At 45.6% G+C, this 121,896-nt stretch overlaps 2 protein-coding genes across 4 annotated transcripts; one reads left to right on the top strand and one right to left on the bottom strand.

The window, feature by feature from the left end:
- Positions 1-302: 302 nt before the first annotated feature.
- NIPAL4 (NIPA like domain containing 4) lies at positions 303-12,948 on the top strand. The gene is made up of 6 exons (XM_027606127.1): positions 303-498; positions 3,380-3,619; positions 6,470-6,526; positions 7,657-7,747; positions 9,692-9,852; positions 10,659-12,948. Exons 1-6 carry the CDS (start codon positions 462-464, stop codon positions 11,285-11,287), a joined length of 1,215 nt encoding a protein of 404 aa, XP_027461928.1. The 5' UTR covers positions 303-461; the 3' UTR covers positions 11,288-12,948.
- A 2,036-nt stretch (positions 12,949-14,984) lies between these two features.
- Positions 14,985-96,264, bottom strand: ADAM19 (ADAM metallopeptidase domain 19). 3 transcript variants are annotated; one of them, XM_027605356.2, is made up of 23 exons: positions 96,082-96,264; positions 93,337-93,422; positions 89,067-89,137; positions 64,856-64,934; positions 59,093-59,169; positions 51,384-51,576; positions 50,658-50,723; positions 45,878-45,949; positions 42,190-42,356; positions 39,951-40,035; positions 38,660-38,799; positions 36,751-36,928; positions 34,050-34,139; positions 30,892-31,087; positions 29,469-29,577; positions 27,930-28,134; positions 27,114-27,191; positions 26,892-27,000; positions 25,688-25,832; positions 24,759-24,843; positions 24,214-24,438; positions 19,356-19,508; positions 14,985-18,611 (listed from the first exon to the last, which is right to left on the bottom strand). In XM_027605356.2, the coding sequence occupies exons 1-23, from the start codon at positions 96,146-96,148 to the stop codon at positions 18,558-18,560; spliced, it is 2,730 nt and encodes a 909-aa protein (XP_027461157.2). In that variant the 5' UTR covers positions 96,149-96,264; the 3' UTR covers positions 14,985-18,557. The 3 variants fall into 3 exon arrangements, with proteins under 3 accessions (XP_027461157.2, XP_027461158.2, XP_027461156.2); XM_027605357.2 differs by lacking the exon at positions 19,356-19,508; XM_027605355.2 differs by lacking the exon at positions 14,985-18,611 and having other exon boundaries at positions 19,287-19,508.
- Positions 96,265-121,896: the final 25,632 nt, after the last annotated feature.

Here is a 121,896-nt window from a genome sequence, read left to right as displayed (position 1 = left end):
CCAACCCCCACGTTCCCACTTCGGCCAATAAATCTCACCCTCTCCCACCTCTCGGGACCCATCAACTCTGTCCCTGCGGACGCAACTGGGTGCAGTCCGGGCGTTTCGCGCCGTGGCGGCGCCGGGGGACCCGCCTCCTTGCCTCCCGCCGGGGGCGCGACGCGGCGACTCCCTCTCGGGGAGCCCAGCAGCCTCCGCACCCCGGGAGGGCGTGCGCCCCTCCGCGGGCAGCTCGGGCGGTGGGCCCCCGACCCGGGGAGTTGCCCGAGACGCCGGGTGACTCCTCCCCGGGGACCGTCCCCCTCTGCGGCGCGTCATTCTCTCCACCCCTGGGGCCGACCCCGGCAGCTTCTCGCACGCCGGCCACGCCGGGACGAATCTCGGCCACCTGCTCCGGAGCCCGGGAGTCCCGGGCGCCAGCCGCCCGCGCGTCGGTCCGTCGGTCGGTGCGCGCAGGGCCCATGGAGCTGCCCGCCAGCAACACCAGCTGCCAGAACGGTGCGTGCGGGCCCGAGGGGCCCCGGGTGCTCCGCGCGCTTCGCGCCTTCCCTTCCCCGCCGCTCCTTTCCCTCGCGTCCGCTCCTGCGGGGGGCCCAAACCCGGGAGGGCTGGGTCAGCGCGACTTGTGGTCAGGCCCGTCCTGGGGGGGGGGGCGGGGCGGGGAGCAGGCTTCTGGCTGACTTCCCCCACCTTCGGGGCTGGGGAGCTGAGAGGGGGATTGGGAGGAAAGGGGACGCGTGGGGAGGGAGGGGCCTCGGCGGGCATAATTAACCAGAGCTGGTCAGCCAGAGGTGGGGGTTTTCACGGTAGTTCCTTAGGTATCGTTGCTTCAGATTCTCGCACCTGCCCAGGTCTGGTTGTCTTCCTGGGGCCCACCAAAAACAAGGGAGAGGGGCGCAGACATTCACCACCTCCAAACCCACCTGCACCTTGTAGGTGGGAAAGAACAACCCAGGGAGGGATAAGGAAAGACCCTGAGCTTAAGCTGAGTTCTTACCAGGAACCGGGTGGTAGACTAGGCCCTTTACCTGCATTATCTCATTTAACCCTTAACCCTAGAGGGCAGATAGGTATTATTACCTTACTGTCTCCTTTCTGGAGAGAAAGAAACAGAGGCTCTGAAAAACCTGATAATTTGCTCAAGCTACTGCAGTGGGGGGAGTGGAATATGAAATTAGAGCTCTTGGATTCTCAAACCTGTACTCATACGACTGTACTCCTTTCCTGGTATGTCTGCATGTTCCTACCTCCTCTTGCAATGGCAGCCTGCTGACAGCCCTGTTTCTGTAACTTCTTTTTCCCAGTGAAGAGTTCAAAGCCAGCTCTGTGGGTGTTGGCTAGCTTTGGTTTCCTGGCCAACAATGCAGTCCATTTTCAGCCTCACCTTCCCCTGGGGAAGAATACGTTCTCCGGTCCAAGCGTATTCTGGAAAAGAAGAGGGAATCACCGGGCCCAATACCCACTTGTCTCATGAGCATCCTCCTCAGAATTGGAGTTTCTTTGGCCATCAGCCCTCCCTCTTTTTCGTCCTGTCTTCATGGGAAAACTTAATTCAGTGGAGGCTACTGCACCCCTGGGTGCTTCAGGCCTCCGCAAAACAGGCAAGCTCACCCTTTGGCCCCACCTCCTGGAGATGCACCTTCAGGAGGGCAGGGGAATGGGGTAGGAATGGGATTGGCCTTCTTGGGAGTCACCTTCCTTGGCCCATGTCCTGGCTCTGGCTCATTTCCTGTGTTCAGGGAACTCCCCAGACTCGACGGTCTGAGCTGAGGAACAGGAGTGAGAGGTCAGACCGAATCTGAGTAGGGATGGAGATGGCTTCTTGTCTCACCTTCTCTTGATTGTGAGACAGGTGTCAGGAAGAGAGATCTCCCATGGCAAGACACATGGATGTCCCCTGGTGGGTTCCAGGCCCAGCTCTGCCACTAGGTTTTTGTGAGACTCAAGCAAGTCCTTTCCCTTCTCAGGGTGTCAGTTTTCCTGGCTGCAAGTAAGAGGGTTAGGCAGACTGTCTTTCCGAGGCTCTCCCAGTACCATTCTTCTGTGCTTCTGTGCCATGGAAGAAAGGTCAACATTGCCCTTACTTTATTCCACCCAGTTGCCACTCTATGATCCAGATACACCAGTGCCAGAGCTGCATGACCTTTGGGGCCCACCTACCACTGCCTGTAGTTCCCATTGCTCTGAGGAGAAGTGCCGCCCAGGCTTACATCCTTGGCACAGGAGCCCTGAGTTTTGAAATTCCAGTTTGGAAAAAGACCTTCTACCACCAGAGGTCACAAACTCAGATGCCTACAGGGGCTGAGCATATAACCAAAATGACTGAAGGGAAGCAGATAGGGACTCCGGGGCATTGCAAAGGACATGTCCCTTTGTGGGGGCAGCCACTCTCATCTGCAGTCAGTGGTCGGCTCTGGGAAGGTGTGCTCGATAAGGTAAACAGAGGCAGCTCAAAAGCTGAATTTTCATGGGAAATTGGATTTTAAATGTTGGTAATGAATTCATAGTTTAAAACAACCCTCAAGAGGCCAACGGAACCCCAGCCTGCCCTTGCTGCCTGCCCTGTGGGGTGTAGGTGGCAGTTAAGTGCATGGCTTTGGCATCACGCGGGCTTCGGGAACAATTTGGCTTCACTGTGTACCACCAGTGTCGTCTTACTCAGCTTACCAAACTTATCAGGGCCCAGTCTCTTCCACTAAAGCCTGGACACAATCGCTGTGCCATTTCCATGATAGGAATGCTCATGGAAAGCCCCAGAGTGGAGGAGCATGCAGTCCTGGCGCTGGGGGATTACTGGCTCTGCTGTGCGTGGTTTTACTGAACTTGGCCAGCTTGCTCTTCTGACAAGGGTCTACCCCTCGGGCCCAAGTTTGTCCTATTATCCTTGGCGTTTGTGCCAGAGGGCAAGCAAGGGTTGGTGGGTTCTGGGGCATGAGGGCTGACTTGGGCCCTCAGGATCTCTAGGGCTTGGAAGGCAAACTAAAGAGGTGCTCCATGGGGTGGCAGGAACAGCAATCCCTCTGAGGCCTGAAGGAGGGCCCAGCCACTGACCACGGGCATCAGAGGTCTTAGAATAAGGCCTGGGAATGGTCAGTTCTAACCAGTAGGCTGCTTATATTTAATTATCTTCAGGCCTAGAAGGGGCTGTGGGCTCTCTAGCCTCACTCCCTCATGTTAACTGTCTGGAGTCTCCATTGTGGCTAGGTGGTTGAGGCCTAGCCACAGCCACAGGTTGAGGCCTCATTGTGGTTGAGGCCCATGGCGTGGATGGAGGCCCACAGCAGCTGAACTATGGGGTCTGAACCTGTAGCCAATTCCAGTATTTGAAAGCATGCAGATGTCCCCAGTGTGACTTTCTTATGGTGGTCTTCCTGTCCAGGTTCCCTGATCAGCCTGTACTGCTCCTCCCACCAAGTGGTGTGCCAGATCGTCGGTGACCTCAGCCCCCAGGTGCCCAGCAATGTCACCTCTCATGACTGGAAGGAGAGGTTCAGGCAGAACTACAGCTTCTACACTGGTCTGGGCCTGGCCTTCTTGTCTAGCTTCCTCATCGGCAGCAGCGTCATCCTCAAGAAGAAAGGCCTTCAGCGACTGGTGGCCTCTGGGGCCACACGGGCCGGTAGGGTCCTGGCAGGGAGGGTGGGTGTGGGGTGCTAGGCAGCTGAGCCCCCAGCCAGCCCCATGAACCTCCCTTCACAAGGGGGCCTCTGCGACAGCTAGAGAGCCTGGCCTACATGGTCACAAAAGGCTTATTGTCAACCCTGCTGGGAATCCAATTCACCCGCAGGAGACCTCTCTTTAAAATCCAACATTTCTGGAGAACTTCAAGATATGTTAATTGGGGTACAGATAAGGAAAAGTCTCAGATAAGGGCCAAGAATGAGAAACCCCAGATCTAGTCCAGTTTTATTTCTTACCCGCTCTGTCATCCTGGGCAAGCTAAATGGGAATACAAATACCTCTGCCCAGAGCACTGTCACACACCACTGTGCCCTCCTGGACCCCCAGAGAGGGCCCCCTCAAGCCACAAAAGAATTCCTGAGTCTCTGTCCATAAGGATTTGTTTGCTTGGAAAGAAGGTGTATTTCTATGAACCCACCCTGGAGAAAAGGAATCGCGTGTAAAAAAATTCATTCATTTAATTATCATTCACTGCATACCAGCTGTGCCAGGTCCCACGCTGGACGTGGGGACCCAGTGCCCCATGGGGCATTGAGCCGCGTGGGGGACACAGGCAACTGTTCCACAGTGGTTGGCGTGCTCTTCGTCATGGAGAAAATCCAGGACACTTGGGGGATATTTTGGAGGACCCAGGCTTGGAAGGTTAGGGGAGGTTTTCTGTAGGAGGCCATCTGGAAGCTGGGACTTGATGAGATGGCCAGGTGAAGGGGAAAAGAGGAGGGTGTGGCGTTCCAGGCAGAAAGAACAGCCTGTGCAGAGGCTCTGAGGTGAGAGAGCGTGAGTGATGGTAGAAGCTGAAAGTAGCTCAGGATGGCTGGAACATGGGGCTGGGGGTGGGGTGGGGGGTAAGAGATGAGGGAAGGGCCAGATCATGAAGGGTCTTATAAACCAGGCCCCAGAGTTTGGGTGCAGTTTTAAGTGACAAAGGTTTTAGGCAGGGGAGAGACATAGTTCAACTGACGATTTGAAAAGATTCCTGGTTGCTTGGAGGGCAATGGATTAGGGGACAAGCCTGGCACCTAGGAGACCAGTTAGGGGAGAGAGACAGCACAACTCGGACTGGGGGAATTGCGGTGGGAATGGAGACCGTGGTGGAGTCCAGAGATAGTTTTCGATGGTAGAACTTAACTGGGTTTGGTATTGACTGGCTCCAAGGGGAGGGTAAAACAGAGTCGAGACTGACTCAGCTTTCTGACTTGAGCAACTGGGGAGATGAGGGTGTTGTTTTCTGAGATGGAGAATGCAGGATGAGCAGGTTTATGGGACTATGATGGTTCAAGTTTGGACACGTTCAATGTAGAGTTCTGCGGGACACTGCTTTGGAAGCAAACTCCTAGGGTTCCAATCCTAGCTCTTCCGTTCCTGGTGATGTGATCCTGTGCAAGGGAAGTGGTTTTTTCTGTGCCTCAGTCTCTTCATCTGTAAAATGGGATTCAGAACAGTTCCAGCCACTAGGATTCTTGTGAAGATAAGTAGTGTGTTTACAAAGAGGCTTGGCCCAGAGTCAACGCGAGGATTGGCGTTACTGGGAGGGCCCGGCAGGCAGTTGGATGCCCAGGTCTAGAGTCAGGTGCCCTCTGAAATGGAGAGTTGTGAGGTGTGGGGAGGAAGTCAGGAGCAATGGTCTTGGCTGCTCTGTCCTGTACTTCTGGACAAATGTCCGAAAGTCCACCATGTGAACCAAACAAACACAATTCTGGGCGTCTTAGTGTCTCCATTTTAGTGGGAGAAATGCCACAAAATAAATACATTAACTCAAATTATAAATAAGTACCATGAAGGAGAAGAGCTGGCGATGAAAGAGAATCCCAGGAGGGCAAAAAACAGAGATAAGGGGGTCAGAGAGGGCATCTTAGGGGAAGCAACATTCAAGCCAAGTCCTCAAGAGTGAGTGTAGATATAAACAAATATCATCAAGAAGACTATCCCTGACATGGAAATGCAAAGGTCTTTTTAAGGCCAAAAAGAGCTCATCCGTTTGGAGGAACTAGAAGAAAGCCTGAGTGGCAAGAGAGTGGTAAGAAGAGTGGCAAGAGATGCTTTTGGAGATGTGAACATGGTCAAAACTATGAACCGGCTTGTTTAGGATTTTGGTCTTTTTATAGAGTATTTGGAAGCCATTGGCCTGTTACAAGCTGAGGAGTGACAGTCTGCTTTACAGTCTTAAAAGACCATTGGCTGCTCTGAGGGAATGGGTTATAAAGGGATGGTGAGAGTGGCACCAGATGAACCTGGGGAGGCTGTTGGCTCACCCCAGGCCAGAGGGGGTAGTGTCTTGGGGTCGAGTGGTGGCAGTGGGACAGACACATGTGAGATGCTCTTCGGAGAGGGAAACAGCAGGATGGATGGAACACAGAAGGTGAAGGAGTGGGAGAGTCAAGGGTGATTTCCTGGATTCTGGCTTAAGCAACTAGGTACATGCAGGTACCACTTACTGAATTTCCTTTGGTGGGTGGGTGGCATTTAAAATCAAGAGTTCTATTTAGGACAGCTTTTCGGATGCCTGTGAGAGTTCCAAGAGATGTCAAGTAAGCAATTGGACATTCACCTAGGCTCAGAAGAAAGGCTCAGTACACATATATGAAATAAGGACACCAGCGTAAAGATGGTATGTGAAACTTTGGGAATGGATAAAGTCGCCCAGGAGGGGACCCAGAGGCAAGCCCAGAGGACCAACCACAGGGAACATATTCTGAACCCTTCAAGACTGGCGAGTGAAGGTAGAGATGGGAAAGGTGCCTGAGAAAGCATGGCCAAGCTCTAACTTTTTGTCCATTCCTTTCTGCAGTGGACGGAGGGTATGGCTACCTGAAGGATGCCATGTGGTGGGCTGGATTTCTCACCAGTAAGTGGGCTCTTTCCTAACAATACTGACCCATTGATGGCAGAAGCAGAGATGGAAGGAGGGGTGAATGGGGCCATTTCTGTCTTCATTGTGCAAAGTGTGAATCTCAATGGGAAAACCTTGGCAATCTTCGCAGGTAGAACATCTTCCCTGTATTTCAGATCACATTCTCCACCCAAAGTCAGTCCTTAATCCATGAAACATGTATCCCCAGAGAGGCTTGTAGAGAGCTGCTCACGATAGAGGTGTCATTTTTCAACTTCCCTTGAAACAGAGAGAGTTTTCACTGCCGGTTGGAGTCTCTTGGGGCTCCTTAGCCAGGTTTTCCATTCCACAGGCAGTGTGTTGGCTCACTTAGAGCATGGCTGGTCTGCCACTTAAAGTTTGCCCAGATTTGCACATTCACACATTTCCCCTGCTTTCCATCCACCCTCGCTGGCTTTCAAACCCTAATTCTTTCAAATGGAAAATTACCCAGCTTTCCATTTATAAATCAGGTTCTGATCCCAGTCTTAGCCAGGGCTACCACATTCATCCTCTCCTTTCAAAGTGTAGACCCAGGTCATTCTTTACCAGCAGAGACAGAAAATGCACTTGCAGGAGTCTGCAAACTAGAAACTCAAATGTGGAGAATTAGGCCCTGTGGGGACATAAGACTTTCTAACCACCTGCCCACAGTTCCTGTGGGACAGATGGCTCACGACCAAGTGGTACCTGGAGAATCAGTAACTAAATGTTTCTTTTTTTGGAAATTAACACTTTCTAGAATGCACCTTAAGATACAGACCAAACATGAGCAGTCCCTGAGGTACACTTACCGTGGCCTGGACTAGAAGCCAAGACGCCGCAGGAACAGGAAGGCGTGCTTCCACAAACATGTCATGTGACCTTGGACTCTGGGCCTAGCTTGCCCATCTTTAAAATGCAAGGATTTGATCAGGAGAGTCTGGGCCTGACCGTCCGATCAGATTCGCCAGGGGGAAAGCATAAGGACCAAGACTTTAGGGAATGTGGGCCCGAGATTCTGTGAATGGCTGATCACTAAATGAAGCTGTTAATGCCCAGGTTAATTTGGGCTGTAGATGGTGCATCGAAGCCACACTAGCCTGTTTTCTCCCTTCATTTCTTAGTGGCTGCTGGAGAAGTTGCCAACTTCGGGGCCTACGCGTTTGCCCCTGCGACAGTCGTCACGCCTCTGGGAGCGCTGAGTGTTCTCATAAGGTTATTGTCATCTCTCTTGCTGTCTCTGCCTCCTTCCTATTTTCAGTTTGTTGAGGTCTGGAACTGTGAGTGGGGTCACCTGCCACTTGCAGTCAGGGACCTGGGTCGGTCCCAGCTCCCAGAAAGAGGCACTATACTGGCCAGAGCTCCCGAGCCTTGGATTGTTTACTGCCTCTTGTTCTAGGATCTCCTCCAACGACTGGCCAATAGAGGGGCAGGCCACACCCAGACCAGTTGGAAGGGCTTCCAGTGCCACCAAGCTGAACGTCTCACATCAACATTTTGGTGTGTCAGTAGGCACGGCATACAAGTTGAAAAGCATGAGCTCTAACCTTAAGCTTTGTCGCTTAGTAACTACGTTACCATGGACCAGTCACTTAACTACCCTAAGGCTCAGTTTCCCCATCTGCTCAGAGGGGATGCTAATAATCCCTACCTGAAAGCATTGCTTCAAGGATTCAGTGGGCTTCCCGTTGCCACATTCCTCTTGAACTATAAGCATAGTTCCTCCGTGGGGGTCTTGGAGCCCCATTTGAAGCTGGCTGTGATGATTGGCTTAACCTGGGAGCCTTGGTAAATCCCAGCGAACCACACCCAGTACCCATAGTTTCCTCTGTTTTATTTTACCCTCTCAATGACAATTTTGTAACATTGACCCAATCGAAAGTAAACAGAGGCATGCCTCACATCACACAGCTGGCTGATGCAGCTGAGATAGTACTATGGCGTATCCGACTGCTGTGCAAATTCCCACTCCCGGGCAGTTAGGAGGGGTGGGGAATCCTCCACTGTGTGACCTCTGCCTATGCCAATGCCCCCAGACTCTCTTGAATGCAGATGTTTTTGGTGGTTTTAGAGGAGAGATGGAAGACATTCAGAGGAGCTCGGACATCAATCCCCTCTCTCGATACCTTAAACCAGAATTTTGGGGAGTAATTCAGTCCTAGATCAGCCAACTGCTTTTTACCCTAAGCTCAGGTTACCTTCGCAAAGAAACAGAAACCTGCCCTGTGATCACACCTGTCTTGCCCAATTACCTTCCCTTCTTCCCTCACCTCTGCCACCTCATCTGAGGAGGTGAGGGGAATGAAAATCATATCACCAAGGAATAGCAAGAAGCTGGAGGCGTTTTGCCCAGGAAAGAGAAAGCTTAGGGAAGTCACCGGGATTCTAATGAGGTGTAGAGGAAAAAGCATAGGTTTTATAATTAGACAGAAATTCAGCTAAAATCCTGGCCCTGCTACTTACCAGTTGTATGACCTTGCCAAGTTACTGTAACTTCTCTATGAGATTATTTTCTCATCTATAAAATGGAGATAGTATATTTTACTTCTCAAAGAGTTGTGAGATGTTAATGAGATAGAGTAAGTAGAAAATTCCTAGCATAATACCTAGTCCATAATATAAGCCCAAGACATAGTGCCTGTAATTGTCGTTGCGGTTGTTTATATTGGCGTATACAAATGGAACAAGGAATAGCTCTGTTTTGTACGACTCAAGGAATAGAAATAGGACAATGAGTAGAAATTACCATATTTTTGGTAATTAGAATGCACCTATGATAGATTCATTTACCTTGTAAGGGGTGAGTTGCTTGCCATCAGAGATATACAAGCCAAGCCTGAAAGCAGTCTGTTCGTAATGTTAAGGGAAGATGTGCTCTTTGGGTAGGAAGTTAGACAAGAATGCCCCGAAGGGCTTTTCTGACTCTTCTGTTTGGGGATCCCTTTAGTCTCTGAAGTGAAAGAAATCCACAAGTACGTCGATTCCTCCAGCACCCACTGTAACCCTCCCATAAATAAGTCTCTATTTCAAACGTTTTCGGGGGGAGAGTAGTGAGTCCTGATCTGTTCTTCTCCATGAACGCTTGCTCGGCCCCCATTTTCCTTCAGAGCGCTGGGACAGGCCTGGCGGCTAAACCCTCTCTCCCACGTCCTCGTGCAGTGCCACCTTGTCCTCATACTTCCTGGGAGAGAGTCTGAATCTGCTGGGGAAACTGGGCTGTGTGATCTGTGTGGCCGGCAGCACAGTGATGGTGATACATGCCCCCGAGGAGGAGAAGGTCTCCACCGTCGTTGAGATGGCTGCCAAAATGAAAGACACAGGTTGGCTCCCCCCACCCCGTGAGCAGGGAGACGGTGGGGAGTGAACCCCAGGGAGGGTCTACCTGGGGGCTGACCAAGCCAGGTGCTGCCACCTGGAGGAGAAGGAGGCTAAAGAAGGAAAGTTGGGGGGGGCTGGTCCTAGGGTTAGCTCACGGGCTTCCCAGGCTGGTGTGTGTTGATGTTATTTATCATGTGTTTATTCTGTGCCAGGCACGGTTCTAAATATGTTCTATGCATTGTCCTGGTCTGTTTAGGCTGCTATAACAGAATACCACAAAGACTGGGTGGCTTATAAACCGCAGAAATGTATTTCTTACAGTTCTGGAGGCTGAGAAGTCCAAGATCAAGGCCCTGGTAGATTTGGTTCATAAACGGCCAACTTCTCTCTGTGTCCTCACATGGTGGAAGGGATGAGGGAGCTCTCTGGGGTCTCGGGGTGCCACCCTCATGACCTAATCACCTTCCAAAGGCCTCGTGTCCAAATACCATCACATGGGGATTAACGCGGGTTGGGGGGACGACACAGTCTTGTAGCATGCATTAATCTCATTTAGTCCCACAAAAAAAGATCTGTGAGGAAGGTCCTATTATTAGGCCTGTTTTACAAATAAGGAAATGGAGGTCTTGTGGTTAATTAATAACCTGTCCAAATTATTAAAAAGTTGTGACATGGACCTGGAACCCATGTCTGCCTGACTTTGGAGCCCAAGTCCTTGCTCCTATATCCCATGACCATGGTTAGAGGGCTCTAAAAGCTAACTGCATCCTCTGCAGCTCAGATTACCCATCTCCCACCCCTCCTGAAGGGTACCTCGTGTTTGCTGTGCTGCTGCTGGTGCTCTGCCTCATTCTCATCTTCGTCATTGCCCCGCGCTATGGACAAAGGAACATCCTCGTTTACATCATCATCTGCTCTGTGATCGGAGCCTTCTCCGTGTCTGCCGTCAAGGGCCTGGGCATCACCATTAAGAACTTCTTCCAGGGGATGCCAGTTGTGCGGCACCCCCTCCCCTACATTCTGTCCCTCATCCTGGCACTTTCTCTCAGCACTCAGGTCAACTTCCTTAACAGGGCACTAGACATTTTTAATACCTCCCTGGTGTTCCCCATCTACTATGTGTTCTTCACCACGGTGGTGGTTACCTCCTCCATTATCCTCTTCAAGGAATGGTACAGCATGTCTGCAGTGGACATTGTGGGCACCCTCTCTGGCTTTGTCACCATCATTCTGGGTGTGTTCATGCTTCATGCTTTCAAAGACCTGGACCTCAGCCAGCTCAGCTTGCCCCACATGCACAAAAACCCAACCCCCTCTCCCACCCCTGAGCCCACTGTCATTAGACTAGATGACAAGAATGTCCTTGTGGACAATATAGAACTCTCCAGCACCCCATCACCGGAAGAGAAGCCCAAAGTATTTATAATCCACTCTTAAAGCTTGGAATCCATGAGTGAGAAGATGAGCTCTACGGTACAGCCTGACCTCTCCATTTCAGAGGCACCTGGTTATTTTCACCAGCCCTGTTACCAATGGGCTCTCTTTTCTTGAGATGTTCATTTATACCTCATCACTGTTTCCAGAAGAAAAGTCCCTACCCAGTGAGTGGTGGTGGCAGAACTTCATGGAAACAGCCTCAGTGACCAAATACGTGGGTGCCAGCAGGTCCCCTGGACCTCCCTTCCCACTTGTTTCCTCAGTGCCATTGCTGTGTTGTTGGGAAGAAGAGAGAATTTGACCCGCTGAATGTAGCACAGGCCAGGACCTTCCCTGAGATGCTGGTTGTCGGGAAATCCTTAGCACTGGTTCTCCTGAGACCGAATCCCATTTCTCGGCCCAACGACGAAGTGCAGCGGGTTCCCAGAGGCCCAGACAGCAATTCATCATGCCCCCCCATCCAGAGCTGACAACTAATGTGACACGTCCTGCTGCTTTTGCCACTTGGTCTTTGGAGACAAAAGCATGACCTCAGCTGACCTTCTTACTGTGAAAACCATCTGATGTCTCAGGGAACATTTCCACCAACCCCATTCCCCGAGCACTCCAGCCTGGAGGTCAGCATCTTAGTTTCCGTCCGCTCTGCCCCGATCCCTGCCCCTTCCGTCTCTTTCTCTCGCCAAAGGAGTTGTCACTGAGACATTCGGGCAATTACCTTAGAACTCAAAACAAAATGACAAGAACAACAACAAAAGATCCTCCACGGCCAAGCTCTGCCGGTGCAACCCAGTGTTTCATTTTGCCTCGCTCTGGAAAGAGAACAAGCATTTGCACTGCTCTTAAAAGTAGTTTGGCTGTCAAGGTAGAATTTGGCAGAACGCACTTTCCTTTTCCTCAAGGAGTCAACCAAAATATGATTTGGGGAGATGGGGAGAAGGAGGAGCCATGTCGGGATCTGGCAGGGAACAGCCATAGGCCCTCCAGAAACCTGGGGCTAACTTTTGTGTTTACTATGGTGCCCAACCAAGAACCCAGGTGGAAGGGGCTCTGGGTAATTTCTAGGATGTAGCCTTAGAGGCCTGAGCAGTGGGATCAGCTTTGAATTTTAGTGACCAATGGCGTGTAGGCTTGGCATGGGGTGCAGTCTGGCTGCTGATTGGATGGCCCCAAGCCCCCAGTCCCACTGATGAGCTCCCCGCCCTGGGAAGCAACAGGTCATGACTGTTCCACCACCACCCGCTCTGGGGACTGCCTTTAATCCCCTCACATTTGACCAGAAGCTTTCCAAGAGTATGGGAGTTGGTTGAAGGACTATTGAAAGGGAAGTAAGAGAGCCAGTATATCTGTAAAGAGGGAAGGCTTGGTCCTCAGCCCCCAGGTGGGCGCAGAGCCTCCCCTGTATAACCCTGTACCTGTGTCCTGTGTTGACATCCCAGGCCCTAAGCACAGCCAAACCCGGGCCAGACTCTTGCTGGCCTTGAAGCTCCAAAGGCTCGGCTGACCCACAGACTGGCTTCCTGCACCTCCAGCCTCAAAACCCCGGTTTTTAATGAATGTGGATTTCTGTCTGTAACTAAAATCAATGCAACATGTTGGATCTTGAGAATGGCAGTCATCTAAGGGCCCTGAGAGTGTGGTCTGCAGGGTCAAGAATAAAGACCTCTGAGTGTGTTTACTTGATATTTGTGTCTTGGCCTTCTTTGGACACGGAACAATTAAACTGGTTTGTCTGGTGCTGAGGGGCTGGTGCCCAATCCCTGGAGGGCTGTGGCTGCCAAGTAAGTCCCTCCGGTAGCTTTTGCAGCCACACACCCTCACTGCAGTGGGAAAGGCCGTTCTGGGAATAGTCCGTTGAAGATATTCATCCCTTGTTAATGCCTGAGCCCGTACTGGGAACCAGGCACAGTACTAAGAGCTTCATGTGAATTCTTTAAGTCCTCACAAATCCCCAAGGTAGATACATTTTTTTAATCTCCATTTTATATATGAGGAAAGGGTCTCAGGGACATTAAGTAATTGCCCAAGGTCACACAGCCAGAAGAATCTAAGCCTAGAGTCTTAACCACCAGGCAGCGTGTCTCTCCAAAGTTTGCCAAACGAAGATTGGCGTTACTTTGTTCTTTTCTTTTCTTGTGCTCTGCGCTGTTTCCCCGGTCTGGACAGAAACCCCATCGGAGTTGGTCTTAATTTGCTGCTTATTCTCAATGTCCAACACATAGTTGGTACTCATAAAAACATTTACTGAATGAACAGTACTGTTCCAATAGTCCTTCTTTGCCCAAACTCTCTTGGGGGCCAGCTCTGGATTCAGAGCAGATCTTAATGAACCCCGGGCATGGCCAGCAGAGCAACTCTAAAACTGTTGCAGTCAGCAGTTTCTGAGCCCTTGGCCTGTGCCGGGCACAGGTGGGTGCTATCACGTGGAGCACTTCCCTGATAATCACAGCACTTTTTTTTTTTAAAGATTTTATTTATTTATTTGACACACAGAGAGAGATAGCGAGAGAGAGAGAGAGAGAGAGAGAGAGAGAGAGGGAGAGAGCACAAGCAGGGGGTGCAGCAGGCAGAGGGAGAAGCAGGCTTCCTGCATGAGCAGGGAGCCCGATGTGGGGCTCGATCCCAGGACCCTGGGATCATGACCTGAGCTGAAGGCAGCGGTTTAACCAACTGAGCCACCCAGGCGCCCCTAATCACAGCACTTTTAAGGGAGGTGTTATTCCTGCGGTGTAGCGAAAAGAGCCTCAGCGTTCTGGAACTCATCCACTCTCACGCATCTAGTAAGCAGCAGAGCTGGGACGTGGACCCAGGTGTGTCCATCCAGGCTTTATGCATTATGTTGCTGATCAGTCTAGGACTAGTGGCTAGTTTAGATGCTGGTGCTAAGCAGGTAGAGGTGTTGGGTAAGGGGCTAATTTCATGAGCAGGCATTGTGGTAAAGCATTTGTGTTTGATGCCTTTGAAATCCTTAGGCACTCTCAAAACCCTGAGAAGTTAGAAAAATAGAATCAGATACCAAAGACCTTCCAGGGCTTTTGTGAAGATTCAATGAGATCATTCACATAAAGAAAGTAGGCTACAAAGCCAGCATATGTTAAATACTCAGTAAATGTTACCTCCTCTCATGGTTATTATAATTCTCTCTTAGAGAACCTTAGAATTGAGGTGGGGATCAAATGAGACAATAAGGGTGAGGTCCTTTTGCAACTCAGAGGCACCAATGGATGTGAGCTGTTATCACGCAGGGCTCTGGAGTCCGAAAGCCTACCCAACCCTAGCCTTGGCTCTGCACCTGCCCACCCAGCCCAAAAGACCTTGAGCAAGTCTCTCCCCACTTTGAAGTGCATCTTACCTAGCAATAGGATGAGGAGGCGAACACAGGATCTCGGTTGTCTCCTGAACACATTAGTGTAGCAGGAAAGAAACATAGCAGAGAATCCCAGGATCATTCCTGCCTTTAGTGACCCAAGACCTAACTAAACTAGACCAGCCTATGTCCAGGTACAAATACAAACAGCCCCCGCGACTGATCATGGGAAAACCCAGGCTTTTCTGTGGCTTCAGGTCTTCCATTAGGGCCTGACAGGTGGACTGACGGTCTTTGTGGGAACTCTTATGAGGAGTCCTCACAGGTGGCTCCTATCCAGGGTGAGCAGCGGGAGATTAAAGCAAACAAATAAAGAATTGCCAAACCAGACAACATTTCAAATGACAATTTAATTAAATACAAACAAGGAAAAAAGGCACCATGGCCCATTCAAGTATTTTGCATAGATGTACAAATATTGTAAACAATTAATAGGTGGACAAGAGAGAAGAGGAACTGTTTTCCGTGAACAATCTCCAAATAAAAAGAAAATTCACATTGCCCTAGATCCCAGACACATACATACACACACAGTGGATGGTGTGAGAGGGTGCACAGAGGGTGACTTTGGGGACACTGGCTTGGATTCTGCAGAACCCCTCTTAGCAAGCTTCCCTAGGGATGGGGCACCTTTCCAGTTGGCATTCCCTTGGGTGTCCAGCAGAGCTGTTATATGCACATTTAACACAATCATGACTTTTGAACTGGTCCCCAGTGTAAAATATGCAAGTCTTCCATACCCTTTGCCAAATAAGAACAAATTTGGACATAGGCAAGGGGAGGTTTTATTCAAAAGGATTATTGCAGGAGACAGCAAGGGGCTACTGCACTATGGAGAAGGGGCTCCCCCAATCCTGTAAGATCTGCAAGCATCTCAGAGCTGAGGCAGAAAAGGGCCTTTATAGGGAGAAGTCAACAAGGCTAAAAAGAACTGATGGCAAGCAGGTAGTTACAACTTGGAGCCAGGCACCTGGGATAAAACTCCCACTGAGACAGGGAGACAGAAGTGTTAGCTCCTTTGAGGTTTACATTTCAGAGATGGCTCCCCGGTTCTTAAGAAAAACATTTCCAGGGTTGTCAAACTGGCAGGCTAAGTTAGCTTTTAAAAAGATTTATATCCAGCTCCATCTGAACAAAGGGCTGGTTAACTCCTCCAAGCTTTAGTTGGGCTCCTCTCCTCCCCACCTGACTCTGAACTTGGACTTAACATTCAGCCTGAGCCAGCATACAGCCCCCCCGCCCCCCACAGCAGCCCCCTCCCTGGGAGGCTGAGCGCAATGACGCCCCAATTGCAGTTCTCTCTAGCCAAGTCCACTCTGTCGATCAAAGAAAAGGCCCCTTCTTTCTGAGCTTTGAGATGCTCGCAGATCTTGCAGGAGCTCACTTGAGCATCCTACCTACTGCTAGAGCCCCTGCCCGGACTACAAATTCCCTTCCCCCACCTTGCAGTAATCCTTTCCAATAACGTCCCTCTTAAGGCCGTATTTGCTTTTATTTGTCACCTCCAGGCAGCACGGGCACAGGAGGGAAAAGGGAGCACTCAGGGGCCACTCTTGCTCCCGGGCAGGCTCCCTGGCCTGCCAGAATGGCGACTCCTGGTCGCTGAACACAGCCAGAAGTGAAACCGTAAATAGAACGGGCTGCCAAAAGTCTCCATCAAATTTTAAAAATTCGACCTTCTTCCAGTTCACAGTACAATTTTATGGGATGGAGGTGGTATTAAAATAACAGAAGACCAAAAACAGAAAAACAAGAAAATACAGCCCTGCGCTCTTTCCAGTACGGGTGCAGGGAGGTCGGGTTTCAGGTTCGAAAGGCTCATGCAGTCCCCATGGCTGTGGCATTTTCACTTCAGAGCCTTCGATCTCCTCATGTCTGGGAGAAAAGCTGGACATACCACAGGACTGTCTGTGAGGCATGCAGGTGGGTATAAGATTTTTTTTTTTTTTTTTTTTTTTTTTTGCCAGGGTGTTTTCACCGTTAGTTTTTTGGGACCCAACCTTGAGGTCTGGGGCGTTTGGAGCAACACAGTTACACGGAAGGCTGCCCCCTGACCTAATCAGGCAGCAAGGAAGGTGGAAACTGGCTATGGGGATCAACCAGGGCCCGTGTCTGAATATCAGAGGGATGAATATCAGAGGCATGAATATCAGACTACCTGAGGGAAAAGGGCCTCATTTTCCTGAGATCTTTCTAAATCCACTCCATATGTGCCCCCAGGTGCATATGCCAAATCTCCCACTTGTCTAAAACCCGAGAACATCATCCATTGAGCACCTGTTGTATGTAGAGAACTGTAAGGGGGCCCTGGGTTGGTGGTTGGGAGGGAAAGCTCAAGCTTCTTCCTTGCATTGAGGTTTTCAAGAGCAAACAACGGCTCACTGCAGGAGGTGGGGACAGCACAGCACCCTTCTGGGGGTGGGAGACCATCACCAGAGAACATCTCCAGTGACAAGTCATCCACTTTAGCAGAGCACCACATAGCCTTCCTTCCCTGCTCCAGGCTGGGGGTTGGGGGGGTAGTACCCATTGGAGTGGCATTTCCCCAGCTGCTCCAAGTTCTTCCTGTAAAGGTCAGATAAGGGCAGTGACCAGAAGAAAGAACACAAGGAAGTGGATGACAAAAATCCTGGTGTTCCCAGCTCAGACTCTGTTCCGTCAAGACCATTGACTGTTGGTTCTCTACAGATCTCTAGAGACAGGTCAGCTCTCGGCTTAGAGGGCAATGATCGTGCCTCAAATCAGTGATCAGACCTAGGGACACGCTGGGGTGCTGCCCCCTTTGCTGCCATCCCTGAGGACCTACCTTAGATTTCCATCAGGAAGTAGAGGGTAAGACCCTCGCCCTGCTGAGGTCACAAAACACAATGGCAAATAAAGGTTCGATGCTCTTGAGACCCTCTTGAGAACCACCTAGGAAATCCAGTGGCTGACCCTTGAAGCAGGATCCTCACTTGTAGGTCATAAGCACCAGGTCTCCAACAGGCTGGAACTGCTGAAGACCCACTCACCGCAGCACCACACATTAGGTAGGTCTGAGCGGGGAAGAAGAAATTTCTGAAGGAGAAATCAAACGTGCCGAGCACTTGGAAAGAGAAGAAAACAAAAGGCAACCAAGAATGATTCCAAGTTGAGAGCCACAACCTTTGGCATTGGCTCAGAGGAGGCCCAAGCCTGGTGCTCCCTCTGCTGTCTACACTGCCCACAAATAGTACCTGTCAGAGTCAGGGGGACCCGTGTGAAGGGGGGCAGTCTTGGGGGGAGGGGACTTCTCTTGGTCACATGTGGTCACAGGCCCAGGAGTGGCGACCTCAACCAAGCCCTGGGCAGGACCACAGTGGAGGCTGGTTTGACCCCTCTCAATCTCAGAGCTAAAAGGGATGAGTAAGCGTCTGGCCTCTGTCTAGCTTGGGACCATCAAGGAAGACAGAAGCAATGGAAAGCTCTGATGCATCCCCTCTACCATAGGACGTGCATGGATAGCTTCTCCAAGCTAAGTCCTGGGCTGAAGGGCTGAACAGGACCTTTCCCAGCTGGGCTTATCAGCTCAGACAGCCCAGATCATCCCCACTGGCACCTCCGAGGTGCCGGGCCAGCTGAAGGGAGGCTGGAGAAGAAGCCGCCATCCATCCTCTTCTGTGCTCTCGCCTCCCTTCCCCGGGGCAGTATATTGCACAAAACAACACTTTGATGCCACTGGATAGTAGTCTCTCTGGGCCTCCCAGGAAGCCAAGGAGGCACTGAGTCAAGAAGGAGATTTTCGGAGATGCAGTGGTTCTGGGAGGAGGGAAAGAGGGGAGGAAGGACTTGGAGGTGGTCAGACATGCTTGTTCCAGACTCCATGGCCACAGATCCTCTGGGGGCTTCAGAGTCCTCAAGGAAAGGCAGGAGCCCCTTTAGAGGGGTCTAGGTCTTCGAGCCAATCATCCCCCCAGCCCTCTGTGATCTGTATTCAGGAAACTGTGGAAACAAAGAGAAGAGAGCAAGAGAGAGATCAGCTAAATGCTGACCGGTGGAGTCGATGGGAGCTGTCTTCTTACTTTTGACAGGTCAGAAGGATAAACAGACTGTCGGCTAAGAACGGTTTCCCGCAGAAGTCTGTCACCACGTCTGTGCGTCTAGACTATCAACCCTCCAGTGAGAGGCCAGGTAGGGCCCCCAACCCAAGCTGCAGTTCAGCCCACAGATTTCCCAGGCCTGGTGGGAACCGGGGGCAGTCAGCCAGCTTCCTCACTTCCTCCCTTCTGCCTCGACTCCTGGACTGGCAGCCTGGGAACGTCAGCCCCAGGGAAGAGGTAAGAAGAGGGGCCATTTGTAAATAGGCTCCCGAAGGCTGGCAGTTTATAGAAACTAACTGCCTTGACCTACACGGCAGCCTGATGGGGCAATCCAGAGGAAAGAAAGCGAGACTCGAGAGTGATCTGCTCAGAGTCATTCAGTGGGTGAGTTGTAGATCCAGGTTGGAAGCCACCATCGTTCAGGCTCCTAGCATCACCTTTCATAGGAAATGAAAAAACTCCCACCTTAACTTAAGGGATTCTCATGCAGGCACCAAGAAACACTAAGTTTTTGTCCTTGGCCTTTGTTCTGGAAATTCACACCCCTGCCAAAAGAAGCAGGAATTGGTCTGTTTTCTCAACCACATTCTTGCCTCCTAGAGCCCTGTGGCCCCAGCTTATATCTTGAGGGCTTCCAAGGACTCACCTTTGGGACAGGTGCTGCCAGAGGCCAGGGCTGAAGAGGGGTAGCGGCAGTGGGCTGCAAGATGGAGGCGCCACCTGGCCTGGGGAGGCTCTTGCGGCCTGGCACTGGGTTAGCTGGGAGTGCCTTCTGTGGCGGCCGCGGCCTGGAGAAATCCTGGGGAGAAAGCCACAAGCCTCACTCAAAGGCCAGAGGGGCCTGTTTGAAAGAAAATGCTCCCAACATATTACCGATCCAAATCAGAGGAGAAAAGGGATATACTGTATGGTCCTATCTAAAAACAAATTGTGTGTATATGTGTCTACATGCTCAGGAAAAAGCCTTTTTGGAGAGCAAGTTGGCAATATCTGTTAAAATGAGAAATGGTCATTCTCCAATCTGATCATTCCGCTTCCTACCATTTGCATAAGTGCACAAAAACAAAATTGCAAGGATGTTGCTTGCAACACTATTTGTGACCGGAAAGGCAATTACAAACAGCCAAAATGTCCATCAATAAAGTTAGTAAAGTTATACAGTGACAAATGAAGTGGTATTTAAAAAGAATAAAGTAGGGCATACAAGCTGAGGTGGAATGATGATCAAGAGTCATTGCAAGCTGACATACAGGCTTATGTAAAATAAGTCACCACCTTCCTCCCCTATTGTCCCCACCGATGTAACTGTAAATGTACAGAAGAAAGTCAGAAAGGATACAGACCAAACCGATAACAGAGGTTAGGGATGGGGTGTGAGTGGGGAGGGGGTCATGCAGGGGAACACTCAATTATTTTTAACATGAGCATATATGTGTATTACTTGAGTCAATAAAAAAAAATTTTTTTAAAGAAGAAACCACATTGCTGCATTGGTTTTCTGTGGGTGGCGCAATTAATGGGATTCTTCACTTTGTGCTTTTATATTTGTCTTGTTACCTTCTCAATAAGATCTTCCTTGACCACCTTATTTAAAATTACAACACCCCCCACTCTGGCATTCAGCATTCCCAGACCCTTTTATCCCAATCTACTTTTTTGTTTTGGAAGAGGGATATATATCACTTTCCCTTCTCCAAAATACCATACAACTTACTTACTTCTTCTTTACTGCCTCTCCACCCCCCCATGAGACCAGAAGCAGGGGCAGAGGTCCTTGTCTGTTTGGTTCACTGATAGAGCTCAAGCTTCCAGGACAGTGCCTAGTACACAGTAAGCACTCAACACATCTTAGTTGAGTAAGTAAATCTCTGAGGGGCACCTGGGTGGCGCAGTTGGTTAAACATCTGCCTTCGGCTCAGGTCATGATCCCCAGGTTCCTGGGATGGAGCCCCGCATCGGGCTCCCTCTCCCTCTGCCCCTCCCCCCAGCCTGTGCACTCTCTCTCTTCTCTCTCTCTCATGAATAAATAAAAAATCTTAAAAAAATAAATTTCTGAGCTAGTCAAAATCCTTCAAATATGTATTTCTTCTGTGATCAAAAAAAAAAAAATTTTTTTTCTTTACAGGGCAAAGAATGGGCCATGGCACCACTCACAGATCCCCAAGACTGTGAGGCGTGAGCCAGAAGCCAATTCCAGGCACTGGGAGTCCCAGTGCCCGAAGTCCTTGATGTTCCCCTTCCTGAGGTCACTAGCAGGCCTAACAATGGCCAAAAGGCAAAGCACAGGGAGAGGGCAGGAGCTAATCCGAGAAGCGGGATTTGGGGAAAGAAGCTTCTCACCCATCAGAAAACCGAGAGCAGAGGGCGCATGGGTGGCTCAGATGGTTAAGCGTCTGCCTTCGACTCAGGTCATGATCCCAGGGTCCTGAGATCGAGTCCCACATCGGGCTCCCTGCTCCTTGGGAGCCTGCTTCTCCCTCTGCCTCTCTCTCTCTCTCTCTCATGAATAAATAAAATCTTAAAAAAAAAAAAGAAAAGAAAACTGAGAGCAGAAACTAAAGCTCAAAAGAACAGAATAGCAGATTCTTGTGACCAAAAAGCCATGCTCTCCACCTCCATGCCCTCCCCCAAGGACAGTGCAATCGCCCACCCTTGCAGTCCAGACAGCGGCCACATGGCGGTGGCTGCTGGAGGCCAGGACAGAGACCTTCTGGGGGAAGGCAACAGCTGGGAGCAGATGTCAGGGAGCTGTGGGGAAGTGCTGTGTTCCCGAGCTGCTTGCTGTGCAAAACGAGCGACCGGGGGGGGGGGGGGGCGGGGGGGCAGGGCAGGTATCTTGGCAGGAGCCTTATGGGCATATGGTAACACCGGGCCTCCCACAGCAGCATCCTGCCACGGACCACGTTGCAGGGTCCGAGCTGGGCTCGACCAGAGGCCTCAGCCAGCACTGTTTTCCAGAGGCAGCAACAGTCCCGAGGCGCTCCAGCCCACTCACAGGGCGGTGCCTCCGTCAGCCAAGCTGCATGGACTAGACACGGGGGGGCATCGGCAACTGCTCCCCATGTCCCATCCGTTTTCTCTCCTATGCATCTCCCATCAGCTTCAATCCAGCACTCCTGCCACCTCTGCTCCAGGCTCCTGTCGTCTGTCCTCTGGGAAGCACGTCAGCCTTCTGACTAGCACGTCCACGCACCCAGTCTCAGCCCCTCGGACCAGTGACTCATACTGTGGCTGGAGTGACCCTCCCATTTTTTTAAACCAGTATTTTAAAGTTGAAGTATCATATGCATATAAAAGTGTGAATCATGAATATACAACTAGATGAATAATCACGAAGTGAACACACCTATGTAATCCCTACCCAGGGCACGAAAGAAGATGAATGGCCCCAGAAGCATCTGGGGGTCCCTCCCAGCCACTACACCCTGCTCCTGCCTAAAAGGTAGCCCAAAGAGCAATCCTCATAAATGGCAAAGTGGTTCATGTCACCATGCCCCAACACTACCCCTTTCCCAAGGAATTCTCCAGCCTCATCTCATAGCTCCTCAGGCCCCAGGGAGCTCCCTATCAGCAGGTCCTTGGACCAGTTAAACTCTCTCCTCTCCCGCCCCTCACAGCCTGCTAACTCCTACTTATCCCTCAGCTCTCAGCTTAAATGCCACCTCCTCAGGGAAGCCTTCCTAGATTTCCCAGAGTAGCTCAAGTCCCCCTGTAACTCTTTTTCTGAGAACCCTGAACATTTCCTTCACAGCACTGATCCCTGGTGTAACTACACATATTGGGGTCTCTTGCCCAGCAGAATGTTGAGCCTGTGATGCAGATCCAGTGTCTGCTTTGCTCACCACTGCCCAGTAGGGAGTAGAAGCTCCTATATACCTATAGAGAATAGAAGAGGGAGGTTACAAAACTGCACCACCACCTCCCCAGGGTGGTCCCATCACCAACCTAGCAAGCGGTGGAGCTGAGATCTGGACCATGAATGCCCCCAACACAGGGTGGTGTCTCATTCAGCTTGGGAGACCCCAGGGCCTAAACCAGGAGTTGGCACACGGGGTGGTAAAGAGTTTGGAGTCAGACCTGGGTTGAAATCCTAGCTCTTCCGACTCCTATGCTGCAGCCCTAAGTCCCCAGACCTCAGAATGTGACTGTATTTGGAGACAGGGACTTTAATGAGGCAATTATGTTAAAATGAAGCCATGAAGGCGGGCCCTCATCCAACCCGACTGGTGTCGTGAGAAGAGGAAATCTGGACGCAGAGGCATCGAGGCACAAAGGAAGGACTGACAGAAGACACGGGAGAAAGTGGCCACCTGTGAGCCAGAAGAAACCAACCGTACGGACAGCCCAGTCTTGGCTTTCTAGCCTCCAGAACGGTGGGAAGATAGCTTTCTGCTGCTTAAGCTTCTGGTCGGCGGGTCAGTGGGACTCAGTTAGGGCCTCCCGAACTGACTGGCGCACTCTCTGCCTCCTCTCCTCGGTTCTGCCCTCTTGCTCTTCTCCCTTCCCCCCCTCCTCTCTCGCTACTAGCCCTTCCCTCCCTTTTCTGCATGGCCAGTTTCCATCCCGCCCCTGCCTCAGATAAGAAAAACGGGAGCGCGGCAGCTTCACATCGCTGGAGAACCAAACCTGATGCTCTCGGCTCTACCCAACCATGACACTGCCCCATGTCCCAGGGACCCTCCCAGAGCTGGGGCCAAACTTACAGGGTCAGCTGGGACCCAGAGGGGCCCCTGAGCATGCCTAAGAAAAGCAATCCTAGGAGGAAAATAAGCAAGTCGTCTGCCCCACTTGAGGGGTCACCCTCAGAACACATAGGAGGGCTCTGGAAGGCATCAAGGCCTGACCCCTGCCAGGGAAACTGTGTGTCTCTGCTGTGGGAAATTCTGCAAGAAGAGTGGGAGCCATCCGAGCACAGACAGGCCAGATGAAGAGGCTGCAGGGAGGTGACACTCCTCCCACACCTCCCTTGACCTGCCTTCGAATTAGCATCCCCCATTTGACTTCCCGATGAGTGGAAGGTACAATTCGGTGGGACAAGTACTATCATGAGAGAAGTACCGGGGTACCAGACTCAGGCTTGGGTGGGGGGGGGCTCAGAGAGGGCTTCTTGGGGGAAGTGGCCTCTAGGAGGAGATGTGAGGATGAATAGGAGCTGGCCATGCAAAAGGGGAAAAGAAGGTCCTAGGCAGAAGACAAAGCATTTGCCAAGACTAAGAGAAGCACAGGAACCTGACAGAGGTTCACTGGGGCCAGAAGGGAGGTAGTGGTCTGGCATAAAACAGGCCAACCCTGAAGGAAATCCTCTGTAATTTTGGGGCCTCCTGGGGAGTCAATTTCTCCATGCTCACCGGTCTCACGCTCTGTGTGCTCCCTGCATTTACCAGAATGCACGGAAGGCGGTCCGCTCCAGCCTCAGAGTCCCATCTTCATAGCCTCTGTCACTCCCTATTGCCAGTGGCCTTGAAAGCACGGCCCTAGTCCAGGGCTGCCGAGAATCCACTTACCTGGGAGAGGATGCAGTTTGGGGCCGGGGGAACTGGCCGGCTTGGAGGAGGCCTCCTGGATGACTCCTTCCTCTCTACTTGGGACCCGGGCCCTGGGGAGCTCCTAGCAGCCCTGCTGAGGTGCATTGGCAATGGCGCAGGTGGGGAGCCACCGTGCAGATAGTCTGGAGGGGGCCGAGGAGGAGGCTGGGAGGGCTTCCGCAGGGTTTCAGGGGTGTTGGTCACCTGTATGCATAAGAGCAGGAATGCCTGAGAAACAGGAATCCTCAATATGCTGCAAAACTCAGGGGTGCCCTTGCACGTCCCACTGAGATGGCCAGAGGCCAAAGGGAGGACGTGCTGACCTGCCAAACCCCGAGGTGCCCAGAGGTCAGGTACAATCTTTAGAGTCATGAGGGGATGTCAGAACCAACAGAATCTCTCTCAAGCCAAGAAAGTGCCTTTTATCACCAATCCCACAGGCCCACAGAAGCTCTTAGGAAAATCCAGCAGGGTCCTGGGGAACAAAGGAAAAGCAGCGAAGTGCAACGGTGCAAAGCCCTTACCTTTCGCTTGCCCTGGGGCGTCTGTAACTTAAACGTTGGGTTGGAGTGGCCAGTTCCACTGTTCTGAGACACCCTGAAGGGACAACTAGTAAGAAGAATGGGGGAGAAGGATGAGGGGGAATGTTCATCAAGGGTCAGAGCCTGAGTTCCCTCTGGCTCAGCACGGCCAGCAAGCAGCTAAATCCCCCCCACCCAAGTCTCTGGACAAAGTGGGATTAGCTCCCCTGAACCCCGGCTCCCTTCGTGTGGAGACACTGTATGGCCGGTGGAGAACTCTCAAGGAAAGAGAGCTGCCCTTACAAAACGGAGTTTTCCTTAGCACCTTCCCTTCACCCTTTTGAGAACCTTCTCCCTCAAGGAGACACAAGGATGTCACCAGCTATCCACCAAGTCCCTTCAGGCATAGACCCAGGTAGGCTTGGGATTTAAAATGCTCTTCAGAACAAGCATAATTTAATAGGGGACTCAGATATCACACACCCCCAGGATCCAAAGGAATGAATCACTGGGGGGGGGAAAAAAAGCCTTTGTCTTGAGTGGATGTCCAGACACTCCTATGACTGACTTAAGCTGGTTAGTCCATCTGGGTTGCCTCAGTTCCCTGTGCTTTGAAATGGAAATCCAGACGATTACAAAGAGGATGGCAAATAGATTTCATTTTGTATTCCAACCTGAATTGGTCAGAGGCATTCTGCTGAGGATTCTGAAGTGACCACCAGTAGAGAGTACTTACATAAGACCAACTAGTAATGTTGGCCATGGTGGTGAAGCGAGGCAGAAAGGAAGATGGTGGCATGGATGGCTCACTTGCCTGCTCTGAATTAGACCACTACCACCAGGTTTTTGTTTTTGTTTTTTACCATGTTCTGCTTACAGAAAGCTTTATGACCCATAAATGGACCCAAGTCCTTCATGGCACCCCACCATACCTGAACTGTTGCCTCAGTTGGGAAGGGAGGGCTAAGGGCTTGAGTTGGCCCAGTTTGTTGTTCTGTTTACAGCAGTAGTAGATCAGCATAAGGACCGCCAGCACAAACATGGCCGTAAACACTCCGGCTATCACAGGACCAACACCTTCCAGAAACAGAACCCAAGTGAGAAATTCAGAAGCTGTTTGGGCCACAGCAGTGGAGTTCAAACACTGTATTCCTGATTCTTCTTCAGACACTTGATTTACATTTAATTTGTGTTATTTATTTTAACTTAAGAAGTATAATGAAACACACACATTAGGTAACACTGGGAAACCACTAATATTAGCTTAAACAGTCAGGTCAATTTGCTTTGTGCAGACCTCACAATGAAGCTTCTCCAGCCACTTCTGTTTAATTGAAGAGGCCCTTTTGAGACAAGGAGCTCAAGTTTTATTATTACTTACCGCTAGTTTTCAGCCCAATTATGATTTTTCTGGACACAAAGCAACCAACCCAAAGTGCTGGGAGGCTGAGACTGATCTAAGACTAGAAGTCTCACAAATAATCCACAATTTCATATTTGGTTTCATCAAAGCTGCCTCAGTGTTCTCACAAATTACAAATTTAAATGTACAAAATATATATATATACCAGTGACACACTACTTTTATCTGTTTTATATATTGGGGTTTCTTCTCTAAAAGATTTCATTCAAATAAAAGTACTTTGCTCTTAAAAAAAAAAAAAAGAAAAAAAGCTTGGAAACCAAAGGGCTAGAATTTCCGTGATTTACACTAAAAACTGTAAATTTTTCCACACGTCTGTTCTCCATCTTAAGCTTTGCTCATCCAAGGGATCCGAACCACTATAATGTGCCCCAGGTTCATGATTCCTTTTATGTGGCTGAGAAGGACTGGTCACCACCCACTGTCCAAAAGTAGATGAGATTATTCAATAACCCATGATCTCTCTTAATCTCTCCCTCACCCAAGGAGTGTCATCGTCCTCAGTAGAAATGATAAGAGAAAGAGCAACTGAGATAAGCCCCACACCAGCCCAGCAGTCTCAGCCGCTCTCTCGCTTAGCTCCCCCCTCTCCCCTTTTTGTTCCCTCATCTACAAAATCAGGATAATGGAGCGGACTCACTCTTTGTCTACACCATGTCACCCAGCCCTCCTCACAAAAGTGGGCAGAGCCCCTGAGCAGGCCAGACACTTACCGTCAGGGGGCATGGGCCCACTGTCGATGCTGCCTCCCTGGCCAGGTGTGTTGCAGAAGGGTGGGGCCCAGCCCCGGAAGCAGTGACAGTTCTGGTTGTTGTTGCAGACCTGGAGCAAGGGAAGGGCATGGGGGTCAGCACCCCGGAGGGCTGCGGTCCCCCACGGGGCCTGTCCCCATGGATATCAGTGCAGAGGAGCCCCAGAACCCCGGGCACACGCACCCCATGGCCATTGCACTTCTTCCCGCAGCCTTCCGTTTCAAAGAAGGAGGTGTTCCTGCACTGCCCCTCGAAGCAAATCTGTAGCGAGGAAACCAAACTGTCAGTCCAACGGAAGGGACACTGGGTAGCCATCAAGAGGCTGGGGTTTTACACTTAGAACATACAGGACTCAGAAATGCAACTCTGTTCAGGTATTTATTATAGTGAAAAACTAAAAATGGCCTAAAAAGCCAGGACAGGATGATAGTTAACTAAATTCTGCTATTCCTTTTGTGACCAGGGAGAAAATAACAAACGCTATATTATTTAAACATTATATTAATATAATAAATATGTTATTACATTCTATATTAATGTGTTGGTTATATGTTAGTTACTTTGCTATATATTAACATGCACTAATTTTAATATTATCCTTAAAAATAATGATGGTGACAGCAGTCAACTCTGCACCAGGTCCTATACCAAGCGCTTCACATGTTTTTTATAATTTTGTTCTCGTTAACTCTGAGATAGGTGCCCTTATTTTCCCCAGACTTCTGGACTAGAGTCTAGTCCATTTCATAAATCATATAATAATTTATGATGAGGACAAAAGTGACAATGGCTAGCCCCTCTAAGTGGTTTACAGGGATCCTCTCATTGAATCCTTATGACAATTCTATGGGGTGGGTCATGCTATTGCTAACATGCTTTATAAAGGAAGCCACTGAGGCTCGGGAGGCTACAAAGATGGGATTGGAGCCCAGGCACCTTCCCTCCAGAGCTCACATTTGTCAGTCACTCCTCTCTCCCCTGAGTGAGGCAGGGACTCACATGGTTGTAGCCACACTTGGTCCCGGTCATCACCAGGCCTGGGTCCAGCATGTCACCCTCCTCCTCAGGACCACGGTAGACATGGGTGCCCCGGCACCGGATCTGCCGCCCATTCAAGATGATGGTGGTGTCGATGGGCACTGCGTTGGACTCCAGCGGCCGGGCCTCAGAACTCTGACACTGGATCTTCCCACACTTGGCATCTCTGAGCCAGAGAGAGAGAGAGAGAGAGAGAGAGAGAGAGAGAAGGAGGTGGAATCAGAGGCAAAGGAAGAGCTGGGGCACAGAAGAGCCTCGGTCTTTCTCGACCTGGGGAGCAGGTTTGGACGGGAGAGGGGCCAGGGAGCCGTGAGTGTGCTCTAGGGATCCAACAGGAGAGATCTCATGTGAAACTGGACTTGGAACAGGAAATAAGATCCTTGTCCCCAGCTAGATCTAGGCCAGAGAACAGGCCTGAGGAAGTCCTCTTTACTGCAAGAACAACTGGCTGACCTGTGCCCTCTTATGCTTCAGCCGCTCCCCCATGCACCCAGGGGCTGCAGCCAGAAGCCTGGGGTCAGCCCCAACGCCCCATTCGCCCTTGCTCCTGGGTTCAAGTGATTTTTGAGCTCTGTCAATCTTCCCTCGTATACATTAACCCTAAATCACATCACCACCCTTCTTTACTTGGACACCAAGAGTCAGATCTCCGTGCTTCCTGTCTTGCCCCCACTGGAGTCTGATTTCCAAACTCCTCTCAGCCAAAGTCCAAACTGGCCTAGTCATGCCTTCACGGCTTTTCATGATCTGGTCCCTGCTCAGCCATCCAGGCTCATTTCTCAGCAGCTCCCCCTTGACTGTACCCCAACAGCATACTTTAACTACATCAAACTGTTTTCAGCTCCTCCTGCCACCAGTTTTTCTCTACTCATCTATCTACTTTCCCATGTACCCACACCATTTTCCGTCCTGCTCAACTAGATAATTTCTCCACATCTCAGTGTAGACCTAACTTCCCTTGGGACATCACCTTGACCTACTAAGACCAGGTTGGGTGGCTCTCACCACAGTTCTGGTATCACATGGTATTGTTAACTAAAAGTTCCATGTACTCAGCATCATATCTGGCATACAGCAAGCGCTCAACAGATAGTAGATAGGTGGGTGGGTGGATGGGAGGATGAATAGATGGATGGATGGGTGGATGGCTGGTTGAAATGAACGAACGAAATGAATGAATGAATGAATAAGTGAGTGACAGGCTATTCAGGTGAGGGTATAATTAGCATCCCACAGAAATGACCCAAGAGAGCTGATTCCCTGCCCAGCTGTAAGGTCCCAGAAGGAAGTGTGGCAGCTTTCTAGGAAGCATTGCCATCCACACCCACCCTTTGACTTCCCGAGACTGAATGGTACATTGTCTAACAACGGGCCTGAAATAGGTGACTGACTCTGACAATTTATTTAAAGGCCCAGGCTGCTGAGCTGGGCGGGAGTGAGGACAGAGCAGAAACTGCCCTGTCACACTTCATCTTATGGGGTTAGCCCTACGGTCATCACCTCATGTTGCACTTCTTGTGTTCCCCATTCATGTCCTTCCCACAGTTTCCAAAGGTGTCCCCTGCCACATTCACCTTCTCGAAGCAGAGATCAGGAGCAGGCCGGGCTCCTGGGTGGGCAAGAAACATTTATCAGCACACTAGCCAACTTTAGGAAAGGTCAGAAGCTCCCGAAGTGCAAAGCTAGCCCTTGGTAAAGTCATGAGGTTAAGAACGTTTTTGGGGGAAGGAATGGCCAGCTTTTTCTTCCTGTACCCCCATCAGGTTATTCCACCCCCAACTTCTCATCAAGACCTACTCACAGAAAAAGCTTTTATATTAGTTCTTTATACCTTATTGAGGTATTCTATCTACGGGTGGTTTGTGTGCTCAGCCTTTGCTGTAATGAAAAAGTCGTGTCCCATTTCAGATTTTAAAATAGGTAATACATGCACAAAATGTTAAGGAGATAAAGTATGTCTTTATTTTTCTAAGTAGCCATTCCAGTTCCTACTTCCTCACAACCTGGAGAAGCAATCACAACTAACAATGTATCTTCAAAAAGTAACTGTTATCTCTCTATCTTCTAGATCCAATTCTTGTGTATCTTCTAGAGATAATCTAATAAAGAATGGCAGCAATTCTATTTGCTGTTCTGCATCTTGCATTATTCACTTAATTTATTGTAGGAGATAGTTTTATTCAGTACATACAGAGCTGCCTCCTTTTTTTATTCGGCTGCAGAGGGGCCCACGACATGGGTGTACCAGGATTAATTTAATCGGTCCCTACTTAAGGACATCTAGGTTGCTATTGCTCTATCACTAACACTGCTACAGTATCCTTATCAATCTGTCTTCACATACATGTGTAAACAGAAGAGTAGGGTACACTCCTAAGTAGTGGAATGGACAGGTCATGAGAAGCTCACATGAATTTTGATATCTTCAAATCGCTTTCCATACTGGTTGTACCTATATGTTTCCCCACATTCTCCACACTACATTATTTCCACCCTTATTGTGACAGCTATGGTATTATAATTGTTATTACATTGACTTCACAGTCTTTGCCAGTCTGATATATGAGAAATCCCATCTCATAGTAGTTCTAATGTGCTTCCACTTAATGAGTGAGGTTAAAGATCTGTTCACAGCTGAGGGTCATCTGCATTTCCTTTTCTGTCTCCATGCTCTACCCATTTTTCTGTTGGATTACTCTTACCGTTTGCCCACTGTGAGGATTTAAAGCATCAAGGAACTGCGAAGAATACTGCTCACTGTGTTTCTCTGAAGGTCTACTCTGAGTCAAGGGGGAGTAGAAAGGTAGAATCTAGAGATGCCATTTGGAAGCCAAGGGTCTAAGCTATGCCAAGGGCCTGCAGGGGGAGGTTGGCTTGGAAACGGTGGGGCAGGACGAGGGCCACTCTGTAGGACAGTCCTTACCAGGCCCCCACAGCTGTTGGCACTGCTCCTGGTAGGTGAGGCACATGCCATTGTAGCAGTAGGCCTGGCCACCCTCACAGGGCGTGCCGTCCATCTGGTAGAAGTTGGTGGGGCAATGGGGAGACTTGCCCGTGCAGAATTCTGGAAGGTCGCACTGCCGTGCCTGCTCACGGCACAGGGTCCCAGGGGCCAGCAGCTGAACCGAGAGAAGAAGAGGGAAAAAACAGTCAATCTCCCGCATGCCCTCAACCCTACCAGCAAAGGTCTCGTGGAATAGAGTTTCCCATTTCCAGTATTCGGGGGACTGCTATTTTGCATGGCCTCATTAGCTTAAATCATCATTAGCCTTCTAATATGAATAATGACTTAGAGGTTTTCAAGGTGTTTTCACAAATGCTAACTCATTTCCACTTCTTAGCCATTTTAAGAAGTAGGTAAGAATAATATTTGTGCAACAATTTACAGTTTACTAAGTGCTTTAGTAATAATGGCTACTTTTACAGAGCTCCCACTTAATGCCTGGTACAAATATTACCTCATTTACTTCTCATGGGAGTCCTAGGTAATATATAATTATCCCTATTTTACAGATGATGAAACCTGAGGCAGAAGAGGTTAAGCAAGGTATCGAAAGTCTGCTGGTCAGTAAGTGGCTGAAGAGCCAGGCCCACCAATATATACACACAAATGTGCGTGCACATACGCACACACACACTATTCACACAGCACCCCTGAATTTACAAAGCACTTGAGCAATAATATATCCCCATTACTGAGCCAAGCACTGGGCTAAGTTACACTTACTGATCCCATGTGAGCCTCACAATATCCGTGAGGCAGATGCTGTTATTTGCCTCTTTCTGGAGATAAAAATAACCCGATTAATAGCACAACGGTGGGGAATGGTAAGGACTAAGTTTCCCATTTGAGTCTTCCAGTCTCTCTGGGTGGTCAGTGTTATTAACAGTCTTCCCATTTTACAGATAAGGAACCTAGACTCAGATGGTTAGTAGGTTGCCCCAAATCACACTACCAGGGCTTGAACTGAAGGTTTCAGACTCCAAGCCTCATGTCTCTGCACACACTTCTCTCCAGAGGATCCTTTCTGAGACCCAAAGTGAATGGACATTGTCCATGCTTGTTCTCAGGCCATGGTCGAAGCCTCAAAGGACCCCACCGGGCACAACCTCCACGGGGAGATGCCAAGTCTACCTTAGAGTGAAACCAGATGGTGAGTTTCTCCAGGCCTGTAAGGAAAGCCACATCTGAGAATGGTGCCATCCCTACTCCCAGGTGACCCCATACCACCTACAAGGCCTTCCCAGGAGAGAAGGCAGAGAATGGGCCCATCTGAGCAGCTTGCTAAAAGCATGGAGCCTCAGTTGCAAGGGTGGGCACTGGCCACGTGTGGAGGAGGAAGACGCAGGATGCATCTCTAACACCAAAGGACACACCTGGAGCCAGCCTGCCTGGGTTCCAATCCCAGCTCCTTAACCAGCAGTGGGGCCTGGAGCAGCTACTTAACCACTCTGGGTTAGCACAGAGTAATAACCTTCTCATGGGATTGTTACAAGGACTGCGTTCAAACAGAGCACTTGAACAGTATCTAGCACATGATGAGCACTTAGCAAGCGGCAGATGGAAGCATAGGTCCACAATTCCTACCAAAACTTTGGGGCCAGATGGGCTTCAGACTTTTCAGATTTCAGAAAGTAGACATTACACATATGTACATACATATGTATGTATATGCATTCATACATTACATATGTATATTATATGACCCCCCCCCCCAGCAAGGCCTGGGGTTATACTTTATAATCAAACACATTAATTTTTCTGCAACAAAACAGAAATATTCACTTCAAATGTGTCTTTTTATTTTATTTATTATTATTTTTTTTAAATCCTAGAGTTTATTTAGATTAATTCATGAGACAAAGAAATAGAGGCATAGAGATCAAACTGATTAGCCAGGGTCATGTAGCAAAGATCAATCTCGGGTTTGTTCATTGATTTATTTGTGCAACAGATATTTATCTCACCGGGATGGAACAAAAGTTCCATTAATTTGGCCAAGTCTACGTAGAATGAGAACTAGGCAAACAAACGGCAATAACAAGAAACACAACCACAAAACAAAGCCCTGGCTCCCACCTGTTAAGTGTATCTTTTTTAAAAAAGAATATCATTATGTCAATTCAGGTAAGATTTGCCACCAAATGAGTTACGAAATCTTTTTCCTGTTTTTAGAATTTTCTGAATTTCAGATTTATAGATAAGAGATTGTAAAGCTATAGTAAGATTAGTAGCAATATCTTCCACATCAGTACTAGGACTGTAGGCTCCAGAGGCAGGCAAACGTGGTTCAGCCCCCTTCCGGCTGTGTGGTCTGGGATAAGCCACTTATCCCCGCCGAGCCCCAGTTTACTCCTCTTAAAGTGAGGATGTTAATATACATCTCATGGGACTGTTGCGAGGATTGAATGAGCTAATATATATAAAATTCTCTGCATAGTGCCTGGCATCTAATGAGAAGAAGTCCATTAATATTAGTCAAAATTATGATTATTATTATGAACTCCAAATAAAATCAAGCCTACTCTCTCTGGATACTTCTTAAAAAAAAAAAAAAAAAGTCTTCCATAAGACAATATCAGAGAGGGAGACAAACCGTAAGGGACTAAACTCTGGGAAACAAACCGAGGGTTGCTGGAGGGGAGGTGGGTGGGGAGGTGAGGTAAATGGATGATGGGCATTAAGGAGGGCAAGTGATGTAATAAGCACTGGGTGTTTTTTTTTTTTTTTTATGCAGCTGATGAATCACTGAAATCTACCTCTGAAACTAATAGCACACTGTATGTTAATTAATTGAATTTAAGTGAAATAAAATAAAATTTTAATAAATAAATAAATAAAGTCAGTCTTCCATCTTCCAGGTGGCACAGCCCTCTGGGATGCTTTGAAGCCAGTGGGGCATAATACAGGAAATAGTAAACTCTGAGGGGCCAGTCCAGCTGCATGTTTCTGAAACTTTGCCGCCATCACTTCCCAGGGATGGAGGCTGAATCCCAGGCATCAGCCCCCAGCAGAGCACTGGGTTGTCAGGTCAGAACCCTGGGTCTCTGGCGGGGTGGGGTGGGAAAAGGGCCTCTTACCTTACACCGGTGACAGCAGGCGCCGTGGGCACACTCAGCCCCTTCCTTCAGGGTGCAATTTGAAGCATTACAGCACGGGTTCTCACATTCCTGCAGAGGCAGAGGGTATGGCCATGGGCTCCTGGGGCAGGAGAGCAGGGAAACAGGACTCGGGGCGTGGGGGGAAGCCCTTCACCCGCCTCCCACACTTTCCTACCCCTGCCCCACAGGCCCCTGGGGCCCAAGCTCCCCAGAAAATCTTTACCAAAAAATTCGCTTTGTAGGTTTATCATGAAGGTCATGTATATTTATCACAGAAAATATATAAAAGCACAATTATCAGTAACATCACAACATAAACACAACTACATGTTGAGGGTGACTATTTACCCAGGCGTTGTCCCTTTCACATATATTGACACATACTTATTTTACAAAATCATAGTATCCACACTGCTTTTCAATTTAATCTAATATGTACATTTCTCCCTGCAACCCCATATTCTTCAAAAACATGATGTTTAGCATAATATTATCCTAGAGAAGAGTTCTGGGATTTGTTTTTCTCAGCCCCAGTAGAACGAGCAGAGACCATGTCTTATATACTCTGGGCCTTTTATCCCACAAGAAAAGGCCATCAGAAGCAAGGGCCAGGCTGGAATAACTTCTGAGTTCAGAAGTTCTGCTCTCATCATCTGCTGCTCTTCCTCACCCTTCACTGGCCTGGATCTTTTTGGAACAGAAGGTCTTTAGGGGTTCCATGCTCCCTTCTCTTCTTCTTGCCTTATGGGTCCTGACTTGCTGATGTACATACAGCATGAGATTTAAAAAGATGATGAGAGGCCCCTCCCCGCAATGACTCTGAGTGTCCTTATCACACTCCTCCTATATTCATAGGCCTATCCTAAACCATGTCTTGACAATGTGCCAGGCCCCATGCATAGGTCCATCACAGCCTTGTGAGGCACAATTACTCCCATTGCACAGATAGGGAAATGGAGCTCAGCCAAGTCCTATGCTGGTCAAGGCACACACCCAGCAAGTGCTAAAGCTGAATTCAAGCCATGTCTGCCTGGGGCCTGCCCAAGCTTATGAACCATATCTTAACCTCAACTGCCCAGATCTGGTCTGAGAGACACATTGCATGCCCGACTACGATGCCCATCCACTCGTTTCCCCTAAGAGAAGGAAGAGGCCACTTTCCTCCCATTAAGCTCCCACTGTCCTAGGCTCCAGGCAGACCATGCTTCCTCCCACTTCCGGGTGAGGCCTCTCCTCCAGCTGAAATGTGCTTCCTCTCCTTGTGCTTCTCAGTAACTCAGAGCTTCGCCTGCAGATATGGGGTCAGAAGTCACACTCCCACTTGAGTAGGGCAGCCCCTCTCACACTGCAAATGTTCACAGCACGTATCATTGGCCCTCCTAAGCCTTGACCACAGATTGTGCTCAAACGCTTCGGCGATTATTTGGCCACCGTGTGTTTTCCCCAGGAGATAGTATGCTCCACGAGGACAGGAACCGTGTCTATTTTTGCTATCCATCCTATCCCTAGCACCCAACGTAGTGCCCCACACTCAGTAAATGTTTGCTGAACATAGGCCAACTGGCTGAGCCCTCTCATGGACTGCTCCTCCACTCCACTAGACCCTCCAGGGTAAGAGGGGACAACTCTATCCTTTCTCTTGGGTCTGGACTGATCGCTCTGAATTCATGGTGGCGGGGGAGGCGGAACCTTTCACTAGTTTCTGCTTTATTATGAAAGTTAGGTGCCGACATTAAAGACAAAGATCAGGGGTGCCTGGGTGGCTCAGTCAGTTGAGCGGCCCACTCTTGATTTTGGCTCAGGTCACGACCTCAGGGTCGTGAGATGGAGCCCTGTGTCGGGCTCTGCACTGAGCATGGAGCCTGCTTAAGACTCTCTCTCTCCCTTTCCCCCTGCTTCTCCCCTGCTCTCTCTCTCTCTCTCAAAAACAAAACACAAAAAACAAAAAAGAAACCATAGAGACGGTTGTAAAATCAAAGTCTTATACATACCCTCAGTCTCCCCTTCACACAGTTGACTGTTTTGCATATGTCAACGTACATATTTCATCCTTCAGAAAATAGACATGAAACTATCCAGTTCTGCTTTTTGCAGAACAACACACATCTGCCAAAGATGACAGCGCTATGCTGCATGCCCACCACTCATTTTGAAGATCAGAAGGAAGGAAAGAGCTTGAACACAAACAGTTCTGTTCATTCTTCCTGCAGCTGCCCTTTCCAGACCTAACAGCACTTCCTACATCCTCTTTCAATCATCTCTTCTCCAGCCTAAATAGCCCAAGCTTGTTATTTTAAGCCTCCTCAAGGCCCAGGTTCAAGTTCATATATCCAGCTGTGTGGCCTCCGGAATAAACTCCGTGCAGCTGGAGGACCAAGGAAGCCATCTGGAACTCCACTGGGGAAGAGATGATGGGTTTTGGTTAGACGAGAAACTCCCAAGGAGAACTCCACCCTGACCTGGACACCAACAGTGGCAACCTCAAACTGAAAGAGTCTGCAAAAATGGTCCATATTGAAGGCTTACTCTCCACATCTGATTTGTGATGGGGTCTTTGATGGCCATGTGTATGTGGGAAATGCCCAAGACGAAGAAGTATTCAGTTGCATTCTCTTTGACTCTAAGATTTGAAACCAGTGCCCATTCTTCCCTTCCTCCTAGCACTACCATGACACCTTACCTCTTCCTCCCCACAGTCACATTCTTCCCCATCTTCCAGGTACCCATTCCCACATCTCCGGCCTCCATAGAGCGTCCTGGTGTCTGGCATATTGGAGAGACACATCCCACCGCCTGACTGCAGATACCTGTCCAGCTCCTTCCTGTTGCATCCATTGAACACTCTTGGAAAGGGATGCCTGGCAGAGAGTTAAGATTGGAGTTAGTTGGGAATCTGAGCATCAAGGAGCCAGAAGAGTCTCAATCCTGCTGCCCATGAGGCTGATTCCACCTGGGCTCAGATCCCCACAGTCCCATGCACACACTTTCTGTCCCATTAGAACATCACTGATACATTATCTTACAATTCTTTCTAAGCACCCCATGATGTTCTTTTTTCCCCCTCACTGTGCATGGAGGAGGTATTTGAGAATCAGAAGCAGCAATTTTTGCCCTTTGTAGGAAGGGGTGCAATAAATAAAGGGTAATTGAATATGTTAAAATAGGCTTCCTGAGTTTTAGAGCTGAATAAAATACTAGCCAACCCAAACTTTTCCTGAAGCTGATACTAGATGGAGATTTTCTTGGAACAGAAGAGCAGGCCAAAAAAAAAAAAAAAAAAAAAAAGAAGCCAAGATCATGGGTTTAATTTCTTCATCGGGCCAGGAATCTTATGACCTCTATTCTAAGGATACAGGCAGCACTCCAAACTCAACCAGCAATTCACAGATGCATAGTTTTGTCATCAGATTATGAAAGGTCCTGAGTTCTACTATTGGAAAAAAAGAATCAGAAGTCATACATTCTCTAGCAGCAGGTCAGTACCACAATTTAGGTCTATAAAGGAAGAGTTATCTTCTTCCCAATGCTCTAAACCAACTAAAGTTAAACACTGGAGGGTCCCCTAGTTGTTAGGTCTGTCACAAGGAATTTGTGGCCAACAAGTTTTAAGCTACTTTAGTAGTTTATATTTGAGTATAGTTTAAAAACAAAATGGAGTCTTACTTAATATAACTCTCAACCGTATGACTATAAATATGCTTTTCAGATTGAGAGAGGGATGGACTTAACTGTGAGCTCTTAGGGATTTGAGCGTGACCCATGGAGTTGTATCCTGCATGTCAACATCATCCTATTTATGTCACAGCCAAGAAGCGATGAACAAACACTGGACACTGGAACCCCAAGAAAGTTGCATTTCCTCTTAGAGACACTGAAACAGCATTCCCTGAGAAGTATAAGCAGGCTCTAATGGTTTGGGGTAGAGGGAACACAAAGTCCTACCATGATGCCTTCCAAAGAGTGACTCAAGTCTTGGAAGAACCCAATGCTCTCTACTGTATGAGTTCAGATACTAAATATTAAGAGTTTGACGAAGAGTGGTGGCTGTTACCAGAATTCTCTTTCAAAGGCTCTGGTTAAAAAACCCATCACAGATACAGGAAGATGTAGCTGGCTTTTCTTGTTCCTCATGGTAAATGCAACCTGTAAATTCCCTGAGGAGTCACTATGTGGGCATGGATGCTCCCTGTCCTTTTCCTTGTTGTGTAGGCTACATCAGAACTTTCAATCAGCACTGACCAAGTTCCCAGGGAACTTTAAGGATTGGGGCTGTTCAAAATGGGTTCTCCTCAAAATTTCGTGAAGTGAAAAAGACACACGTGGTCAGGCCAATTTTACAGCTGAAGACCTTAAGACAGAAATTAAGTATATCTAGGGTTCCACCAGCACCAAATTGCCTGCTACAAACCTAGAGCTCCTTGCACACATTTGCTTTCTTGGTTCTCTTCCAATTTCTTTGTTGTCAACCGCATTTCTCTCCAAGGCCCCCCGAGAGAGGGTAACAGAGGCTCCTAGGGCCAACGGGGAGGAACACTTGGGTTGTACTATCCTCACACACTCTGCTCTCCTCACCTTGCTGCTTGACTCACCCGGTGGCAGCCGCCATGATGCACCCACCGTCAGCCGCGCTGGCCGAGCAGCAATCCGCAGAATCATGGCTCATGCCGAAGTTGTGGCCCATTTCGTGGGCCATGGTGGCAGCCACACCAATGGCATTCTCAGAGTGGTCCTGCCCAAGGAGAGAGCTCAGGTCAAGAACACAGCTCTCGGGGTGCCTGGGTGGCTCAGTTGGTTAAGCAACTGCCTTCGGCTCAGGTCATGATCCTGGAGTCCCGGGATCGAGTCCCACATCGGGCTCCCTGCTCAGCGGGGAGTCTGCTTCTCCCTCTGACCCTCTTCCCTCTCGTGCTCTCTGTCTCTCATTCTCTCTCTCTCTCAAATAAATAAATAAAATCTTTAAAAAAAAAAAAGAACACAGCTCTCCCTACTCCCTGTTCCTGTCTTTTCTTAGCCAGGCCTCACAGTGATTCCACCATCAGTGCGCCCACAGACTCGGTGACGAAAGCCTGTGCTTTTAACTGTCATGCTACATCTGTGGATAAATATGGGATAAAGAGGTGGACAGACAAATGGAGAGCAGACCCCCTTGATATCTACTTCACAGGTTAGAAATGAATAATCAAAACAGTCCCACAAAGCTAGAGAGAATTTCAAAAGAAGACAATAATTTCCTAACCATGACTTTGAGACAAGCTCTTGTTTCATAATGATATGCATAATAACATAAAACCGAGGATAAAAAATACTTTCTTATCTCTATTATCTTACTATTCTCCAGCCCTTGGTTTGAGAGATGAGAGAGATCTAGTGACATCACTAGATGTAATGTAATCACTCCCAGGATTCTCCTGAGCTTGAAAATTGGGGATAAAAAACAATAAATGAAAATTTACCTCTAGATACCTCCATCTCTTAGAACTTAATGACTTCATTTTATTTATTTATTTATTTTTAAAGATATTTATTTATTTATTTATTTATTTATTTATTTATTTATTTGACACAGAGAGACACAGCGAGAGAGGGAACAGAAGCAGGGGGAGTGGGAGAGGGAGAAGCAGGCTTCCCACGGAGCAGGAAGCCCGATGCGGGGCTCGATCCCAGGACCCTGAGATCATGACCTGAGCCGAAGGCAGATGCTTAATGACTGAGCCACCCAGGCGCCCCTTAATGACTTCATTTTAAACAACTGCCTGACTTGATGTCAAGGTTTTTTCCCCTGCAATAATAAGCATAATCCACCCCCCCCGCCAAATGACCTCCTGTCCCGTGAGGCAGTTTTCTGCCTTCTGCAACATCAACATACTGGTTGAGACTCACCATATTGACTCCTCCAGACTGGTACACAGAGCACATGGCCATGAGGGGGGCCAGCCCGATGGTGGTGCCGTGGAAAGACATGCCCCTGCAGGAAGGAACAAGAGAAGGTCATTCAGATGGCAGTTGGGAGGGCTGTTCCACTGTGCCTGGGAACAGGTGGCCATGATGGAGTTCCTTGGCCCTGCTGACATTCCTAGATCCTTCCCAAGGAGAGAGACCCTGGTGTTCTAGGCCAACTGGACAACTTCCAGGTCACCACACCTCTCACTTCCTCTCACCTACTCTCTCACTGCTCCAGAGAAATAGAAAGGGCAAAAGGTTACTTTTTCCCACAGTATGCCCAGAGCCCCATTCCCTGGAAGGAAATGGGCAGGGCTCATAAAGCAGCATCCCATTCCTGCTGCAGAGGAAAAGGTCAGAGAGGGAGGGGCTGAGGGGAGAGTGGCCCATGATGATGCTGAAGTGACTCATGACCATTTCTGTCAGCTGCCAGGGGCCCGTGCCATACCCCCGGCTCTGTGGTATGCATGTCGGGGCAGGGTGGGGGGATCGGGCAGCAGCTGTGGGGGCTGATGCTTCATTTCCACATCACTTTGGGGCCAAGGAAACAGATGTGTCCCATCAGGAGCCTCACAAAGTGCAGCTGGGTGCAAAGATGAGCTGTTGCTGCTTTTGTTTTGCAACTGTGATGCAAACCTGCCAACAGCCAGCTACATTCCCCCAGTTCAATCCATCCCTCTCTCAGCTGTATCCATCCAGGGCAGAGGAGAGGGGACGACTCAAACTCAGTATTCTCCTGCACGCCACAAACATGGGATTTATTGAAAGGATCTACATGGAAATGCATTATGAGGTGCTTTCAGAGCTCCCTGTTTGTCTTCTCATCTAGACCACAAGACCTTTGAGAGCCAAGATGGCCTTATTTCTTTGGGGGTCACCAGAACTTAGCATAGAATCTGACACATAGAGGGCACTTAATAAGTGTTTGCTGAATTGAAGGCAGATTCTTCTTCAGAGAAACAATCTGCAAGAAAACACATAAAATAAATGCAAATCTCTAGGAAGCCCCACAGGTCATTTTATAAACTTAGACATGGCCCTGGGGAAGTCTTACTGGACACTTGGATTCAAGGTCTTGCCCAAAGCAGGACACCAGGCTTCCAAAGTTCAGGCAAAACCCCAAAATTTCCTAGGTGAACGTACCATTGTGAAATAACCATAGCCCAGATTTTTGGTACAGTTATTTCCCCACTTCTATTAAAGATTTTTTTTTTTTTTTAATTTGACAGAGACAGATAGAGAGAGAGAGCACAAGCACAGGGAGCGGCAGGCAAGAGGGACAGGGAGAAGCAGACTCCCCACTGAGCAGGGAGCCCGATGCGGGGCTCGATCCCAGGACCCTGGGATCAGGGCCTGAGCTGAAGGCAGATGCTTAACCAGCTGAGCCACCCAGGCGCCCCTCCCCACTTCCTTTAAAGAGTGAACAAATGTTTAACTGATCGTTGATTCAGAGAGATTTTTTTAGGGAACAAAAGGAAAATGGTTTTACTATGTATGTGCCTTTCGTTATAACTGTCTCAGAATACCTTTGGAAGTCAACACCAAAAACACCAAATATTCACCCCCCACCTCCAGGGGACTTCAGGTACCACCATGACCCCCAACACTATCTATTTTTTTCTCTCCAGGATTGAAGAAATTCCGGCCCAACTCCCCCCACCCCCGATGTCTCCCTCCCAGCCAACACACACGGTTCCTGCACTATCTGCCACTCAAACCAGTTCAGGCACTCAGCGCTGAGCCCCTGGGGACAAAGTGAAGGGCAAGCTAAGTAAGCTGCTGCTTTGGGAGATGAGCACGCGTACTACAATGTGGCACCATGAAGACCAAAATGAGCCCCTTAGAAAGTATGAAGTGACAGTCAGTCACTTCCCACATACACACCCAACTGTTTCAGATGTTCAACGGAATATGTATAAGTCTAAGTTTCTCATCTAGATTGTCAGCACTGCTTGGGGTTGACTGAGAGTCTATGACTCTCAGGGTTTTAATACTTTCCTGGGTGTCTTGGGGGCAGAGCACATGCCTGAGACATAAGGGATTATCTGGACCAGAGAGGCAGGATGGCTGGTACCACCAACACTGAGCCCTGGGGGGAAAAGGGCAGAGAGTGCACACACTGCAGGCGGGGGCTGTGCAGCCAGGCCCAGGGAAACACACATGCACAAAGGCCACGTACGTGATTAACTGTGCGTTGTCATGGTTCTTCTGGGTGAGCAGCTTGCGCCTCCAACTGAGAAATGACCAGAGAGTAGAGTAGGGGTTCTCCGAGACTTCACACATATTCCCATGTGTCCAGACTTCCAAGCCCACGAGGGCAATCCGGATGTTCAAGGATCGGTAAAACTGAAAGCGCACACAGGAGAGCCACTGCATCGTCTGTCAACACCACCCGACGTTTAGATGCAGATACAAGATTGCTCTGCGGCACATGCCTCCCAGGGCAGGGAGGCAACAGGGGCTGCGAGTCACGTTTTTCAGGAGGGAGCAGTGAGATCCTGAGAAAGATGCGCAATGTTCTGGAGGCAGAGCTGGGGTCATTCAGCTTAGAGGAAAGAAGCCTGAGCCAGGACAGGACACAGATTTGCTTCCGCAAGTGGACAAGGCTCTCGTATGCAGACAGCATCAGTGCTGTTTCTAAACTGCTCCCTAAGTGGGGCGTGACCAATAAGTACAACAGACTGAAAGACCCGTTTCATTTTAAAATAGGAAAAAAAAAAAAACACCCTTGTAACTAAAGTTAGTTAGAAGTAAGCTCAGAGCAAAGCTTTGCTGTTGTCTGTGATAAGTACCCTGGGCCCAGCTGTCCAGGACAGTCCTCTCTCCCAATTCCTTACACGGTACTTTTCTTTTTTATACATGTCTAAAAAGTTCTCTTATACAAAATTCCTCTTGTATGTTGAGGTATAATTTACATACCATAAAATCCACCCATTTGGGGTGTACAGCTCAATATCTTTAGTAAATTTACCAAGATGTAAAATGATCACCCCAATCCAATTAGAGAGTATTTTCATCATACCAAGAAGGTCCCTCATGTCCATTTACAGTCTTTTCCCATCTTCACCCCCAGACCCAGGCGATCACTAATCTACTTTCTGCCTCTACAGATTAAACTTTTCTAGACGTTTCCTCTAACCAGAATTACATAATATGTGGTCTTTGTGTCTGGCTTCTTTCACTTAGCATGTTTTTGAGATTCATCCATCTCATGGCCTATACATCAGCTTGTCATTCTTTTTATTGCTAAATAGTATTTCGCAGTATGGATACGCCAAATTGTAAATGGATGCATTATTGTGTGAGGTCTCCCACTCATTTTGGAAGTAAATGGGTATAAATGATATACAAGTAGACGGATACGCTTATTCTCAAAAGTTCCCTTTCCCACCACTGGAGGTGTTCAGGCTTTGTCACGAATGTCACAGACAGGTGGCCAGCACGAGGCTGCAAAGGTCCCAGATCCCCTCTAGAGTTCTGTCCAGAGATCCTGAAATTCTATAAATGAGGCCTCTCAGGTTCCTTCAGACTAGAAGGAATAAGTACAACAGACTGAAAGACCCGTTTCATACACACATAAACAGGAAGAGGGTTTTCATCTCATACACACATAAACAGGAAGAGGGTTTTCTTTAAAGCTAAGTACCACTGGAAGGCACAGGTTGAAGGGATTCTTTGACCGGCCTACGCTAGAGATTACTGAGGTAGTGACTCTGAAAACAAAATTGCACGTAAACCCAGGTCACATGCGCAGAAGATACCATCTTAATCCAAAATTGGCAGGTACTGCAGCAGCTAACAACAACAATCGTAACATCAATGTTTATGGAGCACATTCTATGTCCCAAGCACGGAAGCTTAGAAAAGTTCAGTAACTTGCCTAAAGTTTCAGCAGGAAGACGGTGGAGCCAGGATTAAGGCCCAGATGATCAGATCAGATCTCAGAGCCACTCAAGACTCTCACTGCTTCAGTGCTGGCATATTTACACATCCAGAGAATCATCTGGTCCCCAAGAAGTTGCGGTCTCAGATGGGCTCCAGATTCGGTGAAAAAACAGTTGATTGCAAAGGAAATTTTGATTTTCCCATTTTGTGCCAAGTCAATCATTACAGAAAATAAAGGGTTTGGATTCCAATTTAACTTGCTTCATGTGGGAGCTTTTAAGGACTTAAACTTGGCTTTTTCACAGTTAAGGAAAAATATTTTTGGATTGGATTCATGATTCAACAAATTAGTGCAGTTCATTCAGTTTTAGTTCAACAACAGTTCAGTTCAAGTAGCTGGGTCAGCAAGCCTCAGAAAAGTGCCTTCCTTCGCCCCAGCCACAGTGACTAAAATCAGAAGAAAACCAAGACCGCTCGCCAGAAGGGACCAGCGAAGCAAGGCTGGGGCTTCGCATAAGGGCTGAGGCGTAATGTCGCCTCTCTTCCACTTTTCGTCAGCACACTTGGTTCTACCACGCAGACCAGCTGGAGAGTTCACAAAGGGGAGACCCAGCCAAGCTTCCCACCTGCTGGGTCTCCAGAACAATAGACATCATGTGGGTGAGAACAGGGCCTGCCTCCTGTATATCCCCCAGGAAATGAGCTTTTCTTGTTTTCCCAGATGTTGAGTGTTTGGGATGTAGGATCATTTAAATGTTATTGTTGAGTGAACTGAGAGCTAGAGAGAGGGCTGAGCTGTGTCCCTGGAGGCCTTCCTTCCAGGAAATGCTCATGACTTTCACCTGTTACCAGCGTTTCCCGAGCCATCTAGGGCAAAACAAAAACATAGACTACAGACTCTTCCCGCCTGATGACTTCAGAACACTACCAAATTGGCTTGTAAATCCCTAAAAAAATATTTAATGTCTCTTCTTTATCTTCTAATGTTTAGAAAAAAAATGATTTCCCCTTTAGACCTGGGATCCATGAATCCCTAACAGGCCCAGAGGTAAGCTGCAGAAGTGCTGTGAGTGCCCTGAAATTGTACGATAAATATTTTCAGATTCTCAAAGAGACCTGTGACCTTAAACATATTAAAATCTATTTTTAAAAACTATTTACTACTAGGCTATCAAGAGAGTACTGTAATTTAAGGTTATCTATTCTACTGCATTTTGCAGTGTAACAAACACTCTGTTTCATATAAAGAGAGTATTTCCAAGTCCCAGACCAGGCTGTTCTAGTAAGATTCAAGAATTTGGGTATTTCCTAAGGGCATGTTTTAAAAGGGCCTGATCTAGGAAAGTTAACCATTCACATGGTCTTTGTAAGAGATAAATAATTTTAGAACCATTTTATAGATGAAGGCTATACAGATCGGCCCAAAACAAACCACTCAACTTTTAGGTTCTGTACCTTTCCCATGCTGACCTACCTCAATTCTCCCCCAAGTCAGGAAACTGGGTTTTATACCTGGAGGGAACCTTAGAGAACCTCAAAGCATTCTTAAACTGGGCTCTTCCACGTCCTAGGTTCCCTGGCAGCCATTTGGAGGGGTGCGGGGAAGGAACAGGAGGCCGGCACTCTGGATCCTCACCCCTGCTTTGGTTTAAAGAGTCCGTTTTTATCTGACTTTATTAGACACTGGCATACGATTTCATTTAAAAGAAGGGTTCCACCAGAGAAATGAAAACATTGAAAGCCACTGATTTAAGCCAGCCCCTCTACAAAACAAAATTGCAACCCAAACAAGCTCCCTGGCTAAGGTCACATAGTTAGGGCTTTGGCATGACCACTCGGAGCCTCTGTGGCATTGCTATTGCCTCTCGGAAACTGGCTGGGGTGACCAGTCCCTGAGGAAGCTCGGGTGCCATGCCATGTTCTGTCCTGTGGCCCTTCTAAGGTGCTGGCGCCTTGCCCACAAAGTACACACCTGGTCTCACCTTATCAACATAATTGGCGATCTCCATGAGCTTGTGTTTGGTGGCGTCCTGGTCTCGCCGATTCTTCTGAAACTAAGTGGAGCAAGCAGAGCAAGGTGAGGCCCCAGAACCCCTTCCTGGGCCCCTCCTGGGCCCCATTTCTTGTCTTTCCATTAGCATTTATTTTCTCCAGACTTCTATGAGCAATTATTTTTATACAATTTCCTCTCCCCCTCCCCCCTCCCCCCCACGGTGTCAGCTCAGGGAGGGCAGAACCTCAGTCACATTTATCTTGGTATCCCTAGCTGCCAGTTCAATGCCAGCACACAGTAGACATGTAATAGTTGTATAGGAAACTGAATTCTCTTCCTCCAGCCCTTGAAGTCAAACCTGCTCTCCTGTCCTCCAAATTACCAGGTCTCCTGCAAACTCTCACTGTGGCTTAGAAGTGGGACCAGTCTGATCCTCGCATTGGTCATCACTCCAACATGAAGCCATCATCACAGGGATCTCACGAGGCCTCCCTACATGTGATCAATCAACATTGATCAAATTGCCGCTAAAAGTCTACCACGTGCAAAACATTATGCTTGGCACTAGGTAGGACACAGTGTGTGAGATCCTGGTACTGGCCCAGAGGACCTTGCATTAAAACAGAAAGAGAGGGGCTCCTGGGTGACTCAGTCGGTTGAGCATCTGCCTCTTGGTTTCCACTCAGGTCATGATCTCAGGGTTGTGAGATCAAGCCCTGCATCAGGCTCTGCACTCAGCAGGGAGTCTGCTGGGAATTCTCTCCCTCTCCCTCTCCCCTCCCCCTGCTCGCTTGCACTCTCACTCTCTAAAATAATCTTAAAAAAAAAAAAGAAAGAAAGAAAAAGAGCCAGAAATAATAACAATGGCAGATTCTGTATTTAAGGAATACACAATTAAAATGGGCACATAAATAACTGCAATGGGAGGCCACATGAATGACACACTTGGGTGCTGGCAACCAGGACCGTAAGACCTTGGCAAACAGGCTTTGTCTGGCATGCCACTCAGATTGACTGGCAGTGCCTTCTACAGTGAGAAGAACTCTGAGACTTGGTGGGGTTCAGCAGGAAAGAGTGCTGTGCTTGATTACAAATGTCTGCCATGGGTACCGGTGGGGAGACATTTCAGTATGTAGCCTCGCATTGATCATTCCTGCCTGAAAGGGAATACATCTCTTTCAGGTGCAACAATGAAGGGAAGCGTCACAGTGTAAAGATAAAATCTGCTACAACTGCAACCTAAATTTGCAAATGATGGGCATGTCCGGGATGCTGCCATCGGCACAGAGAATCTGGGTACCCATCTGATTTACCTTGTACACACTATATATGGTTCTTCAATTCCAACCCTTCACATCCTTCCTCCATCCCAACCCACAAAAATATTCAAGCAAGAATCACAAAGAACAGCCAGATAAAACACCCTGGGCTATCTGTTGGGATGAGGGTGTGGCTGGCCATGATACAGGGAAGAAAACCGCCGTTTCTATTCTCCCACTGCTTTTGGACTTCTTGGGCTTCTTTGGAACCGTCAATCATCTCACTTCCCCATTGCTTTCTAGAGCGCAATTTGATGCAAAGTCTTATCACTTGGACCTATGACTTGTGAATCCTGAAGTTTCTCTCTATAGAGTCGTCCCATTTCTAAATTGGTCTCACTGCAGAGAAAGGGTTGCAACATTTACTGAATATTTATTAGAACATCAGAGTCAGAGGTCACTGTTTTTCACATATATTAATCCTATCTTTAAACAATTGGTTGACAATACCACCATAAAGTAATGTACCACGTTGTCCAGAACAGCCTCAAGCAGGAGTAGCAAACTTTCTATAAATGGTCAGACTGTAAATACTTGAGGCTTTGCAGACATACTGTGTCCTTTCTACTCCACTCGGCCACTGCAGCTCAAAAGCAGCCATGGACAACACATACAGCAGGAAGCATTTGTGCCAATAGAACTCTGTTTACAAAAACATGTGGTGGGCTGGCTTTGGCCATTGGCTAGAGTTTGCAGATGCCTGATGAAAGAAAGAAATATTGCAACCTTATACTTTCTAGGGTGACACAGGAAGTAAAATGTGGTATATCATCTGGCCTTTGCCAACTACCCCACTTTCTGTCTGGAGCATGACAGCATTCTGCAGGCCTGTTTTTACAACTATCCCATATCCTCCTACAACATCCTGTGTTGCTCTCTCCTTGCCTAGATTTCCCACTTCACCTGTGGAATGAATAAACGGAGAGCTGCCCCAGGCCCTCCCACCTAGGCCCAGGGAGTGAGCAGCTGCTTGGTCATTTTTACCACAATAACTCACTCTCCCGGCAGCTCTGCTCCCTGCAGGACCATGTTCAGAGCCCAGAGAAGGAGCCTGGCCTGTCTCAGCACCAGGTTGTAAATCACAGATAAGGTAGCCCTCCCCCTCCCTATCTTCCCAACCTCTCAGATTAATTAATTGTCAGGAATACATTTCTGCCTGCGGAGGATGAGAGGCCACTTGAAGAGGGAGTCAGGGAGAGATGGTATGGGGAGGAGGGGATCTGTCATCCTGTGCACCCAGCCTGGCTGATTACATCCCCCTCCAGTGAATCATTCAAAGCCCAGGACCCTGAGAAGTGAGCACATTCCTGATGCACAGGCTGCACGAATCACAGCCTGTCAGCAGTGCCTATGGGGCTGGTGCTGGAGGTTCTCTCTGTGGGAACAGGAAGATGGTCCTAGACCACACCACCATCTTTGAGGTGCCTTGGGGGCCACTTTCCCTCTTGGGGGTCTGCTGTGACCCCAAAGGTCATGAGACTGAAGATGTCCAAGCCCTAACCCACCCCCACTACTTCAGCTTCCAGAGTTTCACACCCAGTAGGTTTTAGAACCCTCCAGCAAGATGCCACTGGGGAGAGTGCAGGGCTAAAGGGGAGGATCACCCCACCTTTATATCAGAGCAGGAGCTTTGGGGGTCCTAGGAACTTTATCTGAACAAACAATTCTGTGGCTAAAATATATACATAAAAGAAAGTCCAAGACCACTGTATGAGATGATCTTAGATCATCTAACAAAAGCTTAAATGGAAAAATGTCCTGGAGTCAGAGGAACTCAGCTCTTTTCCAGTGGCCCTCTCACCACAAGGCAGTCCTGCCAGGCGGAGGCCAGCGTCGTTACCTCTCCCCATGACCACGGAGCCTCGGCTTTTAAATCAGCTTTAGATTTTTCTCCCCACACTGCTCCCCCATCCTACACATACACCAGTCTTTCGAAAGGAAAACGAAAGAGAGAGAGAGAGAGAGAGAAAGAGAAAGAAAGGCTGCTGGAAAAACCAATACCTACATCAATTACAAAGCTAAATTCTTCTCAAAGCAGAACATGATGTTCCCTCTGCCTGAAATGCCCTTCACCTCCACTTTTCTGCCCAGTTAGCAACTCCTTGTCTCTTAGTGGCCGCCTGCCACTGCCACTAACACTCTTGAAGGCAGCTCTTCCGGCCCAAAGCCTAGTGTTCTTTCCACGACCCGCACTGCTCCAGAATGCATGCTTTGGGACCATGGACTAGGTAAAGCCGCCTTGGGATGAGGTCTTTTCGGGGAGCTGGTAACTGCAACATCTGGATGGGGCATGAGACAGATGGAGCCCTGACGAGTTCTGTTCTAGGGGAGCCCCAGGTGCGGCGCTGGCGTTAGAACATGGTGAGTGCTCAGGTCATCGTGACTGCCCCTGCCCAGATGTGTTTTGTTGTGGCTGAGTCACTACATGAAGTGAGGACTGGAGGTGAAATATGGCTAGTTTAAGCTCTGGGACCTGAACCCACTCTTCAGGTGTCAGCTTCAACATCATCCCCTTGGAGCTTTCCCCAATTCCCAAAACCATGCCAGACCTTTCATGATCTTTGCTCTAATCTTCTATGAAGATCAATCTTGGCAGTCACCACACTTGAGTATTTGTGCTGCTACTGTAAACTCTGATGTCAGGGACAGGTCTGTCTTAATCTCCTGGGGCCAAGCTCTGTGCTTGACACATACAAGAAAATCAAGATATCATTGATGAACAAATGAAAGAGTGAGAGAGATGAGTGTTCATCACAAATCTTAGAAGCCAAGGCCCATGAGAACCTGGCTGATTTGAGAAATACAGAATTAAAGGGCAAACAGCTATTCCTTAGGTCAGTAGTTCTCAAACTTGCCTGTGTCCAGAATCACCCAGAGGGCTTGTTAAAACAGGGATTCCTGGACCCCAGCCCCACAGACTGGGACTCAGCAGGTCTGGGGTGGGGCCTAAGAATTTATACTTCGTAAGTTCCCAGGTGCCGCTGATGCTTTGGGAACCATGGTTCTCATTTGGCACCAAGGGGATTATAAAAATGGATCCACACATGGGCAGGGAAATTGTATTCAATCAGATGACTGAGAATATACTTAATATCTCTGCAAAAAAATTTTTTTTCAAATTTCTATGGAGAATTTATGGGCTCCCTAAGAATAAGCACCAAAACCGAAAGGTCTTCAGACTCAGTTTAAGAAATGTTAATCCAAATAACGCTAGTTGCTAATTTTCTATCTGATTAATGTATTGAGCCAGAAGAGATTTTTTTTCCTTGTTTTTTTTCCCAACTATGTTTAAAATAGCAAAAACAGCCGTTGGTCAGATTTAAGGCCAAAATCACATGACAAACTGGAGAAAGATGAATGTTTCAGTATTTACCTAAAGTGGTTAGAAGCCTGGAGTGGAAGCTATTGAGAGAGTAGCTTTTCCACTAAAACCCATTGCCTCCCCCTTACCTCTGCATAATCAGCCACGAGGTAAAGCTCCACATACTTCATGGAGTGTATATCTTCCCTTTTCATCTAAGAAAGAGATATAAGCAGATCAGAGCTGTAGAAATGGTGGGTGTGGCCTCATTTAAAAAAAAAAAAACAACTGCTAAGAAATGGTGCTAGTTAATAAGCAGCGGACCTCCTTACTGATTTTACACTTGATGCTGGTTAGAGTCCCCATTATCCACACTACACCTTCTGCCCGCCATCTTGGTTATCGCTGGGGCTGCTCTGGGACTATGAGTCCAGTCCTTTATACTCAAAAATAATGAGCTGAGCAGGCAAGTACAGGGGCCACCATACTGTGAGGGAACATGCTGACAATCAAGTTCCCAAAAAGCAATGAAACAACATACCTCTATTTTCAGTATACATAAATAATAGCATTTTGTGCATATGGTTAAGTGGTTATTCCAAAAGGGGAGGCATATTTTTTTTTCTTACATTTTAAAGTTTCTGAAATCAGCATCTCAGGGTATTTTAAATGTCATAGTGTTTTTCCCAAAAGCAGTTATTCCATCCAATACAAGGGTATCTCACACAGCAGTGAACAAGATAGTAACTTAGAATAAAAGAGAAACGTTATTTCCTCCTTTGTGGCCATCTCCTTCAATTTGGAAATACTGGATCCAAAGCAAGGATCCTCAGAGGATCCTCAAGATCCTCAAGGACTCCTGCACTGAGACTCACCCTGCGAGGTCGTTTCTTGGTCTGGTTCGTAAAATGAAGGACCCAGTCCCTGGTGGTGGACTTGGAGTACTTGACCCCACAGTTCCCCAGGGGCAGCTTGAGATGTTCAGATCTGTAAATAAGGTGGTGGCCCTCGCTGTCAGGCAGGGGCTCGATGATGTAGCTGAGGTTACTGCTCACCATAATCAGTCCTCTGTCAACAGGAGAAACAGAATCTCTGGTCAGAGATTATAGTCTTGGAAAAGTCTCTTGCTCAGGCCTCAGTTTCTCCATATGCAAAAATGACAGGGTTGGTTTTGATCACTGGTTCTTAACTTGACTATGCGGTCACGCACCTTTTGGTTAAGAACCTGATGCAAACTCAGACTTCCTCTCCAGAGAAATCTGCACATGTATATGAAAGGTGGTATACAATTTCGGGTACTAAAAGCTTATTACAAAGAAGCTCAAAGGTTCTAAAAAGGCTCACCAGGGACAGTTATATAATAATATAAAGGACGGTACGGCCAGGATTCCTGTGTGGAAGCCTCCCAAACTCAAACATGGCATAGGACAAATCAAACGTTCAAACTCAGAGACTCAGAAAATGATGGTCTGGTGACTGGAAAGGAAACAGTGGCCTGGGGGTGAGGAGACCCAAGTCTGGTCTTCACTCCAACGTTAAGCTGTCAAATGATCTTCAATGAACCTCTAAAAAAAAAAAAAAAAAAAATCACTCCAACCCTCAGTTTCCCCATGTGTAAATTCAAATGATAATTTACTTATTTAACAAGACTTCAGACGATTAAATGGAAAGATTTTTGTGTACAGAAGAAACCAAAGCTAGAGGCATCACTGATGGCATTCCTACTAGCCCCAATGAGGCCGCTCTTTAGTGAAGTGATGTCCACAACCAAGGATGCATGACTGCTCTTGGCTCTTGGTTATAGATACAAGCACTGACCTCAGAATGAGGACAGGTGTTCATTCATTATATTCTTTCACACACTGAACTCTTAATCTGTACTAGATGTGATCTAGACATCATCCCTGTCCTCGAGTAATTCACAGCTTCATTGGGGGACAGTCATTCATTCCACAAGTATTTCCTGAGCTCCTGCTATCTGCCCGGCATCGAACTAGTTGCTGAGGATGGAGAAGTGAACAAGACAGACAAAGAGCCTGCCCCCATGGAGCTTAGACTCTGAACCTGGGAATAAATCACTAGAGTATTTAACAGAGCAAAAAGATTTCATCGCCTCTAACACTGATGGATTGGACACAGTTGCCTCGGGGCACCCCATCAATGAGGCTTCCAAAAGAAAGAGTGCCAGGACCTATTATTGATCACTGTCACAAATAATCCACGGAAGGGTGAGTACAGGCCCATGGAGCAGGCATCTGTCATCCTTGATATGGTGAGATGAATATTGTAGCAAAGGAATGCACTCAGGGCTCTGGGGGAGGAAGAAGCCCAGGAATAAACCCCAGGGCACCAGCAGCATCTCATGGGCTCCAAAGCCACAGGCCCTCACCTGTCCAGAAAGTTCGAAAGCTAAAGTATCTCCAAGTCAGTCTCTGTCACTCTAACCTGGCAGGACCCCTCCCTGGCTGCCCCAGCTTCCACCTCCCCCCCACCCCCTCGAATCCCCACCCAGGTTTTGCCCTTTGGGAAGAGCCTGATGCCTGTGGGAGAGATAGCGCCAAGTCCTGATCAGCAGCAGCCTTCCTGGCATCCATCCCTGGCTGACTTCATTCCGGTGCCAGGGAGCCAGACGACTTCCTGGCTGCCTCACCCAGGCTGACACAGCAATCCGGGACCAGCCCCTCAGCAGGACACCAAAGGTGCTCCCTGAACAGCTGGGGGTGGGAGTGGGGCAAAGAGCAAGGGTCACATCCACTCTCGAAAGGGCAGAGGGCAGAGCCACCGCGGGCATCCTGTTGCCAAGCTTTCTTCTCATCTTGGAGGACCAAGGCCCCTCCCATGACCTCAGTTTCCCCCAGTGGCTCCAAACACTGGAAACAGAGGGCTTGACAGCAAGTCAGATGATGGTTTTGTGCCCATCGGGTTGTGGCTGTGTAGGCAACACCCAGTGAGTGGAAAATTCCACACAGGAACCAGTGAAGGTTCCAGTGTAGTTGACCAGGCATCCCTTGAACAAGCCTCTGGGTCAGATAGAGCAGAGATCAGGCCAGAGTTTGGTCCATGGTGAATAAGAGTAATCATGGTGGCTATGTAGAGGCCCGGGCACTGTGCTGAGTATTTCCTTCTTCACACTAACATTTCTGATCCCCATTGTACAAATAAGAACACTAAGGCTAGGTGAGGTTAATAAATGGACCCAAAGTCACACGGGTAGTAAGAACTCAAGCAGTCTGGTTCCAGGTCCCACAACCTTAACCATGTTCTCACACTGCCTCTGTCACAACAGCGCTGCAGAGTGGGCCAGAGAGACATCCCCGGCTTATAGATGGGCTACGGCTGACAAGCACTAGTAACTCCCCACGGAGGTGTGATCGGCCTGTGGGGAGTCAGATACCAGTCTGCTGGCAGATGAGAAGACAAAGGGGGCATTCAGCCTACTTTTCACTGTTAGAGGCCATTTTTCGAGAGTTAACCATATGCCAAACACTGTGCTTACAATCGTCATTCTTTTTTTTTCTTTTTTCAGTGTTATAAGGCACCATCATGAGTCCCATCTTATAGATGAGGAAACTGAGCCCCAGAGAGGTTGCGTAACAAGGTCTGATGGGTATCTGGAGCCAAAGATTTAAGGTCTGGCAGCCTCTGGGCCGTCTGCCTCCATCAGTGAGTTCCAAACTTAGGGGTCAGCGATCTCCAGGATCAGAGCTCCCGGAGCTACCTATTAGACTATTCTGCAGTGTATGTTAACACTACAGATGTAGGAGACTCAGATTCTGTGGGCTGGAGCATCTGCACTGTAAACAAGTCCCATGGTAATTCCCGGCACGGGCACACTCAGGAAGTCTGGCCTGGAGCCCAGGCTCAGTGGCAGGAGCCTGTCTTTTCACAAAGGCCCAGATGATTCTGTTTCAGAGAGCAGGCAGATATTAGGGCTCAGCAGGACACTGAGAACTCGTGGCCACTCCCCTCCCCTCCCCCTACTGTGGTCCCTGGTAACTCGCCCATGGCACCGCTGCAATCCTCCCCGACTGCCTGGTTTGGAGAAGCCGCCACAAGCCCCAGCACTTTACAGTGAGCACCAGCTTTGACAATGGTCGGGGGTGGGAGAGGATTTCTTAGACTCTAGTTCCCGTGGCCCTGCCCTATCACCACCCCCAAATCCTGCTAGCTGCTCTCCCCTGAGCACCCACAGGTCATTCATCTTTCTAAGAGCCTCAGTTGATCTAATTTGCTAAATGTAAGCACTGGCGGAGCTCAGCCAGGGGGCAGGGGAGGGGGGCCCAGGAGGCTGGGTGGCTGAGACCTCACACGCTATTCTCCATTCCACTCTCTACCCTATTGCTCATTGTTGAGAGCCTGATATAAATGAAATTATACAGAGGAGCCCTGGGAGGTCAGGACAGGCAGGCAGCAGCAAGTGATTCGTGCTTAACTCCTGAATGACCACGGGACTCACCCAAACGCACCCTTGAAGGACCTAGGCAAGAAGCGCTTCCTAGGAATGTGTCCATTCAGCGCTAAACGTCAGGAGACACATCCCACGTCCCTACATCCAGAGCTGCCCTAAGAGGTAACCACCCCGTTCCCCTTCTTTCCCGCCCCTCCCCCCCACCCCAATCTGCATCCAATGAGAAAGAGGTACTGGGAGCATCAAAGGCAGCACAGAAGGAAGAAGGCACATAGGTGAAGTGCTCCCTCAGGAATGGGGTGGCAAGGCACAAGTGGAGAGCATAAGCTCAGAAGGGAGACATACCTGGGTTTGAATTCTGGCTCTGTTGTCTACCAGCATTGTGCTAAGTCAATAATGCTGGCCAGCTCACACAGCCCACGTGGCTGTGATAACTGAAGTAATAGGGAACGATTCAGTAGCCATTCGGCACACATAGATGGAACTACTATGTGCCAGAAACTGTTTTAGGCACTGGGGAGGCAATATGACCAAAAAGAGTCCCTACTCTCAACAGACTGCACTCATGCCCTAATGTAAATCCACCAATGATGTCACGACTGTTTCCATTTTATAGGTGAGAAAACCGATGCTAGGGAGCTAGGTTTTAGACCAAGACTGGTTTGTCTCCAGAATCTACACCCATCATGACTTAGCAGTATGGCCCTGCACGGGCTTACTCTGTGCCAGAACACAGAGGCAGCCTTTATTATGTGTTCTTCAGAAGGAAGGCCAGGTATTCAAAGGCAGAAGACATGCCCCTCCCTGGCAGAGGGGCAGATGGTGATGGCCTGCTGTGGGTGGATGAGCCACCTCCTCCTGCCCCAGGCGCCCACCTCTCTGGGACCATACACTCTCTGCAGCGCAGAGCTTCCAACACTCAGTAGTCCTTCCCGTGATGTGATCTATTTTCTTTTTTAGATGAGAAGAACCAAAGCCCAGAGAAAAGGAATCTGCAAGGTCACCCAGTGAGTTAATGTTAAGAGCTGGTGGCAGATCCCAGTGCTCTGGTGAACAGGTTTCTCATTTCCCAGTGCAGCCCTGACCCCAGCCCCACCCCCACGGCCCACTCACAGCCCCTGCACCACAAGCACCGTCTGCAAAACAGACGAAGGCCCACGGGAGATGCCAGTCCGGCCAAGGCAAAGACAAGGAGAAAATGATTCAGGGAAAGCAAAGCTCAGAGATCACATCGCCAGGAGGTGTGGAGTCTCAAACGCAAGTCCTTTGACTAAATTCTGAGCTCCTTCCAGGCTATCATGCACACATTTTTACACATTCTTCCGCATTCATTTTCAGTCTCATGTTCTCTCTCCCGCCCTCTCTCATAGAGTCCCAGGGCGAGGAATCAGGTATAACCACAGTGAGCATGGGCCCCAGAGTCTGGAGGACAGAGCTGCTATCAGATGATTTATTGTATATCCTTGAAAGACCTTCTATGTAATTAGATTTGTCGGACATTTGTAGATAAGACACTATGCAGCCGTTTGAAGAATGAAATAGATCTATGTGTGCCTAAGACATAATGTTAAGTGAGAAAAAAATTACAGAATGTTATGTATCAGGTAATCTTATTTGGATTAAGAAACACCATGCATACACAGTTATGTCTTTTAGTTATGTATCTCCCCAACAGTGATTAGAGGAGGGGAATGCCATTGGTTGGAACAGTGGGAGGGGATAAGGAACTTTCACTTCTTTTAACTTGACACTTGAAGATTATTTGGATGTTCAACACATTAGTTATGCAATAATAATTTTTAATAAGCATTTTTTAAAAAAATAAATGACTTACCAGTGAGGTAAAAAAAAAAAAATTGTTTTACTGAAATCAATACCTCTCTTGCTGGCAGAGAGTGAGCTAGGACACATACACACACACCATGTCTCCTGGAACCCACAGGTTCCCTCACATTCACTTCATCCCAGTACGGTCTAGATTTCCTCACAAATAACCATCTCTCACTACACTGATACCTGCAAAGCATTTGTGCATGCAAGAAGTCAGGGAGACATTTAGATGATGAGTTGTTGATCGGAGACAGGCTTGTGGAGGGGGGGCTGGACCCCCACCATCCCTAGTGAAATGGTATGCCACATCTTTTTACCGGTGTATTTTATAAATATCCATAGCTGCCATGCCATTCTCAAAGGTGTCAGCGGCCCAAATAGGATTATAAAACACGGTATTACCTACCAATGTTCTTTTTTCACAAGAAATATTTCTAAGAGGATAAACAAGAAACCAGTAAAAGTGGCTGCCTCTGAGAGGGGGAGGCCTGGAAATCCTGGGTGAGAAAAAGAACCCTATCTTTCATTGTACCCTCTCTTTTGTACTATTTGAATTTGTTTTTACTATGATCATGTATTACTGCTTCAATTAAAGTCACCCAAACACTGCTTTGGAGAGAAGAGGGGGCCCCTCAGCAATCTGGCAACTCTGGAACTCCTCTGTATTTGTATTATCAGCCTGAAGATTCCATTCGGTATAAATCCTACCTATTTTCTCTAATCAAAAGAACACATTCCCCGGAGAGAAGCACCATCACTATGGAGATTATTCCACTGAGGCATCATAGCTTTATGAGCCTTGGGGAGGGACTTGAGGGTTACATGGGTTTCAAGTCTGTTGCAGCTGCTCCTTCTCTAGGGTCTGAATGAGACACCTGGTATACATCTCCGGCTCTTACGCCAGCCGGGCCCACAGATGCCCTTTAGTTCTTAAGGTGTGTAGTGAGAAGGCTGGGAAAGTAAGACAGGCAGACCTGCACCAGAGGGAAGCATGCAAAACACAAAACACAAAACCGGCTCACCCGGTTTCCCCCTGTCAGCACGGCTGCGGGAATGATTTGCGAGAGGCCAAGCCAAGTTCCCACTGCTCCAGACCATGGACACAGAGGAAGACGCAGAGAGAAACAAGTCACACCTGCATGTCCCCTTTCTTCCTTCTTGGGACAGACATTGTTTACTTGCAGACTGCAGGTGGTGGTGGCTGGGCCTGTAAACACCACGGCAAGACCAGTTGGCTTGGCTCAACCAGGTCATCTGAGCAGGGGATTTGGAGCCACGGTTATGGTCTCCCGGCCAAAGCTTGTTTCCTGCCTAATTCCCTCCGGCAGACACACCACGAAGCCTTAGAGAGGAGACATGGCCCAATTTGTAAACAAACATATGGGATCTGCAGCACAAGGAGCACTGTCCTTGCACATGAGCCTGGGTGAAGTCTTAGCATGGCTTCACTGTCACAGGATGATAATAATCCTGTACGTCTGTAGAGTGCTGTAGCTAACATAGCACTTAACATTCTCTACCATGCCTATCATCCTGAAAACTACCTTGCGTCTCCCTTCTCTTCCTCCCTCCTCTTCTCACTAAATGCCCATTTCCTTTTTTACCGCCCACTAGTTCTTCTACCAGAGGAGAGCAAAGGAGAAGTGGGAATAAGGGCTCACGCTCATTTCAAATGTCTGAACCATGACTTTTATTTTCTATATTCTGATGCTCTGACAGCTGGGGCCTTGCCCTTCTCAGGATTAGCCAATTCCTAGGGACGGTAAACAACTTTCAAATGCAAGCTCTCACCCTCTCGGCCAGTCCCCCTGCCCCGATCACTCCAGGGTCAGGTGCCAGACACCTAGGAACGGCCCCTGTGCCCCAGATCCCACTTCAAACTGGCCAATACAAAGCCAGCTTACCCTGCCTTGCCTGTTTCTTCCTGTAGAAACCACAGCAAACACTCTTGCCCACATCCCCTTACACCCCACAACCTGGCCCCTGACTGACCCCTATGCTTCCCTATGTGGTATGCCCCCTCCTCTTGGGATCTTGAGTACAACAAACTATTTTTTCAAGGCAGTCATCTCCTGATCTGCTGGCTTTCCCATACCTAAATAATAATGAAACCTCAAGCTCCTCAAGAAAGAGAAAGCGCAATGCCAGTGAATTTGCGGATTACCTGGTATTTCCCTTGCCTCTCCCAAGCTCAGGCCTTCTTAGAACTGGTTTGCATACACTCTCAATGGATAGCTTCTCAAGGTCCCTGCCCAAGGCCAGCCCTGCTTGTCCTAAAAACTCCATGCCTGGGGACAGTGCCAGGCGCCCCCCCCCCCCCCAACCTGTGCTGACAGGGCCTCTTACCTCATTCCCCGGCAGGTGCTGAGTGTCACACTGGACTGCTCTGCCTTCCTCACCGTCCCATGGTAAAAGCAGTGGTCCTAGCAAGAAGAAAAGGGGGGTGGTCAGGCGAAAGGACACTGATAAGCATGTCAAAGCTCATGTCTCATGAAGGTCAGGGATGATTATATACGTCCTAACTTACAGTCTGCAAAGAGCTTCCCAAGCCACCCTTTTATTTGATCCTTATAATAGTGCTGGGAGGTGGGATAGAGCAGATGTCATCATCCCCAGTGAACAGATGAAGCAGCCGAGATTCTGCGAAGCAGAAAGATTTGTTGAAGGTCTCCCTGTGAGTCAGGGAAGCCAGGACTTCATGTCTAATTCAGGGCTCCTGCCATGACACGTGGCCACAGGCAGCACTGGCTTCTGAAGAGCCTGCCTCCTGCTAGAGTCACCTCCGTGACCCGCTGCAGAGTTGAGATGCGTGTCCTCCCAGAACCTCAGAATGTGATCTTATTTGGAATAGGGTCTTTACAGATGGCCTTAAGAGGAAGTCATACTGGACCAGTGTCCTTAGAAAAAGAGGGGAGGACACAGAGAGCCCGAGGGCGAGAGAAGAGGCCATTTGAAGATGGAGGCAGAGATTAGGGTGATGCAACTACAAGCCAAGGAGTACCACAGACTGCCAGGAGCCACCAGAAGCTGGAAGACGCAAGGAACCATCCTTCCCTAGAGACCACAGAGGAAGCCTGGCCCTGCTGACACCTTGATTTTGGACTTCCGCCTCCGGAACTGTGTTTTATACCCTCAAGTTCACAGTGCTTTGCGACAGCAGCCCTGGGAAATGGAGAACTCCCCCACTTCCCCACCTCCCCTGAATCCCTGCGTGTCTGGATCAGACCCAATTTGGCACCTGCATCCACGGACGCATGGAATTCTGATGCTGTTCTCACATCGGCGCGTCTCACAGCCATCTGGTCTCCCTGACCTGGCTGGACTCCTCATGACTACAAGCAGCTGCCGAGCACTGCTCCAGGCCAGGGCACCGGCTGGGCCCGGGAGACACGACAAGGAGCGAACAGGCACAGTTCCAGCCTTCCTGGGACTTAGCGTCTTTCAAGAGCCAATCTTAATTAAAAAGCCATATAGAGCTTTAATTACAAACTCTGAAGAGAGGCTTGAAATAAAAGTTGGAGGGGCCAGCAGGGTGTATTATAAGTAGGGGAATCAGAGCATCTAAGAGGCCACCCAGGACACAGCTGGAAGCACTGAAGCACCAACCAGACAAATGGGCACAGCCCAGGACTGTCCCCAACACACACAAGGGCACACTCCTACAAACTTCTCCCCAAATGGTTCAAGGGAGCTCAGCTGCTTAGAACAGAGAGAAGGAAAAATCCCCAGGGCAGAGCCAGGTTCTGCAAAGGTGTTAGGAAGGGTCTGAGCTATGCAGCTACAGACACAGGAGCTTTATCTCTCCCTCCCAAAGCCCGGGCAGGGCCAACCAGAAATCTCAGGCATCTGCCTACAAAACAGTCCCAGCGATCCATCACTAGGACCATGCTTGCTTGCGGTTATTCCTCGATCCCCAGCCGGCAGGGATGTGACGCAGGAGACAGCAAACCCATTTGTCCGTATTCTCGGGCCCTGTCTCCTGCCCAGCTCCAGGCAGGGGTATGGCCTGATGATTAAATTCAGGGATTTTGGCGTGGCCAGCCCAGATTTACATGCAAGCTCCCACACCTGCCAGCAATGGAAACAGTTCCACAACCTCTCTCAGACCTCCAGCATCTTCGGTCTCTACTTCACGAGGTAGTTGTGAGAATACTCTACATCAAGGACCTGGCACAGGGTACTTGGCCCAGAGTGGCTGGCAATAAACCTTAGTGATCATGATATAGGCATTAAAAAGTTCTTGTCAAAGGCAGAATGTGGCCTCGAGGGAGCTGGAAGCCCACCAAAGGCCTGAATCCTCAGTCGTCCCACACCAGGTCTGCGTCCTATGCAGCTGAGCCTGCAGCCAGATCACAGACTACAGGCCAGGCCGGCTCTCAGCTCAGGGTCAGTGTCCAGACCACTGGTGCCCTTTCTCCTGGCGACAACGCGCTGGCCAGCTGTGTGGCTCGGCTCCTCCACCCATTCAAGCTCAGGCGGTCAGGAGGAGGGCAGGCAGCGGCCACTCTCTTTTGCATCAAACTCTCCTGGACTTCAAACAAGCCAGATCCCAACCTTCAGAGGAGCACAGAGGAAAGCCGCTGAGTCGGCACCTATGAAGGAAGGTGAGGCAGGCACAACCCTCCTTCCAGCCAGGATTCCATCTGCTTGCTGATGCCAGCCTGTCACATGGTTTGCCCCCTCCCCCTGGATTCCAAACTTGGAGATGCATCATCAAATACCCAGCTCAGAACCCAGCCATGGGGCCATCAGCTCCACAACCCGGGATCATTCACAGGGGGAAGAGGGGGCCAGGCCCGTATAGGGTAAATGCGACTCGCAGATGTTGGAATGACACAGAATCAAAAAGCTCAGAAAGGAGCGTCAGCTGCCGTTTCAAAAATCTGGGTACCTCTACAAATCAAGAGAATTCAAATCCAGGGATGGGTGTGAAAAATTCCTGGACCTCTTCCCATCTTTGGGCTGATGCTAACAGTGTTCACTGAGTGCTCTCTGAAATAGCATAACAACGGACTTTTGTAACATGCTTGAAATTGACCAAGGGCTTTCACAATATCATCACCTGTGCTAATGATACCTGCCATTTACTGTTGTAAACAATGAGGGCTAACTAACATCCATCCAGCCCTGACTACTGGATAAAAAACTAATGGAGATTTTTTTCCTTTAATTCTGACAGCTTTATGAGGTAGGTATTTTAACTCCCCCCCCCCTCTTTTTTTCAAAGGAAATTAAAGGCGGGAGAGGTTTCCAGTCACAAGGTCACACAGCCAGATGGAGACTGGAACCAGGGCAGCCTGACCCGAGACTTGACAACCTCTCCAAGCAAAAGCAGCCCCAGGAAAGTGTGCAGGACTGAACTGACCATACCCCTAGTCTCTTCTGGCACCACCAGGGACTTAATTCTAGTCTAAGCCTTGCCACTCACTGGTTATCTGAACATTAACATGTTACTTTGTCTCTTCTCTCAATTTCCCCATGAGTAAAATGTGGCGCTGGGAGAGATGTTTATAAATTCCCACAAAATCGGTGATTCATCTTACCCTTCTATAGCTCAGAGAGATCTCTGAGCTCTCAGATCTTAATATATCCAATTTTCTGATGAAGAAACTCAACACCAGTGGGGTCAAAAGGGTTGGTTAAAGTCACATAGCTAGTTAAAGCCAAGTCTACAAGCCTGGCCTCAGACCCCAAATCTGTAACTCTTACATGCCCAGCAGATGAGTTTGATGGTTCCCCAAGTTCCCAGGACCTCCAGCCAAGGCTGACAGTAGGGCGTGGCCCTCCACGTTTGGGTCAGGCACAGCTAAATGGTGTATTCTATTCTAGGTTCTTTTTGAAATCCTCAGCTCCCAGATAAGAAAGCTGAGTAGGAGCTCCATGAGGCTGGGTGGGAGCTTTGCAAGAGTCCAATAGGAGGGGATGTATGACAAGAATGGGTTGTCCCATGCTGCAGCTAGGATGTGCTTCGGTCAATAAGACCTTCAGGAAGGAGGGGTGTTCTGGGGGTGAGGGGAAGTTCTCTTCCACTCCTTTGTTTCTGAAAGGCCCTCACAGCATCTCTGCCTAATGCTGAGAGCACAAAGAACAAGTAAATGAACAGTCATGAAGTCATCGCATTCCTTCTCAGCTTCTCGGCCTGAGGGGGCCACCCAAGGGGGCTTTCACAGCAGGAAGTATGAGCTCATGGCAAACTTGTGCACTGAGACCCTTTCTTGAGCTTCGGGTGGAGAAGTGCAAGAGCCAAACTCAGAGGACAGTGCTTTGTGAGGTGCTGGGGCTTTCAAGGCATGCCTGCACCTCTCCCTGGAGGTCTCGATGATGGAGGAAGTTTCGACCAAGGGGCACTGATGAAGGTGTGGAGCCACGGCTGAATAGCCTCCCCAGCGATGAGAAGACATGCCCATCTTGCCTGCTGTGGGTACTGGCCACACTCCTGCTCCTCCCCCCTCCAGAAAGGCCTTGGTGAAGAAGCCAGCATTGATGGAACACAGCTCCTCAGTTACCAGATTACTATGCTCCAGACCTCTCAGATCTATCAAAACTTAGCAGTCCTGGGTCCCTTTCCCCATTCAAGGCGAATCTGATAAATGAACCTAAGCTTTTACTGCCGGAGAGTGGCTGTCATTGCCTTTTGGCCACCTGCACTCTAGCAGGGATATTTTAAAGATGGGCCATGGAGGAATCTCCAATCCCATGTGAAGCTGCCAGAGGAGCACTGAGGCAGAGGGACCTGTTCTGCGGCCCCGTACACCACACTTCCCCATCTGCATGCCACCAACGTCCATGATGTCCTGCCCCAAAGGCAGAAGACCACTGCTGCTTCTGCTGGAGTCCATCTTCCCCCCTTCACCCCATCTCATCTGCGCAGTCTGAGAAGGATCACTCTCATCCAGATTTTCTCATCTTGGGCACTGCTGACATTTGGGGCCAGATAATTCTCTGTTGTGGAGGGGCCGCCTTATGCACTGTAGGACATTTAGCAGCGTCCCTCCCTTCTACCCGCTAGATGCCAGTAGCATCCACCTCCCAGTTGTGACAGTCAAAACTGTCTCCAGACACTGCCAAGTGTCCCCTCCTTTGCTGGCTGAAATGGTCAAACAAATAGAATATTTAAGGGTAACTGCAGCTGATTAAAATTGATATATCATTAAACATATTTTCTTTGCATTATGGTAGTTACCCACACGTTAACAAAAGTTTAAGTAAAAGAAATGACTTAAGCAAAATCACTCCTAGCTGAGGAACAATGTTCTGGTCCCACTAAAGCTAACAGGTCCCCCAGTAGGAAAAGTCAGCAAACCATGAAATGGGTACAATTCACTACCTTAAGTGCCCACCAGTGGGGTGTGGTGAAGCACACTAAAAAGAATCCATCTGACAAACCATTTGAAAGACCGTTTTTTGTTGTTTTTTTTTTAAAGATTTTATTTATTTGAGAGAGAGAGTGTGCTTGCAAGCAGGAGGAGGGGGAGGGACAAGCAGACTCCAAGCTGAGTGCAGAGCCGGATGCAGGGCTTGATCTCATGACCCTGAGATCACAACCTGAGCTGAAATCAAGAGTTGGATGCTTAACCAACTGAGCCACCCAGGCGCCCCTGAAAGACCATTTTTTAAATGACAAGTCTTTGTGCAAATATCCAAAATCAAAAACACCTTTGAGGGAAAAAAATATCCAATATGAAGATGGCTGCAAAACAAGAAAATCTGTATAACCTAAAATCACATTAAAAAGGCAGACTACAAAACCTTATACATCCATATGGAAAAAGGATCAATTAAATATCTTAATTAAGCAAAATGGCAAGATTACCAGTAATTCATTTCTTTCACTTAAACTTTTAATAATATGTGGGTGATTAACATCCAACAAAAAAAATGTATGCTTTTAATTTTAGTCAGATGCAATTACCTAAAATGCTGTTTGTCTGACCATTTTAGCCAGCAGAGGAGAGGGCACCCTTATGAAACAACAAATTCATGCCCTTGGTCTTGGGTCAGGGCAAACAATCCCTTCAGAGGGGGTACTGTCTCCACCATATATCGCCTCACTCCCCAGCGGTGGGTCCAGGATAGGCCACCTGTAGATCTCTGTTGACCTGAACTTACCTCAGATTTCAGCGTGGTGGTTTGAGGGTTGCCACTTGGAGTATAATGGGTTTCCGTGTAGGCTGGAGCAAAAAGGTGCCTGCAAAGAATAAACACAGGCATTTGTCTCTTTAGGTGATGGCCTCCACCCTCCTGGAAACAGTAGCCAGTCATTCTAAACGACCCAGGAAGAACCACCCAACTATCTCCGCGCAGAAGAAAATTAGCCGCCATAAGGGCCTAAGGAACAAAAAGAAAACCGGGAGGAAGTTGATTAATTTTGTATTCAATGGGTTCATCACTTCATTTGGACACAACCAGGTAAAGTAGACAAAACTAAAGCAGTGGTTGCAACTTTTTCTGGGTCCTAGGAATATACACATGCAAACACATACTCAGAATTTCCCAAGGTCTATGGACTCTATTTCATACCTACAATGATAATGTTAGCACTGCATCCACCAACTTTCAGTATCAGCATGCCAGTTTTTCTTTAAGGGAAACCCTCTTTCCTGTTCCATGTTTTGGTGAGATTGTCAATCAAGGTGTCCCACCTGGCCCTGGCCAAGGGTGGCCCATGATCCAAGCTAAGCCAATGGAGTGATGTTGCAAAAACGGAACAGATGGGAGCAATTCATCTGTTCCTTTGTTCTTGCTGCATGGATTCCTGGCATGGCATCTGCCTGCCTTTTCTGAAACCTAGTGGTTCAGATTTCCTGAGACCTGGTAGTTCTATGTGTTACCCTTAAAATAAATTCTTTTTTTCTTTTCTTTTCTAAAATTGGACATTGGTTTCTCTCTTGCCACAGACCCCTTGAGGCTGAGGCTAAGAATCCCTCACCAAAGGCAAGGCAACACCAAACAAGGTTCCTAGAATTTCTCTAAAAGTTAAAAGAAAATTAAAAGAGCCAAATGGATGTTTCAACTAGCTCAACCACATTAAAAGCAAAATGCATCTATAGAAAGTTGAGGTCCTGGTGCAAAAAGATGTTTAAGGTCCCTAAGAGAAGAAAAATTGGGAATCTAACAAAAAAAGAATTAAGTGGAAATGCATGAAAAGGGCTTAACACCAGGCCTGGCATCACAGAGTGAACTTAGTAAAGGTCAGCAATCATCATCATTGCTTTCACCAGGGATTATGATGGAAGAACCCAGAAAAAGAGATGGAATCTATCTATTTTCCCCTAACTCTCCCCAGCCATTAATGCTCCAGTTGATCACTTGAGAGAGGTGAAAAAGCAATTAGCTCATCCCTGCAGCCCCACTTCCTGGGTCTGCTTTCACAGACAACATTATGGACAGCTAGTCATGGGTTCAGAGTTCAATGGTCTATCCCAGTGCCAGTGGGAGATCTGAATTTTCCCACAGGAAATGCACTCCTGGCAAATACATTCTTAACCTCTTTCTGAGTCTTGGGGTGGAGGGGAATCATTCACTCAGTGACATCAAGATGCTCCAAAAAGAACATTCCAGATTGAACCTCAGAGGCGGTCCACATGTCCCTGGCCATGTCTTCAAAAGGGTAAGCATCTTCCTATAGCTTTTTATTCTGAGGATCTCATCATAGGACTCTCAGAGCCTCAGGGTTAAAAGGGACTTTTGTAATCAATTAGCCAAACTCACTAGACTGTGGGCTCCCTAAGAACAAGGGCACAGGTGCTTTGTTCAAGACTCCTCCTTACCTCCCAGCATCTCCCAGGCAGGCAATATATGTTTATTCTCTGAATAAGTGGATGGATGGATGGATGGATGCATGGATGCATGGATGGATGGATGGATGGATGGATGGACGGATGGATGGATGAATGAATGGATGAACCTTCTACCTTGTGTAGGAATCTGCCAGATGGCCATTCAGTATAGGACATCTCCAGTGACACAGAGCTCATGAGACCACCCACTCCATTTCGGAACACATTTAGTAGTTAGAAAAAGTTCTTACATTGAACCTCTCTGTAACTGGCACCCACTGGCCTCATTCTGTCTTTTGAATCCACATGGAACAATCTGCTTCCTTTTCTACCTAACTGCCATTTCAGGACCAGCAGCAGCACCTAGGAATTAGTTAAAAATGAGATCATTGGGCCCCACCCCAGAAGTACTGGGGCAGACAGAAATTCAACCATCCATTGTAATAACTCTCTAAGTGATTTTGATGTAGAACCACCACCCTAAACCACAAGTTAGTGAGTTACTTTTAAGGTAGGCAGCACACCTCAGAGATATCAGTGTCTCACTCCCTCCCCATCACCTTCCTGCCTCTACCACATCCTGGATCATTCTCAACTCGAAAAACCCAGAAAAGTTCCATCAAAACAGTTCACACATATTTATGTGTTAAACCATTTAACACACCTATGTACAACACACCTCTGAGTTAGGTCCTAATCCTTTCCCCATTGTGTAATTGAGGACCATGGGAACTCAGACATTTAACTTGTCCAAGTTCTCCTGGCACAATGTCAGGGCCAGGTTTCAGACCCCAGTCTGTTGGCCCTGACCATATTACTTAAGCACTCTTCTGTTCTGTTTTCTTAAAAAGTGGAAGCTTCACTTCCAGGAACCAGTAGTCCAAACCACAATTTGATAGTAAGATAGTAGCCTTGAGGACATACAGGATGTCTCAAAAATGTCATGAGCTATTAGATGTGCATATATGCAGAGAAAAATATGGGTAAGCAAAGCACTTGGCAGGAGAAAGAGGATGAATACATAAGAACTTCAGGGCGAGTTTTTTGAAACAACAACCCTTTCCCCAAATGGGGTTGCAGATGTTGTCCAGGAAGGTCCTTTTTTCCAGAAGCAAAAGGAAGGGTTGTGTTTCATCACCACCACCCGTGCAATTTTACCGTGAGACAAAACACCACTTTCAAATCCTCCCCACTGCCCAAGCCAGACCCACCCATGCCTATGTGTCCATGTGGTATGCTGGCAGTGCTGTCGGGACTCAGAGAGGGGGCCATTGAGCAGCCCAGCTTGGCCCATCTGCCCCTTTTCAGCCACATCTTGTTCTCATCTCCTCCCTGACAAGGGGCTGGCTCAGCAGATCAGCAGGAAGCCATCTCTCACCACTGGAGTGTATTAGGATTTTCAGGAAACAAGTTGTGAGTGATGTGCCTCCAGGAAGGGAGAAGGACTGTCCAAGATTTCCCACCCCACCCCCTCCTTTTTCTGGCTTTGATGGAAAAGCAGTTTCTATGAAATTCTCCCCCGCCTCCATGCACACACCCTCCAGGCTCACAAGCCGACAAGGCAGGCAGAGACGGTATCCCAATGCTAATAGCAGGCAGCATGGAAATGCTCACTTTGGGCAAAACCAAGGTTGCTTAGACCCCAACGTCCTCCAGCAAAACCTGCATCTTCCGAATCCCACCTGGGAAAAGAAGCTGCCCCCCAAATACTAGACATAAGGTTGCTCTCCAGGGAAAGACAACAGAGTTGCCTCGTGGCAGCCCGAGCCCTGGGTGTAGGTGCAGCCGGACCCCAAAAGCACACTGCAGTCTGAAACAGCCCTGACCCCTCTTCCCTAACGTTCAGCACCTTCAAAACCAGAACAATCCCTTTAAGGACTATTTGCTATCAGGCACATGTCAAACGCCTCTCTAAACTTCAATCTCTAAAACTCCCTCTGGGGGGAGAAGCAGCAGGGCTCAAACAAACATCTTCTCTGAGCTCAACCCTCCTTCCTCTGCTTGAGATAAGCACCTGTTGAAGACAAAGTGATAACAATTTCTAAACCACCTTGAAAAACAACCTATACAGCCATGCTCAGCACAGCTCAACATTACTTAGCTCATCCCACAGTGGCTATTTTTACAGACACCTCCTTCCTCCAGAGCTTGCTCCATCTAGGTCTTTCAAGAGTATCCTGGCACTTAAACACTGGTGATGCCTGGGGAGGTACAGCCTTGCTGGCCCCTCTCATTTTCCCCGGAGGATCTTCACCCTGCCCACACGTGCTGATGATAATGCAAAGCCTCTGTCATTTCTTGCTCATACTCTCAATGCCGTCGTCATGGGACTTAGCCCAGTAACTGCACAACACCCGGAAACACTGTGAAAAAATGTAAAATCCCAGGCCCCATCCCAGCCCCACTGAGGATTATATTCTCTAGAGAAGGACTAAGAAATCTGTATTTTTATTTATTTTTATTTTTTAAAAATTTTTATTTATTATTTGAAAGAGAGAGAGAGAGCATGAGTGGGGCGGGGGGGGGGGGCAGAAGGAGAAGCAGATTCCCCACTGAGCAGGGACCCTGGCTAGGACTTGATCCCAGGACCCTGTGGGATCATGACCTGAGCTGAAGGCAGACGCTTAACTGACTGAGCCACCCAGGCGCCCCAAAAATCTGTATTTTTAATGTTTTTCCAGGTGATGCATTTTCAGGCCCTGAGAATTCTCCTACTCCACTGGATCAATGTTAACATTTTAAATTCTTTTTCTCATTTCTAGGCTCTTAATCACACCCTTCTAAACCTGAAGATGATACTAGCACAGCACAGAGGGAAAGTCTAGGCTCAGAAAGCTTTGGTTTGAGTACCAGCTGCACTACTCTCTAGATGACTGTCCTTTGAAACCCTAGAAATGAGGCAAAAGATGACCATGGTTGCTTTCAATTTCATGGAGCTGGTAGGCTTGAGAGACCAGGCTAAGGGTCTTTGGACTCTGTGGGGTGGGGGGGGGATGGGGGGGCGGGGAGAAGGTGTAGCTTTGAGACGTTAACTTGTAAAACGCTAATGAGTTATGATAGAGATGCAAATGATTTCCACCCAGTAGAAAAGATAACTCCAAAGGTTATGGTTTCATTTCCCCTAAAATGATATTAACCAGTTTTATATCGAACTTAGTGATCTTATCTCAACATTCATTTTTTCATTATTTAAAAAATACATGCATATGTTTTCCTTATCCAACTTTTAAACCAGTTTTATCATCTATCTGGCTCCATGAAATGAGATAAATCAAATTTTGACAAGTGCTCACTAGTATTTTAACTGCCAGGAGCTATTTCTTTTCACTTGGGCCACCTAAACCACCTCCGTGTCCTTGACCAACAACAGCAGAGTAATGATTACTATCTCACAGCATCATTTAAAAAAGGATCAAATGAGAAAGTGACATTCGAACACCAGCTCTGACACTTTCAGTTCTGGGGAGCTTGGGCAAGTCAGTTAACATCTCTGTGCCTGTTTTCTCATCTATAAAATGGGAAGAATTTTAGAATCTACTACACAGGGTTGCTGTCAAAAGCCCATGAAATTTTGTCAAGTAAAATCAACAAATGTGAAAGAACTCTTTGTAAAGTATAAAGTATTTGTGCTCTACAAATCGTTATCATTTTCTCCAGGAATAGCTAGGTGCACATGTGGCAAAATCTTGATAATTGGTAAATCCAGAAAATGGGTATCTGAGGGTTCATAATACTAGTCTCTCTCTTTATGGATCTTAATTTTTTTTTTTTTTAAGTAGGCTCCACGTCAAAACAGGGCTTGAATTCATGACCCTGAGATCAAGACCTGAGCTGAGATCAAGAGTCAGATGCTCAACCAACTGAGCCACCAAGGCGCCCCTGGGTATTAATATTTTTTAACTAGCTAGGGGACATTATACCAATCACAAGCTATTTGACTTTAGTCCTCCTTTCTATCAAGTGAAAATAGTCCAGGACAGGGAGGCACTGGAAGGGTTTTTGAAAAGCTGGGAGTGCTGTTCTAATGTAGTGGCCGATGTTTGCCCATATTTGGGACAAAATAACAAACTCAGTAAGTTTTGTTTTGTTTTCTTTTGTTTTCGAAGAAGGAGAAAATAAAGGGGAGAAGGGACAGCTGTTTCAAAACAAAGATTTCCAAACCAGTGCTCATTCCACCTTTGACTCCAGAGGAATGGGAAGAAACCAACATGCCAAAAGCATGGCCCTAAAGCCAAATAAGGATTGACATGTCCAGGGGCCCAGAGACAGAGGCATTCCCTTTTGAGGGAACAGAAAGGCCAAGGAAAGAGGAACTTTAAGCATCGGTCCTAATCTAAAGAGTGGGGATCTCCTCCTATCCCAAGCACTTCCTTGAACAAGTCCCATTCCTACCTGAGGACCAGCCCCAGAAGCAACACTTTGAGGCAAGATGGCACCACCCATAATCCAGGCAAAAGGCCGAAGCTACATGGCATGTTTTCTTTAACCTTTTATTAAGGAAGTTTCCAAACAATGCATTAAATCAACACTCCTTTTCACCAACTGCTTCCCATTACATCTTCTCCCAGTCCACACAAGACCTGGCATTCTTCCAACCAGCTCCTGGTCCTATGTTTTGCTTTTATATACCAGAGGATGTTTAGACGAGTACTGTTTACTCCTTTGGCCAGCAGGGTCTTTATTTAATCCTCTTCATGCCTCCTGGCTAACCACAAAAATGAGTAACCTCTCTGTGCAAACAGGGCTGATTTCTTGGGATCAGGGAGCTTAACTGTCAGGAACCTGAGTAAGGGACCTCAAAATGGCTCACCCAAGAGTTTACAGATTTGTTCTGGAGTGTCCTGAAAAGCCCATTATGAGTATTTATTGGACAGTTAAAGGAAGATAAAGAAGAAGGAGAAGAAGAACAATAACAACCACCACCACCATTAAAGGAAATGGGGTACTATATTTCTTAGAAAATTTAAAAAAATGAAAACATTGATAGCAGCCTCTCTGACAACCAAATTTTTTTAAAGATTTTATTTATTTATTTGCCAGAGAGAGAGAGAGAGAGAGAGAGTGAGCACAAGCAGGGGGAGCAGCAGACAGAGGGAGAAGCAGGCTCCCAGGGAGCCCGATGTGGAACTTGATCCCAGGACCCTGGGATCATGACCTGAGCTTAACCCACTGAGCCACCCAGGCATCCCTAACAACCAAATTTTGATAAATAACCATGTGCCTATTTAACAGATCAACCTGAAGGAAGGGCCAAAGCAAGAGGCAACAGGCATGTTGTAGAGATATACTCTGTGAAGAAGACAAAGAGGGAAGTGAAGAAGAACCTCCAAGATCACCAGGCCTCTGAGAATACGCTAGGACAGAGGGCAATAGGTGGACCAACATATGAAAAAAAGCAAACAAACAAAAAGCCGGTGGGTGAAGACCACAAACCAACCTGCCCTAAATGTGAGTGCTCGGTCCCTTTTAGAGCCTGATTAAATATCCCAGTAACTTTGATAAATCTTACCCCATGTTTCCTAGCCTCCTAAAGCCCAAATCACAGCTCTGGCCCCGTGAAGAAGGTCAGATGTGGGAAAGCCCTCCTTGATCATAGTGGAGAACTACCGTTCCAGCCTCCAGCATCCCTGCCACCTTCTTGGCAGAAGATTGCCCCAATCTGCCTTGAGACCAGTGTTCTCTGTCACTGAGTACTGCTGCAGGCGCCTGGAGTCAGTAGTGACAAGCCAGGACGATCTTATTTCACCACATTCCACGGCAGGTGACATCTGGTGAAAATGGCTGGAGCAGAGTCACCCCAGCAGTGGCACCTGAAGAGGCTGCCTATGAATTCCTAGACCCTGTCCTTTCTGAGCCCTAGTTCTTCAGCTTTTTTTTCCAACATTCTATTTGTTGTCCCATATCGTTTCCATAAAGTATTTGGGGGGGAGGGGAAGATCAGTATATAAATTGCAGAGTTGACTGCAACAAAAGCATCTTTATATGCCACCCTCTCTTTCCAATACTTCCCCTCAATCCACTTTTATAGAAGAATTTGAAAAAGAGCAAAAGTAACTTACCCAACATCACACAGTTACGTTTTGCTTCTAAACCCATCAGTCTAAATAAACAAAAGTAAGCTAAATGTCAGTGGTAGATAATCCAAGAGTTAGGCCGTCCAGACACTCCCAGAAGGCAGAGAGGAAGGATGTTTGTGCAATCTCATCAATAATTGCTTATTAAGCAGCAGCATCAGTACAAACTGTGGGGCATATGGGCCTCAGGAAGACCAAATTCCTCCTGGCTTGAATTCATCACGTATTTGTTCTGGGTCATCGGCCAAGCTGCAGTACCTCTTCTGAGCCTCAGGCTCTGCATCTGTAAACCCATTTACTCATTCCACGAATATTGCCTGAGGTCAGTGGAGTGCCAGGCACTGTGCTAAGATGCTAGGGGATGTGAGTGAAGCAAGCATGGTTTTTCTGCCCTCCACCCAGCACCTGCATCTCCCGTCATGAAGATCAGAGGAGGCTGAAGGATGGCAGAATATGCCACCCCCAAATACGCGCCACTTTAGCCTAAGGATTCTTTTGCACCGAAGGTAACTGAGAAGAAGCAGATACAGAACAAAACAAAACAAAAACAAACAAACAAACAAAAAAACCAAAAACAAAACCTCTCTGCCCTCCCCCTATTTGCCTAAAAGTAGGACAAAACTTTCAAAGGCTTCCCTCCTCCCCTCTCTACCAGGAAGGACAAAAGTTAACCACCGGAGACAACTTCAGGCCCCATCCGCCCAGAGAAGGCACCAGAAGAATCTGCGCAACTTGTACTGACTAGCCTTTGTCTCCCATTAGTTTCCCATATGTTTACCTCTCCACAGTTTACCATCTTTGGAAGCCTAACTGCTTTCCTCTGTCCTGTCATTTCTCTACAGATGTATTGTTCTTTGGGAAAGACACTACATAAGCCTGAATTCTAACTGAGTTACTACTAACTTTTCCCTGGGTAGCTCTTACGTACACATGCTAATAAACTTCTGTTTGTTTTTCTCTTGTGAATCTGGCTTTTGTTACAGGGTTCCCAGCCAAGAACTTAGAAAGGTAGAGGGAAAATGATTTTTCCTTTCCTACAAGGTCAGCTGTGCAAGCACTTGGCAAACACGAACAGGCCACACAGAAGGTGGGTATGACCATCTGGTCCCTGGAGGCCAAGTCACTGTTAAACAGCCCATCTTCCTTCCTTCCTGGAATTGCTGCAAACCAGTTAGGTAACCAACTTCCAAGTACCCCTAACATGCTGCCGACACAGCTATGGAGGAAGGGTGCTTGGGCATCAGTGTTTATGTGTGTGTGTCCATGTGCTTGAGTGTGTGTGTGCTGAGGACAGAGAGGAAGAGTGGAGTAAAGGAATAGGAACTAAGGGTCCTTACTCAACATTTCTGATTTCCTTTCCCCAGCCGTATTCCCACCACCACATAACTGAAAGGCTAGTTCACTCTTTGCACTCTTACCCAAGCCCCAAATTTAGCATCAGGAGGTCAAGAGATCAAGTGCTTCTAGACTACAAGGAGCCTGCTATCTTTCCCAACACTTAGATCACCTTTTTCCCTAGCGTTACAGTCTCCCAACCAAAGGAATCCCTTTCCATGACTTGCCTTTCCTTTCAGGGGAGGAAGGGGGCTTGGAAAAAGGAACCATGCCTGATATAATGCTGCCATTATAGCCCCTTGGCCCATCTGGACCTCTCTCCAGGGAGACTGATGCAAGAGGAGAAAATGTGGAGGCTGCCAGTTTTCCACAAATCTGTAACCTCGGGGGAGAAAGAAGGAAAGGGGGCAGTGGGGCACATGGAAGCTATGGAAGGGACTGGAAAAGAGCCATAAGTACAGAAGTCATAAAGACCCCATTTCTCCTTAAAGTGGCTGAGGAAAGCCTGGCCCAGCTCCACCCACTCAATGATATCATTGTTTTCAACAAAAGTGGGTTTGAGAACGCCCAGAGAGGCCCCCACTGAGGCCTCAACTGCTAGAACAGGCAGAGGTCTCACCAGTTCCTGGGAGATTAAGTGCTTAGAATTGCAGATAAGGAGGGAAAACTATGTGAAAGCCCAAATTACATAAATAACCAGGGTAAGGACAGATGTTGCTTCTGCCTGGCCTTCTAGGGTCATAGAAAGAGAACAGGACACTACTTTACACATAGTTTTTATGCGTGGATCCCCACCATGATCCTGCAAAGTTAGTGACTGAGGATTATATCTACATCTAATGAGAAAACTAAAGATCTGAAAAAAGAAGTGGCTTGTCTGAGGTCCTAGCACAAGCTAAGGACAAACCCAGGGACTGGCAGCCCTGTTCTGCTACCTACTCACGCAGGAAACTCAGATTGGCCCTTGAATCCATCCCCCCCCTTCAGCCCACCGTCAACCCACCTCCCAGTCTCCATGATTCTACCCTGTAAACATCTCTGTAAGGCATCCCCTTCTCTCCATATCAGCTACCTCTTCCCTAAATTCGATCACCATAATTTCTCTCTCAGATCATAATAAAACTTTTGAAGGGGTCTTCATTAGGTTAGCTCCTTCGAATCCATCCTATGCTTCGGTTGAAGTAATCCTTCTCAAATGCATTTTGGATGCTATTCTATCTGACCTTCAAAATATTCTTCAGTTCCCAACTGCCCTCAAGATAAACAGCTAACCCATTTGAGGAGCCTTTGAGGCCCTTCAAGGATTCACCCCTGTCTACCTGGCCAACCTCTTCTCTCACCATTTCCTCCAGCCCCGCCCCCCCAACCACAAAGAACCTCTTTACATCTCCACATGTTACTCTTGCCCTTGGGGCTTTGTTTCTGCTACTTGTCCAGCTTGAATATGCTAACTCTATCACCCTCCTCCCCCCACTCACCTACTTGTCCAGCTTGAATATGCTAACTCTATCACCCTCCTCCCCCCACTCACCTACAAAGCCTTGGGGCTTTGTTTCTGCTACTTGTCCAGCTTGAATATGCTAACTCTATCACCCTCCTCCCCCCACTCACCTACTTACTCTTGCCCTTGGGGCTTTGTTTCTGCTACTTGTCCAGCTTGAATATGCTAACTCTATCACCCTCCTCCCCCCACTCACCTACCTACTTCCTGGGGAGTGAAGCTGTCCCTTCTCCCCAGTCCAGGGTAGGTTCCCCTTCACCAGGGCCCACAGTGCCCTCTACTTCCTCCACTATAGCCCTACCACGTTCTGTAATAGTTTAATTCCCTATCTCCTCCACTAAGCTCTAAGCCCCATGACAGCAGAGACTGTGTTTTGCTTGCCACTGCTTTCCTGGGAACACCCACGACCTAGCTTAACACCTGCCACATGGCTGGCACTCAACAGTATTTGTTAAATGAAGGAAGAGAAGGAAGGAAAGACAAGAAGTTAAGAGCTCCCAATGAGGAGTCCAGAGCTCAAGCCCAGTACAATAGAGACTCTCATCAGAAAAGCCAATGATTTGGGGTGCCTGGTTGGCTCAGTCGGTAGAGCATATGATTCTTGATCTCAGGATCATGAGTTCAAGCTCCATGTTGGGTATAGAGCCTACTTTAAAAAATAAATAAATAAAGAGCCAGGGATTCTCTGACCCAATGTCTGCCCCCAACTGAGCTTAAGCAAGACCTACAACTTGCCCCAGGGTGCCTGCCCAAGGGCCTATTTATTTAGTATTCAAGGTATCAGCTAAAGGTCTGTGTATGGCACTAAGTTCTACACAGAGAAAGAACAAGCTCATTTTCTTAAAATCAAAATATTTCCTGGGTGAAGTGTAAATGCAGTTTCATTCTCAGGACAGAACCAGTCCAGAAGCTCCAGTATTGACCTCCTCTTCTAGATTTTTCTTGGGATCCTCATGTTCCGTTGCCCAAGCACAAAGTTTGGGGAGTGGAAATATCCTCCAACTTCTAGGGAGTCTAGGTGAAGAGCCTAGACTCATCCCGGAAGCCAGGGAGAAAACAGAGGTCTTGAAGGTGGGATTTCCACACTTCTCCCAAGTCCAAAAGTATATCCATATATCCATCTGCATCCCACCTACCAAGCTACCAAAACTTCTCAAGAGGCTTTTTCCCCCAACCCTAAGTTGTGAAGAAGCTGCTTCTGTCTTATGCTCAGCCCCCTGCAGTCCATGGCTCCATGGCTCCATCCACTAGGTATACCTGTATCTACTGGACTCAACCTGAATTTCCTTCAGTGGGGAGGCCTGAGGGAAGAGCTTCTTCTCATCTCATGTGTAAAAAAATACAGCCTAGCTTTAGAGTATACCTCAAGCATCTTTCCTAGCAGTACCCCACCTACCTCCCAGATCACATGGTTTTACCTGAGGGAAGAGAGCCCAACTCAAGTAAAAAATCAGAGACTAAAAAACTGAGCTTCAAGGCACTGAAATCTTTGGGTAGCAAGCTGTGGAAGGAAAATAAAGCCCTTCCCTATTCCCTACGTAACACCCTTCTGAATGAAAATGATTTGGCTGGTTGGAATACTGAACTCCTAAGAAATTATTAGCAGTACAGTATGGTTCCCCTTGATCCAGACCAAATATGTATATATTAATTTCTCAGTGTGAATTCCTTTCTCATTCTTCCTTTCACCTCTCCTCCCTCCCTCATCCAAAGCTTCTCTTCCTTTGGATGAACCTAGAAGGTAAAATGCTAAGTGAAATAAGTCAAACAGAGAAAGACAAATATGTGACTTCATTTAATGTGGAATGTAAAAGCCAAAACAAATGAAAAACAGAAACAGGCGCGTAGATACAGGAAACAAATTGTTGGTTATTGGAGGGGCGCACGCTTGAAATAGGTGAAGGGGATGAAGAGGTACAAACTTCCAGCTATAAAATAAACAAGTCATGGGGATGTCATGCACAGCATAGGGAATATAGTCAACGATACTGTAATAACTTTGCATGGTGACAGATGGTCACTACACTTATCATGGGGATCATTTCATAATGTATAAAAATATCAAATCATATGCCCCTGAAACTAAGAGGATACTGTATGTCAATTATACTTCAATAAAAAAGACAAAAAACAGCCTCCCCTCCTTGCTCCTGCAAGACAGAACTCCAAGTAACTGTCCTTAGGGAAGCTTTCTCTATCCCCAGTCAGAAAGTCTCTATTCCCACCTGCCTCCTCAGCCTTGTACTTTCAACTCTATTATTAAATTTGTAATCTGCCTTGAATCATGCTGCTTGTATGTTTTCTCTCCCGCAGAGAGCAAACTGCCAGAGGGCATGGATCTACTCCCTACAGCACATAGTGTAGGAGTTTATACGTATGTACTCAAGCAACATTTGCTGAAATCAACCTCGTGGAATGGAGCCAAGTAAGCTGGCTTAGAAGACAGGAGATCCATCAACTAATGAATGAATAAACAAAATGTGGTATATCTATACAATGGAATGATATATAACAACAAGGAGTGAAGTACTTATAAATGCTATTCAACATGGATACAACTCACAAACATTACCTTAAGTGAAAAAGACACACAACCCACACACACACACACAAATGCTGTATAATCTTTTATATGAAATATCCAAAATCGCCAAATCAAGACAGAAAGTAGATTAGTGGTTGCCTATTGCTGATGGGGGTGTGGGAGAATGAGGAATGCCTGCTCATATTAGTTTGTAAGGACTGCCTTCACAAAGTACCACAAACTGAATGGTTTAAAAAACAGATTTATTTTCTCACAGTTCTGGAGGCTAGAAGTCTAAGGTCAAGGGGTTGGCAAGCCATGCTTCCTATGAAAGCACCAGGGAAGGATCTGCTCCAGGCCTCTCTCCCAGCTTCTGAGAGTCCTTGGCTTGTGGCAGCATGACTTCAGTCTTCACACAACGTTCTCCCTGTGCACATGTCTGTGGCCAAATTTCCCCTTTTTATAAGGACACCAGTCATGCTGGATTAGGGGCCCACCTTACTCCAGTATGATTTCTCTTAACTGATTAAATCCACAAGGATTCTATTTCCAAATAAGGTCATTCTGAGGTCCTCAGGGTTAGGGCTTCAACATATGAGTTTGGGGGACACATTCAACCCATACAACTGTTAATGGCTTCTTTTTTAGAGTGATGAAATGTTCAAAAGCTAGAACATGTGGGGTTACACAACTCTATAAAACATTCAATTGTATACTTTAAGTGGATAATCTATATGGTATATGAGTTATAGATCCATAAAGCTGTTTTTAAAAATGGCAGGAGAGTTGGGCTTAAAGAGTGTGCCCAAGCTCAAAAATCAACCCATTGGTGAGAGTGTGTGAAAACAAGTTCTCTCCACAAGGACTATAGGATGTAACTTAGAGAGAAGCCAAAGTAAATGTGCCTTTATCCATGTGTTCCATGTAAAGTCCCCTGATCCACTGATTGAAACATAGAAGGTGATCCTCTAGAAGTACCTTCCAAAGAATACAAGGGTGTTCACTTCAACATTGTTTGTTAAAAATGAAAAAAAAAAAAAAAGAAGAAGAAAAAGAAGAAAAGAAGCAGCTTGAATGCCCATCAATATGGGGGTAATTACATTAATTGTGACATCTTTATTATTACTGAATCTGGATGATGGGTACATGGGGATTCATTATTTTATTCTACTTCTGTGTGCATTTGATGATTTTTCATTATAAGAAATTTTCAAAGTTAATTATGGCATACACATACAAGGTAATATTATACAGCCATTAAAAATTGTCACATAAAAAAATCATCTGATAAATTTACATGGAAATGTGTCTGTATATGCTCTCACATTCTGCTGTCTGACTGTAAAATGGTACAGCCTTCGGGGGTAGAAGCTGTGGAGTGAGAGGTACAAGTGATGAAAATTTAAACCATTTTAAACATATATGCTAAATGACCTTGCAACTCTATCTGTAGGTATCAATCCTATAGAGATGTTTGCAAATGTTCTTAAAGACAGTGTGTCAGCTGATTACTGCAGCATTTATTTGTCGTAGCAAGAAATTGGAAACCTAACTCTCCATTAATAGGGAAATTAATAAATTTTGATCTATCCATTTAGTGGAATCCTATGGCACCATTAAAAAGAATGAGACAGACCTATAGATATGCTAATATGGAAAGATAGTGAAGATAAATAATAAAAAAGCCAATTACAGAATAGCATATAAAGCATAATCTTGTTTATTTTGAAACTCTATTAGGGCCGCCTGGGTGGCTCAGATGGTTAAACGTCTGCCTTCAGCTCAGGTCTTGATCCCAGAGTCCTGGGATGGAGCCCCGCATCAGGCTCCTTGCTTGGCGGGGAGCCTGTTTCTCCCTCTCCCTCTGCCTGCTGTTCCCCCTGCTTATGCTCTCTCTCTCCCTCTCTCTATCAAATAAATAAATAAAATCTTAAAAAAAAAGAAACTCTATTACTTGTGTAATTTTTTTCTAGAATTTTATTATCAAACTTCACACACTCCAAGAATTTCTTGCATAAAATTTTTTAAATGATTTGATGATTGTCCATGTTCTATTTCCAAGTGAAAAAAATACATATAAAACTGAGGATATAGTATAACCCCCTTTGATTAAGTTCACATGGAAATTTACAAAGGGTTAAAAAAAACAACTTACATCAAATAGTAAGTTCGGGGTAGAAGCTCCCGCACTGGATGCCTGCGATCGGCAATCGTTGTTATCTTAAGGTAAACAACCTGATGGTAAAGGGATCCTCAAACTCAAGAAATCAACTCCTGACTTCCTGACTTCCTCCAAGGGCATGGCTTCCCTTTGCTCGGACAAGGGTCCATCTAAGGCCAGCTGACAGCTTCCTCCCATTCATTTTATTCCATGCTCCCGCTGAAGGGCCGCCAGGAGAAATAAGCTTGAGACAAAAGAAAACCAGGGACATCCTTCCTTGCTACACAGGCAGCCCTGGCTGCGGGTCCCTGGAAGGAGAGAGAGCCGGAACCGGCAAACACATCCTGACCTCCTCGTCGGACAGTTCAGGGCTTTGCCAAGGGAGCGATTGGGCACTGACTCCCAGGCACAGAGAAGATGTACAGTTTGGCTTGGCTGGAGAGCCCCGCAAAGCTGTATTCATGAGATACAGTGAGGTCAAACTGGCCGTAGCTGGAGAGCAGGAGTGACTTTCCTCTCACAGGCCATGGGCTCTAAGGTCAACCCTCCCAAATTATATTTGGAAACCAACTCAGGGAAATTCTCTATTACTTCATTCTTTTTTTTTTTTTAAGATTTTTTTTTTTTTTAATTTATTTATTTGACAGAGAGAGACACAGCAAGAGAGGGAACACAAGCAGGGGGAGCCGGAGAGGGAGAAGCAGGCTTCCCACCAAGCAGGGAGCCGGATGTGGGGCTCGATCCCAGGACCCTGGGATCATGACCTGAGCCGAAGGGAGACGCTTAATGACTGAGCCCCCCAGGTGCCCCTCTCTTACTTTATTCTTAACGGTTTTTCCAACCCTGCAAAATACAAATAATAGCAATTTTTTATTGCAATTTTGTAGTGCACCAGGCACTGTGTATGTCCTTTGGGAGCATGACGTTATTGAATCCACACAACATCCAGCAAGGTGGCCACTATTATTAGCCCCACCAAGGGGATGAGGAAACAGATTCACAAAGATGAAGTGACTTGCCAAAGCTTACATCGCCAGTGGGGGCAAGGAGCCAGGCTCTGAAGCCATATGCACCTGGACGACACTATTACCATACACTTTAGTCCAGATCCTAATCAGGGCCTAGGACTGTTAGAAGGAAAGGGATGAGGGAGGGTAGGACAGGGAAGTAATACCAGTTCTAACAAGACAGAACATACTAAGCAAGGACAAGGCTCTGAGAAGAAACATCTAGCCACAGCTAAGAGCCTGGGCTTCGGAGTCAAACAGATCTAGCTTCATATCCTGGCTCTGCCCTTCCCTCCCAGGGGCCCTGGAGCAAGTCACCCTGCTCCATTCCTCAGGGTCCCCATCTGCCAAATAAGGCCAAGACAAGTCCCTCCACCTCAGAGTTGTGGTGAGAATTCACTTAGATGAACCACCTAGAGACCTCAGAACAGTGCCTGCTCTGTAGGCATCTTCTACATGGTAACAGCTATAATTACCATGATTATTAATATGTGACCATCATTCCTCAGCCAGAAGTTACCTGAAGGCAGACTGAGCATCTGAGAATATGACCGGAACTTAGGAAATGCTGATAAGTGATAACCACACACACACTATTTCTCAATATGTTTTTCTCTTGTCACTTCATACTTGAAGACAGTCACAGGGGCCACATGCAATGCTATGCATTACCAAGACATTTCAGAAAACATTTGTTCTTGCTTTTGCATTAATAGAAGTTAGTGTGTATTGAAACCTGCTTGTTAAGTGCTGGGCATTGTACTGAGCACATCCAATACATTATCGCTAAACCTCAGGAGATGTATTTGTTTCCTGTGGTTGCTGTCTAATTAACATAAGCTTAGTGGCTTTAAACAACAGGAAATTAGTCTCTCCTGGTTCTGGAGGCCAGAAGAATGACAATAGTCCTACCAAGCCAAAATCACCGTGTCAGCAGGACTGCACTGCCTTTGGGAGATGCCATTCCTTGCCTCATCGGGCTCCCAGTGGCTACCTGAATTCCGTGGCTTGTGGACACATCATTCCAGTCTCTGACTCTATGGTCACACTGCCTTCTCCTGTCTATGATCAAGTCTCCCCCTGCCTCCCTTTTATAAATATAATTGTGATTTCACTGAAGACCCACCTAGATAATTCAGGATAATCTCCCCTTCTCAAGATCCTTAACTTAATCACACTTACAAAGACTCTTTTTACATATAAAGTAACATATTCTCCCGTCCCAGTCATTAGAACTTGAATATCTTGGGGAGGGGCCCCTTTTTCAACCTAGCCCATGAAAGTATTAATATCTACTTTCTATGCATGTGGTAGAAGATAGTAAGAGACAGGTAGATCTGAGTTTGAGTCCTGGCTCCGGCTGACATTGGATAAATTATTAAACTCCTTACACTTGAGTTTCCTCATTTATAAAATGTGAGTAACAGTAATACCTCCCTGGAAGGGTTGCCATGAGGATTATATAGAGCAGTATTGAAGTGCCTCTGCACAGTAACTGGCTCTCAGTACATGCTCACTAAGGAGTGAATATTATTATGAATATAGATGAAGAAATATTCAGAAGGCAGGTGACTTGCCAAAGGCCACCTAACCAGGAAGTGTCAGTGCCTAGAACTAAATCTGGGTCTCTCTGGCACCAAAGCCTGAGCCTGTTCTACTCTATGGGTTATAATGTTTCAGGTTTAGGTACTCATGGCCTTCAGAATCAACACATCTAGGTTATTTCAATTCCAGACACTCCCTGATACTCTCTTCTGGCAAATGTAGAACTGCATCCCTTCAGATGAGCACTCTTAATTACTGAAACTGAATTTATGCAATGGACCCTAAGATAGCAATATCATGTCCCCTCCAGTGATTTGGAAATAAAGACCCTGCTTATGCGATAATTTGGCTTGCAAAAAGATCACATCAGATAGGCTGGCAGTCCATTTTGTCTGCAACTCCAGGGGTTCTGGACAACATGGGAAGTGTAGATGAAATCAATCTCAGTTTGCAAAGCTACATTTGGAAACTACATCTCAAACAGGACCACGAGGTGTCTCTGGGACAAGGTGCCTAGCACAGTGCTTGGAATTTGTATCCGCTTATGCATTCACTGCCTCAGAGTCAACATGGCAGGGTTAACTTCAGTTCCTGATGCTTGAGAAAATGTTTGAAGTAAATTTCAGACACTCACAGGTAGCTCTCATCAAATTCTCATGTCCCCACCCATCCACTCAACCATTTCCTCGGCACCAGGTTCCCTGGGTTACACGATCTCCACTGCAGGGAATGGGGAGCCCAGCTGCATGCCAAGTTTGGAAAAACATTTTGAATGCGTTAGATCTGCCAAATACTTGGTTAAGGAATGATATCCTCTAATTTCTTAAGCCATGTGTATTTTAAGTGAAATGTAATCCATATGTCTGTTGACTCATTTCAATGCGACTCAGTGAAGCATGGTTTACCAAGAGCATTGGGATAGCGTCTAAGCCTTTCTTAAGCTTCTCTTTGATCCAGGAAATTGAATTTTGCCAACAAATGAAGCTCCTGACAAGAGAGGGTCAAACAGAGCTGTCCTTTATCCTAGATAAGATGTTAAAGTCTACTCCCAACTCAAGAGGAAACTAGAAAAGTGGAGGCAGCAGAGAGTGCCATGGCCTGGGTGTAATCAGGATTTTGCTCTGGATCAGTTACACATTTATACCAGGCTTCCTTGGAAGAGAAGTGGAGCACCAGGAGGTGGTAACTAATCCAGACTGTCTCTCCTTTACTGCCCTTCTCCAGTCCTCCAGTATTATACAATTCAAATAGAGTTGAGGGAAAAAGGAGAAAATTAGGGTACTAGATCACTCCATTAGCAGTGAATGCTGTTGATTTTCCAGGTTGTCTCTTGATTTCCAGGACAACAAAAGCAGTCTCCTTCCCAGTGGCATCTCTGAAGGACTAATAAGAAATTAGAGAGATGAGGAGAGATTAACATCAGAAGTAATCGTGGATGCTACAAACACTGAGCCTCTAAAAGTCCAAATTCTGCCCTGACAGTTACTGTTCTCCATGAAGTCTGGAGGTAGACATACACACAAAAGAAAACAAATGTCCACTCTTATTAGCTAGACTCGTGCAAACAGGATCTCCCTTTAGCTAGCTGGCTGGAGCACAATGAATGGAGTGAGACCAAAAGATATTTCTCTCTTTCCCAAGCCAAAATCTGAATCTTAATCATCATTTCTACTCAAGGGAAGGACAGTATACCAAGGAAATTAAGAGTTCCAGAATGTGCTCAAGAGACCAGCAGAGAGAAGTGCATGGCCAAAGGTCCTCTGGGCAGAGTGCCCACTAGTTGAGCTGCTCGTGTGCTTTTGAAGGTGACCTTGTAACCTAGTGATCCTGCCCTCGAGTAATGCAGCCCAGTGAGCATCCTGCAAGCTGATTCAACAGTTCATTGGGCCCTCCTTGGGAAAAAGCACAGAAGGGAGAAGGGAGTGAGCCAGAGCCTACATTTCCTGGAGGTGTTCATCTCCCTAGACGCTTACAGCTAAGGAAGATTCCATTTGATTTCAGCAAACAAATTTTCGTCTAGTAGAGCTTCTGGGTTGATGAGGCAGTCCTCAGGGCATGGGGGAAATTATATGCAGAAAAAATATTATGGATTTATGCCTCAAATCTGTGGCTTGTGGAAATAGCAGCCTATAATTTCTTCCCTGTCATTTCCCTTCTCGTGTTTGTGTTGCCTAAGTGGTGAGTCCTGAGCTAGCAGTTTGTCCTCAACTTCAAGGTCCATGGTTTTGGGGCATTTGCCTTTATCCCAGTGCCCTATTTTCAAGGATGTCTCTATAACTGGAGAGCAAACTCCCTAAGGTCGGAAGTTCTTTTCCATTTTTCTACTTACACCATGTCCTTTAAATAGGTAGTGCAATAAAAAGCTCTTAGAGCCCAACGGGGACTAAATCCCCATTTTAGAGATGAGAACGTTGAGACCCAGGAGAGCCAGCTGGCTTGTTGATCACTTCTACATCATCTGTCTCTGACCTCAGTACTCTCTCCACGTACAACACTGCCTCAATCACAAGTAAGGCTCTCCTAATAACAGCTGTGCACCAACCTTGGCGGATTATGTGTATGCATGTGAGTAAATGTAAAGCAACATTATACATACTTTTATTAGAGTAGAATACTACCTTCAGATATACAGTTGAATCTAAAAAAACAAGTATGGAACAAGATATATAGTATAGTCTCATTTCTGCTCCTCCCTCCCCAACAAAAATAGCAGCCGGTATGTGAGTTTCTGTGCAACTGTGTTTATGAGTATCTGTGTGCGTGTTCTCACACACACGGAAAAGGTCCAAGGTATGCCCACCAAACAGCTAACAATGGATTCTCCTTGAGGGTGGGAGACTTTCACTCTTTTACTTATATATTTTGGTATTGCTACATGTTTTACAACAAGCATGTATTACTTTTGTAGTTAAAAAATCATGAGCAAGAAATAATAGTAGCTGCCATTTACCGAGTATGGACTAGAAGCGAGGCAGTGTGCTGGCTTTCCACACACCATCTCATTTCATCCTCCCCATGGCTCATGGCATGGGCTATCTTTATATCCCAGATAGGGAAACTGAGACTTAAAGAGAACATACAGCTCCGTAAGGGGCAGAGTCAGGATCTGAACCTAGGACTGTCCGACATGAAAGCCATATTGAGATTAGCCCTACAAGGCCACTCCTTTTTGCCTGCACTCAATAAAGGGTGTGCGTCTCCCATGGGAATGCCATCCATTTATCCTGAGTTGCTTCACAGCAGGAAAAGGCTGCCACTTGTCATGTTATTGAATTAAGACAACTTGGGGTGTCTGCTTTCTGAGCTGAAGGCCCGTTTGCTACGTGCCCACTCTCCCAGCCCATGCCCCTGCTCCTCCATCCTCACCATTCTTGGCAATCTCTCCATGTGTGAATTCCATTAAAGGTCTGCTCACTGCTATTTTGGGCCATGCATTAGCACTCGGGCTTTGACTTGATGGGAGAAGGCCAGACACCTCAGGATGATGAAAAATAAATTCGAAATGTCCTCTCCCTTCCCTCACAAATCCCAGAAGCCCTTGCCCAGAGAGGCCTGAGAATCCAATATATGGGGAAATGTATGGGGGGTGGGGAACTACAGAGAAAGGGAAACTTCATAACCTATCAGGGGCTTTGAACTTGGCTGTTGCTTCTACTTGGAATTGTCATCTCTTAGCCGTCCACAAGGTTCACTTCCTCACCTCCTTCAGGTCTTGACTCCAATATCAATTCACCACCAAGGCCTTTCCTGGCCACGGTTCTGGAAAGCCCCTCCCTCCCTCCCGACCCCTCCCCCCACCCCCTACTTTGGTTCCGCCATAGCGCACATCTTTGAGCATACCACAGTTCACTTGTTCATTTGTTTACTGTTCCTGCCACTGGAATATAAGCTCCATAAGGGCAGAACTGTTATACTCACAGCCAGGTTCCCAGTACTGACACTGGGGCCAGCAATGCTATGGATGCATAACAGATGAATAACAATGAATAAATCCGTTGAGGAAATTAAGAACCAGAGCTTGAGAAGTCGCCTGGCACAGAGCCTAGCTTCCCCTCAAGTATCATGGGATTACAAAAACTTTAACGCAGCAATTTGAAAAAATCAGAAAAGCCTCACTCCCCCACCCCCCACCCCGAGCTGTTCTGAATCCGGACTCACAAGCCCCATGAATGAGAAGGCTTGGGGAAATAAACACACTAGGAAGTCGTGTGCAGTTAAGAGTTCCGCTTGCTAACACATGTTCAAAAACAAAAAGCCCAATTTAGATGAAAATAGCAGGAAGCCGTCCCCCAGGGATACCTGGTGAGGTCATACTGCTTGGCTCTGCTGCTTCCATTTTTATCAAGTCTCCTGCCTTCTGCCAGCTCAAGGAGGCCAGGAAGCACATCCAGCCCCCTGCTGCTCACTGGGAAACCAAAGGGCTGCCTGGAGTAGCCGACAATAGAACATGAGGGCCCTGCTCTGAAGCTCTCATGTGGGACCATAAAACTCACCACCGTGCCTGATCACTCACCGTGTGCTCTATAATATAAGCACCTTGTGCACACTGCCTATTCACAACTACCCTATGGAATTAGCATTACTATCCTCATTTTTTAGATGAGGACATTGAGCTTACACAAATTGCAGCAATTTGCCCCAGATTACACAGCTAGGAACTAAACCTCGGTTTCTCCAGACCCAAGCCAAGAACACGAATGACCCTAGTCTCACCTCTCTCGATTAGGTTGTTGGGCAACCTTCGGCAAGTGCCTGCCTATCGCTCTCTGATTCAAAGTTTCTACAACCATGCATAAGACCATCGTGTCCAGGGTTTTCTAAGACATCTTCCTCCTCGAACTTCCTATGGCCCCTTGCACAGGTTCCAAAACCCAAGGGAAGGATGAGTCCGGGGATCCCATTTACCCATGACATCCCCCCCATCACTTGGACTGCCCAGAGGAAGCTGAGGGTTAAATGGTCCACTTGAGGCCAAATAGGACAGATTAGACTCAGGTGGCAAGGGGAGACATTCAGCCTGGAGCTGGAGGGCTGGAGCCATGAGAAACGGAAGCAGGTTCCTGAGAGACCAACAAGAAGAGACCCTCTGAAGGCATTTTCTGCAGGACCAGAGGAAGACAACACAGGGAGAAATCCCAAACAGGCAGAGTCGACACCTTCTGGGGCCATAGACAGCCAATTCTGTTCCAGGCAAATGGGACAAAAGGAAGCCATTCTTGGGGTGGTTTCACTGTTAGGAGGAAAGTAGCAAAAATGATTGAGATGCCCAACTTCCCAACTTCCCAGAGGCCACCATAGACTGGAGGCAGAGGAAAGATGTGGATGAAGCCCATTGCTGTACATGCTGCTTAAGGCATGCTTTTACCACACTTCCAACACTACTCACGCTCCTTTGCAAGTATCCAAAAGCCCAAATTTGGAATAATTTATGTTCTTGCTTTCTACCTGAGCTTAGCAGCCATTCCCATCCTTCTGGATATGGGAAGGTCTCTATCCATCTCTTTCTTGGCAGTGATGCATCTGATTACTCATCTGCTTCCAGGGGACTCCAGAGGCTGCCAAGAGGAGGCAGGCAGTTCTCTGAGCCATGCAGCCTTATCTGCGAGGTCTGTGAGGCAGAACTAGTTAGTGGGAAAATACCAGAAGCCTCAGCATCCCCCAGCCAAGTAAGGAGAACGCTCAGGCGGCCAAGCAGATTGGGAATGGCCGACGAGTAGCCATGCTTATGTCTATTCACCTGCTCAATAAAATGAATCAAGATACAAATGCACTTGATGGCAAATCAATGTGGAAATATTCCTGAGCCAGGCAGCCACCCGAGATGAATGAGGTTAGGAAGATGGAGGAATCAGCCTGATGAAGCCAGGAGACTGCTGACCATGCCCTTCCTGGCAGAATCTCAGACTTAGCTGACCCAGAACACATGGAGCAGCCTGCATTTGAGGCGCCAAATCCCACAACACTCCGCCCTGCCTCTCTCTCTGCTTTCTGCTGTTTTCCTCTAATCTCCTTCACTTCCTGCCATGCGCTGTGCTGGAGCTAGTAAGTCAGCTGCCAAAGTCCTCCATTCCATCCCTCCCTTCGTCACACACACACACACACACACACACACACACACATACATACACACACCCCTGTGTGCCTGCAGTGAACTCTAGGAGGCCCCGGAAATACAGCCAGAGGAAATTCAAGGAAGACATTAAATGGTCCAGTAATTTCACAGCAAGTCAAGAGATGGGGGATATGCTGTCTTTGGAAGACACTCCCCGCAAAGGAACCAGATTGAGCGCTTGGTGATTTCACAAACTGCTTCCTTCCAAAACAGTGGCACCTGCATCCGGCGTTGACATGGAAGTGAACTGTTTCATTATGGATAAATGAAGAGTCCACTTACTCATTCTTCTCCAGGTCCAAGATGAATTCTCGCCCCTCGGCCGTTACCCTGAGCTCAGCTTTGAGTGGATGCTAGAAGCAACAACAAAAGAATGTCAGTTCCTAAAAGCAGGGGACAAGGCTCCCAGGAACAAGCACAGTGCTCTGACATTGATCCACAGGAAGTGAACGAGAAAGGGTCCACTGCATTTCCAGCCCAAACATGAAATGACTTCAGCCCCCAAAAGACCCTGTTCCCCTCCCCCACCTGCCTCCTCCTCACACACAAAGGAAAGAAACTCCAAGCTGAAATGTGATGTAAGTGCTTCCATGCAGGTCTGGTCAAGGCAAACACTCGACAACAGGATCTTCGACAGTAAATTTTCTGTGCAGTCAGATCTGGATTCAAGGGCTAGCTCTCACACTGCAGTTGTGTGAACCTGGGCACGTTACTGAAGCTCCCTACAACTCAGTTTCCTTATTTGTAAAACAGATAGTAACAGTCAGCCTTATGGGAATCTTGTGGCAATTAAGCGACATAGTAAATGTAAATAATGTCACAGAGCCTGGCAACAGAGAAAACCGCTGATACTTGCTGTCTATTATCGAAAATACCGGGAGTACCCTCTTCCGAGTGAGTTTGTATTTTATTTCATTTTGTCTCTCAGTTAGGATACCCCCCAACCATTTCAGAGGAGACAACTAGGAGAAACTCTAACTGAAGTTTTGTAGGTCCAAAAGAAGGTACATTTTAAAAACACATGAGAAAAACTTACAGATGGCCAAATGAGCAGCATACCCAGAAGAGATCATTTAAGATATCATACAAATGGCCAATAAGCATGAAAAACATGTTCAACATCACTGGCAACTGCTCTCCACCAAAAAGCAAAATTTTTTGAAGAAACCTTTAAAAAAAATCACAGTGACAGATATTTTTTAAAACCCATCAATCACAATGAGCATACTGAAAAATAGGCACTCTCAGACCCTACCAGTAAGAATTTAAATAGATATCAACTCAGTGGAAAATAATTTGACAGATAGACCAAGAGTTTTTAAATGTTTAGACCCTCTGACTCAGTAACACAAAACTCTATCTGAAGAGAACAGAAACACAGGCAAAGGTTCATACACAGGGATGCTCATTACTTTAATAATGACTAATGAAATATAACTTGAATGTCCAAAAATAGGAGAATAGTTAAATGATGATCAATCATATGACAAAACACTCAACAGTCATTAAAAATGACTTTAAATAATTTTTAAACTATCAAGAAAGTATACATGATAATTATTAAGCACACAAAGGCTCAAAACAACACTGTATATTTTATTTAAATATACTTTTGTAGAAAGAAATAAATCAAAAAGTTACCATAGTGACCTCTCAGCAGTAGGACCATGGTTGTTTTATTTTCTTTGTGCATCTTTCCATGTTTTTAGAATTGCTTTTATATTTTAAAATAGAAAGGGATTTTCATCTCTTTTTACCTTATTATTGTGGAAAATTATGCAACTATTGATTCCGTTGAAAACTACAACAAAAACCTATGATGTACTATATGCTGGCTAACTAAACATAATAAAAAAATAAAAATTTAAAAAATTTTTTTAAATTTTAAAAAAGAAGGAAAAAAAATTCAAGTCATAATAAACTTCCATGATTCAACAATTCAACTTAAGGTGGTTGAACTAATTTCGAAGGGAAAAGTTATTTATTTGAAATGAGATATTTACATATTTAAGCATATTAAAAACAGGACCAATTCTTTGGTGTTCTCTAACTTGGGACCAAGGAACTGATAAACTCCTGAAGTTGACCCCAAAGCTTAGTTTCAGCATCAGAGAAAGTGGGCCCACTGCTTTGCCACGTCTGGCTGTAGGGGCCTTCCTCTTCCAAGCACACTCTGCTTTCTATTTGCCCCAAACTGCACTTCCCTTTAGGGTCCTAGGCACTGGGCATCCCTGAGACATTCAGGCCACCAAGGGCTCCGATGAGATCAGTATTGCATTCTGATCCAGGAAGCTTGGGCAACCCTGTCCTTTGTTATTTTTGTACTAATTCATCCTATTGACTTCTCTTAAAAAGGGACATTTCAAAACCATGGGGAGAGGAAGTTAGGTGGTTGTTTGCCCAGTAACTTTCACTAAGGGATCCACATCTCTGTTTCTGATGCCCTGATTCAACTCTGATAACACCTATTCTGGCTGCTGATCCTTTGCCACTTTACCCTGGGATATTCCAGAACAAGGACCCTGTCCAGTGACATTAAGCATCAGGGACACAGTCCCAAGTGGGCATCTGAGGAAAAGTACACAGCAACAGAGCTGTAGCAATTCCCTTATTCAAGGAGTGGATGTCCATGTGACAGTCCACACACAAAAAGGAAAGTTGACACAAATCAAAGCACTGTCACCTCTCCTCCAAAGAGACACAAGCTGCAACCTGAGTACAAATATTTACAAGTGGGTAATCCAAAAATATTTCTCTCTGGTGTGGAAGATGCTCAGATACTGATATTTAAAATATGTTGTCATTGTTTCCAAGGGACACTTCAAGCAAACAATGAAACAGCTCTATCAGGATCTATGCATCTTCCCTGTTGACTTTTCCCTTGCAACCCCACTCTGTGTTAGGAAAGGGCAACATCACCTCTCCTAGGAGGTGGAGGGAGTCGACGCACTGGTTATACTTCCCACAGGGAAAGGTTAAAATTCCTTTTCCTTTAAGGGTAGATTAAATAGATCTTCAGCTTCACAGGGTATCAGAAACCTGTCCTACATATGTGCACCGCCCCCCTTAAGATCTAGTACAATACTTATTATTCAGTGACTGTTCAATTAATCTTTGATGAATGAATTAATTACATAAATGAGAATAAGAAGCCGGACTGAAACCTACCTTCTACTCTCTCTCTGACATTCATTCATTCGTTCATTCAACAAATACTTATGGCACCAGGCACTGTGCTGACTCTTCCTACAAAATACAATGACCCAGATTCTGGGCAGACAATGGCTAGGAATAAAGACAGGATCTGGAGCTCCACTTTGTTTCTCAGGCCCTTCCTGAGGATGCCCGGCATCCCACATCTGGAAGGAACAAAGAACCTCTACAGAAAGTATCGGATCCATTCCTCGAGCAGTAATAGGTATGTTGGACTATCCAAGATCCTAATTTCTAAAAATAACCTGCTCTAGGAAGGCATCCATCAATCTGTCTAGATTTTTCCTGAGGCTATTTTCAGCCTTTCCTACTTTTTGATGAAATGAGGTTCATGCATTTATTGTCTTTACTTACTTTCATTTCTCCCAAATTTGTTGCTGCAAGTTCCCTTAATAAATTCAAATGGAAGCATTCTGGACACGTGTGCATTACCCTAGCTGTAACTTCAAGGATTCCAGGCATTTCTCCTCTCCATTTACCTTTCCACAAAGTCTGAAATCTTCCCTGACACAGCTCTCTCTCCATTCTCTTCTACTATAATCTTGCTTTTTTATATGCTGCCCAATAAATCATAGACCCTTTGAGCCCCAAAGGACCTTATTAACTATCACTTCTCCCCAGCCCTCTCTATTCCTATCCCCTCGAAGCCCTATTTTATAAATGAGGAATCTAAAGTTCAGAAAGTAGAAGGTCCCATAGCTAGTTACGGGCACACAGCAACTGTCTTCCTTTCTAGCTCTTTAATGTCTCACTTGAACTGTAAAGACCAGAACCACAAAAAATATCCTAGATGTCCAGGTCCTCTTTGCAGAACAGAATAATGTTTTCTGTCTTGTTCCCAATCTCCTTGATAAAGCCTGTGCATTTTGCTGGTGTCATGGCCCAAGGAGCCTATTGCATTTTAAGATATATCCCCCAGTACTAGATTCCTCCCCTGTCTCTTAAAAATAGCTTGAATTATTATTTCTCTCCAAGTACATTATCTTGTCAGTAAAGTAAAGCATGTCTTATATAGAGCAAAAATAACAGTGACAATATTCAATCAATTCCATTTGAGAGCTGGTGATTTTTGTGACACATATTTGCACTTAGCTTGTGTCAGCATTAATAATTTTCATTTCCTCAACTAATAGCATTTGGAAGTGTTCTAGAAGTTTGTCACACAATGAAGGAAAGTCCCCTCTGGGATTTTCAAAACCAATGCACAGAGAGGATAGAGTAGGCCAGAAACAGAACTAATAGCAATGACGCTTCCAGGGAAGTTGAGAAGGTGGCCCCGCATCTCACAGAATGGACTTGTCAGCTCCTGGCTCTGAAAATGAAATATTTTGTGTCTTACCTTTTCTTTCGTGGGGCTTTCTGCAGTCTTCCACTGAGGTATTATTCGTTCATGCTGTAGCTGGGCGGTGCCTTCCCCATTTCCTCCTACCAATACAGGATGCACAACCATTGGAATTCCAGAACTCTGCACCCCAGCTAAGCTAGGCATGCACTGCCAACTGGGAAAAACCCCTTATTGGGTCATTAGGAGAACACCTGCTGGAGGCCAGGCTCTTGGCACTTAATATAGGTCAGGCACTCTGCTAGTTTTTGGCCATATTGTGGTAAACAGTGATAACAAGCTCTCTGTAGTCCTCACAGTTTACCTTCTAGAGGTGGGAGATGCAAAATACACAAATATTCTCAAATGGTCTAATAGGGTCATGGAATAAAGAGACACCAAAGAGGAGGTGCCTATTTTAGACAGGATGTTTAGCAAAGATGGTATTTGAGACCTGAGAGACGAGAAGAAGGCAGTCATTAAAAGACCTGGGGGAAGAGTGCCCCAGGGAGAAAGACCAGCAAGTGCAATGATCCTGCCTCAGCAGAAGGTGACTTGGCCCGTTTAAGGAACAAGCAGAAGGTAGAGGTAGCTAGAATCTAGTAAATGAGCAGGGAAGGTGGTAGGAGATATGGGTCTGATATCACAGAGGCCATGGCAAGTGTCTGGATTTTATTATAAATAGACTTGGAAGGCACTGGAGGGTTTAGACACAGAGCAATATGATCTGTGGTTGGTTTTTAAAAGATTCTTCTGCCTGCTGGGTGGAGATGGGGGGTACAATGGGGGAGGGGGTGGGCATAAGAATAGAAGCAAGAAGGCGGGGCTAGAGACCTGGTGAGAGATGATGGTGGCTCAGACTAAAATGAGCTCAGTAGAGAGGAATGAAGTGGTCGGATTCTGGGTATGTTCTGGAAGTCAGGTCCATGGGTTTTTAACCCCTGAGCTTCGGTATGCTCATCTGTAATATGAAGACAATGATACCGGACTGCTTATCTCACAGCAGTACTGGGGAGAGTCACCATGAAACTGCTCCCACATCCACAAAGCATCATCACATTACCCTGAGCTTCCTAATGGCAAGTTTACGTTTGTAGATCACTTCCTACTTTCCAAATCACTATCACTCCTCGGTTCCCCTTCATCCTCAAGACAAGATATGCAGCAGGATTTCTATTTTCCAAGAAAGGTGAGCTGAAACAAGTCTTTCCTTGTTCTAGGTACCACTCAAACACTTTTTGCAGATAACCGTAATAAAGTGGTGATTCCCCAAGACCTAGATAAATTAGTCTCCACAGGAACGGGCCAAATCCATAGGATTCCTGGGGTGGGGGTGAGGATTCCAAAATCTATTCTTTCTAAACCAACCACATCGATCACATAGAACACAATGAGTGGTGTGAGAGCTGGCTGGTAGAATGGCAGGATTATGAGTGATTGATGTTCCTTTCAGATTACTGATATAATGTATTCTCAATCAAAATATATCTGAAAAATAATCTCACTAGACAAGTATTAGATTCATAGTACTGGTAAAAATCAGAAGCAATGCATTCATTTATTCATAATGTGTTTTCTGAATGCTTAACTATCTACCAAGTACTATGCTAGGTACTTGATATTCCTGGGGGGACCAGAGAGGCCTATCCCTGCTCTGGTGGCTCTGATAAGTCTAGATTCTTTGCAACAAAAGGGAATTATATGATATTTAATGGAATGTTTAAAGGAATGAAATTATCTTTATGATTGCAAAAAAAAAAATACTGAAAGCAAGGCTTAAATAAGACAGGAACAGAGTACATCTTAAGAAAAATGGTTCAAAACTTTTAAATGAGGCAAAAAGCAAGCAGGATGCCCTTTCAATGTCACACTGGAGCATTGTTTAACAGGCCCTCCCATAGATCACCACATTTTTCTAGGGGAATGCACCTTGGTTTGACTTTTTTAATTTACAACAAATTAAAAAACCATACTGTGTGAAGTTACATGTTAACCGTAGATTTTTGTCTGGTAGAGATGCAAATGACTTCGGTATGGTAGAGAGAGAACTAAGAATTAAGGTTGGTTGACCCTATGGGGGCATTGACCACTTTTGTATCTGTCCCAGCGCATGACTTCAACATTTTCTCTGATGCTTGTACCATCCGTTCCTCTCATGCTTTGAACCAGCTTTACCATTCTACTCACCGCCTCATTAATGAATTGAAGGAATCTTTGCTACCCATTCATCCTATATTTGTATGAGTCATGTTAACTTTTTGAAAATTACACTTCTGCGATTTCCTGATGTAATCTACAGTCATTAAAATCATGTTTTTGGAGAATGTAATGACGTGGGCTCATAATGTGAAGTGGAGAATGCAAGGCACAAAACTGTACATATGGTATGGTTCCAATTTTATCAATATATATTTATAGGAACACACACACAAAGACTGGAGAGAAGAGGAGAGACTAGGAAAGCAGCGGAAAGAGAAGCCAAAGCAGAAAAACAGTGGAAAAAGAGAACGAGGGCGAGGGAGGCAAGCCAGGGAGGGGACCGACTGTTTTCTGCCTGCTCTGGGTCTCCCGGACCCCCACCACCTCCCGGGGCGCACAACGTGGAAACAAAGCCCGGGCTCCCAGGCTGGGGGACCTCGGGGAAGCAGACCCGCGGAGGTGCAGGGGGCGACTCCCAGGTCCTCGGGCCACCCAGCCCACCCGCCTCCATCCTCCCCCAGCCTCGCCCCCCCCCCCCCCCCACACACGCGCCCCGCCACTTACTTCTGGTCCACCCCGGCAGGGCGAGCGCCAGCAGGCAGAGCCGGACGGCGCCCACGCCCCCGGGCATGGTGGCAGTGGCCCCTCGCGCGCTCCGCGTTCACAAGCACGCGGCCATGCCAGCCCCCCGGCCAGGCGGCGGCGCGTCTGGAACCCACTGCTCGCCCAGCGCCTCCCAGCCCGGCTCCCAGCCATCGGCAGCAACGCTCCGCCCTCAGCTCCGCAGGGCTCCGCCGCGGGGTGGAGGAGGGGACGCGCCCGCCGGGAGGGGAGGGGAGGCGGGGCGGGAGGGACCGCCGGGAAGGAGGCGGGGGCACCGCTGGGAGCCGGGTCGGCTCAGGTGATGGGGAGCAGCGGAGGGCGAGTCCGAGCCCGCGGAGGGGCCGGCTTCATGGTGGGCGCGGCCCGGGGAGGGTCGGGGGCTCGGGCTTCTAGGAGTTAAACTGGACCCCTCTCTGCACAGGGGCCCGTTTCCTCTGTCCCGCACTGTGCTAGACGTCTTGGGTGACACCCAGAGGCTACTCATCCAGCACCGTGCCCCCGAGGCCGCTACGCTTGGAAGCAGGCTCTGAAAGAGTTAACCGAACCACCAGGCACAAAGAACTAAGTGCTATATGGAGTTGTTTTCTTAGCAGGACACAAACCAAGGAGCCATTCCTCTGACTGGGAGGAGTAGGGTAGTGGAGAGAGGGTTCCCAGGGGAGAAGACATCTGAGCACTGAGAGAGGAAGAGAAATGGAGCACCAGACAGAGAAAACGGATTAGACAAATACACTACGGCAGGAAAGCCCACGGGTTGTATTGGGGGAAAAACAGAATTAGGTATGGTTAGGATTTAGGGCTTTGGAGGGAAATGAAGCCTGAAAATAATCATAAGGACCTTACTTACTGAGGACTTACTATCTGCTAGAATAAAAAAAAAAAGTAACTAAGACAGATACAGCCCTTTCTAAGTGCCAGAAACTGTCCTCGGCGCTTTGCATAAATTAAGTTAATTAATTAATTAAAATCTAGGAAAAGAACTACCTTTATTGTCCCTTAACATGTGCCGGGGACTCTGGATACATCATCTGTTAATTAGCCCAGTAATCCCTGGGGTTATCCTGTTTTAGAGATGAGAAAACCAAACCTGAGGGGCTAAGTAATTTGTGCAAGGTCACGCAACAAATGTCAGAGTCTGGACTCAAGCCCACATCTGTCTAACTCCAGAGTCTGATACAGCACACTTTAATTTACAGATGGATAATGATAATCATTATCATTAATATAAACATAATATAATCATCAGAGAGAAGTGGCTTGCCTAAGATCCCTTAGCAAGTTTTGGCAAAGCCTGGTTCTAGAAACCAAGCCTCAGACCTCTTGTTATCTATTCCTTTCACTGAGCCTCTTTCTTCAAACCCAGGTTTGCACAACTCAACAAAATACTGTGTATTGGGAAGGACAAGACATTGCTGAAAATGATGAGTAGGTAGGTGGGTCTGTCAAAACCGCTGGGCACCCATGGGATAAATAAAAGATATGGTCTTGCCATTGGTGTATTTAGAGGCTGTATTAGTCTGCTTGAGCTGCCATAACAAAATACCGCAGACTGGGTGACTTAAACAATGAAACTTGTTTTTTCACAGTTCTGGAGGCCAGAAGTGCAAGATCAAGGTGTTAGCCTGTTGGTTTTCTGGTAAGCCCTCTCTTCCTGGCATGTAGTCGGCCACCTTCCCACTGAGTCCTCACGTGGCATCTTCTGTGCTTGTATGGAGATAGCAAGCTCTTCTCTCTTCCCCTTCTTATAAGGACACTAATTCCATCAGGTCAGAGCCCCACCCTTATGATCTCATTTAATCTTTATTACCTCTGTATAGGCCCCATCTCCAAAAACAGCCACCCTGGGGGTTAGGGCTCCAACATGTGAATTTGAGGGAGACACACAGTCCATAACATTTTCCTTTGACCCCCACCTCCCCAAAATTCATGTGCTTATTATACAGAAAATACATTCACACTATCCCAACACCCCCAAAAGTCTTAATCCATTTTAGCATCAATTCCAAGTCCAAAGTCTCATCTAAATATCACCTAAATCAGATATGGATGAAACTCCAAGTATGATTTATCCTGAGACAGAATCCCTCTCCACCTGGACACGAGACAACTTATGTGCTTTCAAAATACAGCTATAGGATAGACATTCCCATTCCAAGAGGGAGAAATCAGAAAGAGGAAAGGGGTGACAGGTCCCAGACAAATCCAAAACCTAGCAAGGCAAACTCCACCAAATCTTAAAGCTCTAGAATAATCCTGTAGTTGAATGTTATGCTGTCCGGGCCCACTTGTGCAGTGGTATCATCCCTACTGTCCTAGCCAGTGGCCCTACCTCCTCGACTCTGGGCAGCAGGCCCACACCTGTGGCTTTTTGCTGCAGTCCTGCATCTGAAGCACAAGGCAGGGATGGCCCAACTCCCTGAAACCAAGAGGAGGCCCTACCCTCTGAACCTGAGAAGGAAATAGCCTTGCCCTCTGGGCTAAGTGCCCTAGGCATATAGTGGGAATGGCAGCCTGATGCTCTCTGAATCACCTTCAGGGTCATTCTTCCCTTCTCCTGAAGGATAAAGCATATTCACAGCCAAATAGCTCAGCTGTCCTGTCCTGTAGAATCCCAGAACTCCAACAGCACTTCCTTTATTTTGTACCTTCTCTGTTCCCTTTGGTCCAAACTGGTTGCGTCTCTTGCTGGTATAAATCCCATCTCTATTCCTGGTTTCTGCTGAGATGTCTGATGAACTGCATGGGTGACCTCCTTATAGAGTGGTTGGCTAGGCACACCCTTGGTGCTCTCCCTAAAACATGCATTCTTGGTTTTTTTGCCACATGGGTGGGCTGAGAATTTTCCAAATCTTCAAACTCTGGTTCCTTTTTGCTTAGCAGTCCTTTCCATTTATCTCTCTCCTCTCATGTTTTATTATAAACCACAAGGAAAAACCAGGCCACACCTTCAAAACTTTGCTTAGAAATCTCTTTAGCTAAATATCAAAGTTCATCACTTGCAATTTCCACTTACCACAAAACACTACAACACGATTCAGCCAAGTTCTTTGCCACTTCACGATTAGGATCACCTTTCTGCCAATTTCCATTTCCGTCTTCTGCATTTCCATGTTCTGAGGCCTCACCAGAATCACCTTTAATGTTCACAGTTCTACCAACATTCTGTCCATGATGATGTGAGTCTTCTCTAAAATAATAGATGCTTTCTTTAACAGTTCTTCTTCCTCAGCCCTCACTAGAACTATCTTTAACATTCGATTTCTACCAACAGTCCCTTTAAGGCAACCTAGGTGTTTTTTCTAGCATGCATCCCAAAGCTTATCCAGTCTCTGCCTATTACCCAGTTCCAAAGACACCTCCACATTTTTAGGCATTTGTTACAGCAACGACACCCCCCCACACAGAACCACCCCACCAACTTCTTGGTACCAAAATCTGTATTAGTCTTCTAGGGCTGCCATTAACAGAATACCACAGACTGGGTGCTTAAACAACAGAAACTTATTTTCTCACAGTTCTGGAGGCTGGAAGTCCAAGATCAAGGTGTTGGCAGGGTTGATTTCTGGTGAGACCTCTCTTCCTGGCTTGTAGACAGCCACCTTCTGCTGTGTCCTCCTGTGGCCTTTTCTCTGTGTGTGTGCAGAGAGAGAGAAAGAGCTCTGGTCTTCCTCTTCTTATAAGGACACTAATCCTGCCAGATCAGAGCCCCATCCTATGACTTCATTTAATCTTTTTTACCTCCTTATAGGCCCTGTCTCCCAATATAGTCACATTGCAGGTTAGGGCTTCAACATATGGATGGGGGGTGCAGGTTAGGGGAAGACATAATTCACTCCATAAGAGGGGCTTTTGCCTTAGAACCATGAGACTAGAATTCTAGTCCCAGCTCTCTCCAACTAGCTCTGTGACTTTGGGTAATTCACTTCTTTCTGGGCCTGAGTTTCTAACCAAAGACCTACGAATGGTAATGGCTATCCCAACCCATTTCACCCAGGAGCTATGAGAAACTGTTGAGATAATGGCAGTGAAAATGCTCTGCCTGGTGAAAAACACAGGTGCCAAGTCTCACTGATTCTATGGACAATATACTTGCAAAAGGCATACAAACTCCATACATGAAATTTGCTTCCATTTGGTGGCACTCAGTGATCAATATTTAATCAGCATGTGCATCTAAAAATTGGGAAGTAGCTCACAAGAGAAAAAGTCACATGGTTACTGCACTGACCAAGTACTGAGAAAGTTCCCAGTTCTGTCTCTCATCCACCCCCCTCCATACTTATACACAGAAACAAACATACAAACAACTTTTGACCCCATAGAAGCCTTTCCATTTGTTTGTAAAGAATGTGTTTGTTGTTTTTAAAGAATACTACATCTCACTGTAATCTTTAAAATATTCTTGACATTTAACCTAGTAATTACATTTCTGGGAAACTTTCCTAAAAAAATAACCTACAAGATTTATGGACCAGAATGTTAATAATGGTGTTATTTATAATGTTGGAAACGACCTAAATATCCAACTGTGAAGGAACAGTTAATAAATTGTAGAATATCTATATGATGGATTATTATATATCCATTTAAAATAATGTTTATGAAGAGTTCATGCTCTAATGTTAAGTGAAAAAAAGCAGGGTCCAAAATTACATTTAAGTATGATCTCAGCTATATAAATAAAAGGTATTTTTTTAAAATACTAGAAGGAAATGTGCCCAAATGCTAGCAATATTTACCTCTGGGTGGTGAGACTATGGATAGATGAAGATTTTTTTGTTTAATTTGGTTTCTTGGGTTTTGTTTTTTTGTTTGTTTTGCCTCTTCCATATTTTATAATAATTACCTATTACTTTTGTAATAGGGGTGGGTGGGTAAATAGCAAGCACAGGAAAGGATCACAAGAGGAATAATGGTTTACCCTGGTGTCTTACACAGAGAGTTTTGCATGCTTGAGTCTCTCCTCTGATATTAGGGAAACTAAGGTAGAGTTAGAACAACCAGTTCCAAATTTTGGGAGTTCAGGTAACCCAGTTCAGTGTTCCTCTCTAGCTACAGTATACTGTCATGGTTAGGAGGTGACCATCATAACAGGGTTTAAATCTCTTTGCAATCCTTTACAGTTGAGTGACCATGGGTAAATAAACTTTTCTATGATGGCTCCTAGCTCATAGGGTTTTTGTAAGGCTTAAATGGGTGCTTAGAATAACATCTCTCACAAAGTAAGCAGTCAATAAATGCTAGCTTTTATTATCCTCATTCTACTGCTATTAAGTGCAGGGGTAAGGAGTGTATTCCTAATGCTTAGTTTGTCCTTTTAATTGTGTAATGTGTGAAGAGTCTAATTATATACTGGTTCTTTAATTATTATCAAAGATAATGATCATGTTATACTGTAATTTTGTTTTTCTTACCCCACTCCCACTACATTGTGAGCCCTTTGTGAATAGGAAGTGCACCTGATTCTTCACTCATCCCCCCAGTATTTGGAAGGCACAATAAATGTTTAATTAAATAAATTATAAATTAAATAATTAATGATTATTATTTCATTCTGGCTCAGCACACTTCCAAGTTGCTTTTAGGAGAATTGTCTCCATTGGCCCTTACTATGGTAATAATGTTGACCCAGTGATAACTTTGCTTTGTAAACCATTTTCCCAGAAACTAGCTCTTTTTTAAAAGTCTGGTTTATTTGAGTCTAATTTACATATGTTAACATTCTCTATTTTTTTAGTGTACACAACTATGAGTTTTGACAAATACATACAACCAAATCACCACTTCCACAATAAGGATCACTCCAAAAACTTTCCTCCAGTTTCCTGTCACTCGCAATCACTAGCAATTACTGATCTGCTTTATGTTCCTATAGCATTGACTTTTCCAGAATATCATATAAATGAAACTATTCAGAATTTAGCTTGAGTCTGGCTTCTTTCATTCAGTAAAATGTATTTAAGATTCATCCATGTTGTTGCATGTATCAGGAGTTCCCATATTTTTATTATTCAGTAGTATTCCATTGTGTGAATGTACCATAGTTACTTTATCCATTCACCAGTTGAAGGACATTGGGTGTTTCCAGTTTTTGACAATTATGAATAAAGTCACTATAAATATTCAAGTTTTATGTGAACATAAGTTTTCATTTCTCTAGGGTAAATAATTAGGAGTGAAGCTGCTAGGTCTTGTGGTTAAATATATGTTTCACTTCACAAGAAACTACAAAAAGTATTTTTCAAAGTGGTTGTACAGTTTTGCATTTCCACCAGCAATATATGAGAGTTCCAGGTGTTCTGCATCCTCGTCAGGACTTGGTATCATCAGTTCTTTCAATTTTAGCCATTCTAATAGATGTATATTTTCTCAGCAACACTCTTGCAATTCAAATACTCTATGATGGAGCAAGGTTAGGATTACTGGATCCATTCTGACAGAAGGAATTAAAGCCTAAAGAGGTCTTTTACTCAAGTCCCTTGGTTATGTTCAAGATTTTAGTCTTTAGTTCCCCAGTAATCCACAAGAGAAGCAAATCCCCCCAACCCCTGGCGAAACCCATAAAACTCTTGGAATCACTCATTCAACAGCATTTCTTGAGCACTTATTATGTGCCTCGCATTTTTTAGAATCTACAAATACTAAGACAAGGTCTCCACTATAATAATTAGGGTAGGGGCAGGTGAGTGAAAGAGAGATGGGAGTAGAAACTGACAAGTAAATGAAATGACAGTTACAGAGGATGATCAAGTTTCTTGATGTATATCTTGGGTTCTTTGATTTCTCAACAACAGGTACCATCCCTGGGATTGTGGATAAAAATAATAATAATCATGATCATGTATTGAGCACCTCCAATGGTAGCAAGCCCAGTGCCTGTATTTTCTCATTTAGTGCCCATAACAGTCCCATAAAAGATATAAGGTCAAGCCATATGGAATTGTTGATTTTGTAGGTCAGAAAGGGTCAAACTGTCCACCTAATAATAATAGTTATACTTGATTGCACAATGCTTACAATGTGCCATGGGCTGAGTGCATCATCACATTTTATCCTTAGGACAACCCTCCACCATAGGTACTACTGATATTCCTACTTTGAAGCTAGAGGTGGGTGGCAATGGAAGCATGCTCATGCACTTGCTAGGTTGGAGACAAAGCCCAAATTCAAACTGAAATATGAGGAGCTTCAGAGCCACTGAACCCATTATGGTCTGTAACCACTATGTTAGTCTGGTATTATTACAGATAAGCACACTGAAGCTTGAAGAGGTGAAGTTGCCTGAGGTGGCTGTGGGATCTACCATACCCAAGTTCACAGGGCACCCCAGCTTCAAACTTTTTTCTCATCTCCTCCTTGTCACTCTGGAAATTGGGCTGAATTCAGGCCATTCTCAGAAGCACAGTGGGGTGGTAACTCCACAGCTGGCAGAACAGCCAGGAAAGGGGTTTTGATATTTGTTTGCTACCACAGGACCCTAAAGGAAATATATTTTTCAAATTAACAAACTATTTTTTAGAGAAGTCTTAGGTTCACAACAAAATTGAACACAAAGTATAAAGAATTCACTATACTCCCCTTCCCCACACTCACACAACCTATGTCACTATTGACATCCCCCACCAGAGTAATACATTTGTTATGATTGATGTAATAAGCCTACACTGACACATCATTATCCACCCAAAGTACATATTTACATTAGGCTTCACTCTGGGTGTTTTATACTTTACGGGTTTTGGCAAATGTCTAATGATATGTATCCACCATTATAAATATCACAGAGTAGTTTTGCTGCCTTAAAAATCCTTTGTGATCTGCCTATTCATCTCTCTCCCCAAACCCCAAACTACCCATCACTGATCTTTTTACTGTCTCTCTAGTTTTGCCTTTTCTGGTGTGTCAAATAGTTGGAATCATATGATATGTGGCCTTTTTAGATTAGCTTCTTTCACTTGGCACTATCCAGTTAAGGTTCCTCCATGTCTTTTCATAGCTTGATAGCTCCTTTCTTTTTATCACTGAATAATAATCCATTGTTTTGATGTACCAGAGTTTATTTAGCTGAAGGACATCTTGGTTGCTTCCCAGTTTGGGCAATTATGAATAAATATGCTATATATACAATGTGCAGGTTTTTGTGTGGACATAGTTTGCAATTCATTTCCAGGAGCATGATTGTTAGATAGTTAGCATAGATTGTTAAAACTATGTTTAGTTTTAAAAATAAAAATTATTAAAAAAATAAAAGAGTATGTTTAGTTTTGTAAGAAACTGTCAAACTGTCTTTCAAAGTGGTGGTACAATTTTGCATTCTTATTAGTAATGAATGAGAGTTCCTGTTGCTCCACACTATTGTCAACATTTGGTGTTGTCAGTGTTTTGGATTTTAGCCATTCTAATAGGTGTGTAGTGGTATCTCATTTTAATTTGCAATTTCCTAACAAAATATGATGTCAAAGTATTTTCATGTATTTATGTATGTACATATGTATTTCATGTATTTATTTATTTTTCATGTATATATCTTCTTTGGTGAGGTATCTGTTAAAAATTTGGCCCATTTTTTAATAAAGCTGTTTGTTTTCTTATTGTTGAATTTTAAGCGTTCTTTGTATACTTTGTTTTTTAAAAAAGATTTTATTTATCTGAGAGAGAGAGAGCATGAGCAGGGGGAGAAGCAGAGGGAGAGGCAGGGGGAGAAGGAGAAGCAGACTCCCCACTGAGCAGGGAGCCTGACATGAGGCTCAATCCCAGGATTCCAAGATCATGACCTGGGCGGAAGGCAGACGTTTAACCGACTGAGCCACTCAGGCACCCCTGTTTTGGATAATAGTCCTTTACCAAATGTCTTTTGCAAATATTGTCTGTGGCTTATCTTTCCATTCTAATGACATTGTCTTTCACAGAGCAGAAATTTTTCATTTTAATGAGGTGCAGCTTACCAATTATCTTTTTTCATGGATTGTGACTTTGGTCTTATATCTAAAAAGTCACTGCATACCCAAGGTCATCTAGATTTTCTCATACATTACCCTCCAGGAGTTTTATAGTTTTGTATTTACATAGTCTGCAATCCATTTTTAACTAATTTTTGTGAAGAATGTAAGGCTTTTGTCTAAATTCCTTTTTTTTTTTTTTGTATGTGGTTGTCCAGTTGTTCCAGTGTCACTTGTGGAAAGGAAAAATCTTTGCTCCTTTGTCAAAAATCAGTCATTTACATTTATGTGGGTCTATTTCTGGGAACTTTATTCTGTTCCATTGGTCTATTTGTCTATTCTTTTGCCAATACCACACTGTCTTGATTAGTGTAGCTTTATAGTAAGTCTTGAAGTTGAGAAGTGTCCAACTTTGTTCTCCTTCAATATCGTGTTGACTATGCTAAGTTTTTTGCCTCTTTATGTAAACTTTAGAATGACTTTGTTAATATCCATAACATGCTGAGATTTTGATAAGGATTGCTTTGAATCTATAGGTTAAGTTGGGAGAACTGATATCTTGACAATAATGAATTTTCTATCCATGAGCATGGAATATCTCTCCATTTATTTAGTTGTTTGATTGCATTCATCAAAATTTATAGTTTTCCTTATATAGATCTTGTACATACTTTGTTAAATTTATGCCTAAATATTTCATTTTAGGTGGTGCTAATATAAATGATGTTGCATTTTAAATTTCAAATTCCATTTGGTCATTGCTACTATATAGGAAAGTGATTGACTTTCATATATTAACCTTGTATATTTTGCAACCTTGCAAAAACTACCTATTAGTTCCAGGAGCTTTTTTTTTTTTTTTTTTGGTCAATTTTTCAGATTTTTTACATAGATGGTTATATTCTCTGCAAATGAAAATAACTTCATTTTTTCTTTCCCAATCTGTACATCTTCTATTTTATTTTCTTATTACATTAGCTAAAACTTCCAGTATGATATTGCATCCTTGCCTTCTACCTCATCTTATTGGAAAAGGTTCAAGTTTCTCACTATTAAGTATGTTAGCTGTAGGTTTTTTTGTAGATAGCCTTTATCAAGTTAAGAAAATTCCCTTCTACTCCTAGTTTACTGAGAATTTTTATCATGAATGGATGTTGGATTTTGTCAAATGCTTTTTCTGTATCTATTGATATGATCATGTGATTTTTCTTTTTTAGCCTGTTGATGTGACAGATTATAATAATAGATTTTTGAGTGTTGAACCAGTCTTGAATACTTGAGACAAACCCTACTTGATTGTTGTATATAATTCTCTTTGTACATTGTTGGATTCAATCTGCTAATATTTTTTTGAGAATTTTTACATCAGCGTTCATGAGAGATTTTAATCTGTAGTTTTCTTTTCTTGTAATGTCTTTACCTGGTTTTGGCATAAGGGTAATGCTGGCCTCATATAATGAGTTAGGAAGTGTTCCTTCTGCTTCTATCTTCTGAAACAGATTGTATAGAATTGGTATAATTTCATCCTTTAATGTTTAGTAGAATTTACCAGTGAATCCACGAGTCTGGTGCTTTTTGTTTTGGAAGGTTATTAATTATTGATTCAATTTCTTTAATGGATATAGGCCTATTCATTTTGTCTATTTGTTCTTGTGTCAATTTTGGCAAATTGGATCTTTCAAGGAACTAGTCCATTTCATCTAGGTTATCAAATGCGTGGGTATAGAGTTGTTCATGATATTCCTTTATTATCTTTTTAATGTCCATAGGATCTGTACTGATGTCCCCTCTTTCATTTCTGATATTAGTAATCTGTGTCTCCTGTCTTCTTTTCATAGTTAACCTGGCTAGAGGCTTATTGATTTTTTGATCTTTTCAAAGAACCAGATTTTGGTTTAATTGACTTTCTATATTGATTTCTTGTTTTCAATTTCATTGATTTCTGCTCTAATTTTTATTATTTATTTTCTTCAGCTTACTCTGGATTTAATTTACCCTTCTTTTTCCAGTTTTATAAGATGGAAACTTAAATTATTAATTTTTGATTTTTCTTCCTTCTAATATACACATTCAATAAACTCCCCTTTAATCACTATATTCACTGTATCTCACAAATTTGATGAGCTGTTTTTCATTTTCATTTAACCCAAAATAGTTTTAAATTTTTCTTGAGACCCTTTGACCCATCTGTTATTTAGAAGTGTACTATTTAATCTTCATGTATTTTGAAATTTTCCATTTATCCTTTTGTTATTGCTTTCTAGTTTAATTTCACTGTGGTCTGAGCATTGACATAGTATGATCTCTATTCTTTTTAATTTGTTAAGGTGTGTTTTATGGCTCTGAATGTGGTCTATAGTGAAGAATGTTCTATGTGATCTTGAGGAAAATATGTATTCTGCTATTGTTGGATAAAATAGTCCATGGACGTCAATTATATCTAGTTGATTGATGGTGTTGTTGAGTCCAACTGATTTTCTGCCTGCTGACTCTGTCCATTTGTAATAGAGGGGTGTTGAAGTCTCCAACTATGATAGTGGTTCGTCTCTTTCTCTTTGAAATTCTATTAGTCTTTTCCTCACATACTTTGATGCTCTATTGTTAGGCACAAATACATTAAGGATTGTTATGTCTTCTTGGAATATTGACCCCTTTATCATTATGTAATGCTCTACTTTATCCCTAATAACTTGCCTTGCTTTGATATCCTCTCCCTCTGAATGTAATATAGATGCTCTTATTTTCATTTGAATAGTGTTGGCATGGTATATTTTTCTGCATCCATTAGCTTTTAATGAGTACATGTCTTTATATTTAAAGTGGGTTTCTTGGGGGGCAGAGCAAGATGGCGGAGGAGTAGGAGACCTGGATTTCGTCTGGTCTCAGGAATTCAGCTGAAGAGGGATCAAACCATTCTGAACACCTATGAACTCAACAGGAGATCGAAGATAAGAAGAGTAACAGCACTCTGAACAGAAAAGCGACCACTTTCTGGAAGGTAGGACGTGCGGAGAAATGAATCCGAGGCGATATTCAGGAGGATAGACGGCGGGGAAGGGGGTCTCCGTCGGCCGCTTCTGGCAAGTGCTAGAACTGCGGAGCACAAAATCAGAACTTTTAGAAGTTGGCTCCGCTGAGGGAAGTCGCTCCAGTGGCTAAGCGGGGGATGGAACCCACGCGGGACAGTGTGGTCTCAGGATCCTTGGGGTCATAGAAAGACCGGGGGTGCCTGAGTGCGGCAGAGCTCCCAGGTATCGGAGCGGGGAAGCCGGCTGCAGAGACGGAGCTGAGGCGCGGGCTCTCAGCTCAGGGTTGCCATAAACTGTGATCCGTGGTGCAGTCGGGCACCACTCCTCCAGCAGGGACCCAACAAGCAGCAGAGCCGGGGAGACTCCCCTTCCTCCCCGGAGAGGAGCGGCGCGGGAGCACACCGCAGGGATCTGCTGGGTTTGGAGACTCCACATGGGGTCGGGTGCCAGAGATACAAACGCTCAGTCACAGGCCGGGTGAGCACGCAGTGCGGCCGGAGACCGGGGAGACGGGAGTGACTGCTTTTCTCTGGGGGCACACTAAGGAGTGGGGCCCCAAGTTCTCAGCTCCTCCGGGCGGATATTGGGAGGCCACCATTTTCGCCCTGGTCCTCCGAAGCTGTACCGAGAGCTTGCAGGGAACAAAAGCTCCTGAGAGCAAACCCGAGCAGCTTGCTTAACCCGGAATCAAAAGGGCGGGGCAATTCCACCTCCGGCAAAGACATTTGGGAACCATGGCAAGCAGGCCCCTCCCCCAGAAGATCAGCGCGAACAGCAAGCAAGCCAAGACCAAGTTTACCGATCAAGGAGAATGGGAGAACTCCAGCGCTAGGGGAATACTGCACATAGAATTCATGGCTTTTTTACCAAAATTCATTAGTTTTTCAAAGTTAATTTTTTAACTGTTTTTTTTTTTTGAATTTTTCTTTTTCCATTTTTCAACCAACATCTTATCAATCCCTTTTAAAAAAAACATTTTTTATTTTTCATTTTTAGAGTCATATTTTTATCCCTTCGTAGTAGTTACCCTTATTTTTGGCATATATATATAAGTTGTTCTCTCTTTAAAATTTTGAGGTACAGTTTCTTCTAACAGATCAAAATATACCCTAAATCACTAGTGTATGGCTTTGTTCTATTCTCCTGCCTGATCACATTCTCTCCCTTTTTTTTCTTTTTCTTTTTAAATTTTCTTCTTTCTTTTTAAAAACAACTTCTTATCAATTCCTTTTATAAAATCTTTTATAATTTTAATCGCTACAGTCATCTGCCATCCCTTCATTGTATCAACCCTTATTTTGTACATATATAAGTCTTTCTTCCTTTAAAATTTTAGCAGGCACTTCCTTCTAACAGACCAAAATATGTCCAAAAGCTAGTGTGTGGCACTGATCTATGCACTAGCCTGATCATATTGGATCATATTCTGTTTTTTTTGTTTTGTTCTGTTTTATTTGTTTTTATCTTTTTCTTTTTCCTTTTTTTTTTCCTCTTCATTCTTCCCCTTCTTGTCCCCTGGTTTCAGGTCTTTTCTGATTTGTATAGAGTATATTTGCTGGAGATGTTGTTAACCTGTTAGCATTCTGTTCTCTCATTCATCTGTTCTCCTCTGGACAAAATGACAAGACGAAAAAAATCACCTCAGCAAAAAGAACAAGAGGTAATACCGTCTGCCAGGGACCTACTCAATACTGACATTAGTACGATGTTGGACCTAGAGTTCAGAATCATGACTTTAAAGATACTAGCTGGGCTTAAAAAACCCTTTCTGGAGAAATAAAAGAACTAAAATCTAACCAAGTCTAAATCAGAAAGGCTATTAATGAGGTGCAATAAAAAATGGGGGCACTAACTGCTAGGATAAATGAGGCAAAAGAAAGAATCAGCGATATAGAAGACCAAATGATGGAAAATAAAGAGGCTGAGAAAAAGAGAGATAAACAACTACAGGATCACGAGGGCAGAATTCGAGAGATAAGTGATACGATAAGACGAAACAGCATTAGAATAATTGGGATCCCAGAAGAAGAAGAAAGAGAGAGAGGGGCAGAAGGTATATTGGAGCAAATAATAGCAGAGAACTTCCCTAATGTGAGGAAGGAAACAGGCATCAAAATCCAGGAGGCACAGAGAACCCCTCTCAAAATCAATAAAAATAGGTCAACACCCCGACATTTAATACTAAAACTTACGAGTCTCAGAGACAAAGAGAAAATCCTGAAGGCAGCTCAGGAGAAGAGATATGTAACCTACAATGGTAGAAACACTAGATTGGCAACAGACCTATCCACAGAGACCTGGCAGGCCAGAAAGGACTGGCATGATATCTTCAGAGCACTAAATGAGAAAAATATGCAGCCAAGAATACTATATCCAGCTAGGCTGTCACTGAAAATAGAAGGAGAGATAAAAAGCTTCCAGGACAAACAAAAACTAAAGAAATTTGCAAACACCAGCCCTCCAAGAAATATTGAAAGGGGTCCTCTAAGCAAAGAGAGAGCCTAAAAACAGCATAGATCAGAAAGGAACACAGACAATATACAGTAACAGTCACCTTACAGGCAATACAATGACACTAAATTCATACCTTTCAATAGTTACCCTGAATGTAAATGGGCTAAATGCCCCAATCAAAAGACACAGGCTATCAGATTGGATTAAAAAACAAGACCCATCAATATGCTGTCTGCAGGAGACCCATTTTAGATCCAAAGACACCCCCAGATTGAAAGTGAGGGGGTGGAAAACCATTTACCATGCTAATGGACACCAAAAGAAAGCTGGGGTGGCAATCCTCATATCAGATAAATTAGATTTTAAACCAAAGACTGTAATAAGAGATGAGGAAGGACACTATATCCTACTTAAAGGGTCTATCTAGCAAGAAGATCTAACAATTGTAAATATCTATGCCCCTAACGTAGGAGCAGCCAATTATATAAGGCAATGAATAACAAAAGCGAAGAAACACATTGACAACAATACAGTAATAGTGGGGGACTTTAACACCCCCCTCACTAAAATGGACAGATCATCTAAGCAAAAGATCAACAAGGAAATAAAGACTTTAAATGACACACTGGACCAAATGGTCTTCACAGACATATTCAGAACATTGCATCCCAAAAAAACAGAATACACATTCTTCTCTAGTGCCCATGGAACATTCTCCAGAATTGATCACATCCTAGGTCACAAATCAGGTCTCAACCGGTACCAAAAGATTGGGATTATTCCCTGCATATTTTCAGACCACAGTGCTTTGAAACTAGAACTCAATCACAAGAGGAAAGTCGGAAAGAACTCAAATACCTGGAGGCTAAAGAGCATCCTACTAAAGAATGAATGGGTCAACCAGGAAATTAAAGAAGAATTAAAAAAATTCATGGAAACCAATGAAAATGAAAACACAACTGTTCAAAATCTTTGGGATACAGCAAAGGCAGTCCTGAGAGGAAAGTCTATAGCAATACAAGCCTTTCCCAAGAAACAAGAAAGGTCTCAAATACACAACCTAACCCTACACCTAAAGGAGCTGGAGAAAGAACAGCACATAAAGCCTAAACCCAGCAGGAGAAGAGAAATCATAAAGATCAGAGCAGAAATCAATGAACTAGAAACTAAAAGAACAGTAGAACAGATCAACGAAACTAGGAGCTGGTTCTTTGAAAGAATTAACAAGAGTGATAAAACCCTGGCCAGACTTATCAAAAAGAAAAGAGAAATGACCCAAATCAACAAAATCATGAATGAAAGAGGAGAGATCACAACCAACACCAAAGAAATACAAACAATTATAAGAACATATTATGAGCAACTCTACGCCAGCAAATTAGATAACCTGGAAGAAATGGGTGCATTCCTAGAGATGTATCAACTACCAAAATTGAACCAGGAAGAAAGAGAAAACCTGAACAGACCTATAGCCACTAAGGAAATTGAAGCAGTCATCAAAAATCTCCCAAGAAACAAAAGCCCAGGGCCAGATGGCTTCCCAGGGGAATTCTATCAGACATTTCAAGAAGAATTAATACCTATTCTCCTGAAACTGTTCCAAAAAATAGAAATGGAAGGAAAACTTCCAAACTCATTTTATGAGGCCAGGATTCCCTTGATCCCAAAACCAGACAAAGACCCCATCAAAAAGGAGAATTACAGACCAATATCCTTGATGAACATGGATGCAAAAATTCTCACCAAAATACTAGCCAATAGGATCCAACAATACATTAAAAGGATTATTCACCATGACCAAGTGGGATTTATCCCTGGGCTGCAAGGATGGTTCAACATCCGCAAATCAATCAACGTGATACAATACATTAACAAAAGAAAACAAGAATCATATGATCCTCTCAATAGATGCAGAAAAAGCATTTGACAAAGTACAGCATCCTTTCTTGATCAAAACTCTTCAGAGTATAGGGATAGAGGGTACATACCTCAATATCATAAAAGCCATCTATGAAAAACCTACAGCGAATATCATTCTCAATGGGGAAAAGCTGAGAGCTTTTCCCCTAAGGTCAGGAATGCGGCAGGGTTCCTGGTTCCAGGGACCTGGTTCCAGGTCCACTCTCACCACTGCTATTCAACATAGTATTAGAAGTCCTAACCACAGCAATCAGACAACAAAAAGAAATCAAAGGCATCCAAATCGGCAAAGAGGAAGTCAAACTCTCACTCTTTGCAGATGATATGATACTGTATGTGGAAAACCCAAAAGACTCCACCCCAAAACTGCTAGAACTCATACAGGAATTCAGTAAAGTAGCAGGCTATAAAATCAATGCACAGAAATCAGTGGCATTCCTATACACCAACAACAAGACAGAAGAGAGACAAATCAAGGAGTCGATCCCATTTACAACTGCACCCAAAACCATAAGATACCTAAGAATAAATTTAACCAAAGAGGCAAAGGATCTGTACTCAGAAAACTATAAAATACTCATGAAAGAAATTGAAGAAGACACAAAGAAATGGAAAAATGTTCCATGCTCATGGATTGGGAGAACCAACATTGTGAAGATGTCAATGCTACCTAGAGCAATCTACACGTTCAATGCAATCCCCATCAAAATACCATCCACTTTTTTCAAAGAAATGGAACAAATAATCCTAAAATTTGTATGGAACCAGAAGAGACCCCGAATAGCCAGAGGAATATTGAAAAAGAAAAGCAAAGCTGGCGGCATCAGAATTCCGGACTTCCAGCTCTATTACAAAGCTGTCATCATCAAGACAGTATGGTACTGGCACGAAAACAGACACATAGATCAATGGAACAGAATTGAGAGCCCAGAAATGGACCCTCAACTCTATGGTCAACTCATCTTTGACAAAGCAGGAAAGAATGTCCAATGGCAAAAAGGCAGTCTCTTCAACAAATGGTGTTGGGAAAATTGGACAGCCACATGCAGAAGAATGAAACTGGACCATTTCCTTACACCACACACAAAAATAGACTCCAAATGGTTGAAAGACCTAAACGCGAGACAGGAGTCCATCCAAATCCTAAAGGAGAACACAGGCAGCAACCTCTTGGACCTCAGCCACAGCAACTTCTTCCTAGAAACATTGCCAAATGCAAGGGAAGCCAGGGCAAAAATGAACTATTGGGATTTCATCAAGATAAAAAGCTTTTGCACAGCAAAGCAAACAGTCCACAAAACCAAAAGACAACCGACAGAATGGGAGAAAATATTTGCAAATGACCTATCAGATAAAGGGCTAGTATCGAAAATCTATAAAGAACTTATCAAACTCAACACCCAAAGAACAAATAATCCAATCAAGAAATGGGCAGAAGACATGAACAGACATTTTTCCAAAGAAGACATCCAAATGGCCAAAAGACACATGAAAAATTGTTCAACATCGCTCGGCATCAGGGAAATCCAAATCAAAACCTCAATGAGATACCACCTCACACCCGTCAGAATGGCTAAAATTAACAAGTCAGCAAACGACAGATGTTGGCGGGGATGTGGAGAAAGGGGAACCCTCCTACACTGTTGGTGGGAATGCAAGCTGGTGCAACCCCTCTGGAAAACAGTATGGAGGTTCCTCAAACAGTTGAAAATAGAGCTACCGTATGACCCAGCAATTGCACTACTGGGTATTTACCACAAAGATACAAATGTAGGGATCCGAAGGGGTACATGCACCCCGATGTTTATAGCAGCAATGTCCACAATAGCCAAACTGTGGAAAGAGCCAAGATGTCCATCGACAGATGAATGGATAAAGAAGCAGTGGTATATATACACAATGGAATATTATGCAGCCATCAAAAGGAATGAGATCTTGCCATTTGCAACGACGTGGATGGAACTGGAGGGTGTTATGCTGAGTGAAATAAGTCAATCAGAGAAAGACATGTATCCTATGACCTCACTGATATGAGGAATTCTTAATCTCAGGAAACAAACTGAGTGTTGCTGGAGTGGTGGGGGGTGGGAGGGATGGGGTGGCTGGGTGATAGACATTGGGTAGGGTATGTGCTATGGTGAGCGCTGTGAATTGTACAAGACTGATGAATCATGGATCTGTACCTCTGAAACAAATAATGCAATATATGTTAAGAAAAAAAAAGAAGAAGATAGCAGGAGGGGAAGAATGAAGGGGAGTAAGTCGGAAGGGGAGACGAACCATGAGAGATGATGGACTCTGATAAACAAACTGAGGGTTCTAGAGGGGAGGGGGAGTGGGGGGTTGGGTTAGCCTGGTGATGGGTATTAAAGAGGGCACGTTCTGCGTGGAGCACTGGGTGTTATGAACAAACAATGAATCATGGAACACTACATCAATAACTAATGATGTAATATATGGTGATTAACATAACAATAAAAAATTATAAAATAAAATAAAATAAAGTGGGTTTCTTGTATACAACATATAATTGAGTCTTTTTTAATTCACTCTGATAATCTCTCTTTTTTTAATTGGTTCTTTTGGACTATTGATATTCCAAGAGCATATTGATATAGTTGGATTAATATCTATCATATTTGTTACTGCTTTCTATTTGTTGTCCTTGTTCTTTGTTCTTATTTTTTTTAATTTTATTTTTTTTATTTTTATTTTTTTTATAGATTTTATTTATTTATTTGAGAGAGAGAATGAGATAGAGAGAGAGCACGAGAGGGAAGAGGGTCAGAGGGAGAAGCAGACTCCCTGCCGAGCAGGGAGCCCGATGCGGAACTTGATCCCGGGACTCCAGGATCATGACCTGAGCCGAAAGCAGTTGCTTAACCAACTGAGCCACCCAGGCGCCCTTTTTGTGGGTTTTTTGAACATCTTATATGACTCCATTTTCTCTCAGCATAGTGATTATACTTCCTTTTTTAAAACCTGTTTTAGTGGTTGTTCTAGAGTTTGCAATATACATTTACAGCTAATACAAGTCCACTTTCAAATATCACATCAAGGGTATTGTGAGTGCCTTATAATAACAAAATAATCTCAATTCCTCCCTTCTGTCCCTTGTATCATTGCTTTTGTTCATATCACTTATATATAAGCATATATATGCTAATGGTTTGTTCTTAGGTGATGCTGATGCTGTCGATTGGAAAGCACATTTTGAGAACCATTACTCTTGGATGTCATTAAAAGGAATTGCGATTATTCTTTTGCCTCATTGCCAAATTTTAGATAATCTTTCTCAACAGTTACCAACATTAAAAAAAAAAAAACTCAAGAGTTGTTTTTGTTTTGTTTTGTTTTGTTTTGTTTTTAATCCTGATCCTGGTTTCTTTTGAAACATTAAAAGATTGGACAATAGTAAGCCTAAATTTTCCCATGGTGAAAATTGGCAGACCATATTAACTGCTTCTTTCAGGGAGAACACCACCACCCCGAGCCCACATCACTCATTTACTTTGATTTTGCTATCCCTGCAAAAGACAGTGTAGATATAATGCAGAATTTTGGGAAGGGGCATCAGCATAGCTGGTTAATCCTATCTAATTAATTCAGGCATCTGTGCCTTGCTTCACAGAAGTGCAACCCAAGCAGTTGCACAGGACCCCACTCTCAGAAGGGCCCCATACTTGGCTTAATGCTTTGCCATTGCTCTCTTGAAATTCTTAATAATTTTTGGACATTTTGTATGGGAATCCACAAATCATGTGGCTGGTCCCACAGCCACCTCACACTTAAAAATCTCATCACCAGATTGCTAAGGAGGGGAGAAAGGTAATTCTGGGGTCAGAGATCTGAGGGAACACTTTAGAAACCATCTTATTCAGCAGACGGGGTAATTATTTAACTTTATAGCTAGGGTTACCAAGGTCCAGAAAGAGGGAATTGACTTCCTCAAGGTCATGGACAAACCCTGAAAAAGGAGCCAAATTGGTAGTCTAAAGTGATGAGTCTGCAAAGCAATGAATATTAAGGTTGCCAGTGAGTTTATGTATCTGATGTACCTCTGCATACCAATGAGGAAATTCCTATTTGTCACTTAGCTCAGTCAACTTTAGGTTGATCTGATTGAAGCAGGTGAAGGAGGTGAATAAAACAGAATAAAACAGAAGGGTGGGGGCAAGAGATTTAAACAGATCAAGAGAACCGTATAAACAGACTTAGTTTAGGATGAGGACTGGGAAGGAGGAAAATGTTACATATGAACTTTATCCCTATATTTGTTACAAAGGGCAGACTGCCACCTAAATCCCAAATAAATTGCAAAGGGTGAAGGCATTCAGGGAATGCCAATATACTGCCTGAATAAAAATGGCAATCAAGGTTCAGGGAAGCACTTAATTTTAGCTGGCCCCATATAGCTGGAAAATAGTTCAATTACTTGTAGGTCTCAGCTGCCTGGTTTAGGTTAATGGCTGCATATGCCCAGTGAGAGAGCTGAGTTCCTACAGCTCAAGCAGTAAGTTGGACTGGGAGTTAGGCAAGTAATCAGCCCCAGGTGGTCTTGCACCTGTGCACATCTGCACTTATGGTTTGGATGGGGTAGAGCCTCCTCTCCCACCCATCCACCCACTCAGAGACAATCAAGGAACCAAGGCCTGGGTGTAGAAATCCATCCCCATACCCACTGTGCTGGGCTCAGTAATGGGTATATGGCCCTGAGCTGGCACAATAAGCATCCTTTCCAAGACTCTTGACAGCCCTATCAGAAAGCTGCTTCCTTTTCTTCTGAGATGGTTAGCAATGTAAGATTGGGGCTGTGTGGGTAGTTCTTTTGCTACTTTGTCAGGAAAGGACCTGTCTAAAAATGAAGTCAAATAGTGGCAAAAAATAGAAAGAGACAAGGGCCTAATAATATTGTTTGAACCTGTGGATCCAGTCATGTCTGAAGTAAACCTACCCCTTGAATGTCTCAATTACATGAGACAAAAAAAAATTTTTTTGTTTAAGTCTGAGTCCATCTGAGCCACCCTTGTGGCTGAAAATGTCTCATTAACATAAAGGCTTTCTCCTTCCTAGGCACTGTGCTAGGTAGGTGCTGGGGTTAAAATAGTGGACAAGACATATGTCATTCCTATCTTTGTGGTACTTAGAGTCCTGTGGGAGGATAGTAATAAGCAAACAACTACACAAATAAATCAAATATAACAACTTTGCATTGGGATTTGTAAACAAGAGAAACTAACACAGAGACTAAGAGGAGGAGTACTTTAGACAGCGTGGTTGGGGAAGGCTCTCAGTTGAGTGTTTTTAAAGCTGGGAGTCAGCAGTATGAAGAACAGGGGGACGAGATTTCCGGGCAAAGCAAACAGGACTTGCTCTTAGGCTTGAAAAAACCTGATTCATTCAAGGAATTGAAAGAAGGCCCTCATTTATTCATCTGTTGACCTATTCAAATGTCAACTAGTCAGTGGCATGATGCTAGGCACAGGGAGACAGAGATAAATAAAAGCAGTCCCTGACAAGTTGGCAAGATATATTGTAAGTTGTAAAAATGTTCAAACCATTTGATTTAGCAATCCCACTTCTAGGAATTTAGTCAAAGAGAAAAAAAAAACAGGTATACCTGCAAAAATGCAGCTATAAGGATGTTCGTTGCAGCATTTTTTCAACTCTGTATTGATGTACGACATACATGCATGTATTGAGTGAACGTATAAGTATCATACTGCTTTCACAACCTAAACACAGCCATGTGACTGGTACACAGATCAAGAGAGAAGACACGCCCCACACTCCAGAAGCCCTCTTTTGCCCCTTTCTAATCACAGATGCCCTTCCCACCGAGGGGAACTGTTAGCTTAACTTCTAACAGTATAGATTAATTGTACTCTTTTTGTACTTTATATAAATGAAATCACACAGTATGTGGTTTACATTGTGGGGAGTGGGGGAGAAGGAGGAAGGTTGGGTTGTCCTGACTTCTTTTATTTAACACTATGTTTGTGAGATTCCACTATATTGTTTATGTGGTTATAAGTTGCTTATTCTGTATAGTAGTCCATTATTGGAATATACCACAAGTTATTTATCTATTCTGCTATTTTGGGACATTTGGGTAGTTTCCAGACTAAGATTGTTACAAACAGTGCTGTTGTCAACATATTTTGGTTAAGATATATCTGCATTTATTTGGGGTATATATCTGGGACTGACCATGCTGGGTCATAATATATGATCCACTTTAGTAGATAGATAGTGCTACATAGTTTAACAAAATGGTTGCATCTGTTTACACCCCCACCAACTTTGTAAGAGTTCTGGTTTCTTCATATCCTTGATGAAACTTTAAAAAATTTTTAACCATCCGGTGGGTGTGTTTGTATCGAGGTGTGGTTTCAATTTTCATTTCCTGATGATTACTGAGGTTGAAAACTTCTTCATACAATTATTGGTCATTGGCTATCCTCTTTTCTGAAAAGTCTGTTCAAATCTATTTCCCATTTTTCTACTGAGTAGTCTTTTTCTTTTTTCTTAAAGATTTTGTTTATTTATTTGACAGAGAGAGACACAGTGAGAGAGGTAACACAAGCAGGGGGAGTGGAAGAGGGAGAAGCAGGCTTCCCGCGGAGCGGGGAGCCCGATGCGGGGCTCGATCCCAGGACACCAGGATCATGACCTGAACCAAAGGCAGATGCCCAACAACTGAGCCACCCAAGCGCCCCCTGAGTAGTCTTTTTCTTATTGGTTCTTTAAACATCCTGGCTACAAGCCATTAGTCATATACATGTATGCAAATACCTTCTTTCACTTTATAAGGTGCCTTTTTACTCACTTTTGATGAAAAGAAATTCTTAATATTGTCGAATTTATCATTTTTTTATGTTTAGTACTTTTTGAATCCTATTCAAGAGATTGTGCACTACCCCAGGATCAGAAAAACGTTCTTCCTCTAAAAGCTTTACAGTTTTCATTTTACCTTTAGATCTGCAATCTATTGGAAATTGATTTTGTTTAGGGTATGAAGTAAAGGTCAAGGAAATTTTTCCATATGGCTGTGGTTCCCAAACTATGTACCAAGTCATCCTTGGAAGCCATAGTGAATTCACAAGATGCTGTGAGATATTTTACATTTTTGAGAGAAGCACAGTGACATCTGTTGGATATCACACAAACTATTAACTTGGAGTAGTTCACAGTTTCAATATTAAATCGTACTATATTCTCCTCAGTGACATCATATTTTTGCAAAGCTGGGTTTTTTGAAGTTGCTGTGATAAAAGTAAATACCCCTTGAAATCAGGATGTGTGAAATGGTGTTCAATATGATTCAAGGCCTGATAAGCCCTACAGTGCCCAACAGGAGTATAAATCCGTTATCAAATACTGTGATTGCTTAAAAATAAAATAAAATATTATTTTCTTTCAAATTATATGTACTATTTTTTCAAATGATTACTAAATTGTTAGGATATAAATATTTACTAAGTTGTTTGGATCTGGGGCGCCTGGGTGGCTCAGGTCATGATCCTGGAGTCCCGGGATCGAGTCCCACATCGGGCTCCCTGCTCGGCAGGGAGTCTGCTTCTCCCTCTGACCCTAACCCGTCTCATGCTCTCTCTCTATCTCATTCTCTCTCTCAAATAAATAAATAAAATCTTTAAAAAAATTGTTTGGATCTAACTGCTTAATTAAAAAAAAATGTTAGGTATATTTTCTGGGCTAGAGTACCATGAAAGAAAGTTACTGAGACATTATAGGCACCATGTATCAAGAAAGTTTGGGAAACTCACTGAGGCAGAGTCTAGGGCAGCCCTTATGATTTCCACACTAGTGATTATGTTCTTGTGTGATCCCTTCCTCATGAGTGTGGGTGGGACCTGTGAGTTGCCTCTAACTCATAAAATATAGCAAAGGTGACGGGATGTATGTGATTACATATACATGATTATGTTACTTAAAATGATAACACCCAACTAGAGAGGGGTCTCTCTCTGAGCTACTCCATGGAAAAAGGCATGTGGCAAGGAGGTTGAAGTTGGCCTCAAGCCAACAGTCAGCAGAAAACTGAGGCTCTCAGGCAGCCTGGGTGGTTCAGTTTGTTAAGCACCCAGCTCTTGATTTTCGCTCAGGTCATGATCTCAGGGTTGTGGGATGGAGACCTGCTTCAGGCTCCATACTCAGTGGGGAGTCTGCTTGAGATTGTCTCTCCCTCTCCCCTTCCCCTCACCCCACTCTCTCTCTGTCTAAAATAAATAAATAAATCTTAAAAAACAAACAAACAACTGAGGCTCTCATTTTGGCAGCCTGCAAAGAATTGAATTCTGCCAATAACCACATGAATTTGATCGCAGATCCTTCCCCAGTTGAACCTCCAACAATACTGCAACCCTAGCCAACACCTTGATTGCAGCTTTGTGAGACCCTGAAGCAGAGGGACTGGTTAAGCCATGCCTAAATTCTTGTCTACAGAAACTTTGAGATAACATGTTACATTGCATTAAAGTGCAAGTTTGGGGTAATATTGTGACACAGCAAGAGATAACTAATACACCTGCCAAATGGATATCTCATCGATCAGCATCATTCAATGAAAAGACCATTCTTTGCAGTGTCATCTTTGGCATAAATCAGACACTGAATTTTTTATAATAATGAGAAGTAAAAACCACCTAAATTTCCAATAGAGTTTTGATGAATAGCCCATGATACATTTTCCACCTGATTAAGAATAATCGATGGCCAAGAAAAATCATGAGGAAAAACAGCTAATTACATGGGAGAGTTTTCACAGTATATTACTTAAGTGAAAAAAAGGAGTTATAGATTCATATGTTCAATTATATTCTACTTGTGCAAAATGTGAGTTTTGCATGTATCTGCATTATGAAAAGACTGTTAAAATGTCTTTGGGAGGGGCTCCTGGGTGGCTCAGTCAGTTAAGCATCTGACTCTTGGTTTCGGCTCAGTCATGATCTCAGGGTCGTGGATCAGTTGGGCTCCACACTCAGTGCAGAGTCTGCTTCAGATTCTTTCTCCTTCTCCCTCCCCCTCTGTCCCTTCTCTCTCTCTCTCTCTCTCTCTAACCACTAAATACATAATCTTAAAAAAAAATGTCTTTCGGAGAGGGAGAATTACAAGTGTTTAACAACACTTTTTTAAGTGTAAATTTTAAAAATGTTCTATAGCAAATTGTCCACCACTTTCCTACAAAAAAAATCACTTTTATACACACACAAAATCATACACACACATATTTTTTAAATCAAAGAACAGTTCCTGCCTTGAGGGAATTTATAGTATGGTAGAAGATACGCTATAGACAAATAAGGGTGCTAAAAAGTTAGACATTGTATATTCATGACCATTTGGAGACCCAACTTGAACTATCTTAACACAAAAGGCTCACAGACTGTGACTTGGCCTTGCCTGGATTATAT

Source organism: Zalophus californianus, chromosome 5 (assembly GCF_009762305.2).
Source record: "Zalophus californianus isolate mZalCal1 chromosome 5, mZalCal1.pri.v2, whole genome shotgun sequence".
In the NCBI taxonomy this organism is placed as follows: domain Eukaryota; kingdom Metazoa; phylum Chordata; class Mammalia; order Carnivora; family Otariidae; genus Zalophus; species Zalophus californianus.
Note: the sequence above shows the minus strand (reverse complement) of the source record. Positions and strands in the feature narration are given on the sequence as shown.

Excerpts from the sequence above, each read along its gene's own strand:
- ADAM19 (XM_027605355.2), bottom strand. The coding sequence starts at position 96,148 with ATGCCCGGGGGCGTGGGCGCCGTCCGGCTCTGCCTGCTGGCGCTCGCC. Across the intron at positions 50,724-51,383 it reads CCAAGAAACGACCTCGCAGG|ATGAAAAGGGAAGATATACA; the intron begins GTGAGTCTCAGT and ends TCTCTTTCTTAG. Across the intron at positions 25,833-26,891 it reads TGGGCCCATGCCCCCTGACG|GTGTTGGTCCTGTGATAGCC; the intron begins GTAAGTGTCTGG and ends TGTTTCTGGAAG.
- NIPAL4 (XM_027606127.1), top strand. The coding sequence starts at position 462 with ATGGAGCTGCCCGCCAGCAACACCAGCTGCCAGAACG. Across the intron at positions 499-3,379 it reads CAACACCAGCTGCCAGAACG|GTTCCCTGATCAGCCTGTAC; the intron begins GTGCGTGCGGGC and ends CTTCCTGTCCAG. Across the intron at positions 7,748-9,691 it reads GCGCTGAGTGTTCTCATAAG|TGCCACCTTGTCCTCATACT; the intron begins GTTATTGTCATC and ends GTCCTCGTGCAG.